We start from the raw sequence: 144179 nt of genomic DNA, 5'->3' as shown, positions 1-144179 counted from the left end.
AGACACTCTCGCTTGTTTCAGTTCAAGGCGCCTTTAAGGCGCAGCAAGACAACAAAGTAGCCTTTATTACGCATAAGAGATGCAATTTCATTTTGATAAACAAACCCCTATTGGGGCTTTTTTTTTAATGGGCGTATTCTCCCCTTGTTCCGCTAGCAGATCGCCCATTCACACCCAGCCTGGATGATCCGGCAAGAATATTTCCTAAAGGATGAATTCTGGTCAATTACGTGTATGTCCGCAGGACCGAGTAAGCTAGCAGCAGCTGCTGCCTTTGCTCCCGCTGCCTGGCACTTCAATTGCCCTGAAGTCACTCTAACTTCACCAACGGATTTCAGGATTTATCTCCCTAACCTAAACTGTGATCTCCTGAGACTGAGAGTAAAGGGATCAGCTCATTCAAAAAGTATTCCAGACAGGACTTGACTGACTTGCTGTCTGAAAAGTATCAGAACTCTTTGCTGGTGGCTTTCTGAACACTGTGAAATTGCCTCTCATAGCAAAGAAAATGTTCTGCAAAACTTTCCTCCCTTGTGCCTTTGATGCTTAAAACTGAGCTCAGACACACAGGTAATGGATCACAGATTAAGCAGACAGGATATAACAGAGCCCACACACACACACACCTGTAGTCACTGGACCACTAGTGGTCTGCAAAGCACTTCTGGTCACAGTGTTAATGGATCTCCTTCCTATTTCCACCAGGAAAAAAACCCCCCAAAAACAGAGCAGATGGGAGGGGGAATGAAATGAAGAGCAAAAGTAAACCTGTGATTAACTCTCTTCAGAGGACAAGATCCTACAGCACTTAAAGACAGCTAAAATAGCTAATTATTTTCTTAATATTACTTCCCTATATACACAATTATTGTAGTTGCCATTGTCACAGGAGCCTGAATGAGACAGGAGGTGACCCACAATTGAAAATGTATGTAATATATGTAATATGAAAAAGTTTGAAAACTCATAGTCTTTGATTCAGTACATGTAAACGAAAGACTTCTGTTATGAAGGGGCTAGAAAACAAGGGCTCATGTATAAATTTCCATCTTCTCCATTCATTTTATACATGTACAGGTTTAAATGAAACAAAACCGAGCTTTTAATAAGTCTATTTCAAGAACCAAATTCATCCCTGAGAACTACACTGCAAATCTTCAACATTTGGAAGAATGAAATATGTTTTATAGCCTTACATCAGACAGCATTTTCCTGTTCACGAACAATAAAGAGTAGATTTGTACTTGGAATGGCAGACTTCCACAGTCGGTGTGCCTTCACCAAAGAATCAGTATGTATGTGTATTTGGGAGAGCAGAGTAGCATAAGAAACAAATCAATTGTCCATTTAAATCAAGTTGAATGCTATTCTATTGAGCCAGATTCTGTTTTGAGATCTTCACATTAAAGATCCAAGCAATGGAAGAATGTGTGCTTTCCTAATTATATTTATATTAATTATTATTATTATAACTTTGAGTAGCCTCTGCATTAAACTATTGTTCTGCCAGAATCCTGTTATCCTTCAAAAAGTATGCTAACACAGAACTATGTGTACTGTCCTTGCAATAGAATAGCTTAAAAACAGGGTGTGGGAGATTTTGGCACCGCATTCACAAAAATTTATATCTATTTTTCCACCTGCAAAATATCTGGAGCACACTTTTTAAGTGTAATTTATTCCACACGTTGGAGGTAATTACTAGCATTCTCAAGTCTCTATAGATGTGTAGTCAATTGGGAGGTGATTTTATTTATCTTTCAACTAATTCAGCTATTCACATGCAAATGGTAACAGAGACAGGACAGATGTACTGTATCATACAGATTTGGGACATTTATTGGAGAATTTGGATACAAACAGCAATGAATGGGATTAAAAATAGAGATAAATATTACTTGGTTTTAATCTGTGACACACAATGTTGTTCCACTAAATTTCATATTACTTAAAAAACTATCCATTTTGCTCAGCCCCAAGAAAGTTAAAAAAGATAAGCACTTATGAGCAGTAATAAAATGTAATGTATATGAAAATAAAGAGCCATATGCTTCTTGCTGTTACGGGATGTGGAAGGGAGTAAAAAGGGGGAGAAAAGCATTCATTGTGTAAAAAGAGAGTACCGATAATCTGTATCTCCAAAACATGTGCTCCCTGCCTCCTAAACTGGTTTGCACAAGATCTATGAGGTCTAAAAGGGAATGGACATAATATGCTGCTCTTTGTAGGGCATGGATTTTCCAGCAGAAATGTACATAGGAATTGTCTCTGTGTGATTCTCTTCTGTATCTGAAACCATTCTCTGAAAAGAGAGTAAAGTCCAAGAGTCAAACTGTGCTCTCATTGGCTAACAGCTATATACTGCTAAAGGGAAGGGAATTCTGGCCCTAAATGGTCTACTACAGGGATGGGCCAAGATCCTGGTGGGTCTGCATAGATTTCCCAGTAGTTCTAATGTCGTGAGACTCAGATCTCAGTGGTTCAGGAGCCAAATTAGCAATCAACGTTACCCAAAAGAGCCATAGTAGAGTGAATTCATTGTTTCATTTACTATTTATATATATAATTCTCACAGCAAAATGACTGACCAAATATTATTTTATCAACTGCAATTGGTTAACAACACAGTAAAAGCATCCTGATTTAATTATTAACCAATCACACAGTGTTTTAATATCATGTGCTGCAAGGAACTGCAGGAGACACATAAAAGAACCACTTGAAGCTCTGGAGCCTCAGTCTGAGTATCATCGTTCTAATGGATCTATTGGTTTTACAGGCACCCATTTTCCCTTGCCCTGACCCACATCCTTCCCCAAAGGCTAAGATGTCCCTTTAACTCTGTGGGTGCTAAATCAGAGTTTGGGGCATGTTTTGCACTCCCATGGACTTATTCCTAGGAGGACAGCATGTGACCCAAAGTTTCTGAACCCAACTGCCAGCAGAGCACATGCAGACAGACAACAGTAAAGTTTAGCTTTATACACTTCTTTTTTCAAAAAGGGCAGAATGGCATCTCTAGGCAACTACTTCAAATCAGATCAAAGTTGGTAATGACTAAAACTTACTATTTACTATTTGGTGGCCTTTATGCACTGACTTGGTGAATAGGGACAACATCACAGTTGCTCAGTAAAACTATTGCACCGCATGCTGGAACAATTTTTTTTCTGATAAATGGACAGAATGAGGAAGACTAGATCTAAATTAGGAGAAGTGGCTTAGTGAACCAGCTCAGGAAGGGCAATCCAGGCATAGAGAGGGCTATGGAAGAAAGACCTGAGATGGCTGTGGAAGAAGCAGGCAAATGAGGCATGCAGGCTGATCACTATGCAAATGTATTAAGGGAAGAGATAGAGAAGGATAAAGAATATAGAAAAGAGAAGAGAAAGGAAGATGTTGTCTTGTTATCTCTGCTATCACAATCTCCCTGGGGAGAGTGAGACAAAAGGAGAGAAGAGTGATGGTTGGTTGACTTACCTCTGATGTCACAATCCCACTGTCCAATGAGATATTCATGGAATTGAAGCAGAAGATACACCTCTGATGTCCCAAGTCAGCCATCCATCAGTGAGCTGTTTGAAGGGTTGACTAATTTTCATTGTCCAAAGTGAAGTACAAAAAGCGAGCTAAGAGTATTGACTGGGAATAGCAATTTAGATTGTTTAAAATTATTTCACTTTTAATCCTCTAAAAAATTAGTTACATGGAAAAGGGCATTTTTAAAAATAAATTATTTTAATCTATGCCCCTTTTCAATATAAATCACTTATAAAATAAATCATTACTTTGATGTTAGATATTGTCTAGCAGTTAATGATTAGCTAGGCTAAAAGACCAAGACATAAGAGATCTCCAGCAAGTTATGAAATTGTATTATTATTATTTTATTTAATGGTATGCTAGATGTTTTCATATCAGACAGAATGTATGATCCCTGCCCCAAGGTGCTTATCAACTAAGGTTCTGATCCTGCAAACACTTATATACATGCTTAACTTTACTCATATGAGTAGTCTCAGTAAAGTGAATGGGACTACTCACATGTTTAAAATGAAAATATATGCATACATGTTTGGAAGACTGGAATATAAATTAAACATGAAGTAACAAAAGGAAAGCAATATAGCAGAGAGGAGTGGGGGTGAGAGCAGGAGAGGGGTAACATCAATATGATTATTATGGTTGTTCAGTTCATTGAGAGTTAATGCACAGCCTAATGTAATAATGAAGCTTTTTAAATTTATTTTATTTTCCTAATGAGTAGTTCAGTTACCTAATTTCATATAGACTTCACAGCAGAAGTTCTAGAAAATTTCTTGTCAAGTACTGTATTATTGTTTAAATGGAATTATGTTTGTGCCCAGAGGTAAAAAAACATACATGCCCATAACAATGCTCTAAAGATACCCTTAACTTTCCCTGTCAGTTGCAGGGTGATTAAAGTACTGCAATGACTTCCTAGCGGAACATATGTCATATCACAAAATCATCACCATAACTGATTATTTGTGGACCATCTGAGCAGAGAAGTGTGGGTCTGCTTGATGTTGAGTCATGTATTGAATCTCTCTCTATTAAGAACTCCCCTATCTTTCCTGTCTCTCTGGCTTGCAATTTTAATGTTTAGTTTACTCGCTCCTTCACCACCCATCTCTAGTCTTGCCCTAAAACTAGCTGCTTCTTTCACTTAAGTAAAACAAAACTTATTTTGGTATAAGAGTGCCTTTCTCTGGTTTATCTTATACTGCTTGCAAAGCAACATTAGCAAAACCAGGGAACGGCACTTTTATTCTAGAATAAAAGCATCTACACAGGGAGGTATACTGGTATAATTATGTCAATAAATTTCCTCATGTAGAAAAGCTCTTAGTCTTCTTTCACATTGATTACTGTAAACTCCTTGTCCTCATACACCTCTCAGGATTCTACCACTACTTAGTGTACAGCTGTGATCTAAAAATATGTTAGGATGCATGGAGAACAGGATGAAGAATAATATGGGAAAAATTATAATGTTGTTATATAAATCAATGGTATCCCTTCATTTGGAATACTGTGCAGTAGTGGTAACCCCATCTCAAAAAAAAGATATTGCAGTATTAGAGAGAGTTCAATGGAAGGTAACAAGAATGGTTAGAGGCAAGGAAAACCTCTCATCTGAAAAAGGTTGAGATTTTTTACCTTAGAAAAGAGACAAGTAAATGGAGACATGGTAAAAGTATATAAAGTAATGAATGATATAAAGAAGGTAGATGGGAGCTTATATTTCCCCTTATTTCAAATACAGGAATAAGGGGACATTCAATGAAACTGAAAAGTTGAAAATTCAAAACTTTTTTACGCAACACATAGTTAGACTGTGGTCCTTGCTGCCAAAGACTTAGCAAAGTTCAAAGATGGATTGGACATTTAGATGAATAACAAGAATAAGCAGTTTTACATTAATGTTAAAAGAGTGTTGAAAGGGATATAAAAACTCATGCTTCAGGGTTTAAGCCAATTTCTACCAATTAGGGATTAGGATGAGACTTTCATGGGAAGCAGATTATCCCACATCTGCCTATTGTAGGCTTCTTTGACCTCTGAAGAATCTGGTGTCATTGTCGGAGACAGGCAGAGCAGGCTTTAGGAAGTGCGGGGCCCGATTCGAACAGTTTTGACGGAGCCCTGGCAGGGATGACTGAAAAAAAAAACAAAACACGTAAAAAAACATGTGGGCTTGTACTCACTGGGCAGCACCCGTAGTCTTCGGCGGTTTGTCCTTCACTCTCTCCGGGTCTTTGGTGGCACTGAAGGACCTGCTGCCGAAGTGCTGCCGAAGTCCCAGAGCGAGTGAAGGACCCACCGCTGAAGTGCCGCCGAAGATCTGGAGCGCTGCCGGGTGAGTAAAAATTAAAAAGGAGCCTCTAGCCAGGGAAGGGATTCTCGGCCACTTGCCCCCACCCTGGCAGCCCTACCCCTCTTAGGCGCGGGGCCCGATTCAGGGGAATTGGCCTAAAGCCAGCCCTGGAGACAGGATACTGGATTAGATGGACCACAGGTTGGATACAGTGTGGTAATTCCTATGTTCTTCATTTCTCCTCCTTTCAGTCTATGCAAAATACTATTGTCAAAGTAAACTTCCTTTCCTGGTATTCCGACCACATTGTGCCCTTCCTTGAACCTCTTCACTGGTTTCCCATCTTGTAGGGCTTGTCTAGATGGGGAAATTGGCCAACATAGTTATAGTGGAAAAATTATATACCTCGCTTTGAGAGAGGAGTAATTATTCCAGAATAAAGTGTCCATATAGAAATATTGCACTGTGGTTATGCAGGTCAATTCCCCATGTAAACAAGCCCTTACAAATCAAATTCAAGCTCCTTTTCTTGTTCTTCAAAGTACTACATAAACTTGCCTCCACGTTGGAAAGTTAATTAGTTATCATTTGAGTGTTGTCCCTATCTTGAATCTCATTCACACACAAGAATCCTTAACTCCAGTGTAGTGGTGTTTTTAACTAAAGCTGGCTGGCTTGAGGGGGTATGGACTAAATCTCAGTGAGTGCAACTTGTCAGCTGCTAACACAACCCCTTGAGTACTACTAATCCTCCAACCCCTTCCCAAAATTCCCCTGTATGCCAATAAAACACAGAAAAGTTCTCACAGAATTCACAGGGAAAGAATTCATGGTACTGCTCATTTCACTGCCATGGTAAGAATCATGGGATGTGCCCACCAAAGTCTTAATGCCACACACAGCTGAATGCAGCAACTCATATGTTATCCCACAGCATGACCATTCTCACTCAAGCTAGGCTATCTTGAGACAAGACAAGTAACTCTGACTGGAACTTTAAGTTGATCTGAGATCTTCTCAAAAAACAAGAGACCTATACCTATGTTATTTTCTGTACCCCAAAATTGAGCCCTGCGTGGACTGAGGGATCTGTCAATAATCTATGAATTTTAGGAAGGATAAATTATAAATTTTCAAACTTCATGATTGGCTTCCATTGGTTTATGACTTTCAAAACTAGTATCACAAGGAAAAGGGCTAAAATTTACAAAGAAAGAAAGGCAGCTGAGATTCTCCTTTACATTCCCCAAATCCACGGATGCAGTCTTTTGTGAAATGGCAAAGGTTGTCTCTGTAGGAATTTATAATGCACTTTTTATTGTGGTTTATAACTATCAATCCCAGTAATTTTAATGAGCAGTAAATTAACTTTTAAAATACAGAAAACCTTCTACAATTTATAAAAGCGATGATACCCTTTTCTGAATAGAATCACAGATCAAACTCAGCAGGGTGGAGTGTTGTGCAGAATTTAGTCTCAGCTGGGTGTTGTGGGGTGTGTGGAATTTGTGCATCAGCCCCATTCAGGTGCAATTCCTACCTACTGCGGGCAAATGCCTGAATAGTCTGTCTCTTGTACACTTTAGCAACACCTGTATAGCTTGTCAAGACAATAAAGAGGGTTGAAGGGGAATCTGTGTGTCAGATTCACCTGAGATCAGAGTACTGAGATAGGAAGATTTGTGTCAGACCCCTCATGCCAGTGGAGATTCACATGGAAGACTCACCACAGGAGCCAGTACAGAATTTTAAGTGAATTTACATGTCAGACCCATTGGGGGTGCAGGTTTGAAACGGATGGTGTCAAACTCATTTGTTGTGTGTCATAGAGGAGGACTAGTTGAGTGTCCCACTCACCATGGGGAGATGGCTGGGGAAGAAGGGTAGTTTGCATGTCATACTCACCATGGGTGCTGCAGGTGGGAGAGAGTGGGAGCTGTGGCTCAGCCTCACCCTGGTATGTATGCGCTCTCTCTGGGTGCTATCTGAGCACTTCACAAACATTAATGATGAATTTATCCTCGCAACAGCCCTGAGAGATAGGGAAGAGGAAGTTACTCACCTTGTGCAGTAATGAGGGTTCTTCAAGATGTGTGTCGCTGGGCCACAGATTGGAGATTTTCGGTAGCACTGCTCGGTAGGGGTGTGCATGCACAGTAGTTGTCTCACGGTGCCATTGGCACCTCATGTAGCGCATGCACGACCCGACCTGTTCAGTTCCTTCTTTACAGCAGAACTCCAAAGCAGAGGAGAGGAGGACAGATAGTGGAGCACCCACAGGGACACACATCTCAAAGAACCCTCATTACTGCACAAGATGAGTAACTTCCTCTTCTTCTTCAAGTAATGTCCCTGTGCTCCACTTCAGGTGTCTGTAGAGCAGTGCCCCACTGTGGACGGTAGGGGCTTTGGAGTCATGTGTGTTGTAGAGAGCACGATAAGGCCTAAAATAGCATCTGACATAGAGCATTGAGTGATGGCGTAGTGTTTTGCAAAGGTGTACTGTGAGGTTCTTGTGGCAGGCCTGCATATGTTTATTAGAAGGACATTGTTCGGGAAGGCTATAGACATAGCCATGGCACGTGTAGAGTGGGATTGGATCCCTTGTGGAGGTTCCTTGTTATGCAATCGGTAGCAAAGTTGGATACACGTCGAGATCCATTTAGAGAGTCTCTGGGTTGATATTGCACATCCCTTAGAGCACTCAGCTGTGGAAATAAACAGTGTTGAGGACTTCTGGAAGGGTTTGGTTCTGTCTAAATAAAACGCTATGGCTCATCTGACATCAAGTGCATGTAGGATGGCCTCTTGTAGGTTCCCATGCAGTTTAGGGTAAAATATGGGAAAGTGTATAGGTTGGTTTATATGGAAGGATGTCGACACATTAGGCAAAAATTTTGGGTATGGCCGCAATGTGACCTTGTCTTTACTGAACACAATGAAAGGGGGCTCGACCATGAATGCCCCAATCTCACTGACTCATCTAGCAGAGGTGATTGCAACCAAGAACACTACTTTCATAGACAGATGAAGGGGTGAGCAGGTCGCTAAAGGTTCAAAGGGCATTCTGGTGAGGCATTTAAGTACAAGGTTCAAGTCCCAGGGAGGTGTAGGTTAATGGATTCCTGGGTACATATTCTGTACGTCTCCCCACCCACAACCTGCTATAAAAACTCCATGGCCCACCTGTGCCACAACAACTAGTTTTTTGCACATAAAAGCCAGGGCTGGTGTCAAGGGGTAGCAAGCAGGGCAATTGCGTGGGTGCTGCACACCACAGAGGGCCCCATGAAACTAAGTTGCTCAGGCTTCGCCTTCAGCCCCAGGTGGCGTGGTTCAGGGCCCTGGAATTCAGCCCCAGGCGGTGGAGTTTCGGCTTTCTGCCCTGGGCTCCAGCAAGTCTAACACTGGCCCTGCTTGGCAGCCCCACTGAAACCTGCCCCGGACCCGAGGTTGAGAACGACTGCCCTAAGGCCTAGGTGCTAGACCCGCCTTGGAGCAAAAGAGTGAGCATGGGTGGTTTGTTGCTGATGCAAACAGATCCACTAATGGAAAGTCCCATTCCTGGAATATTGATTGGAGAACACTGTCGTGCATTTCCCATTCATGCTCCTGGGAAGAATGTCTGCTTAGTGTGTCTGCCGTCATGTTTTGGCACCCCAGGAGGTAAGATACGAGATGGTTATGTTGTGGTGGATGCACCAGTTCCATAGTTTCATGGCCTCGGTGCAGAGCGAATGGGAGCAAGCTCCTCCTTGGTGATTGATATAGATGTAGTTGTATAGACAACATGCATGCTATGTTGTCTGTCAGTATGCGGATTGACTCGTTTTGTATGATCAGAAAGAAGTGTCTGCACGCATTATATACCGCACAAAGCTCCAAGAGATTGATGTGAAGCTGGCTTTCCATTGCTGACCATCTGCCTTGTACATTGTGCTGGTCCAAGTGAGCGCCCCAGCCTATCAGTTGATCGTGATTAATAATGGGTTTTGTTGGAAAGGGATCCCTGTGCATATGTTTTCTGGCTTCATCCACCAATGTAGTGATGTAATGACCTTTGGAGATACCATCACTCTTTTGTTTAGACTGTGTTTGAGGGGAACGTACACTGTGCTCAGCCATCTCTGTAGGCAACGCATATGCAGTCTTGTCACATGACAAATGTTGTAGCCACCATATGACCTAATGGTTGCAGACAAGTTCTGGTGGACATTTGAGGACTGCTGGTGACTGCTGAGATGAGGTTAGTTAGTGTTATGAATCTGTGGCTGAGCAACAATGCTCTGGCCTGTGTGGAATCGAGGTAGGCCCCCATGAATTCCAGTTGTTGCACTGGGGTCAGTGTGGATTTCAGTACATTCATTCACAATCCCCGTGTCTGGAACAAAGCGATGGTGGTCTGCACCATGCCTGTTGCTTCTTTCTGAGTTGTACTTTTCAGGAGACAGTCATCTAGGTACGGAAAGAGCATCACTCCTCTTTTTGCAAGTGGGCTGCCACTACTGCGAGGGTTTTGGAAAAAACTTGAGGGGAAGTGGAAAGGCCAAAGGGTAGTACTCTGTACTGGTAATGATTGAGCCCCACCATGAATCATAGGAATCGTGAGTGCTCTGGGTGTATGGTAATATGAAAATAAGCATCTTGGAGGTCGAGGGCTAAAAACCAGTTCCCCTTGTCTAGAACTAGTATAATTGTGGCCAGTGTGACCATTTTGAATCTGTGATTCCGCACAAATTTGTTGAGCTGCCGAAGGTGTAAGATGGGTCTCCATCCGCCATTTTTCTTTTTGGTAAGAAAATAATGTGAACAAACCCCCTTTCCCTTGTATTGAGTTAGAACTTGCTCCATGGCACCCAGTTGTAGGAGGTGGTTTACTTCATGTTGTAAAAGGTGCTCATGAGAAGGTTCGCTGAAAAGGGATGGCACAGGGGTAGGGTATGGAGGAGGGAGAGGAAGGGGATGGCTTATGCCGATCTTATAATCTCCAGTACCCAGTTATTGGGTTGGGTAGCAGTATCTGAAAACGCTGTGTTGCAAGGGAGGTTGTTCACACCCTTGACCAAAACTTCAAAACTGTGGCTTGGTGGTAGATGGTTGTGAAGACGAGGACTGTGATTGAGGAGCTCTGTATCTCTGTGACCGTTGTTTATTTCTGTTCTGGTCAAAATGCTGTTGTTGCAGGCAGTGGAAAGAGGTGTCTCTGCCCTTTTGGTATGATTGGTACTGATGCCTTTTGTTAGGTGGCGTGTAAATGCCTAATGTGCGCAAGGTGGCCCGAGAGACCTTCATAGTGTGAAAAACGTCATCTGTTTTTGCGGAGAAGAACTTCTCCTGATTGAAGGGGAGATCCTCCACCTTGAGTTGGAGATCTTTTGGGGTACTGGACGACTGAAACCACGAGGCCCTCCGCATTATGACAGCTGTCGCTGTCGTTTTGCAACGGTGTTCGCTACATCCATTGAGATCTGTAGGGCTGCATGGGCAATTAGGTGTCCCTCATTCGTAATGGCAGCGAACTGGGGATGTCTGTCCTCCAGCAGAGCCTTAAGGAATTCTTGCAACTTACCATAGTTGTCAAAGTTGTACTTTGCGAGAAGGGCTGAATAATTGGCAATCTGGAATTGGAGTGTTGTTGACGAGTACATCTTTCAACCAAAAAGGTCTAATTGTTTGTGTTCTTTATCTTGTGGGGTGGAATGGAATTGGGGTTGTTTGCTGCGATGGTTGGCAGCTTCCACAACCAGAGGGTTGGGTTGTGGGTGAGAGAAGAGAAAATCCATCCCTTTAGCTGGGATGAAGTACTTTCTGTCAGCTTTTTTAAAGGTGGCATGGTTGTTGGGCTCTGCCAAATATTCTCCGCCGGCTCCATTATGGCATTGTTGATGGGCAGAGCAATTTTGGATTAAATGGATGTCTGTAAGATTTGTAGCAGCTTGTGCTGGTTTTCTTGCACCACCTTGAGTGGAATGGAATCATCTCAGGTCATCTACTATGGTTGGGGGCGGTGGTATGACTGCTTTATCAGGAGAGGAAGATGAGTTGTGAGCTGGCAAAATGCCTTCGTGATCCAAGCCTTCTTCCTTTTCATCTGCCACGCTCTTGGGTGCATCCAATGTGTCCCTGCTCTCAGGGAAGGTGGAAGAGAGCAAATTTTCCCTTGGGTTGGAGTCGAGGGTTTAGTGTAGTGAGTCCTATATGCCGCCTGAGGTACCAGAGGGGCCACTGCATAGGAAAGGGCATTGGAGAACAAATCCAGGGTTGCCTGTACTACTGTTGCATCTCACGGGGTTGGCGGGACTTGGTCTTAATGGCATCCCATGGAGGTCTCTGCTCTGTGGGTGAAGAGTGCTGGGAAGAGAAATGGCTCCCATGTAAGAATAGAATAGAATATGAGGGTTGGAAGGAACCTCAGGAGGTCATCTAGTCCAACTCCGTGCTCAAAGCAGGACCAATCCCCAGACAGATTTTTACCCCAGTTTCCTAAATGGCCCCCTCATGGATTGAACTCACAACCCTAGGTTTAGCAGGCCAATGCTCAAACCACTGAGCTATCCCTGTCCTCCTTCATCATTGGAGACCGGCTGGGGAGCAGGTGGAGTGGGTAGCTGCTCTGCTAGTTGGCCCAGAGATCCCTCAGTGCCGAGCAACGACAACTGCGGCACTGAAGAGACCTCTATGCCTTTGTGGTGTAGAAACTGTTGCAGAACAGCTTATTTCTGTGGTGGCAGTGCTGTTGTTGCAGATGTAGTCTGCTTTGCGGTCAGCCTTGGTCAAGATGGTCGGTGCCATTTTCAGTCTGTCCATCGGTGCCAATGATTGAGTTGGTGCCAGCATTGCTAGTGGCACAGGTCTCGGTACCAAGTCCTGCACCAGGGTGGTCGGTGCCATGGAGGAGGAGTGGCATCTCGACTCCGTGCTGGTGCAGGGGGGCTCGGCAGAGGTCCATGGAAGGATGGTGCCGGAGGTACCTGGAGCCTCAGGTACCCGGAGCCTCAAAGATGCTAACTTTATTCAAGCTCGGCATTGAGTATAGCAACCTCCCCAGGGACCTCTTCTTTTTCTGAGTGTCCTTATGAGGGAAGGTCGTGGCTTGCTTCCTGGATGATTTGGAAGACCAAGCATGCCCATTAGCAGATGTTTTGCTCGGGAAACCATCTGCTGATGTTGATTTTGGTTCCTGAGGAGAAAGCTGAATGGACTTTTCCATCAAAATCATCTTGAAGCGGAGACAAATGCAAAGTACTCCATTTAGGAAGGAACAATCAGCTGCACACACATACAAAATGAGAAATGACTGCCTACGAAGGAGTACTGTGGAAAGGGATCTGGGGGTTATAGTGGACAATAAGCTAAATATGAGTCAACAGTGTAACACTGTTGCAAAAAGAGCAAACATGATTCTGTTATGTATTAGCAGGAGTGTTGGAAGTCAGACACGAGAAGTAATTCTTCCGCTCTACTCCGCACTGATTAGGCCTCACCTGGAGTATTGTGTTCAGTTCTGGGCGCCACATTTCAGGAAAGATATGGACAAACTGGAGAAAGTCCAGAGAAGAGCAACAAAATTATTAAAGGTCTAGAAAACATTGGGTTTGTTTAGTCTGGAAAAGAGAAGACTGAGAGGGGACATAAGTTTTCAAGTACAGTAACTCCTCACTTAATGTGTCCCGGTTAACATTGTTTTGTTGTTACGTGGCTGATCAATTAGAGAACATGCTCATTTAAAGTTGCACAATGCTCCCTTATAATGTTGTTTGGCAGCCGCATGCTTTGTCCATGACTTGCAGAAAGTGCAGCCCATTGGAGCTAGCTGGTGGGGGCTTGGAACCAGGGTGGACCGGCAGCCCCCCATCAGCTCTCCTAAGTTCCCTGTGTGGCAGCCGCCCACCAGGCTATCAATTGCAGGGCAGTTCAGGTATCCCTTCCCCCACTGCCGTGTTCTGCTTCTGCCCTCTGCCTTGGAGCTGCTCCCAGGAGCCTCCTGCTTCCTGTGCGGGGGGGAGGGAGAGGGGTTCTGATGTCAGGGTGTGCCTCTTCCCCCCCAGTCTTGCCTCCCGCTCATGTACCCCATCTCCACAGAGCAAGGGGGGACAGGACAGGACTCAGAACAGAGGGAGCTTGCTGGCAGCAGCTGCTGTCTCAACTTGCTGATCTACTTAAAAAGGCAGCATACTTGAGTGGGGTCAGCATACTTAAAGAGGCACACAGTATGTGTCTCTGTCTCTCCCTTCCTCCCTCTCACACATACACGGTGTCTCTCTGTCTCTCTGTCTCTCTCTCACACACACATTGTGTCTCCATCTCACACACACATGCCACCCATGCATTTTGGAAGGTGGAGGGAGTGGTGCACTCCAGTGGGATAGCGTGGGTTCATCACGTTCAGTTTCCACAGGGAATGTTTGCAGCCACTGCCATGCTATGTCTCCTCCCTTCATTCCTGCTGCCTTGTAGAGTGTGAGGCTACATTAACAACGTTTTAACCCTTGAGAGCTCAGCCAAGTGCTAGTTCATCATTTAGCAGTAAGCCATTCCCTAAGGAAATATTCCACCCTCTTCCATCCTCTGACTCCACCACCTCAACCAAGCTTCACAATCATCATTGCTGTGTATAGTATTCAATTGTTTGTTTAAAACTTTTACTGTATGTATGTGTATGTATATATAGAGAGAAAGAGAGAGTGTCTTTTGTCTGGTGAAAAAAATTTCCCTGGAACCTAATCCCCCCCCCATTTACATTAATTCTTATGGGGAAATTGAATTTGCGTAACATCATTTTGCTTAAAGTAGCATTTTTCAGAAACATAACTACAACGTTAAGCGAGCCATTACTGTACATAAAAGGTTGTTACAAGGAGGAGGAGGGAGAAAAAATGTTGTTCTTAACCTCTGAGGATAGGACAAGAAGCAATGGGCTTAAATTGCAGCAAGGGCGGGTTAGGCTGGACATTAGGAGAAACTTCCTAACTGTCAGGGTGGTTAAGCACTGGAATAAATTGCCTAGGAAGGTTGTGGAATCTCCATCATTGGAGATTTTTAAGAACAGGTTAGATAAACACCTGTCAGGAATGGTCTAGATAATATAGTCCTGCCATGAGTGCAGGGGATGGACTAGATCAGGGGTTCTCAAACTGGGGGTCGGGACCCCTCAGTGGGTTGCGAGGTTATTACATGGGGGGTTGCAAGCTGTCAGCCTCCACCCCAAACCCCGTTTTGCCTCCAGCATTTATAATGGTGTTAAATATATAAAAAAGTTTTTAATTTATTAGGGGGGTCACCTCAGAGGCTTGGTGAAAGGGGTCACCAGTACAAAAGTTTGAGAACCACTGGACTAGATGACTTCTCGACATCCCTTCCAGTCCTATGATCTCTGTCATGTCATACCCTGGCTTACAGGTTGCTACAGTGGGCACATTTCTGAGGGATATGAATCTCCCCCCAAACAACAGACACACAATGAGTGGTTGTCAGAGACAGGCATCGCCTCACGGCAAGAGTTACAGCATATAAACCCAGGCGAGCCGGGCATCATGGCCGTTAAAAATTTCCCAACAGAGAAAGAGTGGGGAAGATACTGTTCTTTTCAAAAAATAAATTAACTAAGTAAACTAGACTTACTAAACTACAACTAATCTAAATATTTCTATAGAGAGAAAAAAAGGAAGAGGAAGCACTGCCACTGAGCTCCGTCTACAGCGGAGGACGGCTGAGAAGGAACTGAATGGGTTGGGTGGTGCAGGTGCTACATGAGGTGCCAACGGCATCGAGACAACTACTGTGCACGCAGGCCCCCAGCTGAGAACTGCCACAGAAAATCTCCCATCTGTTGTGCAGGGACGCATCAGCACCTGAAGTGGAGCACCCACAGGAGCACTACTCCAAGAAGAAATGGCATTATCTTCAGGTTACTCATGAGAAACTGAGGCTCAAAGAGGGAACATGACCCAAAGTCTGTGGCAGACCAAGGAATTTCGTCCAGACTTCCTAACTCTCAATCTCCACAAGACCTTCAGCACAAGCTCATGCTTCTTCCCTGTCACTGGCCAGGGGCCTGCATTTCGGGGTGCCAGGGTGTGTGCCAGCCTCATCCAAACACTCCCCGCCAGGCTGAGGCTGCTCTGGGCCAGGGTCACCCCGGGGGGAGCGGCAGGGTGAATTCCCGACCCTGCCCCCTAGAGCTCAGGCCGGACACTAGCAGCGCGGGGTGCCTAGCCCAGCGGGAGGTGCCGAGGCCAGGACAGGGAGCGGCGACAGGCGGCTGGAGCGGCGCTAGTCTCCCCCCGCCTGGGCGGGACAACAGCACAGCGGCAGGAGAGGAAGATGGCGGCGGCAGCAACAGCTGCAGCAACCGCCTCGGACCAGGTCTGTGCCCGGCCCCCAAACGGCGGGGCGCGCGGGGGACAGCCGCCTCCAGGGCTCCCTCGCCATGGGCGGAACAGCCCCAGCGGAGCCCGGGCCCCAGGGAAAGCGGCCGTGGCCGAGTCCCTCCCAGGCGGCTGTGCCGGCACCGCCCCCAGCCGTGGCTCCTCGGGGACCCGAGCTCTCAGCCCGGCCACGTGAGCGGCGGGGGCCCCAGCGGCATAAACATCCCCAAGGCCGATGCAGCCTGGCCCGGAGCCTGCCCCGTGGGCCGCAGAGGAGCGCCCGGCCCCGAGCCTGCCCCAGGCCGGACTCCAGCCAGTCCCTGCTCCGCCCCCGCCCGGGCTGTGAGAGCCCGGCCCGGCCCCGCAGCCTTCCGAGCACCCGGCCCAGCCTTGGCGCCTGCGGGAGCCGAAGAGCCAGCGCTGGGCGCGGAGCGACTGTCTGTCCCCACGCTCTGCGCCGGGCCGCCTGAAAGCCGTGCGGGCGCAACCCGTCTGCACAGTGCTCTCCCCGCCCCGGGTGTTAAAAACCAGGGCTGGGATAACGAAAACCGGCTCTTTCCTGCTGGGGGGGAGAAGCTAATTACAGCCTAGACAGTTGTCTGTATTTAAAGTTTCTGCCCTTGGCATTTGATTAATGGGTGGTGGCGAGGTTGTGGTTTGTGGTTTGGGTTGGATGGGGGGGTATTGTTTTTCTTTGCACATTGATTTTCTGTTACTCAAATAGTAAAATCAAACAAAAATTCAGAGTGCCTGATTTATGATGAATTTCATTGCAAGCTAACCTTTTCACAGTTCCCTTTTCCTTTCAAGGTGATCTGAAAAGGTTTCAGAGTTGTGAGGGTGAATGAGATAAAATCTTTTTCCTGACCATCTTCCTGTTGATGGAAGGGACAAGTTTGCCTTTCAATCTTGAAAACCATGACACCTCTTTCATATACTGGGATCAGTAGGGTTATAACACGGCAAACTTGCCATATTTGGTGGTTTTGGTAAAAGCCCAAGCTTCTGGAGTCCTCCGATTTCTTGAGCATCTCATCTTTTTTTTCTTTTTAAACTAAAGTTCTAGTCCTTATGGTTTCACAGAATAGCTTCAAGTATCAGAGGGGTAGCCGTGTTAGTCTGAATCTGTAAAAAGCAACAGAGGGTCCTGTGGCACCTTTGAGACGAACAGAAGTACTGGGAGCATAAGCTTTCGTGGGTAAGAACCTCACTTCTTCAGATGCAAGTAATGGAAATCTCCAGAGGCAGGTATATATCAGTGTGGAGATAACGAGGTTAGTTCAATCAGGGAGGGTGAGGTGCTCTGCTAGCAGTTGAGGTGTGAACACCAAGGGAGGAGAAACTGTTTCTGTAGTTGGATAGCCATTCACAGTCTTTGTTTAATCCTGATCTGATGGTGTCAAATTTGCAAATGAACTGGAGCTCAGCAGTTTCTCTTTGGAGTCTGGTCCTGAAGTTTTTTTGCTGTAAGATGGCAATCTTTACATCTGCTATTGTGTGGCCAGGGAGGTTGAAGTGTTCTCCTACAGGTTTTTGTATATTGCCATTCCTGATATCTGACTTGTGTCCATTTATCCTCTTGCGTAGTGACTGTCCAGTTTGGCCAATGTACATAGCAGAGGGGCATTGCTGGCATATGATGGCATATATAACATTGGTGGACGTGCAGGTGAATGAGCCGGTGATGTTGTAGCTGATCTGGTTAGGTCCAGTGATGGTGTTGCTGGTGTAGATATGTGGGCAGAGTTGGCATCGAGGTTTGTTGCATGGGTTGGTTCCTGAGTTAGAGTTGTTATGGTGCGGTGCGTGGTTGCTGGTGAGAATATGTTTAAGGTTGGCAGGTTGTACCTGGTGTACACTTCCTGGACACCACCGTACAAATAAGCGATGGCCACATTAACACCACCCTATACCGAAAACCCACCGACCGCTACGCCTACCTTCATGCCTCCAGCTTCCACCCCGGTCACACCACACGATCCATCGTCTACAGCCAAGCACTGAGGTACAATCGCATCTGCTCCAACCCCTCAGACAGAGACCAACACCTACAAGATCTTCACCAAGCATTCTCAAAACTACGATACCCACACAAGGAAATAAAGAAACAAATCAACAGAGCCAGACGTGTACCCAGAAGCCTCCTGCTACAAGACAGGCCCAGAAGAGAAACCAACAGAACTCCACTGGCCATCACCTACAGTCCTCAGCTTAAACCTCTCCAACGCATCATCAGTGATCTACAACCCATCCTGGACAATGATCCCTCACTTTCACAGACCTTGGGAGGCAGGCCAGTCCTCGCCCACAGACAACTACAGAAACAGTTTCTCCTCCCTTGGTGTTCACACCTCAACTGCTAGCAGAGCACCTCACCCTCCCTGATTGAACTAACCTCGTTATCTCCACACTGATATATACCTGCCTCTGGAGATTTCCATTACTTGCATCTGAAGAAGTGAGGTTCTTACCCACGAAAGCTTATGCTCCCAATACTTCTGTTAGTCTCAAAGGTGCCACAGGACCCTCTGTTGCTTTTTAGAGAATAGCTTGGAAACCTGATCTCAGAAGACAAATAAAATAATGAAAAAATGATTGGCTTAAAAATCATTAGATTTTTTAAATTTCATGATTTTACAGGACCTGATTCTTGATTTTTGAATGCTTGCAGTTGGCAGCAGTGTTTTTTTTTTTTTAAATGGTATTTTTGCTGCTTTATTATGTGTAAAGGTCTGGAAGGTTTTTGAACATCACCCCACCCCACACCTTACCTCACCTCACCTCACCTCCTTGTTTAAATAAATCTAAAAATATATTAGAAATACAAGATTTTTTTATAAAGGGACTCCAGTTTGTAGTAAAATATTCTTCAAAGGACTACACATTTTTAATTTTTAATTTCTATTTTTAATTGATCTTGATTCTTTGAAAAGTTTTGATTATCATTGTGCAGTTGGGTTACTGAGTTCTCTAAGGTCTCCATCTACTTGAACAGGCAAGACTGATTTAAAATGTAGTGAAAGAACTACATTTTGTATCAAGCCTCTCACATTACATTTGTTTGAAAAATTAAGGATGACCATTCACAATGTGTTGAGCCAAGAAAAATAATAGCTTTTTGCCATACTAGAATAGAACTTCATTATATATAGTGCCAGCTGTTGGTAGGGGTAAATTACAGAAATTTAGATACTCATTAAAAATGTACATTGGAATACAGATTCACCTATAGGAACTGTGTCTATATATTTATATAATAGGGAAAGGAGGTTTTCCCATTCACAGTCTGAATTTTGTTAATAAAATGTACATTGTTGTAACATCTCAGCATATGAGTAAATGTCTTTCAGTCTCACAGTTTATAAATCAGTATACAGCTATGTAGTGTAGTTTATTGTAAATTGTGATCATATGCTTCATTTTATTTAATTTGTACTAGTGTGATGGTTTGCTGACAGTGTTTAAATATGACTTAGGCTAAGTTTCAGTCTGGTTATCTGAATTCTCGCTCAGAGTAGTGGAGGCTAAAATGATCAAAGGAGTGTCATCATCTGTCTCTGAGAGGTGGAGGGGAGAGGGACATGCCCTCATAGTTCATCATCCATGGAAGTAACATTAGATGTGGCCTGAAAAGAGAAAGGAGTCACTATGTGCCCAGTCTTGCAACATTACTCTTGGGAGAATTTTGTGCCACTGCGCAATGCAGAATTTTGCAGAAATTAACATTGTACATGCAGAATTTCCTTTCCCCCACAGAAATGTGCTGGACCCAGCAGAGCCCAGCTTGCACATAGACACGGCTGGTGGGAAGGAGAGGGAGCTAGAGGGTTCCTGTCAGCTGCAGTTCCCAGCACGCCCTGAGGGAAGGAGACAGTGGTGTGCAGGACACTCCATGCAAACCTGGGACCAAGCATCAGGCTGTTTCTCCCTCTGGTTCCCTGGGCTCTGGGGCGGAGGAAGGCAGGTGTCTGAGCTGGGGGGCCCATGGCTTAGCTCTAGGGGGGAGAGGTGTGGGTATTCAGGCAAGGGGGAGGCCCACAGCTGGGCTCAGGGGGGAGAGGGTGCAGGTATCTGGGCTGGGGGTCCCCATGGCTGGGCTCTGGAGGGGAGGGGATGTGGGTGTATTGGCTGGGCACTGTGGCTGGGCTCTAGGGGGAGGGGTTGTGAGCATCTGACCCCCCCCAGCTGGGCTCTGGAGGAGGGTAGGGAAGGGGGCAGAGAAACAGGAACAGGGTTGTCATAGAGGTTTCTTTAACTCTCTACTCCTGGGGGAATTTGTGTGTGTGTCTGTAATGTTACAGACATACTTGCTGACAAGTATTTTGAAATAAATTACCAAAATAATTGAAACTGGTGTGATTATGTAGTGTTATTTTGACAAATACAATTTGCAGAATTTTAAAATAGTGTGCAGAATTTTTACTTTTTTGGTGCAGAATTTTTAGGCACAGAATGCCCCCGGGAGTAAAACATTTATTATGTTTAAGTTAGACTGCTCCTGTGAGTAAAATTGATCTGCAGAATGTTTGGAGGATTAGACTGCAAAATAGCATCTTGCTGTATTGAAAGAGAAGAAAAATAGCAAGAAAGAACAAGGTACCAACAGGTTTTGTACAAAGCTCTAAAAATATGGGAGTCTTATAACCCTTCCACTTTCTATCCCTGAGAATACTTTATCTGAAAGCATTTCCTACCTGTTAATTTGCCCTCCAGTAATATCAATGAAAGTGATACTGTCACCTTGAGATATAGTCAGTTCAAAACAATAAGTTCAAACTGTTTTTAGTTATACATGCCCACGAGTTTCCCTACCAGTTTTTTGTGGTTTTATAATGTTTTTTCTCTTACCTGTTCCTGAAGTGAAAGACCCCCAGAAACAGAGAAAACTGACTATGCACAAAATGCTGTCAAATGCGCACAATAAAAATCCTGAAAGATTTGTTTCTGTATTCTTTGTTAGAGCAATCTTATTTGTTACATATACTTAGTAAACAAATAGACAAATATTCTGATTTTTTAAATTGATGGTGTCCCTTACATTTTTTATTTTTAAATATTTTCAGATTTCTGTCTTAAGGACAACCAGTGAGATTACTTTATGGCTTGTACCATTACTCTTTTCTACATTCTTAGGTAAACCCACTGAGAGAGAGACACTGTAGTTCACAGGGAACTAAAAAATAAATGTTTGGGTGCCTGTAAATAGTCCAGTTAGATATAAGGAGCACATCTTGTATCAGTCCCAAAATGTAAATACATAATGAAATTCTTTACAACTGAAATTTAATTAGTTACTACAACAGCATCACTGATTTATAGATACTGTTATAAAAAAATCGAGAAATTCTTTATAATTGGTTTTAAAGTACCCTTGTATTGGTGTTACTTAAAAATAGATAAACTAAACATTGGGATAGCAGACAAATATTCCACTGGTTCAAACTCTTACTTTTGTTATAAATTCTGATTACCTGCAAAATAACCATTTATCCATGCTTTGTGTCATGCTGTAGCAAAGTTCTAATGGCCCCGTGAAGAAATCTATGCGTGAGAAGGCTGTGGAGCGGAGAAACGTTAATAAAGAACACAACAGTAACTTTAAGGCTGGATATATCCCAATTGATGAAGACCGTCTCCATAAAACAGGCTTACGAGGCAGGAAAGGCAACTTGGCTATTTGTGTGATTGTTCTTCTTTTTATTTTAGCTGTCATCAATTTGATTGTGAGTATATCACTTAGGCTGCAAGTGATATTTGGGCATGCTTGTTTTACTTTTTATTAACTATTTATTAAATAAATATAAACCTTCTCCAGCATAGATCAGAATACTTTGGAAAGCACAGTCTTAAAGTGTATTAAGGGGGATTACTTTAATTTTTGTCTTACCTTTCATGCTTATTTTTAGTCTCAAAAATATTATTTCAAGGTGTTTTGTTGTGGGTTTTTTATTAGCAAGAAGTCCCCAATTTTTTTTTTGTTTTGGTCTTTTTCTTAGTATGACTAAACAGACCAATGATTTTTTCCCCAAAGTTCTCTGTTGTTTTTAAAAATAGCATCATAACATTGCAAGATGTTTTGCAGAGATTAAAAAGACGGTTCCTTCCAAAAAGAGCTTAAACGCTAAATCTTATTTTTACATCCTCTCATCTAAGAGGCCACATGTATCACTACACAACCGAGCCTATGTCCCTCATATTAATCAGGATCAGGAATCTTCTGGTTATTCCCACACCCAGAGCTGTACATGATAAACAATGCAAAGTATTACCAGTGCAACATTCAATACAATTATTCTTAATTAATGTATGCAATGAAGTGCTCTCAACCCATCAGATCGCAGAAATGTTGTTTAGTTACTAACTGAACTGTTCATTAGTTTTCAGAATTCATCCTGTACAATCTGCACTCTGGTTTGCTACTGCAATTCACTATTTTAATACCCACCTTTGCTTCTCATCTCCTCATAGCTAGGCAATTCAGTATACCATCAGCACTGAGGGGTCCTTTCTTTTAACTCAAGATTGAGTGTGTCCTGTCCTGGGTTAACAAACACCTTTCCCCTTGAGTTTATTTAGCTTAGGATACAGACAGTACCTCAAACAGGAAGATGTCTCAAGCCACATTACTTAATTTCAAAATGTTCAAGTGTAAGGCGAATGTAGGTTTTTATAATATTTTACAAACTATTTTAGATCATATTTCAGATGGCTTACAAATAACCATATATTGTGATTAACTGCATTTCTATGTTTTCAGTGGAAAGAAAGCATAAACATAGTAAAGCAAAGGAAAATATTTTCTTTAAGACAAACTTCCTTTCACACACCCATTGTAAAAATCTCTAGCACTTAAATAATTTGTATGCTTGGAGTTATTTCAAATGTAATAACTAATTAAACACGCCTTTAAAAAAAAGTATTTTGAACACTCTGTTTTTCCTGCATCTGTAGTATTACAATAAATATTAAACTTTGTTTGTGTTACTGTTTTAGATCACACTTGTCATCTGGGCTGTGATTCGTATTGGGCCCAATGGTTGTGACAGCATGGAGTTTCATGAGAGCGGCTTACTGCGATTTAAACAAGTATCCGACATGGGAGTTATACATCCATTATATAAAAGTACAGTAGGAGGGAGGCGTAATGAAGATTTGGTTATCACTGGAAATAACCAGCCTGTAAGTTACATGAGTTGAACATACGTGGTGAACAATATGGGGAATTGCGTTATTATTATTAATCATAACTATAGTAGAAACATTTTTGTCATGTTTTAAAATAATTTTAATTATTTGTTTCTGCAGATTGTATTTCAGCAAGGAACAACAAAACTTAGTGTTGAAAAGGAAAAAACCTCCATTACCAGTGATATTGGTATGGAATTTATTGACCCAAGGACACAAAATACTTTGTTCAGCACAGACTATGAGACTCATGAGTTTCATTTGCCAAATGGAGTGAAAATTTTGAATGTACAGAAGGCATCTACAGAGAGGGTATGAACTATTTTAATAGCTCACTTTTTCTTTTATATAAAGGCTGATTATGGAATTGTTTGTTATTGCAAAGTAGGAATGCAGTTTGTGTTGTGTTGTGACTTGGTCATATTCAAGTAAATACAGAAGTATAACCAAAATATGTATTTTGTCATGAATTAACTGTCACAAAATGTAAACAGTAAAATCCTGAAGAAAAGTCGTAATAACTAAGTTCTTTTTATTGTACACTGTTGCAAAAGTAGAGAATAAGTTAAGATAAACTAAAATGCTTTAATTAACCATCCTAACATTTCAGGACCAGAATACCCAAATTTATTTTTCTGTTTGCCATTGGAGTTTTCCTGTTTGTTCATGCGCTAGCATTATTGATTTTTACAGCTAAGTGGTCCAGAAATAGCTTGTTGTATAATTATTACTGTTCAGAGGTTGTGGGAAATTCAGATTTTTTTAAAAAAATTCAGTTCTTTAAAAATACCACACACACACACACGTAAGTGCACATAACACACAACCTGTACCTCAGAGGTGGGCAAACTACATCTCGTGGGACCCTCCTGTCCGGCCCCTGAGCTCCTGGCCTGAGAGGCTACCCCCGGCCCCTCCCCTGCTGTTCCCCCTCCCCCACAGCCTCAGCTCGCCCCGCTGCCGGCACAATGCTCTGGGCGTCAGGACTGCGAGCTCCTGGGCAGCGCAGCTGCAGAGCCCGGCCTGACCCGGTGCTCTGTGCTGCGCAGTGGCAACGATGTGACTGGCTCCAGCCAGGCAGTGTGGCTGTAGCACCGCTAGTCACCGGAGCTCCAGGCAGCGTGGTAGGGAGGCAGGGAGTGGGAGAGTTGGATAGGGGTCGGGGTGGCCAGAGGATGGGGAACAGGGGGGTTGAACGGGGGCAGAGGTCCCGGGGGGGAACAGTCAGGAAGGAGAGGGGGGGTTGGATGGGGCAGCGGGGGGCAGGCAGGGGCAGGGGTTCCCGGGGCTGTCAGAGGACAGGGAGAAGGGGTGGTTGGATGGGGCAGGAGTCCCGGGGGGGCTGTCAGGAATGGGGGGGTGGATGGGCTAGCGGGGGGCATTCAGGGGTCCTGGGAGGTGGAGCCCGTCAGGGAATGGAGAGGTTGAATGGGGCAGGAGTCCCGGGGGAGGGGGGGGTGGATAAGGGGTGGGGGCCAGGCCACGACCCCCTCCCTTAATCGGCCCTCCATACAATTTCCGAAACCCGATGCGGCCCTCAGGCCAAAAAGTTTGCCCGCCCCTGCTGTACCTATTGCTTTCTTTTTCTTGGTGATAGATTTGTAATAATCAGATGACATTATCCAGCACATTATAACATTTTTTTATGTGCAGTTAAACTGAAAAGTGAACAACAATGGCATTGCAGGGTTCCATGTTTGTTAGTTTGACTCCCAGATCAAATGTGCCTCATTTATTAGTAAAAAAGATGATGTTTTCCAACTGCCACCATTACAAATTCAACATGGGATCTGAAAATCAAGCTCTGAGGTTTCTTTCTTGCACATCACCATCTGTAATAAAGATACTGCAGGCCACATTAAGACCTTAGGCACAACTATACAACCCCATTGCCTTCAGTAGGTTTACACAGGTAACTGGCTATGTACTTAGAATTTAGTGAACAATTGTTGATGATGTACAAGAATGAACAGAATCCAGCTCACTCTCTCTGTGATGTTTACTCTGCAGAACTAACAGGAATAAAAAGTAAACTTATTTTTGTACCTAAGTAAACAACTATAACTCTGAATACACACAAGGAACAGATCTGATGGGTTAGGAGGAATAATTTTTATATAATCACTCTTCAGAATAAGAGAGACTTACAAGGTAGATTAAATTTGGCACCTAAACTACTTATATGTTCCTCTAAATTCTCTAGCACAGGGGTTCCCAAACTTGGTTCGCGGCTTGTTCAGGGTAAACCCCTGGTGGGGGCTTTGTTTACCAGAGTGTCCGCAGGTATGGCCGCTCGCAGCTCCCAGTGGCCGCGAACGGTGAACCGCGGCCACTGGGAGCTGCAAGTGACTGTACCATTGGGAACCCATGCTCTAGTATTAATGGTTGAAATTCTTATTGTACTTAATCCTAGCCAAGTGATACGCAAGTGTAAGTCAGCTGACTGTCTAGAAAGTTTAACTTTTTACTGCAACACTGAAATTTTCCAGGATAGGTAATCCTTGTTTCTAGACATGACTGATTGTTCAGAGTAGTAAAAAATTGTAGAAACTTTAAAGGCATAGGGAGAGGGATATGCAACATGCATTGACAGTGTTATTTTCAAATTTTTAACAAAACTACTTAGACAAGCAAAAATGGAACTTTTAAAACTGTATCTACCATTATTTCATTCTTCTTGCATATTTTTTTTCCCTTTAAGATTACCAGCAATGCTACCAGTGACCTAAATATAAAGGTTGACGGACGTGCCATTGTTCGTGGAAATGAAGGTGTTTTCATCATGGGCAAAACCATTGAGTTTCGCATGGGTGGTGATATGGAACTAAAGGCAGTAAGTATTTCAAATTGACAAAATTATTTCTAATCGTTCCATGTTAAAACCAAGAAGAAAAAAATTAGGCTTCTTCATTTTTTTGGATGGATTCAAATCTGTAAGTTCAGTATAAAAATATAGTTTAATAGCAGTTCAATTAATTTGTAGCATTATAAAAGCAAATGTAATAAATTAATTATTCATCTTTTGAAATGGTGTCTCAAAAACTTTGAGTTAGTAATTATTTCATGCTGCATGCTTTTTGATGTTATGTAATGATTTGGACAGTCTGAAGTGGGGAAGAGGGAAAAATAGTAGATTTTAGAAGATTGATGTTTAAAGTCTAGATTGTTCTGGTTCACAAGTGAAGATAAGATTGGTGGGCTCACTGTATTGTGCATCCACATCTAACTGCCACAGAATGAGTAGTGTGCTCGGTATTGGCCTATGAGTGGAATAGCAAGGTATGCGGCGGGTCAGAACTGAGATGTATGAGCACTACATTCACTCGTGATTTTTTTTAAATAAAGTTCTTATGAAAAGACTTAAGATGTAAATAAAATTAATAACCTGTTATCTTTAGGGTAGCTTTGAAAATAAGCTATTGGTTTACATTCTTTTGGAAATAAACATCCTACTTCTGTTAAGTAATACACTGTATAATTATTCTTTTATTAGGAAAACAGCATTATCTTAAATGGAACTGTGATGCTCAGCACGTCTCGACTGCCAAGTTCTTATGGGGAAAAGTTTAATAATGTTGACTGGCTGCGCTATAAGCTCTGTATGTGTGCAGATGGAACTCTATTTCGAGTTGAAGTAAAGACCCGCAACATGGGTTGTCAAACCGCAGTTAACCCGTGTGGAACCACAGACTAAATGCAAAGTACTGGGATCAGAGCAATCATGAGAGTTCATTTACGTTTTTACATTTGTGTGTATAAAACAATTGCATGCCAATTATTTCTGTTTTTACAACGGTTTATTATAATATTTATTACATAACATTTTTAGCACAGCAGTATTAGGTCTGTTGCATAATTTCAGTATTTACAATAGAGTATTTACCAAAATAATGGGTCTGATTTAGCAAGATACTTAAGCACATGCTTCAACACGCACACTTGTCAAGTACCTTGCTGAATTGAGGCCAGTAAGAGAGATTTACTGGGGGACTGATCCTATAAGATACTGAGCACCTCCTTGCCTCTGAAGTGCTGTTTTACGTCCTCTCACCTCAGGACTCTGAGAAGTTGCTGGAATCTGCATGGAGTGAGGTGTAGAGTTGGGAGGATGCACATTGTTCCACCTTTGGCTCTGCAGAGATTCCTTGGAAAAAGCAATACAGTTTGCAGCTCTGTTACTTGTTCCATAGAGCCTCTTTTTTGTTGTGCAGATCATTCTTTAAGAAGCGGACTTTGGGATAACTGTGGTAAGAGGGACTCTCTGGCAACATGGAGTCATGCTTTGTGGCAGTGGTAGGAAACCAACCACAAAGGAATAATTGGGCTTTCCAGTTCTTTAGAGATAAACCCTACAGGAAGGGGCCAAAAGGCAATCTGGCTTCTTTTATATAGATGTGTTATGTGCTGATTTTCAGCCCACCCTCAGCCAGACCTTCATGATTGCAACAGTAATTATTTAGAGTGCAGCAAAGGTCAGTCATCTAAATAACTGCTTTGTAGCGACAATCTGTACCCGACATCCAAGTAACCATTTCTTCATCTCCAAATAGCCATACTCACACTTCGGATGCAAAAACAAAGGCTAGCTTTCAAAACTGTAGCCCTGTAAATGCAGTGAAATCTTTATTCAAATAGATTCAGTTTTTATTTGCAGTTGATGCATATTGACTATTGGAATCTAATATGAACTCTTGACAATTTTCTTTTGATTATTTTCAATTAATTAGAGACAAGCATACGCTGACTTATTTGATCCTTAAGACATTAAGAAAAATCTGTGCCCAACATTTTAGGCAGAACTGGGACAGTCAATTATTGTACTGTATCTGCTTTGATATTTAGAAGCTTGTATTCTACTTTGAAAACCCATTTTTTATTTTTTTTATTTTTGGAGGGTAGCAAAACAGCATGTATTCAAATACTTGATCATGTAGTAGTAAATATAAAATGAATGCAGAAAGCTGAACAATAACTATTCACATAGATAGAAACAAAAGTAACAAATTCTTAATGGGAATCAAAGGATAATACATTTTCTGGTTTCAGAGCACATCTATAATTTGACTCAGTAAAGATGGCAGCTGCTGCCCAACTGTTAAGATATGTATTTTTTTTCTTTAGGAGAATAAGTTGCTTCTTTGTAAGGATGTGCCATACTTTATTCAACCAGAAGCTTAGAGAAGAAATTGGGAATTAAACTTTTAGGAAGCAATAGAAAGCCATTAAGTAGCTATAAAAAAAAATGGTGGATGGAATCAATTCTGCTACTGGGAATAGCAGTATCAATAGCAGGCCAATGGATGTAGATGTATGGGGAAATCCCATATCATACTAGCTTGCATTTTGACCATTTCCCAAAACATTTATGTGATATGCAGTCCTACCATATGTGAATGAAAGCACCTACAACAGAATCCTATTTAATTTCCAATTGCTTCTGCTATGCATTTCAATGTCTGTTTTTTAAAAAAAGAAAAATTCTCTAGATTCAGAATTATCGTGGAAATGTATTTCCATACATCAACATTAGTTCACAGTTATTGTTTCAGCAGAATTATTCATTTTTTTTCATGTTTGAAATGTTTAGTTGGCAATACTGATATTTGAAATTTATCAGAAGTATTTCTTGAACTCCCAGCATTTTAATATATAAGTACCAGCCTAGTTATGCTACATTTTTAAATTATATAAGGTATTTATAATATATTTTATTTATGTTGCTGAAGTGAGGTGTTTCAAAGGTGTATTGATATTAGTTTTCCTCTACTATATTAGGGGAACACAGTTTTTTCCTGGGTACCTTCATAAAAGATATATTCTATGGTATTCTACAGGTGAGGATTCAAAACACTGTAATAACACTACTGTAGGCCATAGTGATTGAGACCATTACTTTTCTAAATTAAAAAAAAAAAGTGTAGCTATTTACAATGACTAGAAATATAAATTTGTTACTAAGTAAACTGGTATTTAAATTCTAAAATGTTCTGTAGTTCTAAACATGACAGTAATCTAGGTCCCAATTCTGCACTGTATGGAAGCATCTGCCTAAATTTAACATCAATAGAATAAATACATGCTTAAAAGTTATGCAAGTTCTTGTGTATCGTGATGAATTGGGGTCTTAATGAAACCTTTGCACTTTGAGAATGATGGCAGCTTTTATTAAAACCCTCTTAACTGTTTCTGGAGAGAGAATAATGTATTACAATGTAAAAACTAAACTTGCTAATTATAAGACTTTTATACTTATTACCGTTAGTTAGGAATAGTGTTGTTTTCTAAAAGCCACTAGTGATCTTAATAATGGAGGCCATGTAAGTGATTTCCTGTGAATGGTTATTAACAGGCTGTACTAGACAATAAATTTCTAGTACTAATAGGTTTACAAATGTTACACATTAACTTCCCCACTGAATGTGGTACTTATGAAAAGATAAATAAAGTCTAATCTAGTTTTATTGGCTGACAGTGCTCAAAGGTGTGGTAGGCATGTCACAAAAGACCGTCACAGACCTGCACTGGGCCCTGCTGTCAGTGGGACTCTGCATGAATGCAGGAGTGTACCTACATGCAGGGCTGGCTCCAGGCACCAGCCGAGCAAGCTGGTGCTTGGGGTAGCAGATTGTAGGAGGCGGAATTCCGCCCAATCCTAGGGTGGCACAGCCGCTTTTTTGTTTTTTTTGGTATTTTGTTCCGCTCCGGCCGCCCCGTAGGGTGAAGCGGAGGACAGGAGTGCACTGCAGCAAGCCCGGCAGGGCAGTCCATGTCCTTCCCTCCCAGCTGACTGGAGCAGCGCGAAGCCTTCCCGGCAGGCGGCAGGGGGTGTAGTGGGAGGGGCCACGTGGCCGCCCCCCTTCTCTCTCTCCCCCCGCTCCCTTCTCCTCCCCCCGCTAGCTGGGGCACATCTGAAACGCAAGGAGTCCCCCTGCATCCTGGCTCTGGCCACACAGGTTGTTTTTTGTTTTGTTTTTTTGGCTTGGGGCGCCCAAAAAGCCAGAGCTGGCCCTGCCTACATGGAGCTGATTGCAGGATTGGGGCCTTAGTTTAGACATGATGCAACAACTGAGTGTGTCAAACAGGAGGGAGGAGATGGTGTTAGGAGGTGATGAAGGATGGCAACAGCAAGATGTTTAGTTTAAAAAAAAAATTAAAGTAATTGTCCCACTCACATGGAATAAATGTTAACATTTTGCACATACACTGCACATTTCATTCATGGAGCTTAAATTGCTTTACAGAGGTGGATATTTGTTATCCTTATTAATATTCTTTAAAATATACATTTCCCTGAAACATACAAATTCCTTTGCTGTGTTAGGTATTGGTATATAGAACTTGTGTGTTCTCAACATGCTCAACATGGCAAAGAAACAAAATGAAAAGCTTTTAGTATTTTCACTCCATATTACTCATGGCAGATGGATACTTTGTGGGCTTCAATTTATAGAAGTTTCATTTTAAAAAGTTTTCAGTAGCACTTTCTATCAAAGAGGTATATAAAATCTGTATGGGCGCATTGTGGCCATTATATGGTTAATATTAATAACTTTGGCTAGCTATGTGCATGATCACATGACTGCATACAGTACCTGGATGTTGAGTTCTTCTCACTGAGGTACTAAATGCAAACTGTGTTTGAAAGAACTTGTCTCAAAAACCTGTAATAGTGTTAAATTATGTCTTTGGATTTGTTTAAAATGTCCATTTGTAATTTAAAGTTAGCAAAAATAATCCTTATTCATATAAGGATTAATATGTATGGTGCTTGCTAATTATTTGTAAATTTTCTTAATATATTTGGTTGCCTTCCATAAACTTTACAGAGATTGAAAAAATATTGATGCCATATACACCCTCTGTTGTGCATTTATTTGTGGTTTAATTTCTAACTGCATCCCTTTATATTTTCTGGTGTTTTTGTTTAAAGTCAAAGATTTCTTGTGTGCTCCTGTATTTATTTAACTACTAGATACTTTTGAGACTCTAGGAACATTGAAGTACACACTACATGCCTCTGTGTAAGATAGTGTTATGTACTTCCAAAATCTCTTGTTCTTGAAGAAAGTTAGTCTCAGCATTTGTATTGATTGTTGTTTCAATATGTAAAACAGAGTGTTGAGTTTTTAATCCATATGTTTTTGAAGTGAAATAAATAAATTCTAAAAATCTAGACTCTGCTTTAAATTATTTTGGAAGTACAGTATGTACTAAATTTAGTTTAAAATATGTTATTGGTTTACTGATGATACAAGTATTTTATTAACTAAAAACATGAGAATCATTCCACATCTATGTGTCATATTATGACTCGTAGACTTTGCTCCCTGATAAGTATGTACAATAGAGGAAATTGGAGTTCAAAAGTCCCTGATGTTAGTAGTTCACAAGTTTCTGAGTGGCTGCGCTATGGACTGATCATCTGTGAGAAAAAGTAAGAAAATTTGAAAATAAGTTTTTAGCAACTTCAGACTAAATGTGCATTTTTCAAAGTAATTGTGACTCTCTTAATGAAATACAATGTTTAATATGATCTGGCAGTGAATTTTTTCCCCTTTACTTTAAAGAAACATGTTTAAGGTTTTTCTGGTTTCTCTTTGGTCCTTAATTATTATAATTTTGCATATTTATTTCTAGATATTATGGCAAAGCCTTATGTGAAAGTCATAGTTTTGGTCCTTTGCCTGAATTTTACCGGATTATCAGAGACCAAATCACAGCAGACTGGTGTTGGTATCTATTACAATTCTGACTGCTGGTGGGATGGGAAGTTCTTGATGAATTGTTCTTTCACTGGAAAATCTACTATCCCCACAGACATCACAAACAGTAACAATAGTTGATTTAAGTTATAATAATATTACTACCTTACTGTGGTCTGAGATGAAAAATGGAATATCAAATACCTGAATCTTAGTAATAACCTGATTTCTGAGCTATCTTTAAATAGCTTTAGAAATTGACCACTTTTGGAAACTCTAAATCTCAGTGGTAATACCATCCATTACCTCACACCGGAGATACATAAACCTGCACACTGGACTGATAAACACAGAAAAGTTCATACTTATGATCTCCTTCCTTCTTTAAAAGTCTTGTCCATGGAGAGAAATAATCTTACTGCAATTCCAAGAAGTGAGTAGTACCCAAGAGAGTTGACTTCAAATATATAATTTTATAGATTGTTTTAATTAATTGATTGTGTTATTTAAATTTGAATCTCATTTAATTCTGTCTTATATGTAGTGGACATGAAAGATTCATCCACAAAGAGATCAGAACCAGATTTACAAGCTTTTCTATGGTCCTTGTCACTGTAGTAGCTAAATGCCTCAAACATTAATGAATTTATCCTCAATACCCTGTGAGGTTCAGAAGTATTATTGCCCCTATTTTATAGATAGGGAACTGAGGCAAGCTTTTGGGAAAGTTGGGGAAAATATGCAGATCTCCTGAGTCCCAGTCCAGTACCTTATTCACAAGAACATCAGTGGAGAAAGGTGAGGAATTTTATAATACAGTACTTTAAGAGATGGAGAAAAATTGCATGAAATAGTTCAGTAATTTCAAAGTTTCACAAATTTAAAAACAAGCAAAGTGTGAGTTTTTTTCCCCAGAATATTTGGCCAAACACTTAGCTGTATATTAATGCAGTTAAATAAAAAGTTCAACCTAACTGTGGTTAGGAGGGGAAGGATTTAAGGCTCAGATACTTACTGCAGCTACATTTATTCACTGAGCATTCAAATATGCTAGGCGCCATACAGACACAAAAATAACCCCTACCCTAAAGAGCCCACAATTTAAATTTAAGCCAAGAGCGAGTAACTAAGAATAATATATATATGTATTGTTGTTCATGATGCTCCTGATGTGTTGAAGAAAAGGGAAAATTAATTTGCGTGTCTTTTGGACAGAATTTTCTGATCATGCTATCAGATTCACAAACTTTAGTGTCGAAGGCTATGTCTACACTTCACAACACTTTTGGCAGAGTATAGGATACAGGTAGCTACACGCTGCAGTGAAAAGTGCACTGCGTCCATGCTGTGGTGTGTAGCTACTCATTTCAGTGAAGCGCTCTGGCAGAGGCTAGGAAGCAGGGAAAGGCTTCAGCAGCTTCCTTCGTCTCCTCCTCTCCCGAACATTTCCCTGCTGCTAGAGCTTTTTCTTGCTGCTGAGGAGCCCCTGCAGCAGGGAAGGGCTCCAATCATGAGGAGCTATTGAAGCCTTTTCCTGATGCCTCTCCACTGCCAGTCTTTCCAGGGAAAGACTCCAGCAGCGAGGAGGCAGTAGGACACCACACTACTAGAAATACTGTAGACAGGTAGTCCTGGCTTGGGCAAATCCAGAGTTGCATACAGTATGTACTCAAATACATACCCATACCCTTCAGGTACATCTTCACTGCCAAAGCTACACTGCTAATCACACCCATGCAAGGGAAGGGACCTACCCCGGGATGTACACCACAGCGGCTGAAAGAAGCATGCAGTTTAGACACAATCAGTGTATGGTCTGCAGAGAAACAGATTTACATGAATAGGGAAAAGTCCCTGTACAGAAGGCTAAATAAGCCTAAAGTCATACAAATCCTTCAGCACATGAAGAAGCAACTACTCAGCAGCAAGTGTGTTAATTTTCACCCCACTAATCTGCCCTTTTGTCTCCAAACAGTTCTATAGCATGTGGTAAGATGTTTTGTATTGTTATCTTGTTGGACCAATCAGGCTTTTCTGTGAAGGCTGTAGCCACAGCTTGTGTTAGAACATGCATTGTCGGGTTTATTTACTGATTGTTTTGCTAGATAAACATAATCTTATGCTTGATAAGATGTCATAAATGGGAGAGAGAGGATCTGGCTGTCCCTATCACAGAGGAACACTGGTTTGATGAAAATATTGGCATGCAGTATTAAAACTCACTAGCATAGAATTACAATGTAGAACATATATAAATTAGATCAGGGTTCTCAAACTTCATTGCACCGCAACTCCCTTCTGACAACAAAAATTACTACACGACCCCAGGAAGGGGGACCGAAGCCTGAGCCCGCCCAAACCCCATCGTCCTGGGCTGGGGGGCCAAAGTCCAAAGGCTTCAGCCCCAAATGGGGGGCTGTTACCTGAGCCCTGCCACCAGGGCTGAAGCTACAGTGACTTTCAGTGAGACTTAGGATGTCTCTACACTGCAGGCGGCGGGGCTCAGGCTTCGGCCCCAGGCTCCAGCAAGTCTAACACAAGCTCTGGTGACCCCCATTAAAACCCCACAGGTTGAGAACCGCTGAATTAGATCATACTGGGTTCTTAGTGTATGTAAATGCAAACGCCCAGTAGAGGAACTTCGTCATGATTTACATGAATATAATGTAGTTTTGCACTTCTGGGATATTTGCAAAAACTATTGAAATTAATGATACTTACATAAGGACAGGATTGTGCAATTTATTAGTGGTTGGAAGTTAAAGCTAGGTAACTATTGACTAATTATACCCTTAGATATATGCATGCAGCTACCCTTGACTTCAATAGAAGTTATGCATGCAAACCTGAGAGTAAAATTTGACCATGTCTTGTACATTACTGATGGTAGAGCACCAAAGTTTGGCATATGGGCTAACCAAATGTACTTGTTTCTATTCTATTGTCTGAAAATCCTTTTTAGTATCATAAATTATAAATGATAAAACAATTCCCTCTCATACATAACCACTAGCAAGAGGGCTGTGTAACTATAGGTTTGTATTTCTGAGCTGCTACTAGACCTGTCCTAGTACAAATTTAATACTCATCATTATTAGTTTATGGACAGATGGAGGGTGATTACCCTCTTTTCTGCAACAAGTAACTCACACTTTATCAGCAGCTCCTCGGTCCTCGCCCCTTTCCTAACCCTCCAGTCCTAACAATGAGACAGCAGCAGTGAATGGCAGCTAGCACACACTTACTTAAGGAGCATAGTGGTGGTGCCTTCTACCTCAATAGAATACTTAACATTACACTCCCTGGAAGAATGTGGCTATATTGTGGTTTGTCACACATGGCTCTTGCTTGACTCATGTGATGTGAAGGGGAATTGTGCCCATGTCCTTCAGCTAAGCATGTGGAAGTTACAAGTCTCTCCACATGAATAAATGCATAAATATGAATGTACACAGATTGTAAACTCTTTAGGGCAGCAACTGTCTTCATTGTGTGTGTGCAAAGTGAATGCACAATAGGGCCTCTGCGTGCTACTGCACTACAAATAATTAAATAATAAATGTGCAGTAACAATGTTGCATTAAAATTTGATATTTAAGACACCAAGAAGAAATAATTACTTGCCTTTAATAGTCTTTCTCCAAAAATACCTAACTGTAGCAGATTGATATTTGGCCAATATGCTACAGATTGGATAGGGAAGTCCCATAGCTCATCTCTGAGCTAGTAGCTTCAGCCGGGGACACTGTATGCTGTCATCAGTTCCTTTCAAGCTAAACGGTAGATACAAACTAAATAAAATCTTTGTTTAAAAAGATGCAACAAAAAGTGGGTATGGAACCTTCAGCTTGAAGGAGAGGTAGGTGGGCACGTGGTGATCAGTGAACCAATTACAGGCATTTTTTTCTCCAAAGAGAAATACTTTAAGAGCCTTGACTAGCCTGGAGCCTGAATTGCTCCACCATCTTTCTCTGTAAATATAAACATCCAAACAACAGCAAAATTGGAACATTCAAAATATCACTGGAAATAGCAGGGGATACAAAGTAAATACACCATAAACAGAAACAACTTCTTTTTAAAAAAGACAAGCATTAAAAATTGATTTTTAATTATAGAGAAGACCAAGGAACTTCTCAATAAACAGAAAACAAAATAAAGGCATCCTAAAAATAAAATAAAATTGGCGAATGGGGGAGGGTAGACCTAGGGATCTCTCACCTCATAAGTAGATTTTGCAGTAGGAGAGGCTAAGCGTTAATTCTTGTTAGAGGTTGGGTATACACTAGAAAAGCTTTGCCAAAGCCTCCCTAGTTTAGTGCCTATATCAGCAAATGCACTTTTATGCCAGTATAACTGCATCTACAGTAGGACTTTTGGAGGCACATCAATGTCAAAGACACACAAAAAAATCACACCCCTAACTGACGTGCTATACTAGGAATAGTTTCTAGGGTAGCCATAGCTTCAAGGAGGTAGCCAAACAATAAAGTTCTTCGTAAAGTTGTTCAGAGAATTCCAAGTGACTGTCCTACAGATCTTCTGGATAGAAACTGATGAGGTTGGCTGCAGGTTAACACCCTTTCCACTGAATATGCAGTGACGTTACAATTTGGCATAGTAACAACAATGTAGCAGATGGAATTCAGAACACTAGTGTCAGGGTTTGCGATTCAGAGGATAAAATACTTTTTGAATGGATATTTTAAATTCTGTGCTGTGGCTGTCATCGAGGCAAAGAAAATTTTCTTCTCCTTCAATATATCATCCAGAGCAGAGGTTCTCAAACTGTGGTCCGTGGACCACCAGTGGTCCGCGAGCTCCATTTCAGGTGGTCCACAGATAGTTCCCTCTAAGATGTGTGTCTGGGTGGCTGCACACAAGAGAATGAAGGGCCACCCATCTAATTAGTGAGCCGCGTAGGTGTGGCTCCACTAATTAGATGCCTAGACCCTGGAGAAGACACACATGTAAGGTGAGGTGGTGGTGTTGGGAGGAACAGGGGGTAGGTGGGAGGGGGCAGTGGGGTGAGAAGAGGGGTTGCGGGGAATTTGGGACATGCAGGGCTGCAGTAGCCAGAGAAAGAGGTGACTTTCCCCAGCTCCAGGGCTGCGGCTGCTGGGGATAGATGGCCCTCCTGCCCAGCCTCAGCTCTGTGGCTGCTGTAGTGGGGGAGATACCACCCTCCTTCCCAGCTCCAGCCCCAGGGGCTGCTGCAGTAGGGGAGAGAGGGAGCGACTCCCCTCCTTCCCAGCCCCAGCTTTACAATAGTTAGCTAACGGTACAAACAACATTTGGAAAGATCATTAAGTGGTCAACCAAGACCCTCAGCAATTTTCAAGTGGTCTGCAAAAAAAAAAGATTGAGAACCACTGATCCAGAGGATCTTGCTCAACCGAACTATTTCAAGTGATGCACATTCTGAAATCGCAGAGCTGCTTTTGCCTTGAAACATATTGTGAACATTTCTTACTCTGAACAGTTTTCTATCTTCCCACTTAAAATAATAATCAGACTGATTTGGCCATTTCAGTTGAGGCACCCTACCATATCTAGTGGGGACAAATGGTTGCTATAGTTTTCGGTTTTTCAAATCTCTCTGGTTGAGTTTTGGCCAGTTTCATCCAACCAGGTTCTAGAAGTGATAGGACAGCTTCCGGGTGGGATTTTCAACAGTGCTTAGGATTGACCTAGCTGTGCTCTCATTGAAGTCAATGATAAAATGAATGGTAAAATTTCCATTAACTTCACTGGGAGCAGAGTTAGGCCAACCCTAAGCACTGCTGAAAATCCCTTTAGAGGCCTCTGCCTGTAAGTCTGACACATGTCCCTCATGGTTAGTGGACATGAGCAAGGAGCTATAGTGTCTACTGCTAGAGACATCATTAATGCTTCCGTTTAGGAAGGCAGGGTGCCAGCTTAATTAAAAGCTGTTAGGCTCTGTTCAGGAAAACCTCCCACTATCTCTTGTCTTGTTCAAGAAAACACATAAGTTATTGCCCTGATTCTAATCTGCCCTATAGGGACATTACTGAAAGTGACAGTGAGGCAGCATTTCTGGAAGCCTTGCATTTCTGACCTGAGTACAGGAAGGAGACTATGTACGTTTCTGTTTGAATATCTCCTCTTATCAAAAGGACAAAGGTTCAAAGGTTCATGTTAATTATTATAAATAAGACAGAGCCTTTGATACCAATGACACGATCTAGTTGACTTTACTGTAGGAATGGACAAGTCAGTATCTGGGTAGGAATAGAACTATTTTTCACAATGGTTCCAGAGGGTGGGATTGAGCAACTGTTCATTCAGCACAAGGTTTTTCTCATGTAGGGATCCAATGAGCTGTATGAGCTCTGGGGTAAATTTTTCAAAAGTTACTCAGGCATGTAGGAGAGCCTAAGTCCTGGTGACTTTCAGTGAGACTTAGGGTGTCTCTACACTGAAGATGGAGGTGTAATTTCCAGCTCAGGTATACATACCCATCTACCTCTGATGCAGCTAGCGCACTAAAAATAGAGTATAGCTGCCTCAAGTACAATCCCATCTCTAACCTCAGGTTCATGCTCAAGCCAATAACTTGTCCTGCTACTCCTGCCATAGCTGCTATACTTCTAGTTTTAGCATGTTAGAATCAAAGCTAGCGCAGGTATGTATATCTGAGCTGGGAATTACACCTCCGGCTCCAGTGTAGACTTTCCCTTAGGCTTTTAAGTGTTTAAGTCACTTTTGAGAATTGGACTTAATGTTTTGGAAAGTTTTACCCCTGAGCTAAATCCCTTCTGTGCCCCAAACAGGGAAGTACATCTTAACTTAAGCATCCCTTTGAAGCCATTTAGTGCTTATTCTTTGAAGCCAGAGATACTCATGTAACCTATTCACACTCACACAAATTTAAGACTGATATCACAAAAGTTGTTTTTTTTTTTTTTTGTTTTTTTTTTTAGAGCTCAGGTGGTCCAGAACTAGTTATGTTTTATTAGGTAAATTAAAAATTATAAATTGCATGAAGCTACAGCAGGCAGCAGATGGGAAATATGCATGTTTTTGACAGCACTAAGGAATGTTACTACTTTAATGAACTCGCACATTGGAAAGAACATTTCAGATGTTACTGATTTGCCAAATGATTAAAATGATGATATTGATACTCTGTACCCTTTTAAAAATAAGACAATAATGCTCAATAGAATATGCATGAAAAATCAAAAACTATAGCAACCATTTGTAATATCCAGTAATTAAAACAAACTTTGTTGTCAAGAAAACAGAAAACCATTTTTACCAGACAAAATTGGTGAAACATGGAGAAAGCACTTTGGGCTTTACGTGTATGTTAACCAAGTACGTTAGACAATTTGTTTGTATTTTCAGAACTAGGGAAGCCGCAATCTTTACAAAGTCTGCATCTGTCATCCAATGAGATATCATAGATTGATCAGAGTGATTTTCAGAACTGTTCCCAACTAAAGAATATCTACTTACAGACCAACAAGATAACCAAAATTCATCCTGATGCCTTCAAGAATCTCAAAAACTTGCAGGTTGTAAATGTGGCATTATGATTTTCCAAATGAAAATGGTGTGCATAGAACACTTATTAAGGACATTACGTGTCATAACTCTTAAGCAATAAGATATTAATCCACAATCATCAGTATACAAGTGTAAAGATTAATCTAAAGGAAATGGGGTATATCTGAAAAAATCCTCAGTCTTGTGACAACAGCTTTAAACCATAGCTATCTGGGGGAAGTTGTAAAATATACAGATTATTTTTTCTTGTAAACCTTCATAAATGTTCTAGTTTTTAAGAGCAAGCCTTTCATCTTCTCTTTTGGGCTCACTCCACTCTTTATATATTTCCTAACCCTTATTAGGACATGTGCTTACACACCAATTTCAAGGTGATAGAAAATCAATAATTGCATCATTTAAATGAGTGTGTGTGTTACACAGCTCCTTTTAAATCAAGTGGAAAACAAGTATCGGAACAGAGCCCTTTATGGGTTCACTTGCGATTTGGACCAAATTTAACAGGCAGCAAAGTGCTTTGGGCACTTTGTGCACAGCAGGGGGCATGCAGAGCAGATCTCCTAGTCCCAGTTCCCTGCTATATGGATCCCTCACTAGGCATTGCTTATGTAACCCTTCTGCCCCTCTGAGTTGGCAGCAACAAGGGCTGGGTTCAGTATCTAGGGGTTCCATTTCAATAATGCAAAACTGGCTCAAGCCCCCACCCAGTGACCTGGGACAATTACATACCACACCCCGGGCGCCTCTAGGAGGCAATACTTCCCCTCTCGCAAGCACGGAGTCTGAGTGTAGCAAAAGCCTTTTAATAAAGGAGGGAAACAATGCGGCATTATGTTGGGGAAACACCACAAACAGGATTCATAACATAAACCATGAGCAAAAGACCCACCTCCAAGTAAGTTTGGCAGTGTCCTTTTCCCCTAAGGGACTTAAGTCCAATTACCCCAAAGTCCCAAAGTCTCTGTCCCTGGTCAGTGCCACCCCAGAGTTCAGAAGTTTATCTGCAGAGTTTTACCCCCCCCCCAGCCTGGGTGGAAATGGGGGGGAGCACACGAGATGTTAAGGGGCACCTTACGTGGTCCGAGGCCTCCGAGGCCGACTGCCCCACCTCTCCGTGGAGTTCTGCTGCAGCCTTTACCACGAATGGCTCCGCTCTACCAGCCGCGCCGCTCCTCCAGCCATCCCCACAAACTGCTCCTCTCTGCTCCCCATTCCGTGGGCCGCTCCAACCGTCCCACAAACTGCTCAGCTCTGCCAGCCTCTCCACTCCACCAGCCGTCCCATGAACCGCTCCAGCTGCCCCCACAAATGGCTCAGCTCCACCCTGCGCTGCTCCGCTCACTCGCTGTTCCACGGGCTGCTCCAACCGTCCTACAAACTGCTCGGCTCTGCCAGCTGCTTAGCAATATATCTTCAGGCTCCCCCACTGGTTAACACAGCACTCAGTGAGCTCAGCTCAGCTCAGCTCAGCAATTTTAGCTCTTTTAGTGATTGCAGCTCTTAGTGATTTCAGCTTGTAGTAGGCAAGCCCCAATGCTGGTGCACCATTGGCCCAAAGTGAATTCAGTTCAGCAACTTCTAGCTAGACTCCTAATGGAAGCAAACTTAGCTCTGCTATTCAACAATGGAGAGAGGAGGGGCAGAGCAATTGGTGTTCCAGGCCCTCAAAAGGGGCCCATACCATCAGGTACACATACCTGTCCTCAACCTCTCTCCAGTCACTGCATTTATAACCCATGACCCTTGTCTAGCAAGTGCTACTTAGTTACTGGTGAGTCTCTCTGTCATACAACAGTTCCACTGGCCTTGAATCACAGAATCAGGGTAACAACACTTTATTCTTCCTGCCCCAATAACAGAGAAACTGGGGTTCCCACACCAGCCAAAGTAACCACTTTCAGTTGTTGTTGTCCCAGGCTAGGTGGGTGGGTGTGCCTATGCAAACAAGATCAGCCCCCGAAGTTCTTTTCCACCCTCGCCATAATTCACCACCAGATGTCAGAGTAGAGCTTATTCTGACTCTGCTTACACTTAGGCTACATGAACCATGGCAAAGGCCTGTGTGTGTGTGTATATATATATATATACACACACACACACACACACACACACACACACTAAAAGCACAAGCAATGTGCATGGGCCTAGTATTGACCAGAATATAGATGTATTTTAACACTGCTTTTACAGCGTATGTACACACGCACCCATCTTAGTGGCCAACTCATGTATTTCCAGAATTAAGCCCTCAGTTCAGTGTATATATATCTCAGGATTTTTTTCCTGTCAATGTCTGCTTCATGAACAGATAAAGAAATTAAAAAGACCAAGATTATTTTGGAAAGGAGACGAGTAGAAAGATCTATGAAGGAAATATATAAAATAATCAGCCCATGGTTATCTAGGGTGGGGATGGTTACCTAAGGTGTGTTACTTATTTCCCTCCCTAACATAACAGCAAAGAAGCACTCTGAAATTAAAAACAGTACACTGAAAACGGAGATGAATTATTTTTACTATACAGTTACCCTTATAAATTTAATCCTAGCTATTTAAGACTCATTCTTCAGAGCATAAACTGTTCATCAGTTGGATCAGGAAGATATTTGAAAATACTGCAGAATTACCTTCTTTTGGAGCATCTGAAATTAACACCACTGAAGGGAAAGGACTCCTCCCTGCCAAAGGAGGGAAACAATTCTACATTATAGAGGAAACTTCATGGAGAGAATCCCATGAAGCTTCCAGGCCCCTGTGCAGGAGTAGTCACATCGAGGATGAAGCAGTTCTAAAGATACTGTCATCATATTTTGTGGGCAAAAACCTTCATTCTTAATTTAATGTTGGAATTTTCCGTATCTTTGAATCATTTAATAAACAATGCTGTAGTACAGTTTTTTCTTGCTTCCTTAAAAATGCTTACCACATAAAAACTGATTTATTAAAATAAATGTTATTGCTAACGATGTATAAGTTAGACACCATTCGCTCTATACCAGTGGTTCTCAAACTTTTTTTTCCGCGGACCACTTGAAAATTGCTGAGGATCTCGGCAGACCACTTCATGATCTTTCCAAATGTTGCTTGTACTATTAGCTAACTATTGTAAAGCACTTTGGATAAAAGCACTATATAAAAAAACCCTTAATAATAATAATTAACATTTTTTTGTTCTACAAATAAAAGCACACAACTCGTATTTTAATATCAGTAGTCTTATCTTTCTAATGCGATGGATGTGCTCTCTCTCCCCTGCCATGGCAGCCCCTGAGCTGGGGCTGGGAAAGAGGGAGGTCTCTCCACTGCAGCCGCAGCCCTGAAGCTGGGGAAAGTCGCCTCTTTCTCTAGCCATTGCAGCCCTGCACACCCCAAATTCCCCCCACCCCCTCTTTTCACCACACTGCCCCCTCCCACCTACCCCCTATTCCCCGCAACGCCACCACCTCACCTTACATGTGCGTCTTACATGTGCCTGCGCGGCTCCACTAATTATAGGAGGGTGGCCCTTCATTCTCTTGTGTGCGGCCGCCCAGGCTCACATCTTAGAAGGAACTATCCGCAGACCACCTGAATGGAGCTCGCAGATCACCGGTGGTCCACGGACCACAGTTTGAGAACCTCTGCTCTATACAGCTCTTTATAAATTAATTTTGAGTAACTTATTTTCAAATAAGTTGTGAACCTCAGCAACAATGCTATGACAACCCTTCTACCAGCGATATTCATTGCCTTGAACATACTTCAATCTGAAGTGGATTTATCAAAGTCTCTGGATATGTGACTGCAGGCTCATTGCTTTCAAACATTTTATTAGTTTTCTTTCTGAATCCTTGAGGAAAAAGTGGAATACCTTATGCAGTGAACCGGTCAGCAACTCTGGTCAACCTCTGCTGTCTCTCAAAAGGTTTCATTTAAACTGTGAAATGCCTATAGACAACGTCTTATTTAAGAAAATTGCTGTCCCAATAGGAGAAACAGCTGTGCTAGAGTGTGGCTTGGATAAAACCTGGGGTATGTGTAATAATTACTATAGCCATCCAACATTTTAAGTTCCTGTAAAATACATGTAGGATGATAATCAAGCTTAATTCACAATAAAGGGAACAATTCCTCAGATAAAAAATCTTCATTAAGAATAGTTGTATAATAAATAGATTTCAGATACATTAAAACATTAGAATGATGTGATTAAAAATGTTTTGGGGAACTTGACTTTCAAACATTTGAAGCTATTTTAAAATATTGATGTCATATTCCACCTCTTCATCCAACAAATGTATGGTGCAGAATCAGTCATACCAGGAAGTGAAGAACCGGTGGTGAATTATAAATCAGTTCATATTTTGGAGGATGGTGGAGGCAGAATAATGTTTCTGGACTGTTTGTAGAGAAACGAGAGGTAAACACTGTAGTGTTTTTTGTTCTCACTAGGTAAAGTGAAAGAGGGTTTTTATTTGGGTCTGTAACGTGTGTGTGAAGGGGAAAGGGTTATTTTTATTTATTTTAGAAGTGTGGCTACCCTAGGCTTTAACGCATAATAATTCACGTTGTAAACAAATTATTCTTGACCCATTAATCAACACTAACCCCTCTCAATATTAACGACATCCATAAGGGCTAAGACTTTTCCCACTTAGCCCTCTCTCTCAGATAGGGCCCAATAAGCAAACACGTTTTGCAATGGTCCTGAAGGTTCAACAAAGATGGGTTCTGACAGATTAATGCAAAAGTAAATTGAAGGCTTCTGGACCCTCCTTTTGAAATCCTTTACCCCAAATGGATGGATGGACTGAGAGGAACTGGAGATATGCCAGCCAATATCTACTTCCAGGGTTGGATACAAAGAGAAAGGCCATCTCTAAAATGTGCAGAACCCAAACCATAAAGGGTATATAGATCAAAATCAATACATTGGCTTGCACCCAAAGATAAAGTAGAAGCCCACGCATGTTCTGGAACAGATGCGTAAGTAGGTCCCCAGAAAGGTATGACAGTAATTAACAAGCAGCCACATTCTGCACCAGTTGAAGTTTCAAGTGGTTGTCAGGAAGATACTGCTATAATGCAATAGTAAAGTATTTCCAATATGAACCAAAAGCATATTGATGTAACTCCAGTAATTTCCCCCTCTATTTTTATAGTATTTACAGTATGGAAGTTTGAAAGACTATGGTCCAAATTGGAAGTGTGGATGAGGTATGGTGGTTTAACAGTAAGGTGGCAGGATATTAGGGTACTGTTGGGGGATAAGTAGAAAATGGGCTTTATTTATTATTTAAGAATTAATGACATCTAAAATTGTTAAAGATATATCAGATATAGTGTCTCTATAAAAATGGCTACCACACTGAAGACTATTTAGCCTTAAGAAGCAACAGATTTACATTTTTAAATATGTATTTCATTATCTTTTTTCATTTCAGAGAATGAAGAAATCTATTGGTGGACACTCCATGGCAGAATTTCCAAGGATAACTGGCTTCCTCATATTAGACAGTATGAAATGAAAAACTTAATAATATACAGTATTGGGAAAACTGCAGAAGGGCTATATACATGTATTTGTAACAGAATGAAGACGAAATATCTCATCTATGACATATATGTGAAGCAAAAATATTCACCATCCTTGGTTAGAAATGCCAGAGACATCAATGCTGTTATTAGACAAGGAAGAACAGAAGGAGACTTCACCTTGGCAGTCTGTCTCTCAGTTCTAATTACGTTTGTTTGTGCTTTTTGTCTTGGTGCTTTCACTAGACCTTACATTGGCAGACTCTGGAGACAAATATGCAGAAAGAAAAGCTCAGCTTCAGAAAATACATTTTCTAATCAAGGATTTTCAGCTGAAACTCTGACAACAGAGAACATTTCAAACACACAAACAAGCGTACAGCAAAATTTGTCTTTTTGTAGTGGAAACTCTTCAAGAAATGTAGGCTCTGACATTGTGGATGCTACTAGCTTGCATAAAGTTGCCCTTCATAACAGAGTACTTGCAATAAATACAGAAGAAGCAAACCAAGATCAAAGCAGCAACTATATCAAAGTAAAGAAAGAAAAGGTGTCTCAGAATAGCCAAGCAACTAATTCTGCTGATGAAGCAGATATAAACATTGGTAATAATGACATTTTTTCTGCAATGTCAGATCATCAGTGTAGCAATATTGCCTTTCAAAGAGAATTATCAAATAATGACATTTCATCATGTGATGATTCAAAATACCTTTTTAATGAAGATTCAGGAAAAAGCAGGTTCTCTCCTATAGCGAATAGATTTAACATGGACTCTTACTCACTCCACATTGAATCTTCAGATTTAAATTCACCATTTGCAAGAGAAACTAACTTTCCATTTTCTGAAGCACAAATACAAACAAACGCACAGAGTTCTGAATACAATGATGTAAACAACAGATCTGATCTGTTGCAGACTGAAATTGCAGTCTCTCTTCAGGAGAATAAGAGACAAATGACTTCCCACACTCAGCCACTGAATACTCAACAATATATGCTCAAAAGGCATAACTGTGATAAAGAGCTTGATGTAAATGACAACATAGATATGCTCAATAACAGTGAGAATTTTATTTTACCTTCTAGCTGTGAAAGTGATATAAATATTGAGAATTCAAACACCTACCAAACACAGAAAAATTCTGCTGGTATTCAAGAGTTTGATTGTAAAGAAGAAAATACTAAAAATAAAGACAATCCAGTGGACATGTTTAATGACAGCAGTTCCACAGATGAAGGGTCTGCATTCACACTGAGTGATTCTAGTTCTTTAACAGACAGTGAACTGGGGCAATCTAATGCTGGTGATGATCATCTGACCAACCCATCAGTAACAGAGCAGGTGATTAGCTTAAACAGTGGTACTGGCAAGTTCACCACATTGCTACGGAATCCTACAATTACTACTGGATTTCAAGATATTATGGAAAAACATGAAAATAAGAATGAAACATATTCTGAAACAGCTATTATTTCTGGATCAGGTACTGGCATGTCTGAAACACATTCATCTGTTCTTCATATAGATTCATCTCACACTGATATATCTGACATATTTCATATTGATAAGTTTGATGATCATGTAACTCTGTCAGATTCAAATACAAATAATCCTCCATGTTGTGAAGTTCCTGGTATATTTGAGTATGTTACCAACCCAAATTCACCAGCCCAGAATAAAATTTCTAATCCTGTCTGCAAACAAAATATAAATTTGAATTACGTAACATTACCACCATTAAAGTATTCTCCCAGATCTATTCCAGATACAGAGAACATTATTTCTAAAAACACTTATTTGCAGCTTTGTGAATTTTCTACTTTAACTCAGCATTTTGACAGATCCACCCCCTCTCATCAAAAAGAAAATGTTACTGAGATCAATACAGAAGAAAATCATATAGCTCACAGTTCTTCCCTGAAGAATTACGGGGAAGATGACATTACATTAAATATAGCAAATATTAAAACTCCTCACATGAACAATAATTTTATATTCACTTCTATTGATTTTGGTTCGAACTGTGTTGCTAATAAAGCATCACTTCTGCATTCCAATATAACTACTGATGAACCATTTCTTCAATCTCATTCAGAGAGCACAGATGAAAAATCTGTTGCAAACATTACTGAGAGACAGGGCTCATCAGTGCAAGAGCAACAGCATATGAACATGTCTGGGACTTGTGCACAAAGAATACACAGAGGTTTTAATGAAAGGGAATGTGATAAATACACAGAACAAAAAGTTTTGTCTGGAATGGATAAAGGCAATTCTAGCTTGTGTACAGCAGAAATGAAGTTTCACAATATTATGACAGATTCAAGCCATGTTACCTCTTCTGAGACAATGCAATCAGTTTGCAATGAAGAAAAATACCTACAACCTGATCATGAGAGTGAAGAGAATGTATGTTTCTCAACACATCCCCAGAGCTATTTTAATGCAAATGTGCAACATAGTTTATATAAGGTGTCACAGAATGCTCAAGGAAATACAATCGCCAGCAGAACCAATTCCAGTGAGACTGAGAATGAAACTTCGTTGGCAGAATTAGAAAACAGCTCTAAGGCAGATGCAATCCTCCAAAATTCAAGCGAAAAACCTGATAAAAAAAATGAAGCCACAAGAGAGCGGCTTTTAACAGAGGGCAGCTTTTTTGTTAAGAAGAAAAAAGCCTTTGATGGTTTTGCAAGTGTTCTACAAAGCAGAACATTGGATTCCACAAAATAAGATGTAGGATGTTAAATGACTGTACTAAGACTCTCTGCAATGTTTATTAAGGGTACACAATCTTACACAGTACACAAGTAAATGTCAAAATGTGCTTAGTTTAAGATGGAGTATGGTTCCTGAATTATATATATACACTGATAAATATTGAATATTAAACTTAAAACAACCCCAACCATTCAACCATTGTGCCCAGTTTTCTCAGCATAATTATCTGCCCTGAATTATTTCAGAACCCATTCTGTAAAACTATTTTAAAAATGAAGGGGGATGACAGTAGTATGACCCTAAGAATTTGCTATATTGTAACTCATATCAGGCCTGACACACTCACTACCCCCAACACACTGCTATCATAATATGTACCTAAAAGGTATCATGTAAGGTATCATATGTAAACAGGTAAATTGGCCCCAAAAATCAGTGTCTGATACATGCACGAATTGTGTACAAAGAATTGTGTGCGCTGGAAGTATGTTCTTTAAAATGTGTTTGGGAAGCAGTGCATACGTTGAGCATGCCCTAGCAAAGGAATATGTATTCCCCTGTCTAATTGGCTTGATTACAAGCAGAGGAAAATGAAAGCACATTTACATACAAGGTAAACAAAGCAACCAAGCTAACAAGCAGCAGTTTAGTAAGCACACAGAGGGACAGAGTCTGCACCCTGATGAAGTCTTCTCAGCTCAAGGCAGAGACAATGGACTTAAGGCACATAAATTACAGCACCCTCTAAGTCTGTGAACGTTGGGTCCCCTGGCCAGGAGGGCTAGAGATGCTGGTGGCTGGATGTAAGTGAGAAAGCTGCTTAGGCAAAGATTATAACTTGCTAAAATTAAATTTTACAGTAGAGACCAAATTTTGTTTTGTTTGTAACCAAACCTATCTCTTTTTCATTTGCCTTGTATCATTTACATCTCTGTTCTTTATTAATAAACTTATTCTTGTTTTATTACAAAGCCATCTCAATGCTGTGTATTAAAGTGAAGTGTGTCTTCAGCTAACTGAACAGATTGGTGTGTATATTGTCTCTTTGGAGGCAGCAAACTTAATTTTTATGAATGTCTGGTGAGAGGGACTGGACACTACAGAGAGACATCTTGAGTGGAACTCGAGAGCTGGGATTCACTGCTTGCTACTTGCAAAGGAAGGTTTAGACTGGCAGAGGCTTGAGGAGTTTGCTGGTGAAGCAGATAGACAGACGTGGCAGGGAGCTGACACACAGTCTAATCTCCAGCACAACTGACTATTGCTGAAGCTGTTGGGTAACACAGTGGCTTACAGTTCTGTGGGTCCTGAACAGAACATCACAAGCAGCCATACTTCACTTTTGATTTGCCAGTATTTGGCTATGTCCATTCAAAATCACAAATCTCCAAAGAGCCACGTGTTTTGGCAAAAATAGTGTGTTTTTAGAAAAATTCTTATTCAAAACAAGTAGAACTAGAGAGTCAGCTTTAGTAAGCAAAATGGTTTCAGTGGAATAGTAGATAATGTTTTCACCCCCAGCTCATAGAGAGCCGAGAAGCCTTCTCAAACATGTAAGCCACTCGGTAGCTGCGACTATGCAATAACGTTAAAAATTAGATTAATTTTCTCTTTGCTTCATTTTTAATAGGTCTATTTTCTCTTTAATATTGGTGCTTAGATACTAAGGCACCTTAAAAGATATTTTTCCCCTGGAAATTGTCTCCTTATAAAATATCCTTTATTCTCCTTTGCCTGACAAATGAACATTGTCAGCTTGATTTTTTAAGCTGTTTTAAAGCATGGTTCTAATAGAGAACCAATTCAATAGCAATTATAGAATTTTAAACACATTTAATAGAGTATATGTCTATATAAATCTGCAAACCCCAATATGTTCTGTGAATGCCATTTTGATTGTAAAACTCTTTTGTGCCTTTTGGCACTCCAGCCTCTAACTTGAGCTGGAACATCCAAGAGGTGTCAGGGGAGATCCTTGCACCTACCAAATGGCTAACAACAGAGAGCAATCAAGAGTCATCAGTGTGGATGGTCTTCCATTCAAATGAAAGCACCCTAGAATAATGCATCCGAAGAAGTGGGCTGTAGTCCACAAAAGCTTATGCTCTAATAAATTTGTTAGTCTCTAAGGTGCCACAAGTACTCCTGTTCTTCTTTTTGCGGATACAGACTAACACGGCTGCTACTCTGAACCCTAGAATAATGAGCTGGGTGCAGTCCAGGGAAACCAGTTTTCCCAGTCTGGATTTCAGGTTGTCTGGAACTAAGCAACACATCACTTGATGAAAGCCATGAAGCTACTCAGGGACAGGTGCAGGGTGAGGGTCATCTGACAAAAGGGACTGGAACTTTATAAAAGGACAAGTTCTGCACTGAGCTGGCTCTCTCTCACCAGCCATCCATCAGCAGACCCAAAACAGAAGATAGGACTGGCCAAGAGGTGAATGAGGCAGAAGGATTCTCTGAATTCCCTAGAAGAACACTGATTAAACTTCAGGAGAGCTGAAGAAAGTGAGGCAGGGTCTTCATAGTTTAAGGCCACAAGGGATCATTAGATCACCTGGTCTGACCTGTATATCACAGGCCACTACATTTAATCCAGTTACCCCTGTATTGAGCCATTAACTTGTGTTTGACTAAAGCATAACTGGTTTGGCTGAAGCATATGTTTCAGAAAGGCACCCAGTCTAAATTTGAAGACATCAAGAGACAGTAGACTCCACCACTCTCGTTGGTAGTTTGTTCCAATGGTTAATCACTCTCACTGTTAAAACATTGTGCTTAATTTTTAAATATGAATTTGTCTAGCTTCAACTTCCAGATATTGTTCCTTATTACACGTTTCTCTGCTATATTACTATATCTGCTATATCTTTAGGATTCTGTATTTTCTTCCCATGAAGATATTTATATATTAATCAAGTCACCTCTCACATTTTCTTACTGATAAACTAAGCAGATTGAGCTGTTTATGTCTCTAACTCAAAAGCATTTTCTACAGCCTTAAAATCATTTTTGTAGCTCTTTTCTGCACCCTAATTTTCCAATCTCCTTTTAAAAATGTGGACGCCAGAATTGTATGTAGTATTACAGTATCAGTTTCACCAATGCTGCATACAGAAGTAAAATCACATCCTTACTCCTACACACTACTCCTGGTTATGCATGGAGGGATCACATTAACCCTATTTGCCAGAGCATCGTACAGAGCTCATGTTCAGTTGCTTGTCCACTATGCCTCCTAAATCCCTTTTAGAGAAAATATTGATGAAACCTAGTACCCCACTGGAAATTCCCCCATTCAATCATGGTGTCCCATTAACTAACTACTTTGAGTTCTGCCAGTTAGCCTGTTCTTAATGCATTTAAATGTGTGCTCCATTGCATAGCACTAATTTTTTAATCAGGATGTTGTGAAGTATTAAGCCAAACACCTTACAAAAGTCTAAATATATCTATGCAGTTACCTTTATCAACCAATTTTATAATCTCATCGAAGAATGAAATCAAGATTGTTTGACAAGACCTATTTTTTATAAAACCATGTGGACCGGCATTAACTATATTCCTATTCTTTATCAAGTGAATCCCGTATCAGTTTTTCTATTATTTTGCCTGAGATTGATTTTAGGCTAACTGGCTGATAGTTACCTGGATCATCCTGCTTGCCCTTTTAAAATATTGGCACACCATTAGCACTCTTTAGTCTTTGGGAATTTCTCAGGTATTCCATGATTTATTAAAAATTAACACCAGTAAGCCAGAGATCTCCTCAGCCAACTCTTTTAGGACTCTTGAGTGCAAATTATCCAGGCCTGCTGATTTTAAAATGTTTATTCTTAGACTGGCAATCAAACTAACTTGATATCTTTTTTTTTTTTTTTTTTAAATGAGACTACAAGTTTGGTTAGTAAAGATAACAGTATTGATGTAGTATACTAGGACTTCTGTAAGACCTTTGACTTGGTAGTACACATTTTGATTAAAAAACCAGAACAATACAAAATGAACATGGCATACATTAGATGAATTAAAAACTGACTGATCGGTCTCAATATGTAACCATCCAGTGAGTGTATTTCTAGAGGGGACCCAGAGGTATCAGTTCTTGGCACCATGTTATTTAACATTTTTATCAATGACCTGGAAGAGAACACAAAATCATCACTGATAAAGTTTATAGATGACACAAATATTGGGGGAAATAGTAAATAATAAAAAGGACAGGTCACTGATACACAGTGATCTGGATAGTTTGGTAAACTAGGCACAAGCAAATAAGATTTTTTTAATCCAGCTAAGTGTAAACGTATACATCCAGGAATAAAGAATGTAGGCCATGCTTATAGGATGGGGGACTCTATCCTGGGAAGCAGTGACTCTGAAAAAGATTTGGGGATCTTGGTGGACAACCAGCAGAACATGGTGGCCAAAAGGACTAGTGCAATCCTTGGATGCTTAAAAAGGGAATTCTGAATAGGCAAGTAGACATTATTTCACATTTGTATTTGGCAGTCATGCAACTGCTACTGGAATAATGTGTTGAGTTCTGGTGCCCACAATTCAAGAAGGAAGTTGATAAATTGGAGAGTGTACAGGGAAGAGCCAAGAGAATGATTAGAAAACATGTATGATAATGACTGAGCTCCTTGAGTCCATCTATGGCCAGTGTTATTCAGGTCAGACTAGATGATCACAGAAGTCCCTTTTGGCCTTGAAATCTATGAGATGTTGTTTAATATCCTCCTTCATTACTGCTAAACTGGAGTACGACATCATCCTTACGTGAAATGAGTACAGCATTCCAAACACCAACAGAAATATGTAACACTTCTGTGTTTTCTGCATTGTTATTAACAATTTTACCATTACCATCTAGTAATGGGCATAGAACTGCTTGCACAGAGTTGTTTTTCTATAAATTTTTATATCTTGTATGCTTTGTCTATGAATAAAGTATGACTGATTTAGAAATTACTTTATATCTGTGCGGCTCTTGCTTTAACTATCATAAAGTAAAACGGTAATCCAGAGTACACATGAGGGTGTAGCTCTGGAGAATGTGTGCAAAAGCCACTGGGGAGACTTGGGGGGAGGGGGTCAGGACTGATCTTGGGGAATAGGGTAGTTGGACAACAGGGTCCTACATCCCAGGAAGCTGTACCAGATGTTACTACAGGGGGAATTCTGTGCCACTACACATGGGCAGAATTCATGTCCCTGTAGATTTCTTTGCTTCCCCTCAAAAAAAAGACTTTCTGACAGGGAAGCAAAAGGAACCACACAAGCGGTCACACACCCCTCCCCAGCAGCGCATGTCGTTTTGGGCACCTGAAGCAGCCATCAGAGGGGTAAATCACTGCTGGGGGTAGGGCAGGGCTGGGGACGGCCCAGTCAGTGGCTCCTACTCTGCGCCGGATTCAGCTGCTAGTCGTGCTGGGACCAGGCAGGACTTCCTCTTCCCCTGCAAGGAGCAGCTGGGGCCGGGTCAGACCCACCCCCAGAAATTTCCCCTGGCTGCGGAAAGCGCCACACCCTCCCCCCTACCCGTTTCTGGCCCCCATTGCTCCTCAGCCTAAGGGGAGAGATTACTGTACGAGGAGCTGCTCCCCCATCCACTCAACTCCTGTGCATCTGGACCCCCCCCCCATCAAGCCCTGCACACCACCAAGCCTTACCCCCTGCATCCAGATCCCCATTCCTGCACCCAGACCATCCCCCACTGATCCCTCCACACTAGACTCTCCACCCGACGAGACCCACCCCCCTACACTTGGGCCACTCAGATGAGCTCTTTGCATCCAGATCCCCACCCCACTGAACACCATTCAGCTGCACCTGGACCCCCAGCCCCACCAAGCCCTCCCCCAGCACCCAGCCCCTCCCTTCCAGGCCCCAATCACTTTCACCACTCACCGCCCCCCGCTGAGTCCTATTGCCCCTGCACCCAGAACCCACCAATAAGCCCTTGTGCATCCAGATCCCTCTGCCACTGGTGCCCCCAATGAGCTGCCTTCACCCAGATTTCTCCATATAGAACCCTCTCACCCCACACTGAACCCCTCCACACTTGGATCCTACTGGACTGAACCTTCCTACCCACACCTGGTGCACCTGGGATGGCGCAGGGCCGCAGGCTATTTCTGGGCCAGGCACCGTCCTTGCATTGTGTCAGGGTTGGGTGCAGCCTCACCACTGAGTCCATGGCACAGAGGAAGAGGGAGGGCTGCAGGGTGATCTCCCACCTTCGTGCCACCAGTGGCTTGTATTCCCCACTGCCATGCTGGAGCCTCTACACTTATTTGTTGACAAAATTTGCAGAATTTTAAAATATTGTGCACAGAATTTATTTTTTGGCATAGATTTCCCTCAGGAGTATGACAGAGTCTGTATACAGGGAGTGCCTAAAACCCGTCAGGGAGAGAATGTATAAATACTGCTCAGACTCAGCAAACTTAAAAGCCCAAGGGATCCAAGGATTTAGGTCTAGTACAGCAGCGTGTTTAGTATTCTCAAGAGGGAGCTCAGCTAGGGCTGCAACCATAGGTTTTTCTGCTTTCTGGTTAATGCTTAGGGTGGTAGGTTTTGGGTGGATTTGGGGAGGGAGACATGGGGGTGCAGGCTTGAAAGCAACAGCTTAGGCATGTTCAGGCCCATCCCTCCCTCCTTCCCTCCCTCATTACTTACTTTTTCATTTACAGCTTTGCTGCTGCTGCTACTAGTGAATTTATTGCAGGGCCTAGGGAAGAGCACAAAAGTGAGGTCTGGCCACAGCACTGCATGAAAGTTATATTATCCTAGTTCATGAAAGAAGTGCAACAAACCAACAGAAAAACAGTGGAAGTGGCTATGCTGTCAAACGAACAAAGGAAAAACTGGAGAAGGTATTTTTTCCCCCTTTAATCTTTTATAGATATAGCAATTTTAAGTTTTACTGGTAATAATAGTAGATAAAAATAAGTTCAAACAAATTTAAGATGACTTTTATCAGCTCTTATCTTTTCCATGGCATCTTTAATTGACTGTTTTATAAAGGGTACTTCCCTACCTTACGGGTTGCTATTAGGATTAATTAATGGTTGGTAAAGCACTTAGTATGTTTCATTCAAAAATCTCAAAGTGTAAAGCATTGTTTGGTTGCCTTCCTCCTTTTTAGTACAGAAATCTTTATTTTTTATTTTTATTTATACATAAAATCTGTTTTGTGTTAACTAAGCTTGTACAATTAAAACATAGCTCTTGTAAAAATAGTGATAAAGAAAAGGGTATGCTTGGAAATATGCACTTACCCATATACAAATCAGCAGGTCCAAATTACATTCATCCTATAGTATTAAAAAAAAAAAAGCTAATGATCTTACTAAACCGCTCTTCGAAGCGTCACTGAAAACTCTGGAGGATTGAAAGAAAACTATACATGGTATTCATTTTAGAAGCATTCAACATGGAATGAAGGAACACACTCACTTACTTGGGACCCACATATCCCATAAAGGAAGAGGACAGCAGATCAGTCCTCAGACCTAAGTATCATTCCAGCAGATGTGATTACAGATGTGAGACAATTTGTGTAAAACAGAGATTCAATCAATAGCATATTGATAGCTGGGTGCATAGTGTTTCCTTCCAAGTACAAAGGCAATAGATCTCGTGAGACACTAGATAAACTTTAGTGAGTACTGAAGAGGACCTAATGTCATTCCACATTGGTGTCATTCATGTAGGGAGGTGTATGAGAGAAGGCCTTGAAATTAAATGTAGACAGGGGGTGGGGGAGGGGAAAGAGAAGGTTCAGGACCTTTGTGGATAGCTTTCTCTGAAATGCTTCCAGTTGCACAAGTTGGAACAGCTATCTAGGGATAGGGTGACCAGATGTCCCTATTTTATAGGGACAGTCCCAATATTTGGGTTTTTTTTTTTTTATATGGGCTATTACCCCCACCCCCATTCCGATTTTTCACACTTGCTATCTGGTCACCCTATCTAGGGAGAACATCAGATTCTCAATGCTTTGTTGAGAAGATGGTTAAAAAGGAGAAGGGATTTACCTTTATTAGTCACTGGGGGTGTGTGTCATGCAGAAAGGAAAGGCTTTACCTTAATCAAAAATGAAGCCAGACTTCTAGCATAGAAAACTGATAAGGTTTTGTAGGTTTATTTGAAATAATAGCTTGGAGAAAACCAACAGCTGCTGAAGAGGCCTAGCAGATATTTTTGCCCAACTTGAACTATATCAGTATTATAAAAAGTATCACTGAATCCAGTACATGTGAAGACACCTAAGCTGAATGAAGGAAAAGGTTAGGTCCCCAAAGTAAATTTTTGGAAAATATTCCCTTCATCTCTGCTTTTATTCCACTACAGTACTTCTAATCTAACTGATCAATAAATTGAGATGCTTTTTCAAAGTAAATTATTCAGACAAACACAGTGTTGTTGTAGCTGTGTTGATCCAAGGATATTAGAGAAACAACAAGGAGTCTGGTGGCACCTTAAAGACTAACAGATTTATTTGGGCATAAGCTTTCGTGGGTAAAATCCTCACTTCTTCAGATGCATGAGTGAAAGTTACAGATGCAGGATATTAGAGAGACAAGGTGGGTGAGGTAATCTCTTTTATTCAATGAACTTCTGTTGGTCCAGTAAAAGATACTACCTCATCCACTTGTCTCTCAGTCATACTTTATTTCATTCATGTATTTACCTGGCTGGTTCTCTCAGCCATGACCACTACCATGATTTATTCCTGAGACAGGTTATGTAGTAGTTTCAGCCAAGTATTATTTGAATTTGACTTTGGTAATTAAGTTATCCACAAATAACTGCTCTTAATGACCTCTACTATGCCACTGTGAACAGTGATTCTACAGACATTGACACAGATCATCTTGCACCCCCATATGGCCCATGAAGAACTGAGTTTTAACTTTTTTTGTACAGTATCCACAGATACCTGGGTTGTCTCAGGTATTTTGAGTTTCTCTGGTGCCTTTATTTTCACAGCATATGATTGTGGCTCAGCTGGGAGTAATCACTCTTGGTGGCTTCCACCAGCTGTTATCAGTTCTTAGCTTCAACTGAGGTGTTTTCCCATCTCACTGTACTGTTAGTTTCTTTTGCCTTTCTTCCAGTTGTATTCACAAGCCTTGTATTTGCTTAGGCTTGAGTAGTAGGGAATCCTTTTTTTCATCGCCCATTTGCATTTGTATTAGGAGAACAGATCAATAATCAGAACCCATTCTCTCTCCACTGTTAGGTTTGGAAGTGGGAAGCTGGTAGCTAAAAAGTTGTCAAGAATGCAGTAATTGATTCCACTTCCACTGCTACAATTCCTAGCCATTGAGCCACAGGCACCGTGCCACTGAATCAGACACAGTCTTCCTCTGATGAAACTTTTTTTTTTTTTTTTTTTTTTTTTTTTTTTACATAAGTTGATAAACTAACTTTGCTATCACAGCTGCTTTTGGTATTTTTGAAAAAAACAGGACAGCGACACAGTTGAAAGCTTTGTAGTGAAAACTTAATTGTTCTCTATAAGGTCTACTTAGACAAGAACTGAATGAGAAAATGTTTGATCTATATACCATATTGATGTATATCTAGATGCCAGAGGCTCCCGCCAAAGCAACCAATAGAGACACTGGAGATGGGTGGGGAGGGCTGGTACAGTACTAGGCTCCAGGCTTGACCAGCCCAAGTCTCCCAAAAGCCTGGGGGGACCCTTATCCAAGCCCTGACAATGAGAACAGTGATGACAGTGGACTCTAGATTCTCAGTACTGGGAAACCTGAGAGTCAACTTCAGCGTCCGATGATAACTTGGAGTACCCAGAAAACTAGATCACGCAGTGCCAGGAGAGGAGTCCTCTGTGACTTTGTTTGGGACCTATGTCGGAGCACAGTACTGGAGGCAGCATGGATGACTTCCTGGCTGCCAGTAATATTCAGTGCAAGGGATCCTGAGCTGGCCCCAGGGAAGGTGGCAATACCGAGCTTGAGGCAAGTGGAGGCATGGATAAGTGATCAGTGCCAACAATCTAGAAGGTTGTACTGGTGAAGCGCAAGGGTCCTCACCCTGGAGCAAAGACAGTGGTGATACTGACAGGCATAATAACTCTCTAACTGTGGTGTAAGCCTCTGGCACAGTCTGTACTGACATGGGCTGCTGACCTGCAGTGATCAGAGAAGCCTGATCTTTCACCACTGTAGAAGTAACTAGATCTTAATAGTAACTGAGGGTACAAGAGTCAACAGCCCAGGTCTCCCTGAGCGAGTTGATGCTGGGGAGTGGTAAGCCAAAGTGCATGTTCTACTTTTCGTATCTGAAGGAACCTCTATAGGAAGAGTCCCATATCCTAAGGTTTAAGGAGCCAGACACAGTCTTTTGCTTGTGCTTCTGAGGCTGGGACTCCAATTCCCTGGACCTCAAAGAGGTAAGTCTTGGAGACAGGGGATCCTCTGTGACCTCTTTCAGCTGACGTATCTGGTGGAGCATTTAAGGAAGGAGTCTTGGAAGAGCCTCCCTTAGATGACTGAGGAGGCCTTGAAGATAGTCCTACTCTTGAAGCCACAACAGAACACCGATCTCTAACATGGCCATCACCCAAACACTTGAGGCAGCAGGAGTGAGTGGCACTATCAACTAAAGGCTTCCTGCTATTTGCACAAGGTTTGTTCCCTGAGGACTTTGGCTTATGTGTCCCTGGTAGTGGGAAGAGTCCAGACACCCACCATGCTGGGAAGACCCCAAAAACAAGGTCTAAATCAAAACTAAACACTTAAAATGATAAAGAACTAAAAGAAAAGTCCAGCTAACTTTTAGCACTAACCACCTTAGCACTAATCTACTCTCACTGCTTACTTTCCTCTCTAATACTCTCTTGAATGTAGAGATGCATAGCTCCCGAATCGCCAGTCCACAGGCGCGGCAAACTGCTCCCATGGCTACGAGGCAGGAGTGACCTTCAATCCAGCGTTTGTGTTTGGGAAACTTATTTGGCTGATTTGATTGTACCCTCGCAGCTGGTGTTCACGCGCTCAAGAGATGGGTTCGTTATCTTATGTGCATGTATACTGCCTGGCTCTTCTATGCGCAAGAATGTAACCACTAAGAAGAGTTGTAAACAAAGTAAGGAGAGAAATAAAAACCCCAGGAAAAGTTTTCCTGGGAGGCTTTTTGCAAGAGGCTTGTAAAGCTCTCTAGCTACCACAGACCTGGCGTTCTGTTTCCTTTCCTGCGTCGTCACCACACTTGAATCCCCTGAAATCTAATGTATTTTCCTTCCGCACCACTGAAATTGTTTTGAAATCAAGTACACTAGTGACCTCCCTCATATGAAGGCTTCTCATCCATTCTCACTCTGCCACTTCTAACAGTTGACCTCTCCATGCTCCATGATGCTGTTCTCTCCTATCTCTCTCCAATCATTCCTTTAGTATCTCTAGTGATTCCTGGCTCTCCCCTCTTCCACTGTAGCATCCCTCAGGATTCTGCCCTTGGTTGTCTTTTTTTTCCTTCTCCTTTACATTTTATCCAAGTAATCTCATCCACTCTCAGAGCTTCAACCATATCTCTATGCCGATGATTCAAATACAGGTTTCCTTTCTGGACTTTCACCACCTTCTTCAGTCTCTCATTCAACTTCTCATTGTTGACACTCCACTACTAACTCAAGCTTAGTTTACCACAAACTGAAATTTTCTGCCTGAATCTTTGTCCCTCACTATAAAAACCCACTAATCCTCCCATCCTCTTATTTTGCAAACTACATACTCCCCTCCTCCTCCAAACCAATCCAAGTAGTTGCCAAATCCTGTGGAGTCTTCTACATCTCTAAGGGTATGTCTACACTATGAAATTAGGTTGATTTAATAGAAGTTGATTTTTTAGAAATCGATTTGATACAGTCGATTGTGTGTGTCCCCACTAAGCGCATTAAGTCGGCGGTGTGCATCCACAGTACCGAGGCTAGCATCGACTTGCAGAGCATTGCACTGTGGTAGCTATCCCACAGTTCCCACAGTCTCCGCCGCCCATTGGAATTCTGGGTTGAGCTCCCAATGCCTGATGGGGCAAAAACATTGTTGTGGGTGGTTCCAGGTACATGTCATCAGGCCCCCCTCCCTCCGTGAAAGCAACGGCAAAAAAATCGTTTCTCGCCTTTTTTCCTGGGTTACCCGTGCAGACGACATATCATGGCAAGCATGGAGCCCGCTCAACTCACTGTCACCGTATGTCTCTCCTGGGTGCTGTTGGCAGATGTGGTACTGCAGTGCTACACAGCAGCATCCGCTTGCCTTGCGGATGGCAGACGGTGCAGTATGACTGCTAACCGTTGTCGTCGTCCCGTGGGTGCTCCTGGCCAACCTCGGTTAGGTTGGTCGGGGCGTCTGGGAGACATGGGTGCTCCTGGTTGGCCTCGGTGAGGTCGGTTGGAGGCGCCTGGTCAAAAATGGGAATGACTCCAGGTCATTCTCTTCTTTAAGTTTTGTCTAATGGAGATTCAATCCTGCCTGGAATATCATGCCAGCTGGAGGCTTCTGCCTCAGGCTGCTCTCCGAGTCGGCAGCACTGCGCAGTTGCACCTACCCCAGTCTACCCCTTGCTCCCATGGCCCATGAAGCCTGGACAGTAGTAAGGAGTAGTTCAACTATAGGCTGAGCAAGTGCATAATGGTGGTAGAATGTGCCTTTGGACGTTTAAAAGCTCGCTGGTGCAGTTTACTGACTCGGTTAGAACCAATATTCCCATTGTTATTACTGTTTGCTGTGTGCTCCACAATAGCTGTGAGAGTAAGGGTGAGACGTTTATGGCGGGGTGGGAGGTTGAGGCAAATCGCCTGGCTGCTGATTACGCGCAGCCGGACACCAGGGCAGTTAGAAGAGCACAGCAGGGCGCGCTGTGCATCAGAGAAGCTTTGAAAACCAGTTTCATGACTGGCCATGCTACGGTGTGAAAGTTCTGTTTGTTTCTCCTTGATGAAAACCCGCCCCCTTGGTTCACTCTACTTCCCTGTAAGCCAACCGCCCTCCCCTCCCCCATTTGATCTCCGCTTGCAGAGGCAATAAAATCATTGTTGTTTCAAATTCATGCATTCTTTATTAATTCGTCACACAAATGGGGGGATAATTGCCAAGGTAGCCCAGGAGGGGTGGGAGAGGAGGGAAGCACCGGGGGGGTAGTTGTAGGGGCACCCTCTAGAATGGAATGCAGCTCATCATAGAAGCGGCAAGTCTGGGGCTCTTGCCTGGAGCGGCTGTTTGCTTCTCTGGTTCTTTGGTAGGCTTGCCTGAGCTCCTTAAGTTTCATGCGGCACTGCTGCGGGTCCCTGTCATAACCTCTGTCCTTCATGCCCTTGGAGATTTTTTCAAATATTCCGGCATTTCGTCTTTTGGAACGGAGTTCGGATAGTACGGATTCGTCTCCCCATACAGCGATCAGATGCAGTACCTCCCGTTCAGTCCATGCTGGAGCTCTTTTGTGATTCTGGGACTCCATGGTCACCTGTGCTGATCGGCTCGCCACGCTGGCCAAACAGGAAATGAAATTCAAAAGTTCACGGGGTTTTTCCTGCACCTGGCCAGTGCATCTGAGTTGAGAGTGCTGTCCAGAGTGGTCACAATGGAGCACTCTGGCATAGCTCCCGGAGGCCAATACCATCGAATTGTGTCCACATTACCCCAAATTCGACCCAGCAGGATTGATTTCAGCGCTAATCCCCTCATCGGGGAGGAACACAGAAACTGATTTTAAGAGCTCTTTAAGTCGACAAAAATGGCTTCATTGTGTGGACAGGTGCAGGGTTAACTCAATCTAACGCTGCTAAAGTCAACCTAAACTCGTAGTGTTGACAAGGGCTAAGTTTTTTCCTCTCCATCCCTACTACTAAAACCTTTGTTTATACATTGCACTCAATTACTGCAACAGCCTTATTTGCCTCTCCCCTTTCCTCATCAATCAATTCAAAATACTGCCACTAACATCATTTTCTTCCTTAGCTGCTCTGACCATATTAACATGAGGCTCCCTTAGATTCTTCTCAATCACATTCCCTTGCCTTCCATATCAAGTTCAAGCTACTTCCCCACTCTTCAAGGTCCTGAACTCTGTCCTTTCCTATAGCTTACTCCTCCCCCCACCATTTCATTTAGCCTAACCCTCTCAATATTTATTCCATTTCCTTCCACTCATTTTCTTCTATACTACCCTTCTATTCAGAACAGAATCCCTTTGTAATCTGAATCTCTTCTTCTTCCCATCTTACATTAAATCTGCCAAATCAGAAGTCTTCAAGCCTTGCTTGCCCAGTAAAGCTTGATCTACCTTGAAGATTGTATTGGTATAACTTTCAGTTAGAGATGATTTACCAGAAATTATACCAGTAAGCCCTCTCCCTCCCCCCCGGCCAATGTGGATACAGTTATACTGGTATAGCTTATTCCCCTCCTTGTACAATAATAGGCTATACCAGAATAAGGCACCTTTGTATCAGTATAACTGTAGCCAGAATATGGGAGCTGTACTGCTTTAACTGTTAACTATACTGGCATAATTAATGCTGTGCCTTTATGTTTAGACAAGCTGTAAGTCACTGTATACACTGTTGATACTGGATAAATAGATTGTCCACAAAAAGGCTCCATTAAGAGCAGCATGAGCATTAACCATCTGAACTCTTAATTGAAAACAGAAGCCTTATCCACTGGGGGCATGGAGGAGATCTCACTTTATTAGATGCACTTGCAGTTCTATTTTAGACTATTATTCCAGACTTACCCTTTTCCAGTGATGCAGCCAGACAAGGATTCTCTGAGCTCAGGTAAGAGGTGGAAGAGACAAGGTGCCATTGCTCTCCCTGTCATGCATTTATTCATTATGAACAGTACTGGAGTTTTGAGTTTGAGGGTAGGTTTCCTCCAGAATACAGACAGCCACCAGCACTCACACACCATAACCGTGCCACATTCTGAACACTCACCTATTTGTCCTAGGTTTTTGATAACTGCCAGCTAGGTTTCCCTGATAATTTGATTTACGTACAAGGTCTCTCTGATCAATCTCTTTAAAGTCATGGAGCTTGATAGGCAATATGGTGTATCATTATAGTCTCATATATGAGAGGGTTTTTTGCCTTAAATTAAGCTACATACAGTGAATCCAGATATTATGAAGAAAGTAACCACAGCATCATAGAAATGTAGGACTGGAAGGGACTTTGATAGGTCATCTAGTTCATCCTATGCACTGAGGAAGAACAAAGTATTATCTAGACTATCCCTGACAGGAGTTTGTAAAATAAATGCTTGTAATAAATAATTGTCCCCCAAGCCTATTTGGGAAGTAGCATGAAGATACTGTTGCTACAGAGGACCAAGGCTCAAGTTAGCGAGTAAATATAAGCAGTAGCCTACATTCTGAAACTGTAGAAAACAAACCCACCCTTGGTTATTAGTTCAAATATATCTGAGGCACTGCTTCTCTGGAACAAGTTTAGTCACTTTTAAAATAAGTTTGATAAGTGGTGAGGCTTGGGAACCATACCTTAAAAAGCTGCTAAAGATCCAGTCAAGGACAAACCGAGCTCTCAAAGCTGCCTCAACCTTATTCGTTATTATTCTGGTCACTAACTCAAAAACATATTTGCAACTGCACTTCAATAGTAAAAACAGATTTTTTTTTTAAAAATGTATCTTACTTTACTGTAGCCTTACAACAAGCAGATACTCTGTTTGAAAGTGGTTCCTTCCAAAGACAGACAAATGTACGTACTTGACTTTTCACACAGCATCTAAAATAAAGTATCACTTACATTTAATACTCCTGGAGGAATTCTATGCCAAAAAATTAAAAATTCAGCACCAAAAAATTAAAAATTCTGCAAAATTCTGCACATTTTATTTGTCAAAACAAACAATATAACCATGCCACTTTTGATAATTTATTTCAAAATACCTGTCAGCAAGTATGTCTGTAACAATACAGACAACAAAAAAGATTCAGGAAATGTTTTTTGACAAATAGAATCCTTTATAGGCATATTAATTCAGAACTTGAGTAATAATTCATTTGAACTACAATACAGAAATGTATTTCCTGCACCCCTCAGAAGTAGTGCAAAGGCCTGGGGAAGTAAGGGGAAATGGAGGAGCTGAAGGAGAGGGATTAATTGCTGGGAACGAGCCTGGGAGTGAACCTGGAGGTTATTGGGTATGGGTGGGAGAAGTATGGAACAAGTTTTTGGGGGGCGAGAGAGAGATTGTTAGGGAGTTGGGGAGCCTCCCCCATGCAGATCCTGACTGACTCCTAGCCTCTCCCATTCAGTCAGGCACATCTGTCCCTGTCTCCATGTGTCCCTGAATCCTCTCTCTCCCCCATGTGTCCCTGCACTCCCACTCCGCCATCCATCACCCATGTGTCTCTGCACCCCCACTAAGCCACATCTCCTCCCCCCAGCTTATGTCCCTGCACTCCCCTCCCACATGTCCCTACACCCCCACTCACCCACCCCTCCTGCCCCTGACCCCATGTGTCCCTGCACCCTCTCCCCCATCTCCATATGGCCCTGCACCCCCACTCCCATTCAGCCCCGGCTCAATTCTGTCACCCCACTAGCTCCTCTGCCCTCACCCCAGTCTGTCCCCCCAACTAGCCTTCTGAAACCCAGTCTATGTGACCCCCGCAGCATCATGTGCCCCACTCCGTCCCCCCTACCCTAGATCCTGTGCCTCCTCACCTGGCCCCATGGGCAGGGTGCTGTGAGGAACACAGCCACTGCCCCGTCCCTTTCCATGGCTGGCTATTCTGGACCAGAGCTGGCTGGCCTCCCTTTTGGTGCCGCAGCAGCGCCTGGTGGGCAAAAGGTGTAATTGCAGCGTCCCTCCAGCAGAATGTCTTTTCTTGAGGAGGGGTGAAGGAATCTGCAGGAGACATGAATTCTGCACCTGTGTAGTGGCACAGAATTCCCCCAGGAATAAATTTAAGCTTACTTGAACAACCCCTTCTTCCAATGTTACCCTAAAATCATTTATGGACTTTCCCTGAATAATGTGTGATTTAAGAAATGACCAGTTTCGAAAGATACTCACTGTGCAGTTCCTCTTGAACAGATGAGCTTGGAGAAATTGTCTCTGCATAAAAAAAAACTTTCGCATTACACTAGCCCCTTACATATCTTTTGAAGCATACAGCATTCTAGCATAGCAGTATATCCTTTTAAAATCGATTTGCCTTTACATGAACAGTATTAAAAATAATAAGATTGCACAAGTGCCCTTTAGCAAATTATACTGGGACTTTCAACACAGAAATGCTCTGCACTACTACTAAGCCTAAACACTGAAATTTAACCCAATTTAATGAATCAGAAGAGAAAGAACTCTGAATTACATAGGCATAAATGCATCTTAATTTGGTGTTGTAAACAGAAATTAAACTCAGCTAAAATGAATTTAAGCAGCGGTTCTAGACCAACACCTTGTGTGGCAAGTTCAGATGAGTGAATATTTGAAACATGAGCCACAGAAAAATCTGAAGTCAGTTTCTGAAACCAACACAAATACCGTTTATTTGTGGGATATCATTTTACATTAACTCCAGCAAAACCTAAAAACCAATCAGCTGAACTCAGGTAAGGTGGCATAACAGTTCTTTAGTCAGGTTGTGAGTCACAGGACTTTAGCACACCTCATATAAGATGCAAATACCTAAGACATAAAAGCATTCACAGTTATAGGTTAACTGCTGTTCCTGTAACAGCAGTGTCAGTAGAAACTATTTTGTGATAACACAAAATCAACCCACATTTTGGTCTCATTTACAGACAACCTACAGTTTAGTTGGTGGATGGAGTCTATACACTTATACAACAATATGAAAGGAGAAAGTATAAGGCTTATAAGAGGTATTTTAGCAGTTATAATTAAAATGAGGGGCACAAGCTAACTTTTAAAGCTGTCTGTATAAACTTCAAGAGTATTTAACAATTTGTTAGGCTTGTGACCAAGGGCCAACATAAATCTGGAAAAATCCTAGCAAAACTGAGGTATACTTCTACCCCTCCAAAAACAAGGCTGCAGAACATTAAGTCAGTAGCCCCATGCCAGGTCTCACTAACTGATTGCACTAGGCACATCTGTGATGAAATAATGAAACAATGAGTTTGTGAGGCAACAGGGAAAACTACAGTTCTCTATGAAAAGTCAGAAACTTAATGATTAAAGGGTTAAAATACACTACATGCATTCATTCCAAATTTGTATTGTAGTTTAAAAAATATTAAAATAGGTTGTTTAGACTGAAAACTGGAGTTGCCACTTTCTTGAATAGACTTGCTTAAAGAAAGAAAGGGGGAGGTTGATCTAGACTAGGTAATAAAGGTAATACATAGGATTAAATGGAGCAAGTTCCTGTCTGTTAGTATTAGATTGTTTTAGTCTATTTGGCAATAGAAGGAATCATATGTGTAAATTTGATATTGTTACGTTTTCCTGTAATTAGTATTATCCTTAAAATCTATTAAATAAGGAACTCTAACAAATCCCATCATCTATCGATCTTAAGTATTTATAGGATGCCAAACACTGTAGTATCTGGGTACTAATTTCCTCACTAACCAACTCACTATCTCATTTCTCTTGAATACCAAAAGAAGTTAACACACAGATCATTAAACCTCAACTACACAATTATTTTACATCAGAAAAACATGTACAGAACTTGCAACACTTTGCCACAATGATCTATGTCTCAGATTTTGCTTCGAGGTCAAGAAGTTGGCAAATTTTGTGCATCTTCTCCTGCAAAACAAGGAATAAGCTGAAGTGCCAGTCATTTCATTACATTTAAAGAAAAGTGTACAGAACAAAAAGCAAAAGTGAACTGTTTAGGGAGTTCCCACTGTTAAAAAAAAAAAAAAAAAAAAAAAAAAAAGGGTAGTGTTTTTGAGATTTATCACTGAAAGCCATGAAGTCTTCTGTTTATCCACAGACCAGATACAGCTCAAGCAACAGGAGTGCAAGTTTCCATACATTAACTAGTCAACGTGGATTGGCTTAGTTCAGTCTTGGGTCCATTTCTTTTTTTGGCCTCTACACTGTAAATGCCAACAAAAGTGAAAATTATCTGCAGATATATTAGTGATTTGATTTAAGAGGACACCTATTAGAAACTCACCGGAGACTCATATAGGAAACTGGAAGCAGATGAAAAAGTATGTATTTTCAGTCACTATTAACCTGTTTCACATTCAAACCAGTTCCTTGGGCCCTGCTCCCCGTGAACTGTATGCAAAGCAAATAAGAGCAGTATATCAATTTACCCAGCATAAGTAACCGTAAAAAGTGCATGTGTGAGGGGAGGGGTTAATTAAATTTTAGATTCTGTTAAAGTAAAATCTGCAAAAAACATCTGGGTGATCTGAACAGATTTCTGTTGACCCTGATTATGAGAGTAATATCTATAATGATTACAAGTTTCTTTGGCTTCTGCCTCCATTATTGGAAGCCAGATTATTCATGACATACAAAATTAATTATGCAACAAATCTTGTATTTTAACTGTGCCACTGTGCTAAAAACTTGTCTGGAATTGTAACTAGCCTAACATGTAAGAACACTTATAGGGTTTTACCTAGTTTTCTAGCAACCACTATTTAGCCTAATTTTACAAGCTATATTGCTTCCAAGTTTACTTTTTAAAAGAACTAAACCAGTAGCTCCACAGATATTTTCCCTATGGCTATACTCACTGTAATATATACATTTACATTAGAAGTCTTATTAAAACACATGTGTTTTAATAAGAGACTTATTGTAAACATTAAATACCACACACCATTTAATTACTGACTTGTGCAAACTGGCATCAAACACGTAAATCATGTTATAACGTAACAGCTTACAAACAGGCAACAATTATTTACGCTTTGTCACTATGAAATTTTAAGATTTCTATTTGTTTTTTAATCCCATGACAAAACATGGTGGGGGGAGGCAGTATATGCATTTTACCATAACATGATTATAGATTTTGTATATGCGCATATACTGGATATACATACGTAACTTTTGTCTTAGGTGACTGAATTAGGGAAAAAACAAGTTTAAACACAAAATGACCACTAATAGCAAAGGAACTGTGACTCTGGTCCAGAGCAGCAAGATTAGTATGCTTTTGGTCAACTAGGCTTAATTCTGCACACACTGAAGTGAACAGGAGTTTTATCAGTGACTTTAGTAAGAGCAGAATAGGGCCTTCAGTACAGCTGAAAATTTCACATTCAACATAAAGTACTTTTTAGGATCACAATCTAGAAAGGTTTCAAAACTGCTAATACCTTTAAAAATATTTCTGCAGCGAAGTAATGTTACTGCTTTATTCCAAAATATTCAGTGGCTGACTTTGTTAAAATATACCATTTTGGGACCATGCTCACAAATCCTTAGGGACCAAAGTATAAGTTTAATAGCACCAGAAACTATGACAATCTATTTAAAAAAAATTAATACTGATGTTATTTTATGAAACGGAAGTCAAAGATGACATGACAAAATACAGAACTTAAAAACACATCCCAGTCACTCATTTTCTTCAAATAAATGGCTAAAACTTTCCTATACAAATAATCAAATTAATGAAATTAAGAAGTGGCCCTTACTAATGGTATTGTATATTTAACTCCTTAATGCTGGTGTTTAATGTGCCCATTGCCTGCAATGGACATTTGGCCAGGAAAATCCAATCCCCAGCATGAAAGTACTTAGGCTTTCACTATTCAATATAATTTTTACTTACTTAGAAACACAAAATTATAGCATGGGAAAGACTAACTAAAGTTACAAACAAAAACTAAACATAGGTTTAACTGTTGGCTGGGAATAATGAGCCTTAATTCCGCAGCTAAACACTAATTTTAGATAAAAAGTTTAAATTTCACTTTATAGCAACATAGTTCGAACAGTCTTGGTACACCAAAAATAAAAGGAATATGCCAAAGGCAATTTACAAAAGTCTAAAACCCATTTTTAAAAGGTACTTTAATTTGTTCACTTGTACCTATATTCAAACTACTGCAGTTTTGACATTAAAAAGCCAGGACTTTCTTCTCCAAGTGGAAATCATCTGTGGCATGTACAACTATTACAATTTTAATAATAATAATATTATTAATAATAATAATAATAATAAAAAGACATCAATACTTCTTACTAAACAAAAGTGATGTTTGACATATGCCTGTGAAGAAAATCATAATGCACCTCTCCTTGTCTCAAAAATTGGCATCTTAAACAGTAAAATTAGAACTGCCAACAGTTCCTCCTCATGATAACTATGTTCAAACAGACTTAATTTTGTTTTCTGAAACACTACATTTGAGACCGAATGAAAAACAAAAACTAGAAGTTACATGTTCATTGAAGGTGACTAGAAATATGCCACAAAATTATTTTTACAATACATTTCTCCAGAAATAATCCCTAGGTGAAGCTTTTTTATACACATATACAAAATTTAGACAGCAATATACACATAATCACAGTGAGGATGCTGGCAAGCTCACCAATCTGTAGTGTAAATACAAAATGCAAAGCAGCCTTCAAAGAGAACAATGCTACACAGCAAGCATAGCTGGCCTGTTAAATAGCAAACACCAAAAGTTCCCTGCAAAAGGGATACAGTGCAAGAAAAGCAGCATGCGCTTTGATACAAACAGCAGTTTATGGCTAATGGTTGACAACTGTGGTAACAGTGACTCTTGAGCGGCTGTGCATAGTAAACTCCTATGTCATCTGTTTCCCTTTATACCACTCCACAAATTCATCCAACAATACTGGCCCTGTAGGGAGATATCAAATAATTATATTTTACATAAATCTTGGAAGAGGGGCTGCAGGAGTAGGGGCATATGGAGAAAACCGAAGGAATACTTACATGCTCCATCTTCATCATAATTACTGAGGTCAAGATTAATTGTTCTGCTGAATTCTAGCACATTACACCATTGGTCCTTGTTGATAACTTTGTATTTTGATTGCTGTTTAAGATAAGAAGTGTAAGTTATTAAAACAAAGTTGGAGTTTACAATGTGAAAGAAATCATTTCGAATCTGCAGGTTTTTAACAGAACTCAAATGCAATAAAGGATAATGATTGAAGCTCTAAACCAATGGAAGGTGTAATTTTAGGGCTTGGACACTGCATTTTAAATGTTCTGTATTTACAAAATGACAATTTTGAAAATAAGCACTGAGTCGTATTTCAGTAGTCTACTAGTACTAACATCATTAAAATATTAATATTTCAGAGAAAAACCAAGTAAAACGTGAATCTGTTTCAAACTGAAACTTTGTTGTATACCTCTAGGAACTGGTGGAATACTGGAAAAAGAGGCCATGTTTTTCCCAGTAGAAGTCCTAACATGCACTTGGCAGTATTTATGTCTAGGCTGCGCTGGTCCTTTTCCTGTTGGAAGGGAAGAAACAAAGTTATCTCAATATTACTCATTTGCACCACTGTTCACTCTTGACACATCATGAAAACTACTGCTAAATTGCAGGCAACCTGTATATTAAGCACTGTATTGTTTTAACATATATAACAAAGTAAGACTTCCCAATGAAAACTCTGTTTCTTTACTGCTATTGGCCATGCTATAGAAAGAGCAGTTACTTTTCATACTAACTGTAGTTCAAGGATCCCTACTGTAGATAAAGCAGCCACTCTTGGGGTACAATTTCAGAACTTTCTGGAAAGCAGCAGCTGCTTAAGAGTGAAAATCTGGTCGACATATGGTCTTCTGGATGGAAATTCAGCCTGCTCTTGCCTTAGCTTTGCTTCAACCACCTCCTTTATACTGCTTAAGATGATATTGCAGAAACACTTTTCAGTGACAAACAAGTGTTTACAGGACCAATTTAAGATTCATGTATGCCTATGTAATTCAGAGTTCTTTCTCTTCTGATTCATTAAATTTGGTTAAATTTCAGAGTTTAGACTTAGTAGCAGTGCAGAAAATTTCTGTGTTGAAAGTCCCAGTATATTTTGCTAAAGGGCACTTTCCTGTTATTGCAGTTGCTTAGGTCACCTCTCTGATATTTTGATTACAATGTTGACAAGTTGGGTAATTCTATCAATGGTCATTATCACAAGTTTTCAACATTTCCTGGAAGACCTGGTCTTCGCCTGTAGCTTCCTCAGATTTTATATTTTTTATTTTGTCTTTCACTTTGTGCCATGAGATGTTATCTCTAATTCTGAGTGTGCTCCTGGCAGACTAGGTGCCAGCTCAGGTCAACGTCCCCATGTCTCAACTGAACACTGACAAATACATAGCTGGAATCAGTCTGGGTCACCTGTTTGTTAGAATTATTAAAACAAGTATTAGAATTCTAAGAATGTATTTAGTGTTTAGATTTTATTGGATGTTTTGAGTTCTACATGCATTAATCTCACTTATAACATCTGTATCCCATGTTGTAAGGCAATATTTGAACAGTTACATTGTGAGCTCCTGTGACTCTGTAAATGATCAGACAGGAGAGAGACATTAATTAGCATGAAGGGCTGATATTCAAGAGAAGATGTTACACCCTTCCCAAAAGGAAAGTTCCCTCAATATCATATGATCTATTGTGGGACATTGCAACCGGAATTTCCCTACGTATCATCAAGAAGAGGACAAAAGTCTTTTGTTCTGCTTTCCTCCCTGTGAAGATGAGGAATGCAAATGGACTCCTCCCATCAGCTGTGTTTGCAGCTCCGAGGATATGAGAAGAAGAGAACAAAACCCCTAACATGAAGTAACTGATTATCTATATGATACTTGGACTCTGGGATGGCTACGTGTTTCCAGGTATAAGCAAGAGATCCTCAGCTGCTGAGCCTGGGTTAGCCCTAAAGGACATATACAGCCTTTATTATAGAAGCTTCTATTATTTTTTTTGAAACTTAAGACTAACTCATTTGCGTATATATGTTAACCTGCTTTAATTTGTAAATAACTCTTGTTTCCTTTTCCTATTTCATAATTTTTTATATAGTCATTGTAGGATTGGTTACAAGCATTGTCTTTGGTGTGATATCTAAGGTGCAATTGACCTGGTGTAAGTGCCTGGTCCTTTGGGGCTGGGAGTAACCTGAATATTGCTATGATTCTTGATGTAAAGGATCATCTATCACAAAGGTATGCTCCCCTAGATGTCGAGCTAGATCCGAGTACCCAAAGGGACTGTCTGTGACTCCTTGTTAAGGCTGTTATAGTGTCTGAGGAGTTCACTTGATAACTGGTTGGTGAAATCTAATTATAGAACTCACAACTAATTTGGGGTTTGTGCCCTGCATTCTAACAGTTTGCCTTGAAGTTGGTACTCATGTTCTTGAGTCACTGCAAGCAGCGTTACACTGGATGCTTAATTTCTTTATCAAAGTCAATAGTTTCTTGTGTTGTTCATCTGTTTAGCACCTCTTGAAAGTGTCTGGCCAACTGCTCTCATTTCTTTTTCTTTTAAGGTCCTTTCTTGTATATTCTTAATAAGCCCTCTGGCTGGTGAAAATTTGCCAGTAAGAACTTTGCTGAGTTGATAACGTGTTTTAATACTTCCTCTTTCAGCGGCCACTTCAGCTTCTTTGGCAATGTTATCCATGTATCTCCTCTTCTTTCTTCTCGTGCTGTTTTTCAGTACTTTGTCTTTTGTTTTATACAGATATTTTGCTGTTACTTTTTCTGGAGATGTTTTTGAGGAATGGATATACAGTAGAACCTCAGAGTTATGCACACCAGAGTTACGAACTGACTGGTCAACCAGACACCTCATTTGGAATGAAAGTACACAATCAGGCAGCAGCAGAGACACCCCTCCTCTTCCCCCCCCAAAAAAGACAAATACAGTACAGTACTGCGTTAAATGTAAACTACTAGAAAATTACATTAAAAAAAAAGATTTGACAAGATATGGAAACTGTTCTGTATTTGTTTCATTTAAATTAAGATCGTTAAAAGCAGCATTTTTCTTCTGCACAGAAGTTTCAAAGCTACATTAAGTCAATGTTCAGTTGTAAACTTTTGAAAGAACAACCACTATATTTTGTTCAGAGTTACAAATAACTTCCATTTGCAAGGTTTTCGTAACTCCGAGGTTCTACTGCATTTGCTTTGGCTTGTTTTCTTTCCTCCACATATCCTCACTTTTGCAGATTTTAGGTTTGCTTGTCTAGGAACCAACTACAGTTGCTACAGCATCTATGATACCATCATGCAGGACTATGACATGTCAATGTTGACATCTTGTGGTGGATTTAAGTTTTCTAGCACTTAAAATCTATGTTTCAGTTCAATCTGAAGTTGCTTTTGTAATGCCTGGTCTACTAGCCTTTTACTGTCAATTTTTTGGTGCTTTGGGAATTTTTTGTTTTTCTTGAATCTGATCTTCAGTCTTGCCACACAAACTGATCACTTTAGATATAAGCTCCTCTATGTATGTTCTAACATCACAAAGAGTTGATCTAAATTCCCTTACAATGCATATATGATCATTCTAGTTCCTGGTTAGGGTTGATCAGAAAACAAGAATTCCATTTTGTGAAAAACTACGGTTTCATTCTGCATTGGAAAGAAAAAGATCCTTTTTGCAACTATTTCAGAGACACAGGAGCCAGTAGTCTGTTGGTTAGGACACACAGCTGGGATATGGGAAATCCATGTTCAAGCTCCTGCTCTGAATCAGACAAAGCAGGGACTTGACCCTGGATCGACTGGCTATACAGTCACTCTCCTTTTGTGGTCCAATGAATAAACACAGACATATTTATGCAAAAAGTTTGGTTTTGTCAAATCAGCATTTTCTGATGGAAAAAATGTGTCAAAAAAAATTCCAAACCAGCTTTATACCTGGTGACTCTGAGGAGTTCCAAGTTACTTGATCTATGTTTTTGCGTGGGAATAGCATTCCATCAATTATGAGTCCTGATACCAAACACAATATTACCAGTACAGATTTTGTATTTGGAAGAGTGAAATCAGATCAGGATGCCTATCTAACAAGTATTGAGAACACAATTCATAATCTTCTGAAAGAGTTATGAATCAGTATTTATATTACAGCCAGCTTTTGCCACATCAGGTTGTTGGGTTGTGTGATGGGTGTGTGGTTTTAAGAGAAAAAAATCTAATGCTTGTCTTGACAAAGATTAATATGTGGCTCAGTGAAGGAAATTCTGGCTTTACGCTGGAGGTTTTTGTCACATGTTCTCTCCCCTCCTTCATGTACTGTAACGGACTTGGCATCATTCTGCTTTTAAAGTTCATTGTGATGACACTGTACCTCCTCCTCATTTAAGTGTTAAAGGAAAGCTGTATCCCATTTTGTTGAATAGAACAATTGAGGAGTTCCATGATGATAAGCGTACAGAAAACATAGAGAAGAAAAATAACTGGCATTCCTAAGTCTTGTATCAACCTTATGAAGAGTATCACTGGGGACACTGATATTCCTGTGAGTGTAACGAATGTTACTATTAGACTTTGTACATTTAAAGATTAGGGGTTTTTTTCCTGGTTGAAGAACAGCTCTCAGCCTGCTTTAACAGTTTAAAAATAACTTATTTTGGACTCCATTATCGCTCAGTGTCACAAATAGTGACGATCTTGCAAAAAAGTCAGACAACAGACACAGGTTCAGAAACAGCAATTATGAATTTCTTTTGAAATACAAGTATTTTATCAGATTTTTTTAACCAATATAGCTGTCAACTGCTATACTAAATAAGATAGGTGAAGACTCTAAAAGCCTTCAAGACATTTTCTCAGATAAGTGTGCACGTTTTTAAGGACTGGTGTGTGAATCAGTAAGTTACAGTTTAACCCAGAGGTTCTCAAACTGGGGGTTGGGACCCCTCAGGGGGTTGCGAGGTTATTACATGGGGGGTCACGAGCTGTCAGCCTCCACCCCAAACCCTGCTTTGCCTCCAGCATTTCTAATGGTGTTTAAAATATATTTTAAAAGTGTTTTTAATTTATAAGGGGCGGGGGTGTCACACTCAGAGGCTTGTTATGTGAAAAGGGTTACCAGTACAAAAGTTTGAGAACCACTGGTTTAACCCAATCATATGCAGCATATTTGTCTATCTTAGGTATTCATTACCCTGGTATCTAAGTGCCTCACAATCTTTAATGTATTTATCCCCACAAAATCCCTGTGAGGTAGGGAAGTTCAATGGAACCCCAATTATCCAATTTAATTGAGACTGGGGCCAGATCAGATAACCAAAAATCCAGATAAAACGGAGAATGGGCAGTGGGGCTTGGGCTGACAGCCTGAGACTCTTGCTGTCAGCCCCAGGTAGCTGGTGGTTTGATTAATATGGAAAGCCAAATAATAGAGGCTTGGTTAAACGGGGTTCTACTGTACTATTCCTATTTACAGAGGGGAACTATGGCATAGAGACCAGGACACTGATCCTGAGTGATTGAAGTCAATGGAAACTGTCATTTACTTCAATAGGCACAGAATCAGGACCCAATTGACTTGTTCAAGATCATAAACGAAGTCTTTGGTGAAGCAGGGGATAGAACCTGTAATCTACCGCACCCAAAATGAACACTAGCCACTGGACTTGTCCTTCACCGCCCCCCTTTTTTCCCTCTGCAATGCTGATATTTGGCATACATAGTAACTGGAAACACACAAAGTCAACTTTAAAGAGTGAAGATTTGTGTGCGTTGGAAGCAATCTTACTTGGCATCCTGAGAACAACTAGTCCCAGACTTGTAGCTGTTGTATGTAAAAGTGAACCCACAGAAAGCAATAAAAATAAAAGTCAGACTGAGTCCTGAACTACTCACCCGTGCAAAATCAAATGCATATCTATAAATTAGCTTAAAATTTGTAGGCTCATTTAATAAGGATCTCAAGTAATCCAAGGAATTTCTCAGTTTCTCTGTTGCATCACATCTACAAAAAAGAAAAGATTGTAATAATCCAACACTAGATTTTCATCTGAACTTTTAGAAAAAGATATCCCAAATATCCTTAGTTTTGTCTTCATTCCCCCACCTCTATATGCTCCCTCCATGAAAATTAAATACACATCAGTGGGCTTATCTACACAAGAACATTGCACCAGTTTAACCTAAGGTGTGAATGGAAATTGATTTCTTTAAATTGGTGCAAACCCCTGTGTGGATACACTTATTTTGGTTTAAGAGCAGGTTTTTTTTTTTAAGTTTAAGTTGATTGGGAGCAGGTTTAAGTTAAACCTAAATAAGCCAGTCAAACTGAAGTAAAAGCATCTGCACAGGGTTTGCACCAATTTAAAAACGGATTTAAGTTACACCACTGCAATTTTCCTGTCCTTACAAGGCTTTGACTAGTATCACAATATTGCAGTTATTTGACAGTTATTTATAGACAAAAATCTATCCTGAATCACAGTGTGGCTTGAGAGCCAAAAAGTCTATTACTGATATGATCTTCTCACTGACACAACTACAAGAGAAATGCAGAGAAAAAAGAAGGCCCCTTTACAAAGCCTTCATTGATCTCACAAAGGCTTTTGACCTTGTCAGTAGAAGCAGACTATTTGTGCTTCTAGAAAAGCTTGGATGCCCCCCAAACCATGATTCGGTCCTTCCATGAAAACATGTATGGCACAGTCCAATATGACGGCTTAGTCTCTGAGGCTTTCCAGATTCATAGTGGGATCAAGCAAGGTTGTGTATTTGCCCCAACTCTGTTTGGGATCTTCTTCTCCTTGCTACTGAAACAAGCTTTGGGTTCCTCAACTGAGGGAATCTACTTGCACACAAGATCTGATGGAAAGCTGTTCAATCTTGAAAGACTCAGATCTAAAACCAAGACTTGGGAGGTCTTCATCCAACACCTCCTCTTTGCTGATGACGCAGCAATGACCACCCACCCAGAAGCCTATCTCCAAAACCTCAAGAACAGTTTTTCCAAAGTCTGCCAAGACTTCGGGCTTACCATAAGTCTAAAAAACTAACATAATGTGCCAAGGAGTTGAAGAAACACCCTCCATCAAGATCAACAACTATGAACTTGAAGCGATGAACAAGTTCATGTACCTGGGGTCCACTATCGCTGTCAACGTTTCACTTGAAATGGAACTCAACAACATCCACACTGGAAAAGCCACCACAACAATGTCTAGACTTGAGCAAGTGGATATGGCAAAACAATAAACTGACAGAATACACAAAGATCTGTGTGTATTGTGCATGTGTTATCAGCACACTTTTGTATGGGAGCGAGGCATGGACCTTATACTCTCATCAGGAAAAGAGGCTCTACAGCTTTCATATGAATTGCCTTCATTGAATCTTTGGAATCTCCTGGAGGGACAGAGTCACCAACACTGAGATGCTCAAACGAACCAGCATACCCAGCATGCAAACACAGACGTCTTTGCTGGCTTGGGCATGTGTGCTAAATGAATGATGAGCGCATCCCAAAGGTCATCCTTTACAGCGAACTGGCATCTGGAAAAAGACCCAAAGGATGCCCACAATTGTGTTTCAAGGACGTGTGCGAGACCTCAAAGAAATGGACATGGATGTGGATAACTGGGAAGATTACACTCAGGACCGCAGCTTTTGGAAACAAAATCTTAACAAAGGTCTCACAGTTACGAGAGGAAGCAGTCCGGCTTGGCTAAGGAGAAAAGAACTCACAGAAAGCAGAGCCCAAAGGATCAAAACATCACCTTTAAATGTGAGAGATGCATCAGAGATTGTTTCTCTCAAGTGGGTCTCTTCAGCCACAGCTGCCATAAAACCAATTGAGTAAATTCTTTACCTCTCAGGGACGCATATGCATGATCTCACGAGACTGAAGATGTCTATTACTACTCATGTGTTAAACCCTGCATGCTGTAACAGCCTGGCAATATGGCCTAACACATCCACATTGATTTTGAAAACTTTGGGGCTTGAACAGACTGGTCCACTCTAAAATGACAGAAACATACCTGGGGTGTGGGATAAACCAGACTTGCCAAGAGGAGACCCAAGAGGAGCCCCAAGAGGAAAAAGGCCTGGGGAAGAAGCTTAGCTGAAGGGTTTCCTACAGAAATGCATTTGGAAGTAGGTACTGTAAGGAACCAAGAATGTCAAGGAGTGACAGACTCCTTGCAAGTAGTCTGCATGTGGGAATAATTTGTGTGAACAGACTAGAATCCAGAACAGTCACTATGTTTGAGATTCGGCGTTGTATGAATAAAGCAACTTCAAGGAGAGGTGATTTTGGTTAAGACTTGAAGAGTTTGAAGTGGGCTGAGGCAAAAGAGTGCCTGATTACAGATAACTTGTTCCTTCAGTCTGGAACATATTAACCCCCCCTCTTCACATGAGCATTTTGCCCAATGTGCAGACAGTTTAAGCCATGAGCCATAAGCCCGCAAAGTATGCGCAGCATAACTGCAAGAACACATTGTTTTAAAGATGTCTGCAAGTGAGCCATGCTTGCTGTAGATAGTCAAGAATAAACATTTATGTCTAGTTCTCCAGAGCAGAGTCTTCCACTTTGTGTGCTAAACCAACACGTCTTTTTGGACAAAAAATTATTTCACATTATTACATTCACAACAACAAAATTAGGACTTAGAACCTTTTAAAAGACACTTACTGCAGCGATGTCATTCCTTTTAACCATTCTTGCAATGTGAAATAACCCATGTTTTGTGCATCCAATTTCCAAGCTAGAACAAGCATAACTACCTATTTAAAAAGGAGACGATATTAGGATGGAGGGGGACAACAGATTTCTTGAACAGTTATTACTATTTGCTTGCCAAATCCTTTTATTCAGTTTACAGTAAGAGCCATTCAAATATGAGTGAAACAGGCAGGATGTTGAAACTCCTACTACTGAAAAATTAAAATAATTTTTTAAAAAGTTCTACAAATTGAGTACACCACTCATTTATTCAGAAACACTTCTATATTAAATTACCCTTTCTACCCTACCTTTCAATTTGTTAAGCCTATGTACAAAGCCCATCAAACTACATCTTTAAGCTTTGGAGCAGGAACTGTCTGTACAGCATCTAACATGACTGGGCCCTAAAGGGTATGACAACACTGCTATAAAAAACAAGAGCTGAGTCTCAGAGCCCAGGTCAGCTGGCTTGGGCTACGGGGCTATAAAACTGCAGTGTAGATGTTCGGGCGTAGGCAGCCCAGGCTCTGAGATCCTCCCCTCCCCTCTAGTGAGGTCTCAGAGTCCAGGCTCGAGCCCGATCCTCAAAGGCTATACTGCAACTTTATAGCCCAAGCCAGCTGACCTGGATCAGCCGAGGCTGTGTCGCAGGTCTTTTATCACAGTGTAGACATATCCTAAAACTCTGCTGGAATACAAACAGCAATGACTATTTACATAAAGAGTGGTCCAACTCTTGACTCCAACTCTGAAGTAATTTAAGGTGATTGAAACCCTCCTTTACCTAGCTGTAGGTAGGATTTATTACAGCATAAAGGCTCTCCTGTGAATATAAAGTTTCTCAGTTACTATGGTTCTTCAAGAAAGCATTACCTCTGTGTATCTCACTTGTGGACTGTGCCTCCCAAGTATTGCAAAACTTCTTATTAAACTTATTAAACACTACAGCTGTGGCTTATTAAAGCTTATTAAACACTGCAAGTATCAGAGGGATAGCCGTGTTAGTCTGAATCTGTAAAAAGCAACAGAGGGTCCTGTGGCACCTTTGAGACTAACAGAAGTATTGGGAGCATAAGCTTTCGTGGGTAAGAACCTCACTTCTTCAGATGCAAGTAATGGAAATCTCCAGAGGCAGGTATAAATCAGTATGGAGATAACGAGGTTAGTTCAATCAGGGAGGGTGAGGTGCTCTGCTAGCAGTTGAGGTGTGAACACCAAGGGAGGAGAAACTGCTTCTGTAGTTGGATAGCCATTCACAGTCTTTGTTTAATCCTGATCTGATGGTGTCAAATTTGCAAATGAACTAGAGCTCAGCAGTTTCTCTTTGGAGTCTGGTCCTGAAGTTTTTTTGCTGTAAGATGGCTACCTTTACATCTGCTATTGTGTGGCCAGGGAGGTTGAAGTGTTCTCCTACAGGTTTTTGTATATTGCCATTCCTGATATCTGACTTGTGTCCATTTATCCTCTTGCGTAGTGACTGTCCAGTTTGGCCAATGTACATAGCAGAGGGGCATTGCTGGCACATGATGGCATATATAACATTGGTGGACGTGCAGGTGAATGAGCCGGTGATGTTGTAGCTGATCTGGTTAGGTCCTGTGATGGTGTTGCTGGTGTAGATATGTGGGCAGAGTTGGCATCGAGGTTTGTTGCATGGGTTGGTTCCTGAGTTAGAGTTGTCATGGTGCGATGCGTGGTTGCATCAATATGATGTCATCAATATAGCGTAGGTAGAGAAGGGGCCATGCGGGTGCCCATAGCGGTGCCACTGGTCTGGAGGTATATATTCTCACCAAATTTGAAATAATTGTGCGTGAGGTGACAATATATACCTCCAGACCAGTGGCACCGCTATGGGCACCCGCATGGCCCCTCAATATGCCAACATTTTTATGGCTGACCTGGAACAACGCTTCCTCAGCTCTCATCCACTCACGCCCCTTCTCTACCTACGCTATATTGATGACATCTTCATCATCTGGACCCATGGGAAGGAGACCCTGGAAGAATTCCACCATGATTTCAACAGCTTCCACCCCACCATCAACCTCAGCCTGGACCAATCTACACGGGAGGTCCATTTCCTAGACACCACCGTACAAATAAGCGATGGCCACATTAACACCACCCTATACCGAAAACCCACCTACCGCTACGCCTACCTTCATGCCTCCAGCTTCCACCCCGGTCACACCACACGATCCATCGTCTACCGCCAAGCACTGAGGTACAATCACATCTGCTCCAACCCCTCAGACAGAGACCAACACCTACAAGACCTGCACCAAGCATTCTCAAAACTACGATACCCACACAAGGAAATAAAGAAACAAATCAACAGAGCCAGATGTGTACCCAGAAGCCTCCTGCTACAAGACAGGCCCAGAAGAGAAACCAACAGAACTCCACTGGCCATCACCTACAGTCCTCAGCTTAAACCTCTCCAACGCATCATCAGTGATCTACAACCCATCCTGGACAATGATCCCTCACTTTCACAGACCTTGGGAGGCAGGCCAGTCCTCGCCCACAGACAACCTGACAACCTTAAGCATATTCTCACCAGCAACCACGCACCGCACCATAACAACTCTAACTCAGGAACCAACCCATGCAACAAACCTCGATGCCAACTCTGCCCACATATCTACACCAGCAACACCATCACTGGACCTAACCAGATCAGCTACAACATCACCGGCTCATTCACCTGCACGTCCACCAATGTTATATATGCCATCATATGCCAGCAATGCCCCTCTGCTATGTACATTGGCCAAACTGGACAGTCACTACGCAAGTGGATAAATGGACACAAGTCAGATATCAGGAATGGCAATATACAAAAACCTGTAGAACACTTCAACCTCCCTGGCCACACAATAGCAGATGTAAAGGTAGCCATCTTACAGCAAAAAAACTTCAGGACCAGACTCCAAAGAGAAACTGCTGAGCTCCAGTTCATTTGCAAATTTGACACCATCAAATCAGGATTAAACAAAGACTGTGAATGGCTATCCAACTACAGAAGCAGTTTCTCCTCCCTTGGTGTTCACACCTCAACTGCTAGCAGAGCACCTCACCCTCCCTGATTGAACTAACCTCGTTATCTCCATACTGATTTATACCTGCCTCTGGAGATTTCCATTACTTGCATCTGAAGAAGTGAGGTTCTTACCCACGAAAGCTTATAAACACTACAGCTGTGGCTCAATCAAATGCTCTCACACATGAAACATTTGGAGCTAAAGGCTATATAAAAGGACCATGTGGCCCCAACTCCTTCCACTTAATCAGAGGGTCTCATGAGGGAAAAGCTCTGAAGAATAGTGTACTGGTAACACAACTATGCAGAGCCAACATCCTCAAAAATCATAGTAACTGCTAATCTACTATTTTTCTTTATGGTGGTCACTGCATACTCCCACTTGGGGGAGTCTACCATGCACCACAGGAACATGGGCTGGTAAATTCTAATTAAACAAAGATTGCAGAATTGTTCTTCTACAACATGCATGAAATCTAGATACCAAATCTAGAGAGTAGTGTCAAGTTAATGTCTAAATCAGTCCTACAGATTTTCAAAATGGAAATATTTCAAGGCTGCACCTGCTGCTGCCTTAGCCCTAAGAACTTCAGGTACTGTCACCCTAGGTAGCATATAACAAATCTGAGTACACAGTCTAATCCATTTAGGATATGCTTGCCCTTTGAGCTAAGGTATTTAGCCCCTCCTGCCGCCTGCAGGACCCAGCTACATTCTAATTTTAGTACATAAGCTCTATCAGAGCTACCACAGGTATGTCTCCTTGAGCTGAAATTGAGACCTTCCAGCTTGAAGTGTAGGCCTACGCATAGATGCTGAGTGAAAACGGCACTCTTTGGAATGAATGTCAAAAGATACAAAAAACATAGCCTAATTCCTAAATAGCTTAGTCCTGCCCAAACAAAAACTCAAGACCTTTTTGAGATCTCTGGTATGAAGCTTAGATTCCCCAGGTGAGAAAGAAGGTTTGGAAAAAAAATACCAGGAGATTTAGTTCAGGAACTCAGACACCACTTTTGAGATACATTTGGATAAGGTGCAGGGCAACTGTCCCTGGGAAACAGAGTGGAAGGAAGATCAGCCATTAAAGCCTTTTCTAAAAGCTATTAATGCAGTTAAAGACTCTGTTGCTAATTACAATTACAATAATATTTTCCCCAAGAGCTCAAAAGTTGAGTCCCACCATGAACCACAAGGATTTAGTGAGTTATTACACTACAAAATTGAGTTGTGTCTTGTATTTTACACAAATCTCTTAGTACAAAATTATAATTTTATCTAGCCAGATTTCATGCTTTAAAAATCCCACAAAAGTCAAGTCAAGAAGCCAGACTGTCCCGTTTTCTTGTACATGACAGGTATATTATTTATGAATTTTAAAAGGTCTTTTCTAATTCACAAGACATTCCTGACTGTAAGATATACATGTTTTCTGTATCACTTGTGTTTCAAAATCAGGTGGATGAGATTAGCAAATTTTCAAACAGGACAATATTTCCCCCCTCAGAAATATGAAACAAATATATGAGCCCAATAATGTGCATACCCAATTCATTTCTAAATTAAAACTCTAGGATAGTTTCAATTAAAATAAACACTAACTTTTTGGAAGGTTTGAGCTTTCAGAGGTTAATTTACCCATTTTCAGTGAAGGCAAGTGATTTTAAGGTGTGCCATGCCAAAGCAACAAAATAAACCTGCTTGGTTTATGCTCCTCCATTTAACAATGGTTTCTTCAATTTTCCATTTCAAAATGTTTCAAACTTGGATGATAAAAGATTAAGAGATACAAGCCAGGCTAACTTTGGTGTCTTAAGCATATTTTGGGAAAAGCATAAACTTACATTTTCTGGTTCAACTCCGATATCTTCACAAAATTTCTCCATGCCTTCAGGACCTACAACGTCATCAGTCCCTGCAGTCAAATGACATTTCACAATATTGTTATTTAAATTAAAATTTACTGAAAGCACATCACTGCTGTAAAAGAGAAGTGTTCATGCAACATAAGCTGAACTTCTGTAGAATTCAGTTTTCTTTTTGACATACACAAATATTTACCCTTCACAAGAAGATATTAAACTATGCTAAAAGTTTACACCTCTGGCCAGGTGTAAGAAGAGAGAAAGAAAATATCAACACTATCCTTCATTTCTTTTTTAACTTGTACCACGGTACCCAGTAATTGCAGCAATTGTGAAAAGTGAATAAGGAAGGTACTGCAGGACAAAGACTTCTGAAAGTGGCTCAGAACCGAAGTGCTGCTATACTGGGTGAACTGAACACAGTGGTTATTGGAACTTTCTAAAGGCTCAAGCCAGGAAACAAATTGGTTTAAAAGTTATCTTAATAGTAAGCAGACAATAAATCTTAGTTTTATTGGAATGCAATAAGTTTTTTTAAAAGGAGAGAATACAGCTAACGAATATATATTATACTAGTATGGGATTGACACCCCCAGAACCTAATGCACAATTGACTACTTTATATTAACAGTAACAACAAGGAGTCTGGTGGCACCTTAAAGACTAACAGATTTATTTGGGCATAAGCTTTCGTGAGTAAAAACCTCACTTCTTCGGATGCATAGAGTGAAAGTTACAGATGCAGGCAGTAACTATCTTCTCCGGGTCATTTAAAAAAAATCTGAAATAAGATTCTCATGCCCATTTTTATTTGCACTGCAACAATACCATATCACACCACATTATGGAGACTTCACATACACACACCCCCCATAAAACCCTGCAAAGTAATTGCTATGTAAACAGGCTTCAGAAAATATAACAGCAAGAAGAGCAGCAATCAAATCAAGACTCTACTTCACAATCTCTGCAATACGCTGTGTGAAAACTACTAGAGGCATATACTAGTAATAGTCAAACAGGCTTGAAAAAACAAAGTTTTATAATGAGAACAGCAGCTGATCCTTCACTATTGTGTTATAGTCAATCTTATATCAGTCTTAAATATTCAGTACTCAATTTAGAAGTAACAGGCTTTTAATTATACACATTTCCCATCTTTCTTTCCCTATCTTCCCATTATCCCCCTCCCCCCCAATTCAGCCACCTCAAAACATACAACAGTTAAAAAAGATTTCTGCTATTTTGTAAGGGAAAGTCACATTAGGAAAAGGGCAGTATCAACAGTGGGTTTGTGTAAAAGAGAAAAACCTATGAAGTAAACATACAAGATCCTCATTTGAAAATTTGTTATCTAGGAGTGTTATAACACCATGAACAAAACTATACCCCCTCCTCCCTGCCTTCTTCTTAGCACCTCTGCAGATGCAGCAAGTGGAAAACCAAAGTTCTTTCACACACCGCCATCCGCTCATCCTTCTTTCTACTGAACTCTTGCCAAGAATGAGTTATTCCAGTAGTCAGAACAAGAATAGAAAATCCACACAGCCATCAAGAAAGGCACAGAATCTGGCAATAGGGTGCCTGCCTTTCTCTCTCTCTCTCTCTCTCCTGTCTCTCTTCTCCCAACCTGCCAGACACAAAGACCTCAGACTAGTTTAGTTCATATAAATCATGTTTTGCTTTAACAGCATCACCATCAAAAATTAAGTGGTAATTTATTAGCTGTACAGATGCCAAAAAGGAATGGAGATGAGAATATTTAATATTATGCATCCAAACCAGCACCTGCAAAAAGAAGACTATGTCATTTACTACCTAAAGTTCTAGGTATGCTTTCAGAGAAACTGCCCAAGGTCCCCATTTCTCTATCTACCAGCTATTCAGTTTCCCCTTCAGTGTTCTTTGCAGTACTGTACTATAGAATTATTTTCTCCCATTGCAAATAGCTTCCTTTAGGAGAGTTTTGTGTATTATACAGCAAAAATAGCAGGTCACTGCCTGTATGTTATCAGACGATGAAGTATATTATAATAATGGTCCTAGAAGAAATTGCCAAGTCAAGTCCTGTTCAATATACAATAGTGAGAACGAGACTAAAATATACCCTTATGCTTAGTGATGAAAAATAATTCTAAGGAAAGACTCCTTGGGGAAAATGTGATCTCAGTAATCAGTTCCATTTTCTGCTTAGAATTGGAACCGGATTTAGAAGTGACAAACTAAATATGGCTAACCTCCTTCCCCTTTTAAAATGGGGCCTATGTCAGCAGGTGTCTACACTTCTCAATGGTAAGGGGCCAGAGCTCTAAATCAAGAAGTTAAACAAACTTCAGTTGGAAACATAATTTAATGTACAGATATTAGCAATAAATTCTGGTATAGATTTTAGCAATAAACCACAATTAAAGCTTGATTTTGTTTAATGTACAGTTACTAATTTATTTGTAATTGTGTGCAACTTAAAACCAAAATAGTGATATATTATTATCTGCATTTGAAATGTTTCTTGTTTGGGGAAAATATTGTCTTCAGTGTGCTAATTATTCTTTCCGACACTGGCACATCTTGAGTTCTTTGGCATCTGTCTATAAACAGGATTCTTTTTTATTCAAGGATTCTTTTTTAAACTCTTTGCTTTACCAAGAAACCTCTGTATTCACATTTAAATTTCTAGGAAAAATCTCATTTAATAATGTCTTTAAATTTCAATATAAATTTAGACCGTTGTCAGGATTAGGCATTGGTACATATCAGCTTACCTGCGTACTCATAGAACCATTCTAAGCATCTCTTACTTGAAAAGACTTCTTCCTCTGTCTTTATTCTAGTCGACTCATATTTTCTATACATGCTAAAAATGGAGAAAATAAATAAGTAATTTACATTTAAAAAAACAACTTTGTACTCAAGATACAGTTAGCCAATACAAATGCAATATCATTTTCCTAATATGGATAGTTTAATCTTAGGGCTTCTGTTTTTCAGGGTTTATTAGGGTAATTTCATTTTGGGGGAGTCTATTTTTTGGAAATTTTTGAGCTTTATGTAGATGTCCAAAAATTTGTATATACTGTAATGAGTTTGTATATTATACACATTAGTCATTATAATAGTATATACTGTAATGAGTAATCTCTCTGTAATGTTCTTTAGCACACTTTAACATAGTACGGTTTCAACCAGCACTACATTAAAGCACACTAGGGAAGTTTCAATGCACATCAACAGGGGCTACACCGACCAGTTAATGCGCAACATATGAGTGCGCTTTAGAAATCACTCTCTGACAGCGTGCACTACTGATCCATGTAGACAAGCCCTTAGATACAAGTAACCATTTCCAGGTTTACTGCATAAACACCAGTTTGTTTTCTTTTCTTTTCTCTTCCAGAATCGGGTGTTTTATTGGTGTTTACCAGTTAAAATCTCAAATCAGAAGCCCTATTTAATCTTTAGCATTTTACTTAACATCTTGCCCACAGATATCCACTTATTCTGTTAAGCAGTTGTGTAAATAAGTACCATAAAACTAAATATTAGAAATACTGAATGTACAAATAAAGCTTGTTCTTTCAAAGTTTGGAACTTTTTCAGCAACACTGACTAGATGGCTCAAGGAACTGTAATGAGCTCTTCAGACCTTCATCTACAGATCATTGGTTTAAAATCCAGCTCAGGCTGATAAGTGACCACCAAAAAAACCTGCAGGGTAACCAAATGCTATGTGAGTTTGTTAGAGAGCTTTCCCTTCACACCAACAGGCGCCGACTCCATGGAAACTCCAGGGCTGGAGCACCCATGGAAAAAAATTAGCGGGTGCTTAGAAACCACTGGCAGCCAGCTCCTCCCCCCAAGTGCCTCCCGCCCACTGGCAGCCCCCACAAATCAACTCTTCCCCCTCCCTCCCAGCACTTACCGCCTCCTGCGATCAGTGGGGTGTGCAGGAGGCTCTGGGAGGAAGGCGCAGGAGCGGTGATGGGGCATGCTCAGGGGAGGGGGTGAAAATGGGTGGGAAGAAGTGGGACAGGGAGGGGAGTTGGGAGAAGGGATGGAATGGGGCCTGGGGCAGAGCAGGGGCAGAAAGATGCGGGTGGAGGCTTGGGAGGAAGTGGGCGGGTAGAGGCGGGACCTGGAACGGAGAGGGGGGTCGAGCACCCCATGGGCCCGGAGGAAGCGGCGCCTATGCCCTCCCTGGTTCTTGTCACACAGACAGAAAGCAGAAGACCAGAAATCCGAAGTACAGGTAATGCAATATTTATTGGGGTTAATTTCAAGCAAGCATATCCATAGCTCTACACCAGGGGTAGGCAACCTATGGCACGTGTGCCGAAGGAGGCACGCGAGCTGATTTTCAGTGGCACTCACGCTGCCCAGGACCTGGCCACCGGTCTGGGGGGCTCTGCATTTTAATTTAATTTTAAATGAGGTTTCTTAAACATTATAAAAATCTTATTTACTTTACATACAACAATAGTTCAGTTATATATTATAGACTTATAGAAAGAGATCTTCTAAAAACGCTAAAATGTATTACTGGCATGCGAAACCTTAAATTAGAGTGAATAAATGAAGACTCGGCACACCACTTCTGAAAGGTTGCCGACCCCTGCTCTACACACTGGCAGAGTCTGTTTCCAAGTGTTTCATAGATTCTAGGACTGGAAGGGACCTCGAGAGGTCATAGAGTCCAGTTCCCTGCCCACATGGCAGGACCAAATACTGTCTAGACCATCCCTGATAGACATTTATCTAACCTACTCTTAAATATCTCCAGAGATGGAGATTCCACAACCTCCCTAGGCAATTTATTCCAGTGTTTAACCACCTTGACAGTTAGGAACTTTTTCCTAATGTCCAACCTAGACCTCCCTTGCTGCAGTTTAAGCCCATTGCTTCTTGTACTATCCTTAGAGGCTAAGGTGAACAAGTTTTCTCCCTCCTCCTTATGATACCCTTTTAGATACCTGAAAACTGCTATCATGTCCCCTCTCAGTCTTCTCTTTTCCAAACTAAACAAACCCAATTCTTTCAGCCTTCCTTCATAGGTCATGTTCTCAAGACCTTTAATCATTCTTGTTGCTCTTCTCTGGACCCTCTCCAATTTCTCCACATCTTTCTTGAAATGCGGCGCCCAGAACTGGACACAATACTCCAGCTGAGGCCTAACCAGAGCAGAGTAGAGCGGAAGAATGACTTCTCATGTCTTGCTCACAACACACCTGTTAATACATCCCAGAATCATGTTTGCTTTTTTTTGCAACAGCACCACACTGTTGACTCATATTTAGCTTGTGGCCCACTAGCTAAATTCCATTCCCAGCTCTGATGCCACAGAGCGTTTACGTATGTCCCTGTTCTCAGCTCTGACACCACAGAGTCTTTGCCTGTGTCCCTGTTTCCTATTCCCCCCACCGCCTTCTTAGCAGCCCCATATATACCTGCAATGCATGCCCGTGGTCCCACCTCTTACAACTTATGGTCATGTTCCATTTTGGATGGTCATGAGTCTGGGGTCTTCGTCCCACCTCTTTTGTATCCCATTGGAGGGATATGGAGTGAGGTTGTGCACTGACCAAGGCCAGGCTTTTTTCTTCGGCCCTTAGTGTGTCTTATGCCTCCCCACCAAACCTCCTTTCCCCTCCTAATGGACAGCTTGACCTTGGCTTGAGAGAGGAGCCAGCCAGCCTTCCAGCGTATGCTCATCTAATACACTCCCACCAACCCCAGTAACACTTTAACTGTTCTTATCTGTTCCCATTATACAATCAAATCCATCTGGCTAGGCAGAAGCAACACAGAGTGTCTTTGTTCACACATATTAGTAAGGATATGGATGTATCAAAAATAAAACAGGCAAACAAGACCCAAAATTCTATCTCATGTGAATATACAGGCCTGAATCCTGCATTATCACTAGCACGCCTAACAGAGTTGGTGGTCTCAGTTCAGTTCCTGAACTGCCCTTGTAACAATACACGCAATAATGGCAAATTCTGCAGAAAGTCCGCAGCCAAGGACACAACTAACTTTGCTGCCTCCTAAACAGAAACTCTCTAGACTCTGGGTAGAGAAATATAGAAAAACTTGAAGTGTCTCTATCTTTACTGTATTTGTTCAGCAGCAAAACAAGAGTATCATGAATTTCTATTACTGGTGACACAGGAAAGCCATCACAAGCGCTAAAATAGAACGGTTAGTTACACTAAAGTAACTAGGGTTTTTATGGGAGGGGGAAGATGAGGGGTTTGGGAGATAATGTTGTCAGTGTGTATCTCACTGTAGATGCGAGTACTTTTTTTGTTTGATTAAGAGTGCCCGTTAGGGCAACACATGCACCGTATGCCTCCTCATGCTCTCATACAAGAGCAAAATGGGGGGAGGAATGGAGGCTATACCATGCTCCCACAGTTTCCTTGCAATTCAAAATCTGTGTTGCTGAGGACTCTGAAAAGTGGGGATGGAGGGCGGGTCATGGGATCCCCAATGAGTAGAATATCTCAAAGAATCACAGTTACTGTAAGGTAAGCAACCACTCTACCATTCAGCCTATGACCTAGCTGCCATGTCAAGTGCATAACATTTAACAAAAGTCGGGAGGTTACTCAATGTAGTTGCCTTGCAGATCTCAGAGACTGGGACATTTCTGAAGCAGGCCAACAATGCTGCCTGTGCCCTGGTGGAATGTGCCTTGACGTTTGGAGGGAGCGACTCACCAGCCAATTGATAGGAGGTGAAAATGCAGTGGGATCCACTTTGAGATTCTCTGCAAAGAGAGAGCTTGGCCTTTCAAGGTGTTAAATATGGCCACAAGGAGGCAGGGACAGAAAGGCAGTCCTGTTGAGGTTACAGAGCAAGACTCTGGAGACGTTGAAACTATGCAGCTTCTTCACAAAACTGCATTCAATGCCAAGAGAGAAGACAGGTATGGTGATGGACTGGTTCATGTAGATTTCCAAAACCATCTTTGGGATGACTTTGGGATGTAGCTTCATCACCACCTTTTCTCTGTAAAAGAATGGGTAAGGCAGGTTGGCCCTAGAGCTCTGAGCAGTGGTTCTCAATATGTGGCCCACGGGCCATTTGCAGCCCAATCAGCACACAGCTGCAGCCCATGTGACATCCTCAGGACCATACAGATAATATATATATTGTGTAGATGAGGCCCAGTAACACATAGAGAGCTGCATATGCAACCCACAAAGGTAAATAAGGTCGAGAACTACTGCTACAGAGGCTGGACCAGTATAGCTATGCTTGCAGAGTCCCCTAGTGTAGATGCTGCATAAGCCAGCAGAAGGAGAAATTCTGCTGGCATAGCTACCCCATATCCCTTAATGACATTAGCTAAACCGACAGAAGCACTCTCCTGTTGGCATAGTTGCAGCTACACCATGGATTTAGCTGACAGCTGTCAGAAGGGGTGTGATTTTTTTCCCCACACTCCTAGCCAACACATCTATGCTGGCAAATCTTTGTAACGCAGACCAGGCCTAAACCCCCATGTGTCTGATATCAAGACAACTTGTGCTCAGTGTAAAGGAATGAAGGGGTTTCTGAAAGTTGTGCTCTCTGGACTGAGTCTGCTGCAGCTCTCAAACATGTCATCAAATCTGTTCATGTGTCGAAGAAGCAAAGTGCATTGCCGAGGAAGAGAAATGCTGGCAATCTCATATCTTGGGCTCTTTTTGGCATGATATTGCATTGTAGTGGTGGTAAGACAGTGTGCACTGTGTCTGGGCTGTAGCTGGAGATGCTACTGTTTGAATTACAGAGAAGGGGTATCAAGTATCAGAGGGGTAGCCATGTTAGTCTGAATCTGTAAAAAGCAACAGAGGGTCCTGTGGCACCTTTAAGACTAACAGAAGTATTGGGAGCATAAGCTTTCGTGGGTAAGAACCTCACTTCTTCAGATGCAAGAGAAGGGGTATAAGTCCCGAGAGCATGTAGAGTGTCTCTGGAGTCCTTCAGCATGTGCATATCACTGTCTTCTCCCTAAACAGCTCTGAGTCCTCAGAAGGCAAGTCTTCAATCATGACCTACACCTCTCTCAGGATGTCCAAAACTTGAAGTCACAATACATTGTGCATGGTCACTGTGATGGCCATAGACCTGTCTAAGACGTCTTAATTATAGCCTTAAGCTATTCGCTGCTGTCATGAAGCTGCTTTGCAGAGAAGAGTGTCAACCAGTCATATTTGGCCAGTAGTGCCTGGCAGTTATCCACCATCATTTTTAGCAAAGCCAAGGAATACAATTTCCTCTCAAACAGGCCGAAGCATTTGGGGTCTTTGTCCTTCTATGTACTTTTGTTCAACCTCAACTTTTCTTGTATGGCTGATACAACTAAAGAGCCTAGGTTGCGGTGAATGTAGAAGTAATCAAACCCCATACAGGTTAGTGGTATCCAATGTTCCCACTAATTTTTTCCATCCATGTGCAGAATGAATTTTGTTATGTGCAGCACTAATATCAAGGTAATGTGCAGATGTGCACCAGTACAAACAACAAACATAGATATAAAATATATATTCTTAAACAGTTCATAGGTATGGAAGAAGAAGGAAGACTATTAAAACAAGGGATAATTAACAAGGTGCACTGCTTAAGATGTTTATTTAATATGAAATCAAATAAAAAGAAAATTAACACTGCCCTTTGAGTACATGTATTTTATCATCCTTTCTAACAACTCAAGCTAGTAAACACACCAAAATGTGGCATACTGAAAACGGCTACATACATAAAACAAAGTCATGGGCATTAAGTAAAAGCATAAAAAATATGCTCATCATATGGTGACAGTACAGGGGAAGAGAAGAAGAGGTAGACAGAAGCAGAGATGGATTGACAACATAAAAGAGTGGACAGGAATGGACTTTGCGGAGACTCGAGCACTGACACACAATCACTAGGTGTGGAGACAATTGGTTGATTGCTCATCAATGATGATGCCCCAACGACCAATGTGATTATGGGAGTGATGACGATGATAAAAAATATGCGCCAGAGGCCCAATTTAATAACCTCCTCCTACCATAGACCATTAAATCTTCAGGGAAAGCTGCTCCCAAAAAATGAAGCATCTGCCAAAACACTAGCATGCTACAGACTTTTGCAGTACACAAAACTATCCCTCTTGCGTGCATATTATCTGCAGACATAGCTCAGCTTTAAGATGCTAAACAAATCTATGAGTCAACTAGAAATAGTCATACTCTCATCGCAAATATTAATACAATATTTTCTGATATTAGAAAGGAGAGTAAAAGGCATTCACTTCGGCTTATGCAATTTCTCTGGGATGTCAACTCTTAATTTGATTAATACTGCACACACATAGAACAGTAAAAAAAAAAGTAATAAAGCAACACAGACAGCAAGCAAAACCACAAACAAACAAGTGACAACATTGAAACTATGAAAGGAAGTAAAACATCAAGTGGTTGGTTATGGGTATTTTACATTAGTGTTTAGGACCTACGCTGTGCAAGTTCAACAGAGCCCTGTAGAAACAGGCAGAGAGAGAGTGAGTGTGAGTGTCCAACTCAAAAACTCAAGCATAGAAGCCCTGGAGCACAGAAATATAAGGCTTCACAGTTTGCACAGATCCCTGCTTCAAAGAGCTTGCAAATAAGGTCTTCATCCTACAAAACACCTAGCACCACACTAGTGCTTGCTACTTATGAGTCAACGGGAGTACTCTGAAGAGCCAGAACTATACTACATAGCAAAGACCTCTCCCCAAACTTATTTTAAAATTTGATGGAAATCACTTGTCTGGCTGCACCTCCGTGCTGGAGGGGGGACATGTAGCTGCTTCTGGGAGCTGCTTGAGGTAAGCGCTCCCCAGAGCCTGCATCCCTGACCCCCTCCCATGCCCCAACCCCCTGACCCAGCCCTGATCCCCCTCGCACCCTCCAAACCCCTCATCCCCACCCCCACCCCAGAGCCCGCACCGCCAGCCGGAGCCCTCACCCCCCCCTGCACCCCAACTCCCAATTTTGTGAGCATTCATGACCCGCCATACAATTTCCATACCCAGATGTGGCCCTCGGGTTAAAAAGTTTGCTCACCCCTGATATAACCTCCTCAGAACTCTAGGAACAGGACAGATTACTAACACTTATCTACAAAAGCAGGCTAAATGCTTTACAATTAAAAAAAAACCACAATAGAAGTCAGATCCTCCATTAAGATCTGCTAATGCAGAATCCCTGAGCCTTCTCTCTCTCTCTGCTCTGGATTCGTCTCCCTCCAATCAGACTAAATCTTAGCCCAGTCTTTCTAACATCTCCCGACAGATGTCCACCAGCTGTCAACTGAAACTCAACATGGCCAAAAGTAAGCTCTTCATCCTTCCCTCCTGATACTAGGTGAAAAATATTTTGGTCTAGAACTGCAGAGGATTCACTGTTTTGTGTTTGCTCTATAATTCTAACAGTGGAAAATAGCAGGGGTGCCACATTATTCCTTCCCCATCATATTATTCCTGGCATATTTCAGGAAAGTACTGAAAGCATTTTTTGTTTTGGGTCATGGCAAATAAGTCAATTTTTGAGACTCCACGACACCAAAATTAATTGTGGAGAACAACAGGGTCCATTTCCCATTCGTGTTTCTGCGACAATGTTCTGCTGAGCGTGTCCACAGTGGTATTCTCCACCCGGCGGGTAGGCTGATGGTATAATGATGCTCTGCCGAATGCACCAGTTCCATAGTGTCACTGCTTCTGCACAAACAGATGGTGATCTCACTCCTCCCTGGCAGTTTATGTAGAATATACATGCTATGTAGTCAGTCATGACTTTCATGTTTGCCTTCATCAAATGGTAGGCAAGCATTTCTAACTGCTCTGAGCTCCAATAGGTTGATATGTAGTGTTGATTCTAAGGGGGACCATTTGCCTTGAACCATGTGATCGCCTATCCCCAATCCAGTAAAGATGCATCTGTTGTCTGTATCAACACTGGAGGTGGTTGCGTGAAGGGTACCCCTGCGCAGACGTTCTGCAGATCTTTCCACCTTTTGAGAGTCTTTGGCTATCAAGGCCATTGACAGTAGTTTGTTCTGTCTGTCTCTTTTTGGTGGATATACCATTTTGAGTCATGCCAGAAGGCAACGCACGTGGAGCCTTGTGTGACTTATCACAAAGGTGGTCTGCTGCTATGTGCCCGAGTATTTGAAGGCAATTTCTGGCCAAGGTCTGGGGGCTGATGTGAATGATTGATTAAGATGGTTAGGGTGTTGAATCTGTGTAGTAGTAGGAAGACATTGGCCTTTACCACATTGAGATAGGCTTCTATGAATTCTAGCTGTTGTACTAGAACAACTGAAACTCAACATGGCCAAAAGTAAGCTCTTCATCCTTCCCTCCTGATACTAGGTGAAAAATATTTTGGTCTAGAACTGCAGAGGATTCACTGTTTTGTGTTTGCTCTATAATTCTAACAGTTGTACTAGAGTCAGAGCCGATTTTTGAGCATTCAGTTATAGTCCCAACTGTGTGAATACATCTAGCAGAAGTCCCCAAACTGTGTGGTCCCCTAGGTGGGCACAGAAGAATATTCGGGGGGCACGGAGGAAATGCCATCCAGTCCCGCTCCAAACTCGCTCCGGCTCCGGCTCCGGCCCTGCGCCCTAACCCCAAACTCACCCCCAGCTGCAGCCCAGCCTCGTCCCCCTTACCTCTGTCTGCGCCCCCACGCCAGTTGCGGCCCTGCTCCTGGCCCCGGAGGAGGCACAGACAGGGGTAAGGGGGGGCATGACCCTGAAAAGTTTGGGGACCACTGATCTATAGTCTTTTGCTTAGTTAACGGGGCATCATAGAAGGATTGTGCCTTGAGTAGACAGTTGTCTAGATATGGATGAATCATGATCTCTGATTTGCAAAGATGGGCTGCTACAACAGATAGGACCTTTGAGAACATTCTGGGTGTGGATGATAGGCCGAATGGAAGCATCTTGTATTGAAAATGGTCTTGACCCAAGGTGAATCTCAGGAACTTCCTGTGGGATGGTGGAATCACGATATGAAAGTTAGCATCTTGTAGGTCGAGGGCCAAGAACCAGTCTCCCTGGTCCAGAGATGGAATTATTGCTTCTATTGTAACCATCTTGAATCTTTGTGACTTTACATATTTGTTTAGAAACCTCAGATCCAGAATGGGTTTCCATCCTCCATTCTTTTTCGGTATCAGGAAGTATTTGGAGTGGAAACCCTTCCCTCTGTATTGACTGGGAACTGGTTCTATAGCACCAAGGTTTAGGAGAACAACAAGGAGTCTGGTGGCACCTTAAAGACTAACAGATTTATTTGGGCATAAGCTTTCGTGAGTAAAAACCTCACTTCTTCGGATGCATAGAGTGAAAGTTACAGATGCAGGCATTATATACTGACACATGGAGAGCAGGGAGTTACTTCGCAAGTGGAGAACCAGTGTTGACAGGGCCAATTCAATCAGGGTGGAGGTAGTCCACTCCCAATAATAGATGAGGAGGTGTCAATTCCAGGAGAGGAAAAGCTGCTTCTGCAATGAGCCAGCCACTCCCAGTCCCTATTCAAACCCAGATTAATGGTGTTGAATTTGCAAATGAATTTTAGTTCTGCTGTTTCTCTTTGAAGTCTGTTTCTGAAGTTTTTTTGTTCAATGATAGTGACTTTTAAATCTGTAATAGAATGACCAGGGAGATTGAAGTGTTCACTTACCGGCTTTTGTATGTTACCATTCCTGATGTCCGATTTGTGTCCATTTATTCTTTTGCGGAGGGACTGTCCGGTTTGGCCAATGTACATGGCAGAGGGGCATTGCTGGCACATGATGGCATATATAACATTAGTGGATGTGCAGGTGAATGAGCCCTTGATGGTGTGGCTGATGTGGTTGGGTCCTCTGATGCTGTTGCCAGAGTAGATATGGGGACAGAGTAGGCAACGAGGTTTGCTACAGGAATTGGTTCCTGGGTTGGTGTTTCTGTGGTGTGGTGTGTAGTTGCTGGTGAGTATTTGCTTCAGGTTGGGGGGTTGTCTGTAAGCGAGGACTGGCCTGCCTCCCAAGGTCTGTGAGAGTGAGGGATCATTTTCCAGGATAGGTTGTAGATCGTGGATAATGCGCTGGAGAGGTTTTAGCTGGGGGCTGTATGTGATGACCAGTGGTGTTCTGTTATTGTCCTTGTTGGCCCTGTCCTGTAGTAGGTGATTTCTGGGTACCCGTCTTGCTCTGTCAATCTGTTTCCTCACTTCCCCAGGTGGGTATTGTAGTTTTAAGAATGCTTGATAAAGATCTTGTAGGTGTTTGTCTCTGTCTGATGGATTAGAGCAAATTCGGTTGTATCTTAGGGCTTGGCTGTAGACAATGGATCGTGTGATGTGTCTTGGATGGAAGCTGGAGGCATGTAGGTACGTATAGAGGTCACTAGGTTTCCGGTATAGGGTGGTGTTTATGTGACCATCACTTATTTGTACTGTAGTGTCCAGGAAGTGGATCTCTTGTGTGGACTGGTCCAGGCTGAGGTTGATGGTGGGGTGGAAATTGTTGAAGTCCAGGTGGAATTCTTCAAGGACCTCCTTTCCGTGGGTCCATATGATGAAGATGTCATCAATGTAGCGCAAGTAGAGGAGGAGCACTAGGGGACGAGAGCTGAGGAAGCGTTGTTCTAAGTCAGCCATAAAAATGTTGGCATACTGTGGGGCCATGCGGGTACCCATAGCAGTGCCACTGACTTGAAGGTATAAGTTGTCCCCAAATCTGAAGTGGCTGTGGGTGAGAACAAAGTCACAAAGCTCAGCCACAAGGCTTGCTGTGGCCTCATCAGGGATACTGTTCCTGACAGCTTGTAGTCCATCCTCATGTGGAATATTGGTATAAAGTGCTTCTACATCCATGGTGGCCAGGATGGTGTTTTCAGGAAGAACATCAATGCATTGTAGTTTCCTCAGGAAGTCGGTGGTGTCTCAAAGATAGCTGGGAGTGCTGGTAGCATAGGGTCTGAGGAGAGAGTCCAAATAGCCAGATAATCCTGCTGTCAGAGTGCTAATGCCTGAGATGATGGGGCGTCCAGGGTTTCCGGGTTTATGGATCTTGGGTAGCAGATAGAATACCCCTGGTCGGGGTTCTGGAGGTGTGTCCATGTAGATTTGTTCCCGTACTGTAGCTGGGAATTTCTTGAGCAGATGGTGTAGTTTCTTTTGGTATTCCTCAGTGGGATCAGAGGATAGTGGCCTGTAGAGTGTGGTCTTGGAGAGTTGCCTGGCAGCCTCCTGTTCATAATCCGACCTGTTCATTATGACTACAGCACCTCCTTTGTCAGCCCCTTTGATGATAATGTCAGAATTGTTTCTGAGGCTGTGGATGGCATTGCGTTCTGTACGGCTGAGGTTATGGGACAAGTGATGTTGTTTGTCCACAATTTCAGCCTGTGCACGTCTGCGGAAACACTCTATGTAGAGGTCCAGTCTGTCATTTCGACCGTCAGGAGGAGTCCACGCAGAGTTCTTCTTCTTGTAGTGTTGGTAGGAGGGTTCCTGTGGGTCAGTGCACTGTTCAGTGGTGCGTTGAAAATATTTCTTGAGTCGGAGACGACGAAAGTAGGCTTCCAAATCACCACAGAACTGTATCATGTTCATGGGGATGGTGGGACAGAAAGAGAGTCCCCGAGATAGCCCAGCAGAAGAGTCTGTCCTAAGTGTGTGGTTGGAAAGATTGACAATGTTGTTAGATGAGTTGAGGGTACCATTGTTATAGCCCCCAGTGGCAGGTATTAGTTTAGATAGATTACTGTCCTTTTTCCTCTGTAGAGAAGTGAAGTGTGCATTGTAAATGGCTTGTCTCATTTTTGTAAAGTCCAGCCATGTGGAAGTTTGTGTGGAAGGTTGGTATTGTATGAGAGTCTCCAGTTCTGAGAGCTCATTCTTGATTTTCTCCTGTCTGCTGTACAGGATGCTGATCAGGTGGTTCCTCAGTTTCTTTGAGAGTGTGTGGCACAGTCTCTCACCATAGTCAGTGTAGTATGTTGATTGCAATGGATTTTTTACCTTCAGTCCTTTTGGTATGATGTCCATCTGTTTGCATTTGGAGAGGAAGATGATGTCGGTCTGTATCTGTGCAAGTTTTTTGTTGAGGTTGATGGATTTCCACTCCATACGGCTAAATTTAGTGCCTTGCATGGTGTCAAGTATCAGGGGGTAGCCGTGTTAGTCTGTATCTAAACAAACAACAAGGAGTCTGGTGGCACCTTAAAGACTAACAGATTTATTTAGGTTTAGGAGACTATTTATTTCCTGAAGCAGCAAGCTCTCGTGAGAAGGTCCGTGAAGAGGAACGGAGAGAGAGGATGGGTAGGCGGGAGGGAGGTAAAGTGGACTGAATAACCAATGGAGATGATCTCCAGTACACATTTGTCTGATGTTATCTTTTCCCAGTTTTGTTGAAAAAGAACAAGACGGTGTTTGTAGGGTAGATAGTTTGAGTTTTGCAGCAATTGATGATGGGAGTGGTAGCCTGGCGCTTCAATCAATGTCTCAAAATTGATGTTTCAACATTGAGGACTGTACAGTTGAGGTTTGGGAGGATGTCGGCTTTCATTTTTCCATCCGCTGTTTTTTCTGCTGAGGTTCGTAATGTCTCTGGTGTGGAGGGAACTGGGTCCGTTAGAATCTTTCTTTTGTCTGCGATTTGCTGTACTTCCTTTTCTGTGCAGGCATGTAGATCCCTAAGCAGTGCAACGTGGCTCTTGAGTCCTTCAATGTGTGGAGTGAAGAATCTGTCTTCTCCGCAAAGAGTTCAGATCCTTCAAACGGAAGGTCCTCCACAGTTGTTTGGACTTCTCTTGGGAGACTGGAAAGGTGAAGCCCCAAAGCTCTCCTCATTACTAACACCATTGATATGGAGCAGGCAGCTGCATCTGTAGTGTCTAATGTGATTTCTAGTACTGTCCTTGCCAGAAGCTGGCCTTAGGCAATGATGGCTTGGTACTGCTCTCTCTGATCATTTGGGAGATGTTCAATAAAGGCATTAAATTTCCCATAATTTATGGGATTATATTTCGCCATCAAGGCCTGATAATTTGCATATTTTTTGTCTGCTCGTTTGCATGTTGGCGTTATCATGGCTGTTGTTTGCCAAATGATTTTGGCTAGGTCTAGGAAGTCCTCGTTGACCGGGAGTGCAATACAAGCTAAAGAGGACGTATGCAGGATGTCCAGCAGCTTGTTTTGCAACGTCTTCACTTCAAGGGGGATGTGAAGCGAGTCCGCCACTTTCCTGGTAAGGTCCTGAAATTGTTTGAAGTTGTCTGTCTGCCATAGTTGGTGGAGGGGGCATTATTGCTTCTTCTGGAGAGGATGATGAAATGTTTGTTGCTGAAGTGATTTCTTATCCAGCCTTGCCTCCTGGTCCTCAAAGGTCTCCTCTTGAGGATCTGGGGTCTAGAAAGGGAAGCTGAGGGAGACTGCATTCCTCTATCTCTATGGGAGACACTCAAGGTCCTAGAGAACTGGTGTCTATAGGATACCCATGGGAAAAAAATTGCCTAGGGAGGTTCTGGGATCTCCATCATTGGAGATTTTTAAGAATAGGTTAGACAAACACCTGTCAGGAATGGTCTAGATCAGGGGTTCTCAAACTGGGGGTCATGACCCCTCAAGGGGTCGCGAGGTTATTACATGGGGGGGTCGCGAGCTGTGAGCCTCCACCCCCAAACCCCGCTTTGCCTCCAGCATTTATAATAGTGTTAAATACAAAAAAAGTGTTTTTAAATTTGTAAGGGGGGGGGTCACACTTACAGGTTTGCTGTGTGAAAGGGGTCACCAATAAAACAGTTTGAGAAACACTGGTCTAGATAATACTGAGGTCTGCCATGAGTGCAGGGGACTGACTAGATGACCTCTCGAGGTCCCTTCCAGTTCTATGATTCTATGAGTCCCAATACAGCCATTGGGGTGGTACAAAGGGCATGGGTGGTGGTGCCCAAGGGTGTCCATACCAAGTGGTTGGGCCTTGTCTGTCCTGTCAGTATTGTGTTTCTAGGTGATATGTCTCTTGACAATGCTCTGGGAAGCTTTGCACTGAGACAGAAGATAAGTGATCATCATCACCCTCTTCTTCTTCGCTCAATAGAGGTGGAGATGATAAAGAGGCCGGTGGTGAGTATCTCGGTACCACAGGGTATTCCAGAGTCTGAGATGTGGTTGGTACCACTACACTGGTACTGAGTAGTAGGGATTCCAGTGTTTCGGAGGCCAAGAGGTCCTCAGAGAAATGGAATTCCTGCAGTACTGTGGTGGTAATCAGTCTGTCTCGAGTGGCCCATCGATGATAAGGAAGTTAGTGGTATTTGTAATTTTCTATGCCCCAGCCCTGAGCCCTCTCATACTCCAAACCCCTCAGCCCCACCCCCGCCACATGAATTTTGTTATGTGTACCAGTATGGAGGTGATGTGTCACACATCACCTCCATATTGGTGCACATAACAAAATTCATTCCACACATGGGTGGGAAAAATTAGAGGGAATACTGCTACTGACCTTCCTCAGCACCCCGGATTTGCTCGAGCTACCAGATGCAAAGTGACATTCTCTTGTTGCACTTTTAGGAATTACTTCAGCTTGCCACGCGATCTGTATTCCTTTCTATAGAATCTGTCAGAAGCCAGGGTTGTAAATCTACTTTTCCAGTGATTCTGAATAGCCTCGAGTCCCTCAAGAAGCTGCCCACTGTAGCACTAAAAGAGTGACATTTATTTGAGCATCTGATCTCAGTGAGCAAGATTCCACTATATGTACATGAAACAGATTCAGCTCCTACTATCATTTTCAGGGGGAAGCCTTTAGTCTATAGGATTTTTAGGCTGAGGGACTATCTTTATAATATTATTGCCACTGTTAGCATTGCTTGTGAAATACATGGATGGTGTCAAACAAGACCTCATAATTTTATGTTATTTTATTTGTTTTTGTTATTGTGCTAATGCCACCTGAGAGCTTTCATACCCAGGGTTGAGGTGATGCTATCCTGTAGCTCTGATTCAGGCAGCTGATCTTCCTCCCCTACGCAGGAAGAAATCCCCCTTTTTTGTGTGCATATACATGTGCACCCGATAATTAGCATGTCTGTAATCTGTTCTTTTCTGCATTAATCTGTCATGCTACACTCCATGGTGAGCAGGGGAAAAAGACACTGAGGATTATCCACCATGCTGCATTCTGAAGACAAGCAAGGGACCAGCACTGGCTTAATTTAATACCCACTTTGGGAGTTTGTCCCTATGAACAGACTTCAGAGGAGAGATTAAAATTGGACTCAGATATGGCTCCAAAATATTTTAAGTGGCTAGCAACCTCCTTGCCTTAAGAGAGGCTGGGCTTCTTGTCTTTCCCACCCTCTATATGGGATCTTTCTGTATCTTTCATGGAACGTAATGGCATTCAAGAATAGGCTCCCCAGAGACTGTAGTTTTTATTGTATGGAGTCTATATGGGCCAGATAGGTCTGTTTACCCTAGAGACTTTAGTCTGGGATATCAATAAGGAACACCAGAAGGTCTGTTACCAGGATGGCAACGGGGTAGTAAACTTGGCCCAAAGGCCCCTTTAATATACTCTCCAGGGCTGTCTCCAGTGCCCTCCATCTGCAACTTGAGTGGAGATAGAGGGGCAGAAGGCAGCTGAGTTCCACAGTGAGCTCTAGGCAATGAGGAACAATTTTCCACCTAACACCGCTCTTCTGGCATTACTCCCGACGGACAGAGTGAGGGAAGGGGCTTTTTGCTCCTGGAGCCAATCCTGCCTGCCTCCTTTCCTGCTTGGGAAAAAGGAGGGGGAGAGAGGCAAGGCAAACCCACCTAGACTTGTGCTGGGGTCAAAAGGAACAGGACTGAACTGTGTGACAGAGAAGACTGAGCTCCCCAATGAGATCTTTGGTAAAGAGTGTGTAAAAGCAGGAAAGACAGGTCTTCCCTTTGCCTCTCAGCATAACTTGCTCCCTGAAGCCTGCAGGGGCAACAGACCCTACCACAAACACCTCAGAAGGCAAAGCACAGACTATGGAAATCGCTCCTCAAAAGACAGACGTAGTCCTGGGACACAGCTGGGAATTATCGACAAATTAGTCAGTCACATTTTTATAGTCAGAAATATGAACTAAAAGATGAAATTTTCCTCAGAAAAGCTCGGAAGCAGGGAGGTCTGGCTGAGCCACTGGTGGCTGTGGGTGCAGATAAAACTGGAAGGAAAAGACGGTTACTCACCGTTGTAACTGTTGTTCTTCGAGATGTGTTGCTCATATCCATTCCATTAGGTGTGTGCGCGCCGCGTGCACGATCGTCGGAAGATTTTCTACCCTAGCAACACCGGCGGGTCGGCTGTGGAGCCCCCTAGAGTGGCGCCTTCATGGCGCTGAATATATACCCCAGCCGACCCGGCGCCCCCTCAGTTCCTTCTTGCCGGCTACTCCGACAGTGGGGACGGGGGGCGGGTTTGGAATGGATATGAGCAACACATCTCGAAGAACAACAGTTACAACGGTGAGTAACCGTCTTTTCTTCTTCGAGTGCTTGCTCATATCCATTCCATTAGGTGACTCCCAAGCCCAACTTAGGTGGTGGGGTCGGAGTGAGACATTGCTGTGTGCAAAACCGCTGATCCGAAAGCAGCATCGTCTCTGGACTGCTGCACTAGTGCATAGTGAGCTGTAAATGTGTGGACTGATGACCAAACCGCTGCTCTACAAATGTCCTGGATCGGAACTTGTGCCAGGAAAGCCGTCGAGGAAGCCTGGGCCCTCGTGGAGTGAGCGGTGAGGTGCGGTGCTGAGACACCTGCCAGGTCATAGCAAGTCCGGATGCAAGACGTAATCCAGGAGGATAGGCGTTGTGAGGAGACCGGTGAGCCTTTCATTCGGTCGGCCACTGCAACGAAGAGTTGCGTCGTCTTTCTAAAGTGCTTTGTGCGGTCAATATAGAAGGCCAGGGCCCTTCGTACGTCCAGGGAATGCAAACGTTGATCCTGGCGAGTGGCATGTGGTTTGGGATGAAAGACCGGGAGAAAGATGTCCTGGTTGATATGAAAAGGAGAAACCACCTTAGGGAGAAAGGCAGGATGTGGACGAAGCTGCACTTTATCCTTATGGAAAACTGTATAAGGGGGATCAGATGTAAGCGCCCTGAGTTCAGAAACGCGCCTTGCTGAGGTGATGGCTACAAGGAAGGCTGTCTTCCAGGATAGGTACAAAAGTGAACAGGTGGCCAGTGGCTCGAATGGAGGACCTGTGAGCTTGGAGAGAACCAGGTTGAGGTCCCACGTCTGAACGGGCTGACGTTGTTGTGGGTACATCCGGTCTAAGCCCTTGAGGAATCTAACGACCATCGGGTTAGAGAATACCGAGGACGCGAGTTCCCCTGGGTGAAAGGCCGATATAGCAGCCAGGTGAACTCTAATTGAAGATATCGCCAACCCCTGCTGTTTTAGGGAGAGGAGATATTCCAAAATGAGAGGAATGGGTGCCTGCAACGGGGACATGGCTCGTTGTTCGCACCAACAGGAGAACCGCTTCCACTTGGCCAGGTACGTGGTGCGTGTTGAGGGCTTCCTACTGCTCAGCAGAATCTGTTGGACAGAGTGCGAGCATTGCTGCTCTGCCTGGGTGAACCATGGAGCAGCCACGCCGTGAGGTGGAGTGATTGCAGGTCGGGGTGACGCAGCCGGCCGTGGTCCTGAGAGATGAGATCCGGACACAACGGAAGCGGGATCGGTGTCTGAACCGAGAGTTCCAACAGTGTGGTGTACCAATGTTGTCTCGGCCACGCTGGAGCGACCAGAATTACCTGTGCCTGGTCTCTGCGCAATTTGAGCAGTACCTTGTGGACCAGAGGAAACGGAGGGAAGGCATAAAACAGGTGGTCTTTCCAGGGAAGGAGAAACGCATCCGAGAGGGAGCCCGGAGCTCGACCTTGTAGGGAGCAGAACACGTGGCACTTCCTGTTGTCTCGAGATGCAAACAGGTCTATCTGGGGAAACCCCCACTTTTGGAAGATGGAATGTATGATGTCCGGACGGATAGACCACTCGTGCGTCTGGAAGGACCTGCTGAGTCGGTCCGCTAGAGTGTTCTGGACTCCAGGGAGGAACGACGCCGTGAGATGGATTGAGTGGGCGATGCAGAAGTCCCACAGGCGAATGGCCTCTTGGCATAGAACTGACGAACGTGCTCCTCCTTGCTTGTTGATGTAAAACATGGCCGTGGTGTTGTCGATGAGAACTAACACACATCGGCCACGTAGGAGGTTGAGAAATGCCTGGCACGCCAGGCGCACCGCCATCAGTTCCCGAACATTGATGTGCAGGGCTAGCTGGGGTGCAGTCCACAGGCCCTGGGTATGGTGTTCGTTGAGATGGGCGCCCCAACCCAGAGATGAAGCGTCTGTGACCAGGTGCAGAGAGGGTTGTGGGGCGTGAAATGGCATCCCCTCGCAGACCACATTGTGATCTAGCCACCAGGTGAGGGAGGTCAGGACCGAGATCGGGACCGTGACCACCATGTTCAGGCTGTCCCGATGTGGTCGATATATTGACGACACCCAGGTCTGGAGTGGGCGAAGCCGAAGTCTGGCATGCCTGGTTACGTACGTGCAGGAAGCCATGTGACCCAGCAGGGTAAGGCACGACCTCACCGTGGTAGTTGGGAACGTCTGGAGCCCTTGAATGAGGCTCGTGATGGTGCCAAATCGGTTGTCTGGCAGGATGGCTTGTGCACGTCTGGAGTCTAGAACTGCGCCTATGAATTCTATTCTCTGGGTAGGTTCTAGAGTGGATTTGTCCTTGTTGAGTAGGATGCCCAACTCGTTGAATGTGTGCACTATTATGTGGACGTGAGCTTGAACTTGCTCCTTGGTGCGACCGCGTACCAGCCAGTCGTCTAGGTACGGGAACACCTGTATCCCTTGCCGACGAAGGTACGTTGCCACGACAGCCATACATTTCGTGAACACTCTTGGGGCCGAGGATAGGCCGAAGGGAAGGACTGCAAATTGGTAGTGCACCGCGTTTACCACGAATCGCAGGAAGCGTCTGTGAGGTGGGTAAATTGAGATGTGAAAGTATGCGTCTTTCATGTCGAGGGCGGCGAACCAGTCTCCAGGATCGAGGGAAGGGATAATGGCCCCCAGAGAGACCATGCGGAACTTCAACTTTACTACGAATTTGTTGAGTCCGCGCAAGTCCAAGATGGGCCGCAGACCTCCTTTGGACTTGGGGATCAGGAAGTAACGGGAATAAAATCCCCTGCCCCTTAACTCTATCGGAACCTCCTCTATGGCCCCCATGGCCAGGAGCGTAGAAACCTCCTGTATAAGAAGTTGCTCGTGAGAAGGGTCCCTGAAGAGGGACGGGGAAGGGGGGTGGGAGGGGGGGATAGAAGAAAACTGGATAGCGTATCCCCTCTCCACCGTGCGGAGGACCCAACAGTCCGAAGTTATAAGGGACCAAGCGCGGTGGAAGTGGGAGAGACGATCCTGAAAGGAGGGGGCTGGATCCTGGGGGATGACTGGGGCGCCGTCCTCGACCGCACCTTCAAAAGTTCTGTCTAGGTCTTGGTGGCCCCTGGTTCTGACCGGGTTGAGGGCCAGCCCATCTTCTCCTACCACCTCGCCCTCGCCTCCGGGCCGAGTCTTGTCTCTGACGAGGCGTGGGGGGGTAGAAGCGCTGAGGCTGCGGCCTAAATGGTCTGCGCTGAGGGCCCACAACATGCATCCCCAGGGAGCGCATGATTGTTCTCGAGTCCTTGAGGCTCTGCAGGCGAGAGTCCGTCTTGTCCGAGAACAATCCATGTCCCTCAAAGGGCAGATCCTGTAGGGTTTGCTGCAGCTCCGGAGGCAAACCCGAAACCTGAAGCCAGGAGATCCTGCGCATAGCGATACCCGAAGCCAGGGTCCTCGCAGCTGAGTCTGCTATGTCCAAGGAGGCCTGCAAGGAGGTCCGAGCCACCTTCTTGCCCTCCTCTACCATGGCCCCAAACTCTTCCCTGGACTTTTGGGGAATCAACTCCTTAAACTTTCCCATAGAGTTCCAGGAGTTGAAATTGTAGCGGCTCAGTAGCGCCTGTTGGTTTGCCGCTCTAAGTTGTAGCCCTCCGGCTGAGTATACCTTACGGCCAAACAAATCGAGCCGCTTAGCCTCTTGATTTAGGCGCTGCAGCCTGCTGGCCGTGGCGCTCTCGTGCGTTCACTGATTCCACCACCAGTGAACACGGTTGGGGGTGGGTATACAAGTACCCATAGTCCTTAGATGGGACAAAGTACTTCCTTTCCACCCCTCTCGCTGTGGGTGGGATAGAGGCAGGAGTTTGCCATATCGTATCCGCATTGATTTGTATCGTGCGGATCAGGGGTAACGCTACCCTCGATGGGGCATCCGCTCCAAGGATATTCACGATCGGGTCGTGCACCTCCACTATCTCCTCCGCCTGCAGGTCCATATTACGGGCCATCCTGCGCAGAAGATCCTGGTGAGCCCGAAGATCTATTGGAGGTGGGCCTGTGCACGATGTGCCCGCCACTGCCTCATCCGGAGAAGAAGAGGAAGATGCCTCCGGTGGAACAGGATCCAAGGGCTGGTCCTGGTCTCTCTGTTCCTGGGCTGGAGCATCACCTGCGCCTGGGTCCAGGGCGTCAGGTGGTGCGGACACAGAAGCCTCCATGCCCCCTGGCGGAGGCCACGAAATGGTGGACTCCGGGGCCCCTCTGATGGAGTGACCGGAGCGAGAGGTCGAAGCAATTGGAGCCCCTTGCGCCTGATGGTACGCCCACGGGGTCCAAAACGACCAGTGAGATGGGCCATGAGAATGGTCCTCTGCCATCTCCTGCCAATGGCCCAAGTCCTGTTCCTCGGCTTGCCCCTGAGGGGGGTATGCCGATCTCGAGAGGTCCTCCGAGGAGTGGGACTCCGATCTCGATGGCCACGGCGGTGCCGAGAGCGTCGAGACGATTCCGATTGGCTGCGGTGCCGCACGGTGCCGGTCCGGAGATGATCTATCCTTGCGATGGAGGGCGCATCAAGGCAGGTTTCCCCCTCGACTGGACCGGGCGAGTCAACGGTGCAGTCGGTGCCGGTGGTTGAGGCGGTGCCGGCTCCGTGAGAGCTATTAAGTCTCTCGCCGCCGCGAAGGTCTCTGGAGTCGACGGGAGGCACTGTATCACCGCCGGTCTCGGTGGAGACGCTATCTGCACCGGACTCAACGGCCTCGGCGCCGGAGTCGACGGTGCTGGAGGCACCTGTTTCCGGTGCTCCACCGGCGGACGCGGCTCTACCCCCGGCACTGGGGGAGCCGGCGTCTTCGGCACGGATGTCCCCGTCTTATGGGCTTTTTTATGCCCCGGGGATAATGACCGGCGCCGAGGCACTGCTTGCGGTGCCGACGAGGTCCGGTGCCGGGGAGGCTTGTCTGACGCCACTCGCGTGGTCGTCATAGCCGGTGCCGCCGGGGCACTGCGCACCGAGGTGCTAGGTGCCGGGGCCTGACTTGTAGATGGAGCGTCCGGACTAAGTGCCGCCTCCATCAGGAGTTGCCGGAGCCGAAAGTCCCGCTCCTTCTTGGTCCTTGGTCTGAAGGCCTTACAGATCTTGCACTTGTCTGTTTGATGGGACTCTCCCAGGCACTTCAGACAGGAGTCGTGCGGGTCGCTCGTGGGCATAGGCTTAGCGCAGGAGGCGCACTGCTTGAAGCCGGGAGCGTTGGGCATGAGCCCGGCCCCGCGGCCGGGGGAGAAAGGGGGAGACGACCCCCTTAATCCCCTGAACTACTTAGAACAACTAGAACAACTATAACTGTGATACAACAAACTAAGCTAGGGAGAGTGGAGAACAGCTAAGCAGCGCTCCACAGTTCCAACGACCGTCAGGGGCGGTAAGAAGGAACTGAGGGGGCGCCGGGTCGGCTGGGGTATATATTCAGCGCCATGAAGGCGCCACTCTAGGGGGCTCCACAGCCGACCCGCCGGTGTTGCTAGGGTAGAAAATCTTCCGACGATCGTGCACGAGGCGCGCACACACCTAATGGAATGGATATGAGCAAGCACTCGAAGAAGAACTTCAAGAATGGGACATTCCCCTGCTGCCAGTGAATGACAGGTCTGATTCTACCCCAAAGCTAAAAGCCGATTGAAATACATTTGCAGAGTTTAAGATGAAAAGAGCTATTTGTTACACATCTAAATGTGGAGAGACACAATGAAGACCCTTAAAATTACACCTGCAGAATATTTTTAACTTCTTTACTTGTATAACACACACACTAGCACTACCTTAGATTATTAAAACAGAAAAATGTTAGAAATGTAATTAGCTTTTTACTATTTGTTTACTATTTGCACTAAGGTCAGTTTCCTTTGTTTCCAGACAGCACTGCTTTCTGGATCTCATGTACTGTCTCAATGTTTTGGCAGAGGAAATGTTCAATATAAAAATTTCTATTAGGTTTTGTGAAAAAGAAATATTGTTTCTGGTCTCACTTCATTATTCTATTTGCTATTTATATGTGTACATTTGCCACATTCTTATAGATATGTTGTAATATTCCTTGTGCATCCTGTTTTACTTTTTAAATTTTATTATTTCTGAAAATTGGTAAAAAACTGTTTTAAAAAAAAAAAGACATATATATTGCTTTTTGTTTTTGTTAGTACTGCATAGCCAACAAAGCAAAGAAAAGGGGAGCTGGATTCTATTCCCTTCATCAGCATCAACAGATTTATTTTAATAAATTCCAAGTCAGTTACACTTGTGCAACCCCATTAAACACAATGGAATTGCCCAGACATAATTAGGGCCTAATTTGGCTTGGAGAACCTTTATTACTAGTGACAGTGAACAAAATGGAAAGAACCCAGTCTGAATAAGATATTATGCTGAGATTCCAGGCTGGCAATTAGAAAAAAATATTTTTACATTTGAGGACATTTATTATGGGTACATTTGCTTTTTGAGCCACTTATTATATAGTAGAGCATCATAGCACAAGCCCCATTCTCTAGCTACTATGCACACACACACTCAAAAGTTCTTAGTTTAAACAAGCAAGACAAAGGAAGTATTCTACCCATTTTTACTGTTGGGAAACTGGAGCACAGAAATTAAGCTACCTTTCCCAAGGTCACACAAGAAGTCTATAGCAAAATCAGGAATTGAACTCAGATCTTGAGTCCCAATCTAGTGTCATAATCACAAAGCCATCCTTCCTCATTCAGGCATAGGCATAGAACATAAGAACGGCCGTACCGGGTCAGACCAAAGGTCCATCTAGCCCAGTATCCTGTCTTCCAACTGGCCAATGCAGGTGCCCCAGAGGGAGTGAACCTAACAGGTAATGATCAAGTGATCTCTTTCCTGCCATCCATCTCCACCCTCTGACAAACAGAGGCTAGGGACACCATTCCTTACCCATCCTGGTTAATAGCCATTAATGGACTTAACCTCCATGAATTTATCCAGTTCTCTTTTAAACCCTGTTATAGTCCTAGCCTTCACAACCTCCTCAGGCAAGGAGTTTCACAAGTTGATTGTGCGCTGCGTGAAGAAGAACTTCCTCTTATTTGTTTTAAACCTGCTGCCTATTAATTTCATTTGGTGGCCCCTGTATTATGGAAATAAGCAAATAACTTTTCCTTATCTACTTTCTCCACATCACTCATGATTTTATATACCTCTATCATATCCCCCCCTTTAGTCTCCTCTTTTCCAAGCTGAAAAATCCTAGCCTCTTTAATCTCTCCTCATATGGGACCCGTTCCAAACCCCTAATCATTTTAGTTGCCCTTCTCTAAACTTTTTCTAGTGCCAGTATAGATTTCCACAGTTAGTGCCATTTTTACCATTTCATAAGTGGATGATCACCCCAACTGTTAATGATGAAATAACATTATTGATTATTAGCTCACATTAAGATGACATACCCATCATGTCTACTTTTCTTAGCAGATAAATCATCTCCGGCTGCAGGTCTCCTCTTTTTCCTTGGAGGCATCACTTTGCTAAAGCAGTCTGATGAACTGCAAGATCGGAGACTTCCTATGGAGGATATTAAAAACAAGGAATAAAAATAGTTACAGGACAGTGAAACCATGTGCATTTTTCTCAAAAAAGTAGAGACTGGTGAATTGATTCGAATAAAAGAACTGAAATTTTGAAGTTAAACAAAATTCCTCCATCTCCTTTCAAAATAAAACGCCACCCATTTTTATGTGCCACTCTACTTCCTGGTTTCTGTGAAGACGGGAAGCACTGAAAAATACTACAGGAGCAAAGACCAGTCTCTTGTACTATTTTCAATCTGTCTAGTATAAATAAGGGCCACAAACCTCCTGAAAAAAGAACAGGAGTACTTGTGGCACCTTAGAGACTAACAAATTTATTAGAGCATAAGCTTTCGTGGACTACAGCCCACTTCCTCGGATGCATGTAGTCTACGAAAGCTTATGCTCTAATAAATTTGTTAGTCTCTAAGGTGCCACAAGTACTCCTGTTCTTTTTGTGGATACAGACTAACACGGCTGCTACTCTGAAACCTGAGAAAATCTGCTTTAGAGCCTCAGGAAGCATCCTAACTTTTACTTACTTGTCCAAACCAGAACTTTTGAGGTTTGCCCATCACTTGTCAAAATAAAGGGCTGGCCCAGTGATTAGAGCACAATACTTCTAATAGACACCCTTGTTTGATTTCTTAACCCAATTTCTTGTTCTCTGGCCAAGAACAGGAGGTGCTCTACAGAGAGGGGCATACTTAACAGCTATTGGTAGGGAGCACCTTTGTCACTTTGCTTTGACTCTCTTAGGAGCAACAACGACTGATCCCAGAAACAGAGTTTTGTCCAACCCTCCTTAACTAGAAATAATGACCAAAGCGCAGAACCCTGAAGAAGCTGTGTATAAAACACAGGATAAAGACTAGCTGGAAGAGTCAGCACAGCTCTGAATAGTATGCAGAGAACTTAAAAAGGAAATGGAGAGAAGGCTAAGGGTAAGAAAAGGCAGAGAAGCCAAGTTAAGGTAATTGCAAGGAACTACAGAACAGGGTAGTCTTCATAGTTAGCCTTTAATTCACCTTCTGTGGAGTTCCTATGGCATCCAAGATAATTCTTAATATAGTAAAACCCCATATAATCCTCTAAATATGTTTCACTGCTTGAGGCTTCAGAAAATCCAACCATAAAACTTTCCATTTTTAAACATTACAATGGCACAGGTTGAAGGTAGGTGCCCAACTCTCATTAAAAGGCAATGGAGTTTGGTGCTTAACTGCCTTCTGTGCCATTGAAAATCTCTTCCAAGTGCTCTGAAAGCAATATAAGGAAGGAAGTTCAGATGCACAACTGAGATAACTTCATAGGATCTATTGTTTGTATTAGATTTTGCACATACATTCTTTACACATGATAGCTTCAGATGTATAATTTTTTGTGCTATTAAGTACAGAGTATGGTGTTCAAACTAATTTTGGTTTAGCTGATCGTACTCTCCTACCTATTATCCATTTGTGGTCTTGCCCTCTCATCCACACTGTTTTAGAGAAGAAGAAGGCAGTTCTCTCCATTTCAGGAATTCTCCCTAACACTGACCTACCTATGATGTTCAAGTCTTCTTCAAACCCTCAACATTCATGTATCTTTTTTATTCAGGAAAGTACTGACTGGTCAAGCCTATGCTGAAGAGGAGTGCAAAGTGGGAAGAGGTAAAAACAAAAAAATCTCATCTATGGAAATATACAAATAATGGGTTAGGAAAAAACAAGAAAACAAACCACAGAAAAGACAAGAAAAATAGAAGATAATATTGAAAGAAAGGGACAAGTGAAGGTGCACTGCAAATATTAAATATGTTCTCAGGAAGGCATCCAAAATAATAAATTCTTTTACTCTAGTTTTTTTTTTTTTTTTTTTTTTTTAAAAGAGCTCTAAAATATTAAAATTACTGTCTCAGACTTAAAATATACATTAAGGAGCTAGTTAAGCAATAAGAACTCCAAGCAGCACATTGCTGGGGACAATTGCAGCAGTACATTGCTGGTGTTGTGAGGCAAATAATGAGAGCCCTAGTGACAGCTATTTGAGAAGAGGAACATACCTTTAAACTGAGTCAAAAGCTCCAAAATATACTTCAGTGTGCATAATACAAAATGGATTAAAGAAACTATGTCATCTTATTAGTGATAAGTTCACATGAATATATCTGCTGAATTCCATTTACACAATCTTGAAATGCCTATAAATTATAGAGCCTGTAATTTTTTTTATGGCCTTTTAAGTGAAGTTTTTAGAGATTTTGATAGCAAGGGAATAGCCAGATAAACACTCGCACAAACTGAAAGTCTTAAGGTGATAGCAGGACTGATCAGTTGTTTAGAGAAGGACAAGAGGCGCAGATTTACAGATTCCACCACACACACACACTAGAGCAGTAAAAAACAACTTAGTAAATGGAGTATGGATTCTAGGGTACCCCTAAGTTTTAATGTGACTGCCCAAAATACATGCTACTGCTAAATATAGCCATGGCCACTCCTTCCCCTCTAACTTTAGTTTAAAGACAAAGCTGATGAATTGTGGATTTTTTATTTTTAGGTCACTCAGGCAACAATTACTATATATAAAAATAAACATACAAATATGACTATAGGCATTTGGGTTTGATATAAAATATATACATTTATATGAAACACAGGCAGGGGCCTTGGGTTCCTAGTAAATTGCCAAAGCAACGGTAGGGATTGCAAAATTCAATTCGTGACTTTTCAGAATGTGGATGCTTAGGGGAGGAGAAGTGAGATAATACTGGTCCTACAATTGAGGGAGGGGAGAACACTATGTATTCTTATAATTCATAGGTTTCAAGGCCGGAATTGACCATTATGGTCAACTTGTCAGACCTCCTGAATAAAAGAGATCAAAGAATTTAACTCAAGAATTCCTGCATCAAGCCCAGAATTATCATATCCCAGATAAACTGTTCCAATGGCTTATTACCCTAATTTAAAATTTTGCACTTTATTCCTAGTTTGAATTTGTCAACATTCAGATTTATAGCTACTGAGTGAAAGGGAAGAACAGTAGAGGGCACAGAAATTATAAAGTGACTATTTTTTTAAAAAGAAAGACAGGCAGACACCTGAAAGAGGAATATATTTTCAAATATTGCTCCAAGAAGTATAAGTCTTCTGCGTATGTTATTTATGATTTTACTGTTTCCATTCTAATTAAATCTTTTGTTGCACTTTTAATTGCTGAATGATGGCCTACAAACTAAAACCACAGTACAGAAGTATCATTTATTTTAAAAATGATACATTTACACAGCTGTTATTAAATACTTCTTTGTAATGAAAATTCACAAAGAAACAAGATATAGTTATGTTGTGTGCCCATCTGAATGTAAAGATTGTCAGTTCTTTAAAGGCAATTTCTAACAGGTTTGTTAGCTCAGTATTGGTTTAATATGAATATTTTCTGCACAGATTTTACAAATGCACCCCCACAACTCCCATTGTCTTCAATAGGAGTTGCTTGAGACTGACAGAAAATTTACTTACATATAACTGCTTCTCTGCAAATATCATCTTGAACATAGGAAAAGAAAGACCTCCTAGTTCATCAAGTCTAATTCCTTGCTATCACAGGCAACCCCATCATATGATTCTATTCATAAACATATCCAGCTCCATTTTAACACTAGTTAGTTTGTTTGCCTCTTCCCTCCGCACCATTAGAAGGCTGTCCCAGAAACTCTTGCCTCAGAGTTAAAAACTGCTCAAGACTGGCAGTTCTTAATGGCTTTTGACACTTAAAGGTAACATTTGCAAGGAAGATACCCCAAATGTCTGTCATGTGCCATCACCACCCAAGAACAGCCAACTACTAATGTTGCTTGCCAAATAGTCCCTTCAGTTCCTTCACCTGTGCAGGAGATTAAAGTTCCCAGAAAAAAAAAAGCCAACTCAAGATGATCAGCCTCACATCTAAACACACCCCAGAGAAAAATGAAAAACAAGGTATGAGATTAAAAAATGAGTGTGGTAAACCTCTGAACCAAGGGAAAGTGGGCAAGAAATGAGAATCTGCAAAGGATGTCTTCAGAAAAGCAGAATTACAGATATATAATTTTTACTTTCATCTGTGCAAATCCTTACACTCATAGAGACCAAGCAACTTGAGGAATGTTCAAAAATAAAATAAATGCAAAGTTTCAGCGAGCAATAATAACAAAACTAATGCCAATGCTGATAACAAGCAAGGTGTTTTATGTTTTTAAAAACTAGATGAGAACACTAAGACACCCACCTAAACATGAAATACAGTGTACAAGCCTGTAAAATGAGACCACAAGTGCAGGAAAAAACATGCAAAAGGCCAAATGAAAATAGGAATATTCAAAAGACATCTTTGTTTATTTTGGAAGGAGAGAGTTTGGACTTCCCTACATTGGATTCCATGCTCCAGAAAAATTTCAGACCCCTGCAAATTCTCTTCAGGAGATCAAATTCATGCAATAAGAGTGTGTGGAGACAAAATAATATTGTTGTTTTACAGGTGCCTGCAACAGACCCATTGCTAATATGGGGAGTGATGTAGCTTTGCCTTTGATCAAGGAAACTTTGTGCATTTTAGTTTTAGAAGAGCCATAATACAAAATGTAACTTTGTGCATCTAGTTTTAGAAGAGCCATAATACAAAATGTACACTCACATTCATTTAGAGAGAGTGGATAAAAATCTTGATTTTAACACATAGCTTAAATTAAAAAACTCACTGTTAGTTTACTTTCTTCGCATCTTGGAGTCTTAAATTGCTAAAATGATTATGTACTTCAACTTAATTGCTAGTTTAATTTCAGATTTTACAGAGACTTATTTAACTAAAGTACTTTCACAATTAATACTCATCTATGCTGAAAGAGACAAGTCCGGCACCTTAATATCCTTACTATGAAAACTGCCACAAACTCATATGAAATTGATAAGCAAAAAGCCCATTCTATCTTTGCAATCAATACTATCTTCCAAATGTATACATCATGAAAGCAAAAATGCTTCACTCAGGCCATACTCTCCTAGTTAGGGTTTGCAGTTTGAATTCAATGGGTCTTAGGACCCCAAATCATTCAGGTGCTTTTGCAAATTCCATCCTTAGGAATATGACTTTAGGCTCCTACTTTTGAAAAATTTGACCTGTGTATAAATTAATTCACAATAACTTTATTAATATACCTCTGAACCTCTAAATAACAATGAAAAAATTAACACTGAAGTAATTTAGTTTTGCAGCAACAACGATGTTATGCCACTAAGAGAAAAGTTCTTAATAAAAATCCAATTTTAATCCGAGGCTGCACACTGTTGTGCACATGCTTAATTTTAAGCACAATGTAGTCTCTCTGAAGTCAAGGGACTATTCATGTGAGTAGAGTTATGTACCTGCTTAAGGCCCTGACCCTGCAAATATTAATTTTCAGTATTTTGTTTTTTGTCTATATCAGATTTGTAAATTTCAAATAAAACATCCCATCTGCAGTGGTATTAAGAAAAGTATTTATAATTTGGTTCATTACAAATTTTAATCTAAAACTACTACAGCAAAAGATTTCCAAATAGTTTTACAAAACCTCAACCAATGGTTGAAAAAAAAAAAAATCAAGTGATTTTAAATCACTGCATCCTAAGGAGAAGGTCCACTTAGTAACAGCCCAATTTTGATAGGTGAAACTCATTAAGGTAAAAAAGCACCTCAAACACCACCAAAGAGTGGAATGTCAGAGGAGTTCACAGCACCAATTATAGCATTATGAAATTTGGGATAAGGTCAATCAAGTCATTACGCCCTGAAACGTTCTCAACTGCCAGTCATTGCCACCAGGAAAGTGACATTCCATCTAGGAAACTTACGCTCCCAGGAACAGAGTAGTTCAAAAAGAACTTTCATTAGATTTTTAGAAGCCTCTTTAAACAGGATGTTTCAGAAGTGCCAAAATCCCTAAGAATCTAACAACATGGGGCCATACACACTGGGAAAGATTGGGAAAGATATGCAAACCTTTTTCCACCAACACACCCACAAAAGGATGCAAAAGTATAGCAAATCTATTGGATAGAAATGACTGGCCCATCTACCGCACAGAAGTAACCCTTGCAGACTTCCAGCCTGATTTTAACTCAAAATCAGTTGTCTTGGAGAGTTTCTGTGAGAAATGATAAAGGTAGGATTTCTCTATTGTCATGTTCCTCATAATGGATGTGTATTTTGAAGCAGAAGACTCCTTTAGCTAACATGAGTTCAAATAACAGCTCTCACCACCTTAATACTCAGCCTGTCCCAACTCAAATGGCTAGAACTATGTAGATGACAAGGAAACCTGGAGTGTCATAAGTGACACTGGCAGGACTAACCCTGGCTGTGCACAAATCCCCACCACAAAAGCAGCAGCAGCACTAAGGCTTGAGTTTACTGTACTGACTCTCGAGATACAAGCGCTAGCCTGGGAGGAAGAAAAGTTCCAAATGCATGCAGAGTTCCTACCCTTGATGATGCAGAGCAAGAGAATTACCTCAAAATAGGTACTGTGGACTTCTCGACAGCCACATAAAGGACCAGGAGTGACCAGGCCAAATTACAGAGCATACTCCAATACCCGGAATCAACCTACCCATTTCCACTTCCATCATATGGATGCAGGAGGAAATCTTGAGACCTCAATGTGGAGATGAGGTTATGGGTTTTCTCATATGCACATTGGGAAGCTTCTGATTCCTCAACATCACATGCCTCAACCTTTCATACAAAGGCTTCATTTCATCTGATGAGACACAGCCAGGTATCAACAACTTCAAATGCCAAGCCCTGAGTGCATTCAGGAGCCAACATCTTGTGAAGCCCTTCTCTGCTGATTGTGCAAGGCACTTCGGTGGTGAAGTGATCCCACTAGACTTACCAGGGAGGGTGGAAGACAGGTCTGCTCTGAATCTTAGCACTCAGCAGTCCTGGCCAACTCAACCCTGAGCTTCAAGAGTTTGCATTTTTAATTGCTCTATGTTGACCATACTTCTTGGGCTTACAAAAATCTTCCTGGGGGGTCTTGAGAATTTACAGGCACTCCCCACTTTTCTTCAGTGCTCAAAATGACATCTGCAAACAGAACTAACACTTCTGAAGCAGATAACATGACAAACATGGTCAGTCTTAAGGCACTGTTCTATTACATGATCAAGGTGTGAGGCCACTAAGTGATCCTCTTTAGATACCATACCTAAAATTAAAGAGAAAGGGACTGTATATCAAAGATCGCATCAGCTCAATAGAAACAAGCACTAATGCAGGCACCAAACTGTAAGACATCAAGCCACGTAAGAAAACGTTGGTGCCAGTTAACAGAGAACAACATCACAACTGTGCCAAGCCTTCAAAACAAAGGGCTCGGGAATTCAAAGAACTCTACTGGACCCAATTAGAAGGCAGAGTTAGAACCAAGAAGTGGTACTCAACAAATATCACTGGAATATGGAGAAGAACTCAAACAACACAGAGAGGTTCATCTCCGTAAAAGCAAGATTCCTTCCTCAATCCCAGTCAAGAAAAAGTTTACTGGAGTGTCTGAAGTGCAGCAAGGGGTGCCACATAATGGCCAGTGGGGGCCTGAGTTGTGCTCTATTCTCACTACAGCTCACAAGAGTCCAAACAGCTTAACAGAAAGGGAGATTCTGCTAGTCTTGTGCTCAGAACCTATATCCCAGAAGTGAGAGTCATATACAGATAGAGTCTAGGTCAGGGGTTATCACAACAAAATTTTTGGTGGCCTCAGAGTGCGGCCACCAACTCTTGCTGGTGGCCGCTCTGACAATTTTTCCTAAAATACTTAATTAACTTTAGAAAAAATGAATAAATATGCACATATACATGTCCAAAATATTGTAATTTATTTATGTAGGGTTTTTTGCAATAATAAAAATAATGTACAGTTGTTTCTATCTTTACTGGACCTAAACAGACTAGAAATACAAATAAGGTGCTTTGCACGCCCTTGTCTTTTTTTGTTGATTTTTCTTTTTCGGTTGTCTTTTTTTTTTTTTTTTTTTTTTTTTTTTTTTAAAGACAGGCTGGCTAGTAAATCTGCTGCTGTGAAAAGTGATACTTATATGTTAATATCACTTTTCACAGCCTCCCAGCTAGCTACTAAGGCTATGTCTACACTACAGACCTTAGTGGCACAGTTGTACCGCTGCAGCTGTGCCGCTGTAAGGTCTCCTGTGTAGCTGCTCTATACCGGTGGGAGATGCTCTCCCGCTGGCATAACTAAACCACTCCTAATGAGCGGCGGTAGCTATGTTGGCGGAAAGAGCATCTCCCGCAAACATGCCACTGTCCCCACCAGTGCTTCTGTCTGTGAAACTTTTGTTAGTCAGGGATGTTTTGTTCACACACCGACCGACAAAAATGCTAGTGTAACTATAGCAGAGGTAAGCAACCTGCGGCACAAAAGTTGAGTTTCAGTGGCGTTCACACTGCCCTGGTCCTGGCCACTGGTCTGGGGGGGCTCTGCATTTTAATTTAATTTTAGATGAAGCTTCTTAAACATTTTAAAATCCTTATTTACTTTACACACAACAGTTTAGTTATATATTATAGACTTATAGAAAGAGACCTTCTAAAAACGTTAAAATGTATTACTGGCACGCAAAACCTTAAATTAGAGTGAATAAATGAAGACTCAGCACACCACTTCTGAAAGGTTGCCAAACCCTGAGATATAGCCTTAGTCTGCTGTGAAAAGTGATATGAACAAGCATACATTTATCACTTTTCACAGCAGACTTACTCAACCCTGGCATACCAGGATACAAATTAAGCCCTGAATGGTGAGGTAGATAGGGAGGTAGCGGGGCCAGGGGTGATAGGGGGAATGAATGGGGGCCGGGGGAGGCAGCAGGAGCTGGGGCGATGGGGGTGGGGGGTAAGCCCGGGGCCAGAGCCAAGTGCCACATGGCCAGGGGCCAGAGCCCACCGCTGTGCAGGTGGACAGAGCCTGAAGCCTTGAGCCCTGAGACAGATGCCAGAGCCTGGAGATGGAGTCTGAAGCCCTGCAGCTGAAGCCTACTGCCCGTCATCCCAGGACTGAAGCCGGACTCCACCACCCCCAGGAAGGCGGGGAACTTACTGGCTGCTTGATCCTCCAGTATTTGTGTCTCCAGAGGGGACAAGGCTCAAACCCTGCTAGCAGCCCCAAGGGAGGAACTGCTGCTTCCCCCCGCACCCCTGCAATCATCACTCCGGAGGCCGTGACTGCAAGAAAAGCCCCTGGTGGCCGCATTTGAGAAACACTGGTCTAGTGAATTCCTGTTAGGAAGTAGCAGTAAAATGGCAGATGTCATAGAGACCTATAGGAACTATTCATAGTTGGAGAAATTAGAAGCACAGCTGTTTTTCAAAACACTGCTTTTGAAAACAAACTGTTTTTATTATTTTCTAGTAGATATCCCCCTTTTAGCCATTTAACATACACCTCTACCCCAATATAATGCGACCAATACAACACTAATTCGGATATAACGCGGTAAAGCAGTGCTCCGGTGGATCAAAGCAAGTTCGATATAATGCGGTTTCACCTATAACTCAGTAAGATTTTTTTGGCTCCCGAGGACAGCGTTATATCGAGATAGAGGTGTATTAGAACTAATCATTTTAGTTAGTTTTCTCTTAGAATGCATGCTTAAATTCCTACAGTATATTTCAACTAAGTAATTATCAAGTACCTGTCTGGTGATCGTCTTGCCCAACGTCTTCTGTCAGATTCTGTAAGTAAGACATTTTCATCAATGCAGTTAAGGGATATGGTAGCCTTTATAATATAAAGCTCTATCAAGTGAGAGCCACTGCACAAGGAGGCAGCCCTGACATATTTGTCCCTTTGAGCCAAAGAATGTCTGCTTGTAATATTCCCAAGGGGGTTGGGGAACCTCAATCCAGAACTGAGGCAGCTGACCACTTGGGGAACCAAGAGACACCATATACACTCCCAGGAAAGTGCATGGGAGATGTAAGTGGGAAAAATTAGGTCTCAAGTTTACACCCAAAAGTTGTGGAACAACAAGAGTAAGAAGGGGCATGTAAAAGATCAGCCTCATAGGATTTAAAAAATATATATATATTTTGCAGAACGATTATGCAAAAACGCTGTACAAATTTTTAAAGAAAATACGCTGGCTTGCTAGCAAAATGTTTGTTACCTAAACAAATTAATCGTGAAATTATAAAAGGTACTAACAAAACCGCCACCCAGGAAATAAATCTGTCCAAGCATTCAGTCCAGGGGCGCCAGAACAGGGTACGGGGGGCCAAGGGGCCATGGCCTTCCCACTTTTGAAAATAGACGGACCTGGCACATCACTTTTCGTCATGGGCTTGGCCCCCTACACCTCCTCTTCCGCTCAAGCCAGGCCAGAAGCTAGAGCCTAGCCCAGATAAGAGCAGCCCAGGCAGCTGTGGAGAGCCAGGGACTCTCCCCCTACCTGGGATGGGGAAGCCGAGAGCAGCCCTCAGTCTGTGCCCCTCCCCCCAGACTCCCATCCAGGGCAGATTGAGGGTCTGCAGCTCCCCACAGCTGCCAGAGCGGTTCTTACCATGGCCCGGCTGCAGCTCTTCGGCCCCTGAGGCCCCGCCCCTGGCCAGGCAGGAAGCTGGAGCCTGGCCCGGTAAGAGGAGCCCGGGTAGCCCAGGCAGCTGTGGGATGCCACAGACCTTCCACCTGCCCTGGGTGAGGAGTCCGGGGGGCAAAGACACAGGCCAGGGGCTGCTCTCAGGCTCCTCCCCACTCTGGGCAAGTGGAGGCTCCCAAGCCAGGCTCCGGCTTCCAGCTTGGTCAGGGGACAGGGCCTCAGGGGAAATAGGGAGACAAGGGCGGGGCCACAGGGGCGGTGGGACTTCGTGGCCCCCCCACTTTCAGGAAGAATGCATTGCCCCTGATTCAGTCAGTAGGTTCCCCTAGAGTGTCAGCCAGCACCCTAATTACACCTACTTCTGTAGGAGGGACATATAATGCTCTAAATTTCCTGCAATACCCTAAATAAACTTATTAAATTAAATTAAACCTTAATGAATTCATTTTAACATCTTTGGAGTTCATTGTTTCATTAAAAATCAATTAGGTATGTGTTATTGTGGAATTGTGTGTATTTCCATAGGAAGGTAAATAGGAGAACACCAGGGGATAATTCAGCAAATTCACTAAGATTGTAACATTTCCAGAGAAGCCACCTCCCCAGAAAAGTTCACATATACTAGTTCAAACTACTTTCTCCAGAAACCAACAGACCAAAAAAGGTTTTTAAATAAATAGCCTGGTTTTAAACTGGCTCATGGCCCTCTTCCTGATCCAGCAAATGGACAGGGCCCTTGGTTTACAGAAACCCCAATCCTCAAGATAGGTTTGGAAGGAGTTGGCCTACTGAGGTCACATAAGACTGGGTGCTTGTTCTGAGCTGAAGCTGTAATAAACTGGTAACCACAAGAAATCTCCTTAGGTGAGGAGATTAAAGAACAGCTCCTGTCAGAATCCATGTTAGGGCTGTGGTTAATTCTGGCAAGCTTATTAGCACCCATTTGGGTTCTTTTACTGTTCTAAATGTTTTCTCTGTAATGCTTTTTACCTTACAAATAAAGTAGGCTTGCACAGAAAGTGCTGTGTGGCACCTTACAATTGCAGCAATTGAACGTGTTAACCATCTCTAAAGAAAAGCAAGCAGGTGTTCTCAAGCAACCTATCTGTGATGGGACCTGCACAGTTAAGACAAGCATCTGTGCAGCCTAAAAATACTCTGGTCAGAAGGGAGAAAGACATGTGTCTCCATCCAGGAGAAACAACTGGGTAACTGAAAGCCTGAGAATGGGTGGCCTTGCTGGACCACTGCGGGAAATACAGCTGCAGTTGCCCTAAACTGTAAGCGTGTGCATGGCTAACTATGCTGTGGAAAATACTGTGACTGTTCAGTGAAGGAGGCAAGGATCATCAACAGCCCATGCCTCATTCTTTGGATTGCTCTAAATTGACTGATGTGTTTACAGTATATGTTTTCCCACATTTACTGTAAGGAGCCTGACACTGATAAAAACTGTAAGCAAAAGGAACATGCAGTTTTCACACATGCTTCCATGCATACCATAATGTACACATACTGAGACAAGGGCTCCACTGGACACAGCCATATCTTAATTTTGACCTCTTGTGCATACACATGCAACCTTAAGCAATCAAAGCACAAAAAGTGACAGTTAACTGTGAAACCTTAATGTGGATTCCCCCAAATTTTTAAGTATAATAATCTAAATATTTCATAGCACAAATAAATGCATTCAAAAGTAAATAACTAGCTATTAAATAAAGAGAAGATTGCAAGTCATTACCAGCCTATTGAGGGTGTGGTAAATCTTGTGAATATTTGCCAGTGTTGATAGATGAGAGTTCAGCTGAAAATCTAGAGGAAAAATAAAATTTAGTTGTGTCTCTTATCCTGGTTTAAATTACACTATGGAATATAGTTTTTACGGCTAGAAACAAGATTTTATGTATTCTCTTCCTTTTTTAAAAACCCACTACCAGGCTCTGATGAAAAAAGTATTCACTCAGGCTTCATAACATCAATAAAAATCCCTCCCATCTCTTTGGGGAAAGGAACTGTACCAATTTTGCCACAGCATGGGAATTAGTAAATGCAACTCATTAAAAGAAATTCTATGTATTTTTATCATACACACAGATCTCCTCCCCCATCGGCAAAATTAAATTCACAAAAAATCAGAATACACTTAAGTTCATAAAGCCAAATTTACCCTCCCTCTCCCCCCCAAAACAGGATCCATGAAACAGAGATGCCCTCCACTCTACCTATCCTATCACTTTCCCATCCGTCCCTATGGTAAGTTAATATCCAAAGCACATTCCTTCTAGGAGAATTTGATTAACTATCATAAACATTACATTTTTAAGTTAGATTACTATAAATGCAAATACATATTCTCCAACGAAAGCGATGGGAAACATTTATACAGGACTCATGCTGACTTTTGCCTACAGATACAAGAGGCACAAAGCAGCAATACCTAGCTAAGGAATGAAAAAAGTAATTTTGTATTTCCTTACTTTTGATGTCTCATGCAAGATTCTTAACCTGAGTTTACATTTAGGTTTTTAAAACTCCTCCCCATGCCTAAGGCTCCTTCATGTCCAACACTAAGTCAATGGAATTCTTCCATGTATGTAAAGTGTAATATGCTTGCTAAAAATAAAAGTATGCCAAGATCCAAAGCTAGCAAAAGTTAACCCTTGTCAGTAGTGAAGCACAGTCCAGCGCCAAAGTACATAACCTGAGAAGCATCATACTTGGGATTAATCATGCAAACATTACCAAATGTAGTGATAAGTAGCTCTATGAACTTAAATGAGACCAAAAATGGTAGTGAACATTTGTGTATCACTATCTGAACAGTCCTCTCAGAACAGCCAAAGAAATATCAATCATATAACCAGCATAGCTCTCCTGTATAAAAGAATTTTACTTGGAAGATCCACTAATACCTAGGGTGACCAGATAGCAAGTATGAAAAATTGGGACTTTTTGGAAAGAGGGGGGAGCACAGTTGCCTGTGGAAGACAAAGATCCTAATATTAGGACGTGTGGTCACCCTACTAATACCAGTCATTATATTAAAGCATTTCTGCACAGAAACATTTCATTTGTCTCTCTCCAGCTTTTAAACAAATAAGACAGTCACAGAAAAAAGCAAAAAAATATAATTTCCACACCTCCATCTTTAATATTCCAAAACAGTCCTCAAAACACACACACTATGGAAAACAGAGTGCAGAGGTAAGGTATGTGAGACATTAAAAACTAAGTCTATGTAAAAGTACAGTACAATTCCAATTATTCTCATAGGAGGAACACCGCTGTAAGAGAAAAGGTGTAGTTGAGGGAAGTCCCAACTTCTTAAGAATCTACATTATGCCTGGATTTGGAATTCTCTCATAATAGTGGATAAAATTGTGTTTTTAACATTTCAGAGACACAAAGTCATAGTTTTCAACTCAGTACCTTGGCTTGAAGGAATAATTTTGCTGATCTATAATTCTGTTCCTCACCACACCTGATATAGCTTAATTCAAGGGCAGACCACATCTTATTACTATACTCTATTAACCATGCTGGCTAGATTCTCTCACATTGTTTGATTTACCCTGATTTTTTCCAGCCAAATAAGACTGATAAAAAAAATTGCACTATGAAAGCCAAAAACTGAGTTACGCTATATAAATAATCTATTCAATACGGTAAGTAATTCCAAAAACAAAGGGACAGAACAGCAAAATCAGAAGAAATTCCTTTAAAAGAGACTAGCTGAAATATCAACAGCCAAATTCAATAACATTTATGGACCTTTTTGAGACATGATGGTAAGTACACGTACTGCTACACAGCAGACCTGGCCTTGACTTCTTGTTTAAAAAGAAGTCTCAATCCAAAAACCTTTAGGGACTGAAACCATGCACCTGAAGCACACTGCTACCATGAGAGTGAAAGCAATGCTGCTGAAGGTCTCAGAAGAATCTCTTCATTTATCATTTGCTGAAATGACAACTGCTGCAACTATGAGATGGCGATGGAGAACCTTCGGTACATCACAAAGTGCATGCATTATCGCCTACATACCTTCCTTCCAAAGATGTGAAATAGTAGTAATGCAAGTCAATTCAAAAAGGATCTGGACACTTCAATCAAAATGAGTAAAAAAATAGTTTCAGGTACTAAATTTTTTCTTGAGCCCTCCCCCTTACAATTTGTTCTTTTATAATCAGTTTTCCTACTAAAAAAATCTGATCATTTGTATTATAGTAGCACCCATAATGTGCAAGGCACTGTCCAAATATAGTGAGACACAATCCCTACCCTAAGGATTTCACAACCTAAATATTTTTCTTTTCTCTGTTGCTAGGTGAAAGTTCTACACAGAATGAAATTGAGTATCCAGAGTAACAAAGCATAGAGTAAATGAGCTGAAAAAGTTGAACAACTGTTCTGTTCTAAACTAAGAGTTACAGTAATTGTGGGTGGTACTTGTAACAATACTAGGCAAAATATTTTCAATCTAAAATAGGATTTAATGGTGCCCACTAAAAGAAAGAATGTGTTATATTAGGGGTTTCAAATACACTTAATTTATACTAATATCGAATATACTTTCTCATAGTTATAGTCTAATGGAAATGTCTTCAAATTTTAAATGAAAGGTTGAATTTTTTTTAAAAACAATCACATTTGATGGGAACTACACAAAAATGTTTCTAGGTTGTTGTTTTGTTTTTTATTAACAGCAGCAGTTAAACCCTAGTCCATCCCGAGTTTTCTGTATTCATGTGAACATTATTAATGATAATGTGAAAACAGATGACATTTTAATTCTAACTCCAATCAAAAGGGAAAAGATAAAAAAAAAAAAATCACATCTTTTCCTAATTGGTAAAGTGGTGTTACACATTCAAAAACAAAACAATAGAAAGTTTGGAGGGATTTAATTATGAAAAGTAAAGGCTAGCAGTAGGCTTGGGAACCACGTTAAGGCTCTCAAAGCTCCTTCTGAGCTAGCAGCACAGCATTTAGGAACCCCAAGCTTACAAGGAAGGTAGTGACAGAACCCCTTACTGGTCTGTGTGATCCCCAAAACATCACAGCTACATCTGCCAGGAAGCCATCAGACTTTGGACATCGTGTTAACAACATGCAGTAACCAACTACAAGTGATCAGTGCAGAAGTCCATCACAGAGCCAATATTTCATCAGTGGGGGACTCACACCACAGATTTATTTGTCATGGACAATAATACCAAATGCCCACACTTCTGCTCCAGAAGAGACTTGACCTGGGATCACAATCAGATGCTTCTCTCCTTTGGTGGTCTCCTATATGCCATTTTCCCAATTTGCTATAAGTTAGTGTCTTTGAAAAACTAGTGATAAGAGTAGAGTTGGGGATCTAAAAGCATTTGAAAACATCTTAAGAAATTAAGTCAACATTGACTAGTTTTCCAAACCTGGAAAAAAGTAGGTCTTGAAAGACTAAGGTCCTGTCCACACTACAACTTTAACTGCGTTTTTCAATTAATAGTACTGCTGGTTTTATACATGATCCCCGCTCACCCTTTGACTTAAACACTGTTAGTAATAATCATGGCAGCTCATGTTTTGCTAGCCTAGGAGCGTTAACAGGATACCCTAAGCATGACTGTGTCACCAAGTTAACCAATCTTCCTCTTTCCTAGCTACGTAGAGAGGGACATCCCCAAAGTGCATTACCCCATATGATAAATGGTTCTATTTATCATATGGGGTAATGGGTACTTCATGGGTACTTCATTTCTTGCAGAGGCATTTAGGGATAGCTGCCCAGATTTTCTCAGATCGCAGCATACAAAAAGGTAAAAGGTTGTGTGTGGATGTGCATGTGCAACTCTGACTGTGATGGCAGAAGATTTGCTGTATCCACACTTTGAATCATGTAACCTGTTAAGATGACCATGCCTCTAACCAGTCACAAAACCGGTGTTGTAGTTTTAGGATGGGCCGTGGTTTTATCAATACTTATTGATTTTATACACCACTTTTCAAACTGATCCCACATCTCAGAAAAGTGAAAAGCAAGACAAGATATAGAACGATTTTATTTCACACTACAGCTCTACATGAACAGAGATGGAAACATTTTCACAACTATTATCACCTCCCCCTTCTCAAGGCCAATTATCTTGTAGCCAAAATTAGAGGGAAGGATCGAGAGAACAAGCTAAAATGCAGTCAGACCTCATCCCATTCTGCCCAGAAAAAGGAAGAGGAGGGTTCATTGAGAGGCCAGTGGTCCCACAATGGATGGAGCTGCAACAAAACTTAAACCTTAACTGAAAGTAGACTAATTTCCAGCAGTTGGAAACACTCCTTCAAGAAAGGAAATTTATAGTGAAAGTGTTTTTATACATTCAGAAGAAGACTGCTAACACAATAGCCCACTACTTAAGCTTACGTGAGACACCTAATGCACAGGATATTCTTCACTAGAATGAGTGATGGATCCCAGAGTACACCGATTTGTCAGACACTACTCAGTTTTTTTCCTGCAGGAAAATGAGGTAGTCTATGGTAGCTCAATTCCATGCAATTTATTGTGTTGGGGTCAAATGCATGAGATCTAAATGCAAGTAGCTGACCGGAGAGTCTGCTTGCTCTGTGGCCATTAAAAAGACTAGTTTATGGCACTTTCAATAAGATATGGGGCTTGCCTTAGTGTCCTTTGCCAAAACTGAGGTACTGTGTATATCTGTCCATTGGTTTCCTCCCTAGTGCTAACTGTGTTTCACTGGTGAGTGAAGCTATTGCTGACTCCAGATTTCCTAAAATACTTTGTGACACTTCAGAATGAACTATGTAATATAGATGAAGAGGGAAATACTGCTAACATTTTCCAATCCCAAAACTGTAACAAGGGGGAAAGAGTTGAGAAAAAGAAGTGTTTCAAGCCTATGCATTTCAAGCCTTTTTGGTATGAAGGTCAGTAGAAAATGCTGCCTGAATTAAGAACAAGAGTTGACACAGTTGGCTTGGGCAGGTCAATTATTCATGATCAATCATTATGTGACCAAAACCAAAAATCTACAGAACAAAGATAGAAAAGAAACTACATAGCGTTTGCAAAATGCCCTTCATCAACTAACTAACAATCATGGCCAAAGCAAAAGAACCTGCAATATATTTGGCATGTTTCTAGAAGAAACAGATTACAGTCAAGGTGAGAGTCAGTTTAAAACTACATATCCCCCTGGAAGATCTGCCTGAACAGCTCAATGCATAAAAACAATCCAAAAGGCTGAATGGATTTTAAAACATAGTAAAATTCTACTGTGCATTTGTGAAATTTCCAACTTTAAGTGTTCAAGTTTAAAACTGAACCAATTTTCTTCAAACTTGGCTTGTGTTTCAGTTCTCATTGGAAATCTAACTTACCTTTGGTTGTTGTCAAACTACCTGAGTGCAAACTTGATTAGAACATACAGCCAAGAGTATTACCCACATGCACTTGCATGAACTACAAACAGATTTATTTCGCTTGGGCTTTCAAAAACAAAACAAACAAAAAAAGAAAAAGTCATCTCGGGATTTGAACGGAGTAGAAAATTAAAGGCTAAACTAATTAGTTTGCAAAATTGAGTAACTAAAAATCTCATAACTGAAGCTAAAATAGAACCATAACTATTGCGCACAGTATTGATTCACTACCAATTAACACTGGTATTTAAAGAGATTAGTAACTGAAAAACAAATAAGAACTCCCTTAAAATTTTGGAATGCTTATCTGGGTGTGTGGGAGAATCTACATGAACCCTCTTTCTCTTTCATTCATACCCATTGAGTCTAAAGTATTTCATTAAACTGATTTGCAGATTAACTGCCATATCTACTGTTTATACTGAAAAGTTAAGTATCCAACTAATATTCCCATATGTGGTTGTTTTGTTCTTTTTTTATTTTCCCCTCCATGTGTACTGATTTAAAATCTAGATCAGAGTCAGCTCTAATTGTTTTCTATTAGTGAGGGCAAGTCTACTCTACAAAATTAAGTCAACCAAAGTCAAGTCAACGTACAGTTGCCACAGTAATTAAATCGCTTTTGCCAATCCACACTATGCTCCTTGTGTTGGTGGTGCACATCCTCACTACTAGCATTTGCATCAATGCAGAGAACAGTGCACTGTGGGTATCTATCCCACTGTGCAACTTGACACCATCTAGTGCTGGGTGTTTGGGGAATGGTTTGTAATGCTTCATGGAGCAAACAAGCTGCAACGGGGTGACTGGGAACATGATTTGAACGTGCCATGATTCAGTTTTCGCCATCCCATAATTTTATCTGCACCCCATGATGTGTCGCATCTCTTTTCAAAAGCCCCGCAAACCCACACATCCACCATCTCTGTGTGAAGCATGGATCCTGCACAGCTCTGCACTATTGTGATGAGCATTGCGAGCACAATGCGCCTGATCCTGCAGTATTTGCAGAGCCACGAGAGGAACAGTGGGGAACATGACTGGTGAGACCTCATCTGGAATACTGTGTGCAGTTCTGGTCTCCCATGTTTAAGAAGGATGAATTCAAACTGGAACAGGTACAGAGAAGGGCTACTAGGATGATCCGAGGAATGGAAAACCTGTCTTATGAAAGCAGACTCAAAGAGCTTGGCTTGTTTAGCCTAATCAAAAGAAGGCTGAGGGGAGATGATTGCTCTTTATAAAATATATCAGAGGGATAAATATCAGGGAGGGAGAGGAATTATTTACGCTTAGTACCAATGTGGACACAAGAACAAATGGATATAAACTGGACACTAGGAAGTTTAGACTTGAAATTAGATGAAGGTTTCTAACCATTAGAGGAGTGAAATTCTGGAACAGCCTTCCCAGAGGAGTAGTGGGGGCAAAAGACATATTTGGCTTCAAGACTAAGTTTGATAAGTTTATGGAGGGGATGGTATGATGGGATAGCCTAATTTTGGCAATTAATTGATCTTTGATTATTAGCAGGTAAATATGCCCAATGGTCTGTGATGGGATGTTAGATGGGGTGGGATCTGAGTTACTACAGAGAATTATTTCCTGGGTGCTGGCTGCTGAGTCTTGCCCACATGCTAAGGGTTTAACTGATTGCCATACTTGGGGTCGGGAAGGAATTTTTCTCCAGGGCAGATTGGCAGAGGCGCTGGAGGTTTTTCGCCTTCCTCTGCAGCGTGGGGCACTGGTCACTTGCTGGAGGATTCTCTGCACTTTGAGGTCTTTAAACCATGATTTGAGGACTTCAATAACTCAGACATAGGTTAGGGGTTTGTTACAGGAGTGGGTGGGTGAGATTCTGTGGCCTGCATTGTGCAGGAGGTCAGACTAGATAATCATAATGGTCCCTTCTGACCTTAAAGTCTATGACAATTCCTTGGTGGGACATAGAAACAATTCAAGGTTGTTGTCGATGTTCATGGAGCAGCTGCAGAAGGTGGAGTGCCGGTTCTGGTCCCGAGAAACAAGCACTGACTGGTAAGATCGCATCATTATGTGGGTATGGGATGATGAACAGTAGCTGCAGAACTTCTGGATGGGCAAGGCCACATTCTTGGAAGTGTGTGCAGAGCTTGCCTCAGTCCTCTGGAGCAGTGACACCAAAATGAGATCTGCACTGACAGTGCAAAATCAAATGGCAATCAGAGTATGGAAGACTTGCAACACAAGACTGTTACCGATCAATCAGGAATCACTTTGGAGTTGGGAAATCCACCGTAGGACTTGCTATGATGCAAGTGTGCAGGGCTATTAATCGCATCCTACTATGAAAGACTGTGACTCTGGGCAATGTGCTGACAGAGTTGATGGTTTTGCAGCAATGAGGTTCCCCAACTGCAGTGAGGCGATAGATGGCACGCATATCCTTATTTTGCCACCAGACCACCTTTCCACAGAGTACATAAATAGAAAGGGCTACTTTTCTGTGGTACTGCAAGCACAGGTGGCTCACTGGGGACGTTTTACTGACATCAACACGGGATAGTCAGGGAAGGTGCATGATGCACGCATCTTTAAGAACACAGGCCTGTTCAGAAAGCTGCAAGCAGGGACTTTCTTTCCAGACCAGAGGATTACATTAGGGACGTTGAAATACTAATAGTGATCTTAGGAGACTCAGCCTACCCCTTACTTCCATGGTTCATGAAGCTGTAAACTGGCCACCTCAATAGCAGCAAGGAGCACTTCAACTACAAGCTCAGCAGGTGCAGAATGACAGTTGAATGTGCCTTTGGCCACTTGAAAGGCCACTGTTGCCGTCTACTCACGAGATTAGACCTCAGTGAAAAAAATATCTTGATTATAGCTGCCTGTTGTGTGCTTCACAATATCTATGAAGCAAAGGGGGAAAAGTTTCTGCTGATTTTGAGCAGCCAGATACCAGAGCTATAAGAAGAACTCAACAGGGAGCTATGCGGCTCAGGGAGGCTTTGAAAGACCTTTTTAATAGTGAGCCACAGTAATGTGTGTTGCTGTATAGTGTGCTCTGCAGGGCCAGCTCCAGGCACCAGCGCAGCAAGCAGGTGCTTGGGGAGGCCAAAGGGAAGGGGCGGCTCTTCGGTGGCATTCCAGCAACAGGTCCCTCGCAGAAAGCGGCGCGGTGGACCGCCGCCGAAGTGCCGCCGATCACGGCTTTTTTTTTTTTTTTTGCACCTCGGTATGAACCTTGTAAGGAGTGTTGCGTGTGCAGTACTAAAACATTGCAAATGCATCTATTGCTATTATCTGTGAATGTCGTCAACTCCAGCCAGCATATGTTGTGAACTAATAAAGATGAATTACGTTTCCATAAATAGACTTATTCCAAACTTATGCAAACAGACATATTTATAACTGAACGAAACTTTATAAATACGGGGAAAGAACCTTTGAAGGGGAAAGAACAGTCATTTCCATTTCACAACACATACATCGACCGTCTCTCTCACAGGCCAGTGTATGGGCAGCTGTGATTGCCTGTACTCTCCCCCAGAGTGGAGCAGTAGGGGTAGTTGAAGCAGCCCCAGACACCATGTGGAATGTGGGGGTGCATAGGTAGGTCCCAGAATGCAGTTCTCTATGGGTTGCAGAGGGAGGAGAGCACAGGTCTGTTGAACCTGAAGGTCAAAAGAGCCTCCAGCATGTTTGTTTGCGACTTGTAAAGTGCTAGCACCTCCTGCTGGATGTCTCTCTCCTTTTCCTGTGCTTTTCTCTTCTTCGTACTATCCCTGTCCATTCATTCTGCTAGGGCAGGAGTAGGCAACCTATGGCATGTGTGCCAAAGGTGGAACGCAAGCTGATTTTCAGTGGCACTCACACTGCCTGGGTCCTGGTTACCGATCCTGGGGGGGCTCTGCATTTTAATTTAATTTTAAATGAAGCTTCTTAAACATTTTAAATCCCTTATTTACTTTACATACAACAATAGTTTAGTTATAATATTATAGACTTATAGAAAGAGACCTTCTAAAAACGTTAAAATGTATTACTGGCACGCGAAACCTTAAATTAGAGTGAATAAATGAAGACTCGGCACACCACTTCTGAAAGGTTGCCGACCCCTGTGCTAGGGGATTCTCCAAGCCTTGTGCTCGGTATCCGAAGCACCAGAGGCTTGCAGGATCTTTTGGAATGTGTCATCCTGCGTCCTCTTCCTTCTCCATCTCATCTGGCTGAGCCACTCCACTAGTGTGTGGCTACCTGAGGGTAACGGAGGGTGAAAGGGAATAGCCCCTGCATGTGTCCGGCTGCAGACCGGGCCCATATGCTGCTAGCCCTGTGTGCTGCAATGGTGCCTGCTAAAGTAATTGCAAAGTGGCGTGGGAAAGTATCCTAAGGCTGCGGAAGAAATAATGCAGCCCTCCCCAGAGGATTGCAGACTACCTTCAGGAAAGTTTCCTCAAGATTTCTTTGGAGGATTCACGGGACATCCCGGTGCACAGAAACAAACTGTTCTGCAGGGCCTCCTCTGCCTAACTCTACATGGAAATGAGAAGCAGATAGTGACTGTCTCTATGGGTTATTTCACTACCTCTTCTAACATGATTAAAAAAAAAAAAGGTAAATGAACAGATGTGTCCCTGCAATACCAAAGCAAACTGCATACTTACCAGAGGTTCCTTCCCCTGCATCAAGCTCACCCATGCTGGACTGTAGGGACTGGCTCAACTGCTCTGGAGTCAAAAAAAAAAAAGGCCTGACTCGCTGCACCACTGGATCCCCTTGTTGCCTGTCCCCCATAATCCTCCCCCTTCTCATCCAACACTTCCTCCTCGCTGTTCACTCCAAGGGCTGTGATTCCATCTCCCCCAAAGTATCCAGAGAGCTCTTGGGGGTCGTAATGGGGTCTCCACCGAGGATGGCATGCAGCTCTTTGTAAAAGTGGCATGTCTGAGGCTTGCACCAAAGCAACTATTTGCCTTGCTTGCCTTCTGGAACGCCTGCTGCAGCTCCTTGGCTTCCACGCAGCATTGTTGCAGGTGATGCAGGTCCCTCTTGCAGCCCTTCTCCCCCACACCTCGAGCAATCTGCTCATAGATATCCACATTTCTATGGCTGGAGCAGAGCTGTGCCTGCACAGCCTCTTATCCCAACAGACCCAAGAGATCCACCATTTCCTGTTTCAGAGTAACAGCCATGTTAGTCTGTACCCGCAAAAAGAAGAACAGGAGTACTTGTGGCACCTTAGAGACTAACAAATTTATTAGAGCATAAGCTTTCGTGGACTACATCCGAAGAAGTGGGCTGTAGTCCACGAAAGCTTATGCTCTAATAAATTTGTTAGTCTCTAAGGTGCCACAAGTACTCCTGTTCTTACCATTTCCTGTGTACACCAGGCAGTAGTGCGTCTGCAGCATGGAGCCAGCATAGTCAGTTGTTAGGTGAGCTCTCCACACCAAGCAAACAGGAAACAGAATTTCAAAAATCTGAGTTGCTTTAAAAGGAGAGGGGCATGTATCTGTGTACCGGGCAGCCGGAGGGGTCATGGTGGGGAGTTATGGGACTCCTCCTGAAGGCTACTAAAGTCAACGTATGTAATGCAGTGCCTAGTGCATCATCCTAAGCACTGTTAAGTCAGCATAGTGACCAAGTTACATCGGCAGGAACGACATTTTAGTTTAGATGCTTACAGAGTTAGGTTGATGTAAGCTGCCTTGCATCGACCTAGCTCTGTAGTGTAGACCAGACCAAAAAACACAGATATTGGCAACCGTGTACTGTGAAACACTGGGACACCGTACGACAATCCAATTGCTGGATGTACCCAGTACATTGTTCAGCAGTTAGATTATAATAATTTGACTTTGAAGCCAACATCCCCTGAGGAACAGAAAAAGAGGAAGGTAGGAAAGAGAGGGAGTATGCTCAAAATTTTATTCCCTGAACCTAGTTTAAAAAGAGTATGACTGCACAGTGGAGAAACAGAATTATTTACAAAAATTCCAAACTACAAAATTTCATACCAGCCTATCTAACAAAGCCACTTTAAAAAAAAAATTACCTCTCCTCACTCAGGCAAACCACATTAACTGGAATCAGTTTTAAAAATAGTTAAGTTTCAGCACTAAGAAAACCTAGGTCTGCCTACAGACTCATAACAGTGTCTCAGTTTACCTTGTAAAGACACTTTAAAATGAAAACCCAGATCTGAAATGCACCAAGATTTTCAACAAGGCCTAAAACCCACAATTTCCAAAATGCACAGCTTTGAAACCCTATATTCATAACCAAGGGCAGAAAACAAAAAGCTGAAGGTTAGGGTTTCTTTTTTCTGAAGAATCCTATTAAACTTTGTTCTGGTATGTTTTAAAGATACAGCCATAAATTAACATTAAAAAGCAGAGAAAAGAACCAAAATTTGATTCAGTGAGGCGAGTCATTTGATGCACTAATTTACACCTGACTCAAAGCATAATATGTTATTTTTAAACTCAGCTATAGTGTGAAGTGTTGCTAATCAGTTTCACAGGTCACCTACAACTCAGGATTCCAAGATTACTTATTTCAATCTGCATGTGGCATATAAGGGCAAGTTAAAAAAAAAATATTAGGATTTTCTCCATAGGAAAAAAGTTATTCCACTAGGTAGCTGACAAATGTTAACAGTAACAGCTGGCCTGCCTACAGCATTGCACTACTTTAAACATAAAATTAATTTTGACATCACACCTTAATTAAACCAATACAAAAGGCTATGTGGACAGTTATTTAGTTTAAACCAAACTTTTCAGTTTACCTTAAATTAATTAAGAACAGGTTTGAGCTAACCCAAAATAATTCACTCTTAAATCAAAATAAGAGGGTCCCCACAGGGATTCAATGTTTAATTAAAATAGATTAACTAAACCAGTGCAAATGTATGTATAGGCAAGGCCTAATACTGGGTGAGTTTTTGCAATATGCCATGACTTGCACACATATTAAATATGAAAATGGTTGTATACATTCCTAACTGAAATAATCTTAACAAAATGTAAAGAGGAGTAAAAATATTGGCTATGGTTCAGTAAAAATAAGTGCCAACAATGGACACCTGGGGAAATAAATAAGGTCTATTTCTACCACCCACTTTGGCTCAAACAATGTTTCAGTTGGTTGTGTGTGACATGTTACTTAGATGAATATTCAGAGACTCCTTCCTAGGCTGAAGAAGTATTAGCAGTTGTAACTCATTAATGATAAAGCAATATAGAACTCAAGTGGCAATTACCATCTCCACTGGAAAACTGGTCATAAACAAGAGTGCATAATTTGCAAGTGATCTTCTGATCTTATTAGGACGTAGAATTCCCTTTTTTTATTTAGCATTTAAGGCATAATTTCCGGTTCAAATTATAAAGGATGATAGAGGAATGTAAATAGAAGGGTAAAAAAACTGTAGAAATTATTTGAATACATAAGCCTCCACCCCTCAAAAAATGTATAACTACAAAAAAAGATTTTTCACCCCACAAGATGCATTTTGTTTACAGTTTTTGTTAGTTTTAGTTATCACTATATAGGCAGACTGAACCAGTGGTACTGTTGAATGCTCAAGTATTTACAATGGATATAGGAGTTGCATATTGTCATGGGTCCTCCAGTAGTTTTCTTTCCTCCTCAAGCACAAAACTCATGCAAAATCACCACCCTTATAGCCAGCTGTAGCCCAGTGCCTTTAGAAAAGCATAGGAGACATAGCATCTAAGGGAGTCTTTCCCTAAGACAGAGAAATAAGAATTCAAACAGGACCAAAGAGGAAGAACAAGAAAAAGATTTTTCTTTCAATGTCCCCAAAGCCAGAGAGGGACAAAAAAGGGAGGGAAACAGAGAATTGGTACCTCTAGATGAAAATGTCAGAGAAGATCACACACAAGAACAAACCACACTAAAGTGTTAGAATCACACACATCCAACACTCCTCAGTTTGAAAGAATGGAGACAGGTGATGAGGAGAAAAAGCCACTCCACTTGCCATTAATGAAACTAATTATGTGGCCTTATAATACAGAAGACAGAAATGATTTCCAGTTATACTCACTGAACTAGCAAGAAATCTTGAGATGACATGTTTGTTTGGGGGATGAGGTGGGCAAGCATACCTCACATCTTTTAGGGAATGTTTCAAAGCAAGTAGTCATCCTCAAAGAAGGATTGAAAAAAAAAAAATGGAGAAGAGTTAGAAACTGGATTGACAGAGTTCATATCACCGGAGAGCAACAATGGAGTTTAGCAAAATCAAAGCTCTGAGGAAAGAATACAAGAATGAGGATTGTTCATGTCTCATCTTAGTCTTGTTCTAGACTCATATGTACAGGTATTCTATTAAGAGAACAGTTAATTCTTATCTCAATCATCCACTTTAATCAACGAGAATAGAAGTATAAACTAGAGACAACAAAGTGTGTTAATTTAGGAAAATATTTATATGTAAGTAGACATACAAGGTTATAAATTGCCAAGGAGTTAAAGAATGGCCATCACTAAAGAGTTTAATATCTTCTCTAGTCTTGAAAATATCAGAGATGCTTGAGAAATATTTAAGTCCTTCCTGATTAGGTGGAAGAGGGAAGAAAAATCAAAGGATTAAGTCTTGTAAAATTACCATAAAAGCTTACCAGCCCAGGACATCTACTTACTCAAACCAGAATACTAATGATAAAAAAAAAAGTTATTTTTTAAATCTATACTGAAAATGAGTTACTCACACTTGAGGAGCAAAGTTTTGCAAGGCTTGATTAGTTGGCATAGAGATTTCTTAAACCCAAATGATTTTATGTAAGTGAGTAGAAGAGAAGAGAAGAGAATCCACAGAACTGTCAGGGACAGTTGCATTTCAATGCACACTGTGGAAGAGAAAGACGGCGAGAACCCAAGGCCAATGACAGCTGGAAAACCTGGAACAGTACTCTGAAACTTTCCTACTGAGAAATAAAAAAAAGACCTAAGTGGGCATTGGATAACCTAGAACGTCCCAAATGAGGGAGCAGAAGGAAGTGTCTATCAGATCCAGCTAACATATCTTCAGAATAAGGGTTTTCACCTTTATTTTTTTCTTAGTAATAAATTCTGAAAAGATTGAATAGAACATGAAACACGTTTATGTGCCCGTATCTGTATTGCAGATAATGTGTTTGGGGGATAATTATCCTACTATTTGTCTATATTATGATAAATATATGGCACTATATATATTAAAACAGGGTGATTGTAACCTCAAGCTTCAAGGTATAAACTATGCACTGTAGGTAGGGCTCAAGAGAATTTTATTTACCAATGTACATTTTACTATGCCATTAGCTATGTAAATTTTGGGATGGTATATTTTTACATTCCTTTGAAGCAACAAGTGCTGGTTACCAGCTCCCAGGAGTTATGGCAATACAAATTAATAATAATCAGACTTGCTGGAGCAATGACACAACCCTATATGGTTAAATATACACTATGTTCCTATGCCAGGCTCTTTTTCTCCAACCTCCAATTTTTCAAAGGTAGAAGATGGGTTTAAGAAAATCCAAGATGTACACAGTTTCTCTTCTAATAGCTATTTTCAGACTTGCGGAGATCACCCAAAATAAGAAAGAACATATGAAGAAATAGTGATGTTCTAGATCAGCCTTTGCCATGAGATAAATAAGTGCTTGTTCTCAGTGTTGTCTCTTTTTACCCATCAGAGACAGGCAGCAACCTCATGTTACTGAGACAGTCTTGTGCTTGGGACTGTAGCCTCCTTCCCACCCACCCTTTAGAGGTGGAACAAGATCCTGAAGCACATTCTTATCTGTGCTCAGTATCCCTGCCTCCCCGCACCTCAGCAGGCAACCTGTTCCTAAAACAAAGCCTTGCCTGTGCTCAGGACCCCTGCACCCTACCTCGGAGGGCATCGTACCCCACAGAGAAAGCCCTCCCTGCAATGGGCAGCGCGCTGCCCAGCCTCCCCTCCTGCTCCCCACCCCAAGAGAGCTATTTCTGGGACAACTTTAGCCTCGTCTCCCAGACGCCCACGCCGGTGTGGGGAGCACGTCCCTGCCTGCGCTCCCCACGCAAGGTGCCTAGGCCGACCCCCACTGTGGGGGCCCCCGGACTGGCCCCAGAGCATCAGGCAGCAACTTGCAGTCACCCAAGCAGGGGAGAGTTGGGGCGCGGTGCATGCTGGGAGTTGGAGTCCCCCCCGGCGCTGAGGCCAAACGCGCTGTGCAGCAGGATAGACTCCCGCTCCCACAATGCACCGGGCTCGTTCCCCTTCACAGCCCGTTTCTCCCGCACCGGGCTGACACTGAACCCGTTAAATTACCGCCGGTGGAACGAGCCGCAAGGCGGCGCCCGGACGGCACCCCGCTCCCAGCACGCCCGGCACCAGAGTGGGACCCTGCGGGGCCGGGGCCGGACTCGGGGCTCCCGGGCAAGGTTGGAGAAACTGCGTCACAGCCTCTGTCAGCGCCCGGGGTAGTGGCACAACCTGCTCCCTGGCAGAATGTCCGATGCCGCAGAGCCGGCACCGGCCTGCCCCCCGCCCCCGGCACTTGCGGGATCCCCCCAACCTTCCCCCGCCGGCCCCGCCGCGGCTCTCAGGTGCGGGGCGGTCTCACGGGCTCCCATCAGATGCCCCCGCAAATGCCCCCAAAAGGCCCCACGCGGCCCCCGTCCCACGGGCTTCCCCCCTCGGGCCCCAGGCAGCGCCCCCAGGACGGGCTGCGCGAACCCCCCCCCTCCGAGCCGCGCCACCCGCAGGCAGAGACCCCGCAGCCTGCCCCCTGCGGGCGCCCCGCAACAGGATGCCCGGCCCGGCCGCTACTCACTGACAGCGGCGGCATCCGAGTGCATTTTCGTGCAGCGCACACACTGCCCGGCCGGGCTCTCTCTGTCTCGATCTCCCAATCACAGAGCCCAGGCACGGGGCCTCCTGCCCCGCCCACACATGGACGCCATTGGCTGGGGCTGGCTTGCGCTAACGCCTGCCTCACTCCGCTATTAGGCCACGCGCCTGTCATTCTCCCGTGCCTGGCCCACACCACCTGATACGGCTACCTCCACCGTCCTATTGGTTATAGTTATCAACGATTACCGCCTCTCCGCCATACCGATTGGGCTTTGCCTATGTCAATTATCTCTGGCTCTGAAAGCGCGTGCAAAGAACACTACTTTGTGTCTCCCGTGAATCTGATTGGGCATAGAGGCTATAGACCACGCCCACGGCCTGTTCTTATTGGTTAAGGAGAGCAGAGTAAAGACCAGAGGCTCGCAGTGAATGGGGTTGGGTCAGGTAGGCTGGGTGAGGTAGCGCAGGAGATGTGGAGCTGGTCGTGGTTCACCCCTAGGCTAGTCTAGCAGGGAGTTGTGCAGAGATGGCCTGCAAGAGGCTGTTGAGCGCTGACCTCCCTACAGCAGCCCAAGGAAAGGCTGCAAGGGGAAGAACAGGCTTCCACCGCAGAAGCAGAGAATGGGCAGGGGAAGCAGAACTAGCTAGGGTGACCATATTCATAGATTCTAGGACTGGAAGGGACCTCGAGAGGTCATCGAGTCCAGTCCCCTACCTGCATGGCAGGACCAAATACTGTCTAGACCATCCCTGATAGACATTTATCTAACCTACTCTTAAATATCTCCAGAGATGGAGATTCCACAACCTCCCTAGGCAATTTATTCCAGTGTTTAACCACCCTGACAGTTAGGAACTTTTTCCTAATGTCCAACCTAGACCTCCCTTGCTGCAGTTTAAACCCATTGCTTCTGGTTCTATCCTTAGAGGCTAAGGTGAACAAGTTTTCTCCCTCCTCCTTATGACACCCTTTTAGATACTTGAAAACTGCTATCATGCTATCATGTCCCCTCTTAGTCTTCTCTTTTCCAAACTAAACAAATCCAATTCTTTCAGCCTTCCTTCATAGGTCATGTTCTCAAGACCTTTAATCATTCTTGTTGCTCTTCTCTGGACCCTTTCAAATTTCTCCACATCTTTTTTAAAATGCGGCGCCCAGAACTGGACACAATACTTCAGCTGAGGCCTAACCAGAGCAGAGTAGAGTGGAAGAATGACTTCTCGTGTCTTGCTCACAACACACCTGTTAATACATCCCAGGATCATGTTTGCTTTTTTTGCAACAGCATCACACTGTTGACTCATATTTAGCTTGTGGTCCACTATAACCCCTAGATCCCTTTCTGCTGTACTCCTTCCTAGACAGTATCTTCCCATTCTGTATGTGTGAAACTGATTGTTCCTTCCTAAGTGGAGCACTTTGCATTTGTCTTTGTTAAACTTCATCCTGTTTAACTCAGACCATTTCTCCAATTTGTCCAGATCATTTTGAATTATGACCCTGTCCTCCAAAGCAGTTGCAATCCCTCCCAGTTTGGTATCATCCGCAAACTTAATAAGCGTACTTTCTATGCCAATATCTAAGTCGTTGATGAAGATATTGAACAGAGCCGGTCCCAAAACAGACCCCTGCGGTACCCCACTCGTTACGCCTTTCCAGCAGGATTGGGAACCATTAATAACAACTCTCTGAGTACGGTTATCCAGCCAGTTATGCACCCACCTTATAGTAGCCCCATCTAAATTGTATTTGCCTAGTTTATCGATAAGAATATCATGCAAGACTGTATCAAATGCCTTACTAAAGTCTAGGTATACCACATCCACAGCTTCACCCTTATCCACAAGGCTCGTTATCCTATCGAAGAAAGCTATCAGATTGGTTTGACATGATTTGTTCTTCACAAATCCATGCTGGCTGTTTCCTATCACCTTACCACCTTCCAAGTGTTTGCAGATGATTTCCTTAATTACTTGCTCCATTATCTTCCCTGGCACAGAAGTTAAACTAACTGGTCTGTAGTTTCCTGGGTTGTTTTTATTTCCCTTTTTATAGATGGGCACTATATTTGCCCTTTTCCAGTCTTCTGGAATCTCTCCCGTCTCCCATGACTTTCCAAAGATAATAGCTAGAGGCTCAGATACCTCCTCTATTAGCTCCTTGAGTATTCTAGGATGCATTTCATCAGGCCCAGGTGACTTGCAGGCATCTAACTTTTCTAAGTGATTTTTAACTTGTTCTTTTTTTATTTTATCTGCTAAACCTACCCCCTTCCCATTAGCATTCGCTATGTTAGGCATTCCTTCAGATTTCTCGGTGAAGACCGAAACAAAGAAGTCATTAAGCATCTCTGCCATTTCCAAGTTTCCTGTTACTGTTTCTCCCTCTTCACTAACCAGTGGGCCTACCCTGTCTTTGGTCTTCCTCTTGCTTCTAATGTATTGATAAAAAGTCTTCTTGTTTCCTTTTATTCCCGTAGCTAGTTTGAGCTCATTTTGTGCCTTTGCCTTTCTAATCTTGCCCCTGCATTCCTGTGTTATTTGCCTATATTCATCCTTTGTAATCTGTCCTAGTTTCCATTTTTTATATGACTCCTTTTTATTTTTTAGATCATGCAAGATCTCGTGGTTAAGCCAAGGTGGTCTTTTGCCACATTTTCTATCTTTCCTAACCAGCGGAATAGCTTGCTTTTGGGCCCTTAATAGTGTCCCTTTGAAAAACTGCCAACTCTCCTCAGTTGTTTTTCCCCTCAGTCTTGATTCCCATGGGACCTTACCTATCAGCTCTCTGAGCTTACCAAAATCTGCCTTCCTGAAATCCATTGTCTCTATTTTGCTGTTCTCCCTTCTACCCTTCCTTAGAATTGCAAACTCTATGATTTCATGATCACTTTCACCCAGGCTGCCTTCTACTTTCAAATTCTCAACGAGTTCCTCCCTATTTCTTAAAATCAAGTCTAGAACAGCTTCCCCCCTAGTAGCTTTTTCAACCTTCTGAAATAAAAAGTTGTCTCCAATGCAGTCCAAGAATTTGTTGGATAGTCTGTGCCCCGCTGTGTTATTTTCCCAACATATATCCGGATAGTTGAAGTCCCCCATCACCACCAAATCTTGGGCTTTGGATGATTTTGTTAGTTGCTTGAAAAAAGCCTCATCCACCTCTTCCACCTGGTTAGGTGGCCTGTAGTAGACTCCTAGCATGACATCTCCCTTGTTTTTTGCCCCTTTTAGCCTAACCCAGAGACTCTCAACACTTCCGTCTCCTATGTCCATCTCTACCTCAGTCCAAGTGTGTACATTTTTAATATATAAGGCAACACCTCCTCCCTTTTTCCCCTGTCTATCCTTCCTGAGCAAGCTGTACCCATCCACACCAACATTCCAATAATGTGTATTATCCCACCAAGTTTCAGTGATGCCAACAATGTCATAGTTGTATTTATTTATTAGCACTTCCAGTTCTTCCTGCTTATTCCCCATACTTCTCGCATTTGTATATAGGCATCTAAGATACTGGTTTGATCTTTCCTCCCAGTTTTGTCCTGACCCTCCTTTCTCTCTGCCAACATAGCCCACACTCCCTCTCGTTTCCGACCCATCTCCCCGGTCTCCATGTTTCCCACTTACCTGTGGGCTTTTGCATATGTTCCATTCTGTCTGAAAGCCCCTTTTTTAAGTCCTGTCCAGGGCAGGGCCGGCTCTGGCTTTTTTGCTGCCCCAGGCAAAAAAGCCTCCTGCTGCCCCCCTCCTTCTGCCCCCCCGGCAGGGAGCACAGCAGGGGAGGGCGCAGAGCCTGGCCGCGGCCCCGCTCTCCCCGACTGGCCGGAGCGCTGGGGGAGGGCGGCCCTCTCTTCCCAGCCAGCCGGAGCGCCGGGAGGAGGGCGGCGAGCCCGGCCGCGGCCCTGCTCTCCCTGGCCGGCTGGAGCGCGGGGGGAGGGCGGCAAGCCCGCCGCGGCTCCGCTCTCCCTGGGTGAGCGCCGCCCCCCTCCAGGAGCCGCCCCAAGCACATGCTTGGAGGGCTGGTGCCTGGAGCCGGCCCTGGTCCAGGGCCGCCCAGAGGATTCAGGGGGCCTGGGGCAAAGCAATTTTGGGAGCCTCTTCCATAAAAAAAAAATTGCAATACTATAGAATACTATATTCTCATGGGGGCCCCTGCGGGGCCTGGGGCAAACTGCCCCACTTGCTCCCCTCCCCGCCCCTGCGGGCAGCCTTGGTCCTGTCCTGGCCATCCCAACTTTTTTTTTCAAAAGGAGGTATTTTCTCTTGCTGACTTGATCAGTTGGCAGGAGCAAACAGGACATGCCCACTTTTGCCAAAAAAAATGGGGTGCAGGGGAGTGGAGATGCCAGCCCCCCTACAGGGGGGAGGCAGCATTCCAGCATGGGGCATATGGCAGAGTTCCAGCAAAGGGCAGCAGCCTCCTGAGGAGGCCCCCTTAGGGTTCCAACAAAGGGCGACAACCTTGCAAGAGTCAGGGGCTTCGGGAGAACGGCTGGGGGTATCCTATTTTCTCTTTCGGAAACATGGTCACCCTAGAACTATCTTATGTCTGAAAAGGTCAGTTACCTCTTGAGAAATATGATTTATCATAGAGAAAACACTCCACAACTTGATGTTTAGCAAATGGACAAAAAGTACTGGAGAACTAGGGACAACAGAAGCTATAATCGAAAATAGAATGAAGGCTCTGACACTCAATGAAAGTATGAAAGTTTTATGTCTGATACTTCCAAGAAAGATCAGCAAGGAACAACTGTGCATCACTTGACAAAAAAGCAAGAGAGTGGG

The 144179-nt window shown here is 42.4% G+C and overlaps 3 protein-coding genes across 7 annotated transcripts; 2 read left to right on the top strand and 1 right to left on the bottom strand.

Annotated features, from left to right (window-relative positions):
- Window positions 1-16095: 16095 nt before the first annotated feature.
- On the top strand, window positions 16096-31567 carry SGCB (sarcoglycan beta). 2 transcript variants are annotated; one of them, XM_054029676.1, is made up of 6 exons: window positions 16096-16207; window positions 21723-21932; window positions 23203-23388; window positions 23515-23706; window positions 26096-26227; window positions 26888-31567. In XM_054029676.1, the coding sequence occupies exons 1-6, from the start codon at window positions 16166-16168 to the stop codon at window positions 27086-27088; spliced, it is 963 nt and encodes a 320-aa protein (XP_053885651.1). In that variant the 5' UTR covers window positions 16096-16165; the 3' UTR covers window positions 27089-31567. The 2 variants fall into 2 exon arrangements, with proteins under 2 accessions (XP_053885651.1, XP_053885652.1); XM_054029677.1 differs by lacking the exon at window positions 16096-16207 and adding an exon at window positions 21261-21342.
- A 469-nt stretch (window positions 31568-32036) lies between these two features.
- Window positions 32037-49175, top strand: LRRC66 (leucine rich repeat containing 66). The gene is given in 8 exon segments (XM_054029758.1): window positions 32037-32212; window positions 32214-32275; window positions 32278-32343; window positions 39468-39637; window positions 42178-42445; window positions 43304-43397; window positions 43399-43640; window positions 45053-49175. Coding segments are annotated over 8 exon segments (3906 nt in total). The 3' UTR covers window positions 47881-49175.
- A 16225-nt stretch (window positions 49176-65400) lies between these two features.
- DCUN1D4 (defective in cullin neddylation 1 domain containing 4) lies at window positions 65401-139462 on the bottom strand. Of its 4 annotated transcripts, XM_054029831.1 has the most exons (12): window positions 139372-139419; window positions 133201-133263; window positions 122868-122938; window positions 120221-120260; window positions 110385-110499; window positions 86206-86297; window positions 83423-83493; window positions 78500-78591; window positions 75703-75811; window positions 70221-70325; window positions 69796-69898; window positions 65401-69700 (listed from the first exon to the last, which is right to left on the bottom strand). In XM_054029831.1, the coding sequence occupies exons 1-12, from the start codon at window positions 139394-139396 to the stop codon at window positions 69645-69647; spliced, it is 942 nt and encodes a 313-aa protein (XP_053885806.1). In that variant the 5' UTR covers window positions 139397-139419; the 3' UTR covers window positions 65401-69644. The 4 variants fall into 4 exon arrangements, with proteins under 4 accessions (XP_053885806.1, XP_053885807.1, XP_053885809.1 ...); XM_054029832.1 differs by lacking the exon at window positions 133201-133263 and having other exon boundaries at window positions 139372-139462; XM_054029834.1 differs by lacking the exon at window positions 133201-133263 and having other exon boundaries at window positions 139376-139403.
- Between the last annotated feature and the right edge of the window lie 4717 nt (window positions 139463-144179).

This window comes from Malaclemys terrapin, chromosome 5 (genome assembly GCF_027887155.1).
Source record: "Malaclemys terrapin pileata isolate rMalTer1 chromosome 5, rMalTer1.hap1, whole genome shotgun sequence".
NCBI classification, from domain to species: Eukaryota; Metazoa; Chordata; order Testudines; family Emydidae; genus Malaclemys; species Malaclemys terrapin.
The sequence above is the reverse complement of the archived record's forward strand: the minus strand, read 5'-3'. Positions and strand labels throughout refer to the sequence as shown.

What these genes read in the sequence shown, in the direction of transcription:
- SGCB (XM_054029676.1), top strand. Translation starts at nt 16,166, where the DNA reads ATGGCGGCGGCAGCAACAGCTGCAGCAACCGCCTCGGACCAG. An exon ending in TAGCTGTCATCAATTTGATT is followed by an intron (nt 21,933 to 23,202) that starts GTGAGTATATCA and finishes TTACTGTTTTAG; the next exon opens with ATCACACTTGTCATCTGGGC. An exon ending in TCACTGGAAATAACCAGCCT is followed by an intron (nt 23,389 to 23,514) that starts GTAAGTTACATG and finishes TTGTTTCTGCAG; the next exon opens with ATTGTATTTCAGCAAGGAAC.
- DCUN1D4 (XM_054029831.1), bottom strand. Translation starts at nt 139,396, where the DNA reads ATGCACTCGGATGCCGCCGCTGTCA. An exon ending in ACCACACCCTCAATAGGCTG is followed by an intron (nt 120,261 to 122,867) that starts GTAATGACTTGC and finishes TCTTACTTACAG; the next exon opens with AATCTGACAGAAGACGTTGG. An exon ending in AAAGGAATGACATCGCTGCA is followed by an intron (nt 75,812 to 78,499) that starts GTAAGTGTCTTT and finishes TCTTTTTTGTAG; the next exon opens with ATGTGATGCAACAGAGAAAC.